The sequence below is a fragment of the Carcharodon carcharias genome, chromosome 16 (assembly GCF_017639515.1).
Source record: "Carcharodon carcharias isolate sCarCar2 chromosome 16, sCarCar2.pri, whole genome shotgun sequence".
NCBI lineage: Eukaryota > Metazoa > Chordata > Chondrichthyes > Lamniformes > Lamnidae > Carcharodon > Carcharodon carcharias.
In genome coordinates this window covers 94,008,774-94,152,952 of record NC_054482.1, presented here as the reverse complement: position 1 = coordinate 94,152,952, position 144,179 = coordinate 94,008,774, and the positions used below count along the sequence as shown (strand labels likewise).

The window sequence follows — 144,179 nt, the reverse complement described above, 5'->3', positions numbered from 1 at the left end:
AAGGCAAATCGTATGCTGGCCTTTATTGCAAGGGGACTGGAGTACAAGAATAAGGAAGGCTTGCTTCAATCGTACAGAGCTTTGGTGAGATCACAACTGGAGTATTGTGCACAGATTTGGTCTCCATATATAAGGAAGGATATACTTACTTTGGGGGCGGTACAGTAATGATTCACTGGATTGGTCCCTGGAATGAGAGGGTTGTCCTATGAAGAGGGTGGAGTAAATTGGGCCTTTAATCTCGAGTTTAGAAGAATGAGAGATGATCCCATTGAAACTTAGAAGATTCTGAAGGGGTTTGTCAGGGTAGACACAGAGGTTGAGAATCCTCTGGCTGGGGAATCTAGAGCACGGGATGGGGGGAGGCGGGGGTGGGGGGAGGGGGGGGCAGTGGTAGGGGAAGTGGGTACACAGTCTCAGGATAAGGAACCAATGGATTTGAGGCTGATGATCAGCTATGATCCTACTGGATAGTTGAGCAGGTTTGAGGGGCCGTATGGTCTATTCCTGATCCTATTTTTTATGTTCTTCTGACTCATTTTTTTGTGTTTTATTTTCAGCTGTTTGGATTGAATGTTTGGCACAATGCCTTACATGTCAGCTGGTGTTTGACCACATGCGAACTTTGTCAATTCGCAGAGCTACTTGTGTCAAGCTGAGCATATCAGAAAATGCCTGAAACAGAAAAAAACAAATTCATTAAAGTATTTGATATCATTGGGAGTACAGAATTGGAGGTAAAGCTTAAACTACCCAAAGTGGTTTGGGTAAGCAGGCCAAAGAAGAAAAATGTGCTCTTGCCCTAACGGTGAGTCCTGCCTTCTGCACGTCACACATGCCCAGATGTGTTCCGGGCAAGCGTGTCTTTCCGCCGGCGTGATGGAAAATCTGGCCTGGGGAGGGACAATTCCGGTTGGGTCTTATTTTGCATCACATTTGCTGGATGCAAAGGGGTTCACGCCGGCCCCCAACCGGATTGGCATCCCGTCATGGCGGACAACATTGGGTGATCCAGCTGTACTTTCACACAGTTGTGAAACCGATCTTTGGCCTATTCACCATATTGCCCCCTGCACCCACCGCCCCCCCCTCCGCCCCCACCCACCGCCTGCCATGATGCCATACTCCAACAGGGCCAGAAAATTCCAGTCACTGCCCCTGACCCAACATCTCAACAACCAGGCTTCCAGCTGCCCCAGAGCACATGGGCAACACTTAACAGAATATGCACTGGGTGTGGCCGATGTGGCCACTTCATGTACAAGTAGTATCTCAAAACCTCACCTGGCTGCAACCATGGAAACCCTGACCAAACTATGGAGCACATAATAACATCTTGCCCCCAACTCAAGATTGAGGGCAACATCCTGGAGTTACACCTGCTCTCCAGCAGGGCATTGGACTGGTTAGGGAACTTCACATTAAAACTGTGACAACATTCCTGCTCCTAAAGCCACACTAAAGAAGAAGAAGGAAGCGACTCAAATTGATTTGCAAATGGACTTAATCAAAGCTGGCCTACTGCATGTTCTCAGAACATAAGCTTCATTATAGCAGCAAATTGATATGATGTTAACCATAGCAACATAATTTCAGGGTAATTCTATACTAGCATTTTTTGAGAATCATGTTCAAAGCTATTAATGCTGGGACTTTCACCAACTGTCTTGCAGGCACCTCATTGGAATCTTGCTGTGAGCTGTTCCAGAAGGAAGAGAATGGAAGCGGGGTAGTGATTGTTTCGTGTTCAATGATGCAGTGACTTCTCAGTTTCTCAGTGTGAGGTCTTTATTAACAGATTGTAAGGTGGCAGTTTAAAGAGCCTGTCTTATGGCAGAGGTCACATGACTACAGAAAGCGAGATAGTACATGTATGGTGGAATCGTCCCATATTTGCACTAACTGCAGTAGCTGGCAGGTAAAACAACACTTTACCATCGGCTGTGATGGAAGGTTTTTACGTTGTATCATCCCCAGGAAACATGCCGCTTCCCTGAAGGGTGGGCTGTCATTCCCCTGCCTGCCATCACCTTGCCACTTCATCACGCAGGGTGCCATATTTAAAGTGCAGCCACAAGCACATGCCTCATTGCTTCATGACCACAACTGCTGCACGGTAGACAGGATGGCCCTGATAGGCAAAAGGCCTGCACCCAATGCATCTCTGAAATGCCTTTTTGATGCAGTGGAGTCCCGCCAGGGTGTCCTATACCCCCGCTCTGGCTGCAGGATGGGCAATGGCATTACCTACCAGACTTGGGAGGTAGTGGCTGCGGTGGTCAATTCCAACACCCTTCAAAAGAGGACAGCCGCCCAGTGCCGCAAGAGGATGAATGATCTCCTCCATTCCGCCAGGGTAAGTCACTATTCTCATTACTCTCAACTCACACACTCTCAAACCCATCACACATCCATGGGGCCATCAATTGCTGCCGGTTCAAGGGACATCATCATTCACTATCTCACACACACCTTCATTGTCCTCGTCCTGTCCATGGGACCACTCACCATCCACACAGGCCAGGCATACTTATCACCTGGCCTGGCAGGCATCCTGCTTACACTCTCTCCACCTCTATTTATGCAGGACAAGCTGGCACAAAACAAAAGGGAGAGGTTGCAGACTGGTGGAGGAATGCCTGAAATCAAGGTCCTCATCAACTTTGAAAACAGAGCCATCCAGCTGGCCAGAAGGATCTGGACTGTTCCTGTGCTGACGGTGAGGTCGGCAATGCTCTACCAAGTGAGGGTCCAGCAGTGCGACATACATCAGACAACATTGCTGACAGTGATGTGTTCTGTTTCACAACCCAGTGCCATGCACTAATTATCTTCCTTTGCTTCCACAGGCACATCTGGGAAAAAGCCAATAGAGTCCATGAACCAGGGCCTCCAGTCAAGCCGCGAAGTCAGCTTGGAAGAGGAATCGGAAGGCATCCTCCTTGAAGTCCCTTCATAGCACTCGCCTGCACCCTCCACCAGTGCAGAGACATACAACTAGATGGGACTTAGCTTTATAATAGCCTTGGGATCACAATCAGGTGAGCACATCGCACTGTCTGATCCACAGCGGGCTCTGGCAGGGACTTCCCAGCTGTCCGGTACTCAGAGGACTGCTGGAGGCCAGAATGTTGTTGAGTCCGAGTCAGATGATGAGCCTCTGGACTCAGTCATATACAGTTGCTGGAGCTGCAAAGGCAGGCTCGGGAACATCAGGAAAAGATGTCCACTGCACTCATCAGATTGCAAGGCACAATGGAGGAATCCGTCAGCCTTTGGGCTGAGGTCATAGTGTTGGCATGCCAACACACTGAGTTCAACACTGGTAGGATGGAGGCCGCCATGGAGACCGTGGTCCAGGACTTCACTCCTGCGCCGCTGCGTGGGCTCAACTCCATCGCTGACGCCATAGTTGGCCTCCAACAGTGTATACATGAGAGGGGTGCGGGGCAGCCCACTTTTGCTCCAGCTACCCCTTCTCCTCAAGGAGTCAGACTGGGGCCCTTGGGCACCCATAGGGAGGTGCACACCCTGGGCTCATCCACCCAGATGACTGGGAGTGTCCAGCCCATCTGAATCCCCTCTTCCTGTGACCTCAGCAGCTCCAGCTCCACAAGCCGGGGAGGGTGCCACTGCCACATAGCAGGACCCCGAAAGCAGGCCAGGGCCCTCCAAGTCTTGGCCCTCCAGAGGATGCCCGCCAAGGTCATCACAGACAGGGCGTCTCGGTCAGCAGGCTGCCTCCACCTCCGCTGTGGATGTCCGAGGAGTACAAGACGTAGTGGCAGGGTTAGGAATGTTAAGCAGAATTAGTTGCACAGCCTGGGCATGGGTGTTAATCACTTATACATACTGTTCACTATTGTCAATAAACTCCCAAGAATGTCTGCTTGTTCTTATGAGCAGTGTTCGTGTCGCTCAGGTGTGAAACTTTTCTGTACAAGATAAAGACATGTGGCTCAATCCAGGGCCCCTTCCCTGTGCTCTGTGCAGCCACCGGACCAAAGTGATGGCCCAGCCTCACGCACCCTGGAAACATTACTGATGCCTGCACCTTGGCAGTTCTTGTCATTGCTGCCAGAATGTATTAGGCAGGCACCACAGAGTTCTCTCATTCTCTCTGTGTGCTCTCAGCACCTTTAAGGAGGAGCTGGCCCCCATCTCTTCAGCATCTGTGACCAGTGGTGCTGTGCTCCTGAAGGGCTCAGGTGCTGAAGGCAGACAAAGAATCAGATGCTTCTAAAGTTTCATGGATGCATCTCTATGATATGACCCTGATCACAGAGTGCAAGTGAGCTGCCCACGGCCAGACAGGAGTTAGACATTCTCAGAGGCTATGTGAAGATTTATTGAGTGTCCTCACTGCATGTCATCATCACCCTCCTGAAATCGAGCGACTATTAGGGCCTCCACTGCCTCTCCATGGCATTGCCATAAGCTAGATGCAATGTGAGGATCTATGGGGTCACCTCATTGCAAGTCGTCATCATCCTCCACAAATTTAGCAGCTATGAGGGCCTCCCGAGTCTCATTTGGCCAGTCCGGGGACATCATTCCTATTGTCATCACCTTAGAGGGCCTCCTCACCCTCATCCCTGTCGGCGTCCTCCTCATCAGAGGAGACGTGCAGCTCCTCCATCTCCTTCTCAGCCAGTTCATCTCCCCATTGGAGCGCCAGGTTGTAAAGAGCACAGCAGACAACAACGAAGCATGACACACTCTGCAGACTGTGTTGCAGGGCTCAACCAGACCGGTCCAGGCACCCTGATGGTCTGCTCCACCAAGGTGCAAGTTACAGCATGAGCCTCGTTATACCTTCGCTCTGCTGCAGTCTGAGGCCGCCGCATGGGTGTTATCAGCCACGGCCTCTGCGGGTAGCCCTTGTCCCCGAGGAGCCATCCCTGCAGCTTCTGTGGACCCTGGAAGACTCCAGGTATCTGTGAATGACTGAGGATGTAGGAGTTGTGCATGTTCCCTGGAAACCATGTGCATACCTGCAGAACGCATTTTAGCAGTCACACACCAGCTGCACATTTAACAAATGGAATCCCTTGTGGTTGATTTGGTTAACTATGTGTTGTGATGGAGATCTGAGTGCCACATGAGTGCAGTCGATCGCACCCAGAACCTGTGGGAAGCCTGAGATCTGGGCAAATCCAATTGCTCTTTCATCCTGGCTCTCCTGGGTCCTGGACAAAATGCACAAAGCTGTGTGGCCTCACAAATGATGCATTTGTGGGTGGAGGCTTGTGAGATCCCACAGAGGTTACCTGTGGAGCCCTGAAAGGAGCCACTGGCATAGAAATTGAGAGCAGCTTTCACTTTCACGGCCACTGGCAGTAGATGCCCTCCATGACCACGTGACGCCAAATCCTGCAGTAAATGGCAGGTGTGAGTGACCAGTTCTCTAAACATGCACAGTCTTCAGCAACGCTGGTTCATGGTCATCTGCAGGAATGAAAGGCGGCGTCAAAGGCCCTGGTTGTTGCTAGGCACCAACTAGCGACAGCTCACTGTGGCTCTTCAGCAGACTGTGTGGGAGCCCCAGCTGCCACTTCTTCCTGACGGTTGCTGCTCCTGCCACAGCACAGCCAGGAGACTCAGTCACTCTCCCTTCCATCGTCTTTGCTCTCTGTAGGCCATTAGGCATACAGCTAGTTCACCAGGCTCCATGATGCTGATGTAGTCCTCCTGCAGGATGAAAGAGAGAGATATGTGGTTAGCATGGGTGTACTAAGAACCTGTCCTGGTTAAGCGTGAAGACCCCTTAATGATTCCTGGAGAGTGCTGGCCACCACTTCGATGGCCAGAGATTAGTGCTGCTGCATGGCCACCTGATACCCCACCACCTCCGTCCCAGTCTACCTGACCGATTGGCAGCAGCTTTGCCCATTGGGCTGCATAGTGTGCTCTCAGCTCAGGCACAGGCACAGGCATTCTCCTAAGTCGCACTGCAAGGCCGCACTGTTAGCTTGAACCATGTGGTCCAAACCAGGGTGCTGACTTTGCACGTGGCTGTGAGTGCCTCCACCAGTGACTGCTCCATGGCCAGATTTAGCAAGGAACTTGTACAACATGTGCAGTCCAACCGTTCTGCCGTCCAACTGAAATGCTCATGACATTGCAGGTGGGGCGGGGGGGGCGGGGGGTGAAAAGCTTTGGAGCATTTGGTGGCACTTTCATGCTTCTGCGTTGCTTGAATGGGCAGATAAGCTAGAAGCCTGACTCCGATCATATCAATGTGGCTGTGCCTGAACTGTCTCAGCTGCAGGGGAATGATAGCTTTGTACAGGTTTCCTGAATGCGTGGCCACTTCACTCACCCACCCTACCCCCCAACCCGAATGCTTGTGCGCTATATTCAACGGCCGGGCTGTCCTTGCAACCCCCCGCAAGTCTCCTCAACAGCTGGGCTGCCCTTAACACCGACCCCCAAATGCCCCTCAAGCTTGAAGTTCAACAGGCGACCCTGGCAAGTGCTGAACAACGTTACTGTGCACTCATCTCCAAGTCCCCCTCAAAGCACAGCCCGTTGAGTGCACGCCTTTTAGGTGCTGCCGTGAAACATGTTGGTGTGTTTTCCCACCGATGTGGATGGATGATACAGCGAGAGCGAGTCCAGCAGGCTGGCCTAATAATGATTCGGACTCGAAAGGTTAACTGTATCCCTCTTCTCAGATGCTATCATACCTGCTGAGTTTTTTCCAGGTATTTCTGTTTTTGTTTTGGCCTAATAATGATATGCTGATGTATTACAATGAGGTTCCCGATGTCCAACGGCAGGAAACGCGACCTGCCTTCGGCGGGCTGCGCGGACATTCACGAACTAGTTTCACGCCGTTGTGAAACTGATGACGCCATATTTTCCACTGAGGCCAGCAAGCATGCCCGACGCCGGTGGGCATGGAAAATCCTGCCCATATTAACGAGTGCATTTCAAAACCCAAACAGTGATAATGAAAGTTGGAAAGTCAAGGAAGAGAAGAAAGGCAAGCAGAAAGATAACATTGCAAACAGGATCTCAAGGAATAAGATAGGAACAAAATGTCAATATCTCAAATGCAAAGGTGGGAAATTCTATGGGCACGGTAACCTGCCTACCATTGTGCATAACAAAGGAATTATTATTTGATCCTTAGTTGGAGTGTTCCATCATTTTAGGAATGAGAGTGCTCTACTCTTCCTTGTCTGGCTTATATGATGATGAAAAGGAGAAAGCAATACAACGAAGGCTGAGAGGTTACCTGATAGCAATCTTTAAGATAATGATGCTTCTTGGGTAGTCATGTAGCAGATGTTTCCACTTGTGGGTGAAACCAAAACAAGAGGTCATAAATATAAGACCTTCACTAAATCTAAAAAGGAATTAATGAGAAATTGCTTTAATCAAAGAGTGATTAGAATGTTGAATTCACTCCACAATATGTAGTGAGGTGATTAAAGGCAAACTAAATAAACACAGGGAGGAAGGAATAGAAGATTGTGCTGATGGGGTTAGACGAAGTGGGGTGGGAGGAGGCTCATGTGGAGCATAAACATGGCTTGTGCCAGTTGGGCCAAATAGCTTGTTTCTGCGATGTATATTCTGTTCAATTCTATGTGACAATCAAACTTAAACCATGAAAGTCTGAAAAGGAGGACTGTGCAGGGATGTGGAGAGAGGGCAGGGGAATGCTGAAGAGCTCCTTAACAGCCAGCACAGGCACAATGGGCCAAATGGCCTTCTGTGCTGTCACGACTCTGTGAAACTGTACTAGATTTAATAAAGGAATCCTAGAGAAAACTAATATTTGACCTTCATTGCTTTGTTTCAATATTCAAGTTGCTTTTTGCTGAATAATATACTGATGCTACATTTTCAAACTCAGAATCCCCTGGTTTGCTAATCCAGTAGCATTAAATGCTAAGCAGCTTGCCTGTTAACAGGTTTTTATATCTCACAGGAAATGTGTACTTTCCAGACTGATACTGGGTTTTATTTCCTCTGCTTTGGATGAAACCATAATTAAAATCTATTTAAAATGAAAACACACCCAGTTTCCTGCTGAACTGGCTAGGTCCAACAGTGCCATTCCCCTCCTGGGTGCAACCCCTCCACTGTGCAGTTTTGGATGATTGTCTCATGTTATCCAAGCTCCAGATGTTTCAGTGTTCCCATAAAATTATAAATGTTTTAATTTCAAGCAATATCAACTTCACAAGTGTGTGTCTTGCTGACCTCTGTGAATCAAGAATACAGGCTCACAGGCAGGTTCTTTGCAGTCGCTGTACAAATTTCATAATGCATGGGGAAGCTCTGAGAAACTCATTATACACATTTTGTAGACAATTATCCCTAAACAGGGCAAAGCTGATTCATCTGTGTGCGCATCAAAGGAAGATGATAAACAATGCAGTGACCTAGTGCTTATGTTATAAGATTGGAAGTCCAGAAGATGGTCAATTTAAATCCCACAATGGCAAGTTGTGAAATTGAATTCAGTAAATCTGACAATTTGTGTCCTGGCACCATGAAATGATCATGAAGGCTGGTGGATTGTTACAATAACCCATCTAGTTCACTAATATCCTTCAGAGAAGGAAATCTGCCCCCCCTTACTAGACTGGGCTACAACATGATTCCAGTATCATGTTATTTGGTTGACTCTTGACCCCCAGATAGACAACCTTTCCTGTATTATTCACATCCCAAGGACAAATAAAAATATGCAATATGCTACAATTGAGAATGAAAAATACTACTGCATTAACTTGTCACAGAGGTACATAAATTTCACCAACTCGCTGAGATCATCTTGCTGTCTCACTTCCTCCGTTTATTTCTTTCTTTTGCACAAAATGTAAAATAGTCATCTCCGTGTACGTCTTTGTTTCCACTATGTTGAATCTGCAGGAAGTGGGCTTAAGCAGCTTGGAAAGAGAACCAAACAATGTTGATTTTTCTTCCTTGCTCCATTTTGCAAGCTGTTTGCATGTTCATCCTGTAGGTGAATTCTGAATGAGAATCCTGGGTTCTATCTGAAAGGCTGGTGAGAGGTAAACTATTAGGTTTGGAGATGGACTGATCCACAGCCCCAGCTAGAACAGTGGATATTGAACCAGCCACATAGACCACTATTGGGGAGTTTCATATCACTGGATATTGGACAACTTGAACTAAACTGCCAGTTTTGAGGCATCATCCAGTTCACTAGGTATTGAACAGCTTCAACTAGATCACCAGCTACTAGGCTACCATGACTTGATCATGGACTAGCATAACTGAATACATCCCACTACATTGCCAGGTATGATAAAGATAAAAATGCATTTGAAAAATAATCAATGACCACTGTCAGAGATCTTGTTTGCCTGCCTGCTACCTGCATAATTGACTAAATATATATAACATAGAACAGAGAACCATAGAAAACTCACGATAGAGAATCTAATCCATTGTGTTTTATCTGGCTGATAAAGAGCCATCCAGCCTAATCCCACTCTCCAGCTCTTGGTTTGTTGCTCTGTAGGCTATGGTACTTAAGTGCACATCCAAGCATCTTTTAAGTGAGATGAAGGTTTCTCCATCTACCATCCTTTCAGACCCAAGTGGGTGAAAAAAATTCTCCTCAACTCCCCTCTAATCCTTCTGTCAATTATTCTGATTCTACGTCTCTTGATTATTGCTTCTTTACTAAGGGAAATAGGTCCTTCTTATCCATTCTATCTAGGCCTCTCATATTTTTATATGCCTCAATCAAATTCCCCTTCAGCCGATGTAGCCATGTGATGTACAAGTGGCACCTCAAAACCTTGCTTTTATAATTGTGAAAACCCTGATATGGAGCACAAATGACATCTTGCCCCTGACTTAAGTTGGAGGGTGACATCCTGGAGTTCTGAAGAAGGGTCATATTAAACTCAAAACGTTAACTCTGTTTCTCTCTCCACAGATGCTGCCAGCCCTGCTGAGTTTTTCCTGCAGTTCCTGTTTTTATTCCTTTCAACCTCTTCTCCAAACAATTCATACCCCAGCCTCTCCAATCTTTCCTCGTAGCTAAAAATCCCTATTGCTGGAAACATCCTTGTAATTCTCCTTTGTACTCTCTGTGGTGTCATCATGTCTTCCTGTACCATGGTGATCAGAACTGCATGCAATGCTCTAGCTGTGACCTACCAGTGTTTTATAAAGCTCTACCCAGCTCTTATATTCTAGACCTCGGCTAATAAAGGAAAGTGTAGTATATCCCTTCTTAACCGCCTTATCCATCTGTCCTTCTACGTTTAGGGATCTGTGGACATGCATTCCAAGCTCCGTCTTTTCCTCTACAATTCATAATATTTTACCAATCATTGTATATTCTCTCATCTTGTTTTCTCTCCCCAAATGCATTACCTCACAATTCTCTGGACTGAATTCTATTTGCCACTTTTCTGCCTACCTGACCCGTTCACTGATATCTTCCTCACTATCAGCCACATGATCAACTTTTTATTCACCTGCCAACTTCTTCATCGAGCCTTCTGCATTTAAGTCTAAACATGAACATATAAATTAGGAACAGGGGTAGGCCACTTAGCCCCTCGGGCCTGCTCCACCATTAAGTAAGATCATGGCTGATCTGATTGTAACCTCAACTCCTATTCCCTCCTACCCTCGTTAATCTTTCACCCACTTGCTTATCAAGAATCAAGACACCTCTTTTCCTTAAAAATATTCAAAGACTGTGCTTCCACCTCCTTTTGAGGAAGAGAATTCCTCAAGGAATCACAATCCTCTGAGATTGAAAAATTTTCCTCATCTCTGTCTTAAATGGTGACTCATTATTTTTAAATGGTGACCCCTAAATCTAAATAATTGATACATAACACAAAAAAACAAGAGACCTAGTATTGAGCCCTGTGTAATCCTGCTGGAAACAGCCTTACAACTATAACCTGACATTGGATAATATCCTTTGGTTCTTGCTACTGAGCAAATTTTGGGTCCAATTTGCTACTTGCCCTTGGATCCCATAGGCTCCTAATTTTTTCATCAGGCTTCCATGTGGAACCTTGTCCAAAGTCTTGCTAAAATTCATGTAGACTAGACAAAGGCAATACCTTCATCAACCCCTCTTCTATCTCCTCAATAAATTCAAACAGGAAATGGTGTGTATCTATTTAACATATATACTTGTGTTCTTGTGATCACTTCTTCCCATCACCCTACCCCAAATTAAATGTCCTCCCTTCCTCTCTTGAAAATACAGGCTCATATTGTCACAATGTTCCATGTTCAGAGGCTTCACTCTGATACGTGTTCCAAGAGACCATTTCTCATGTTGGTGGAGCGGGTGTTGTCCCGAACAGCTGCTGTGACTTCGATGGCAGGTCAGCATAAACTTTGTCCAGGGTTCATCCAGGGTTTCCATCAATCTTCCACTAAAATTATAGTGGATGAGGAAATTCCAAGTAAGAATGTTAACAAGCTATCTGATCACTGGAGCATCAGAGCCAGACATGAATCTGGCTTCATTCAATACCATACAGAATCTCCAGAGTGTAAGAACTTTAGTTCATCTTCCCACTCCCTAATCCAAAAGTACTGAGGCTAATCATAATACTTCCCACTACTTTGACTAAGATCACCAACAACATATTACACCTGAGGCCTTCCTGGAATGATGGTTCAGTTCCACAATAGGTGCTATGTTTACCGATTCAGCCCCAATGGAAGCTATCACTAGCAATAATTAGTATTTAGAGATCTTACTGCAATAGTATTCATATTTGCAACATAGTCTGTAATCTATTAGAGCCTTCTAGCATAAACTCCTTGGTATAATAAACCATTGTGCAATAATATATTCCTTTAATGTGAACTTGCCAATGTAACAAATCCTGTATATATTGGATGATATCTGCAGTTGGCACACTAACATATATACAAAGGGTTCTCTAGGTGTAGAACTGGAACTGTATCAGGATGTGTAAGTGTGTGTTAGGAGGTTTTCCAGTTACTGTATTAGAACCTGTGTATAATATATGATTACTACTGGTGAAAATTAGCAGGGTCATTGTGAAGTGGGAGGGTAATCCTAGTGTACAGCTGACACTGTAACAGGACCTGTGTGTAGTGGAGATTTCTGCTTTGCAGAGCTGGTATAGTGCTTAATTATTTCTCTCAGTCTAGCACCAATATTTTTTTCTACTCAGCACATAGTCAGTAGCTTCTTTCTAACTTGTTGACTTCTTTATTTCTACTCAAAACACAATCTTAAAGTTGTGCCTGGAAACTGGTTTAACTGGTTTAGTAATGATTATTATACTCCCAAAACTACACAGACCATAATGATCCCAGTAGTTGTCCATTCTAATCTGTTTTTTTAATCTGTTAGCTTGTTTTTTCGCAAAAATCATTAAGGCAATATAAAGTGTCTGTGTCTGCTGGATAAGGCTAGAGTATAAGAGGTCCAGTTTTATGTGCATGAGATTGTTCCCCTCCCTTCCTCCTGGCAGCTTGTCAGACTTTATTTACAATAGTAGCTGAATTTCTATGGAACACTATTAGAATTCAAAGGGGCAATTTCCTTTCAGTCAGCTTAGACATCAAGTGAGGAAGTATTTACTTTGGAAGAGACCAGGGGTCTAGCAGAAGATTCATGGAGATTTTGTTAAGGTCTCCATCTTGATTGTACTAAGAATTACACTAAGAAAAAAATTAAGATTATCATCGTCACGGCTCACTTATGTGTGCTAGGGCTACAGATTTTCACATACAGGACCCTGCCCTTTGCAAACAGAAAGAATGTCACACATTGCACCTTTTTCAACTAAACACAAGCTTGGGGTACAGCCATTCCCTGGTTCATTCTCCATGGCAATACCTTGACCAGTGTCAACCTGCCTGGTTTGAATTTAAACAATAGATTGGCAGTTAACTATTCCCTGGGGCATTCTCTGTGTCAACACGTCTATCAATTGGAGTCCACTTGCCAACCAATCAGCTCCCTCTTCTTATGCAGTATAAATTGGTGTTCCCCTTTAAGATTTGGTATTCCTATGAATCTATCCTGAAGAGTGCAAGATGAAAAATTTAGTTCAGCAATACTCAAGTTCTGCACTACCAAGCGAATATATTTAAATGCCCTATCTTTTCAATTAAATTATAACAATGGCATTGAATCAGAATCTTAACATTGAAGCTATGGCTTCTCTTTCGAAGATTCTCCTTGTCCTTTGTCTTAATGCCTGTAAGTAAATTAAATGTAGAAAGGCTGGATACAGGCAAATGTGAGCTAATTATCTGTGAATGCTAGAACCATTAAAAGAGGTATCAGATCAGATTTCATTCCAATGCCTTTATCTGGATCCTGACTTAGTGAGCAACTCATTTAAGCTAGCATTTTATTTTCCAATCGTCTGTACTAACCAAAATAATTCATGAATTACAAGCAGTTTGGAAAGAATTTTTTTTTACTTCCTCTCGGACATTTGCCTATTGTTTCTCATCTAAACAAGGACAATAATAATTTGCATTCATATAGCACCTTTAACATGGATAAACATCCCAAAACATTTCATGACCATCAATAGTGGGGGGTGAAGAGAGGAGAAAATCTATAGAAGGTCAGAGCTAGAGGAATAGAGAGTTTGAGGTGACAGATTGCAAGGCTACATATAGTTACAGAAATAGAGAGGTTAAGGTTGTGAAGGGATAAGAATTTCAAATTGAAGGCGGGTGGTGGGGGGGGGGATCCTGAATCAATCTAGGTCAGCATGGACAGGGCTATTGGGTGAGCAAATGATACTTGGGATAGGATTGGGTATGCACAGCTGCACCTTGATGAGCTGATGAGAGTAGAGGATGGAAAGTCAGTCAGGCGAGCCTTGAAGTAGTTGAATATGGAGGTGACAAAGGCATGATTGAAGATTTCAGCAGCAGATGGTCTGAGACAGGGTGGTATTGTAATATGAGAAAATGTGGATGGTGAGGTTTTTCACTGCCTAACACCCTGACCTGCATTTCTCTCTCCCCATGGACTACCTAAAAAGCTTCCAATTCACCAGCTGCCATATGTGAATGAAGATGGGGGGACGTATTTAGGTCCTGTGGCCATAGGAACAGGGTGACATTCCCTAGTGAAACAATGGTATTGACTCGACAAGGAAAGAGCTTTGTAGCAGCCTCCTCTATTTCTTCTCCAGCTCACGTTTACCTTACCTTGTAGGAATCAGTCCCTGCCACTGAGTTATGAATTTTCCTCGTTACCTATTCTGCTGTAGCAGGAATTGGCAGCCAGGCAATGGTGGGTTCCACATGGAACTCCTGCCACACAGAACCTTGCTAACGTGAACAGGGATTCTCTTCCCAGCTGTGGTATTCTGGGGGGACAGGATTCAGTGTCCTATGTCAGAGTTCATCTGATTTGCCCAACGAGCAATGGGAAATCTTGGCCAGAGCATTGGGAAAAGCCAGAACTGTAACACATAGGACCACAACTATATGTAATACAGTATGCATGCACATCAACAATTCCATTGGAAGGGGATCAGCTGTTTTTGTTAGCTTAATCCTGCCTTAACCTCAGTGATCCCTCCGGCTATAAGTACATCCTTTTTTTTTAACTTTAAAACTTGAGCCAGGTGTAAAGGCGTGTGAATCCCTTTGGAGTTTCACTTCGATTTGGAGCCATACTCCGGACATAACAGGAATGAGTGACATTGCCAGGTAATGTGTTAAAACAATAATTTTATTGAATATTGAATAATAATTATAATGATAATGATATAATAATTATAACAGATAATATAAAAAGAAAGAAGTGAGAAGAAAGAAGGTGAGGAGGAATGAGCTGGCTCCCCTTCTATCTTCAACTCCCTTGGTTGGTCACAACAAGTTTAATTTAAAAGGGATCCCCTCCCCCAAGGATACCTTTTTCCAGTCCAAATGTACTTTTTTTAGAAGGAGCCAATTTAACCAATTTCTTGAGCTAAAGAAAGCGTAAGTTTATTAGTTACTAAAATAATAAAAACACAACATATGTACAGACAGATCAGAAATGAGAAGTTAAGAGTCCAAATAAAAGTTTTTAAAAATATATGAATCAGTCTTTGGCTTGTCTGTGAGACATCAATGGCAAAACGTTGCGGCCGTTAAGTTGGGTGATTCTGGTAGAGCTGACTTTGGCAGTTTCGCAGGTGGTTTGGAGACACTTGATTCTGCAGGTTAGCTGAAGAAGTTGTCCTATTTCCTTTTTGATTCTGGCTTCTGTTTTAAGTGTCCACACCTCCAGTTACAGAGAGAGAGAGACTTTGCTTGGGGTGACTAATTGGTCTTCATGTGCTCTCAATTTCACTGCACACCAGCACACTGCAGTGCTCTGCAGCTAGCTTTTTAACTGCTTTTTCCTTGTGTATTCCTGTAAGGAAAAAAAACTATATCTTGCTCCCAAAGTCTGTTTCCTTTGATCTCCAACCATTTTACACATTCTGAGATATGAATCACCAGGAGGTGGATTTTAGATGCCTGCTGAGATGTGGTAATCAGTCTTTTGTTTCTGCAACCACAAGAAATTAAAGTTTAGTCTTTTGCACCTTTCCTATCTCCCTTTTAAGTGTCTCTGCTTGAAGAAGGCCATGACGCCTTTTCAGGTACGACATTTCATGTTCTCTCAGGACAGGCCAGTCAGTATAATCCACACAGGAATTTTCCAGAAAGTGGTCACTTTAAGTTACCTTTTGCTCAGTGTCCTTGCTTGTATTTCTTTAAAAACATACACATCTTCCTTAAAAAGTTCAATATGCCTGTAGTAATTCGTGGCTGTAACTGGCTTTTCCTGACATTGCGTAAGTGTATAAGAAAAGAAGAAAAACAATATTTTTAAAAGCACAAGCAATAACCCTAAATTGGTCTGCTCCAAGACAGAACCTTAAACTGGTAAGATTTCATCTTGGCACATACATCACAAGTCTCTGAATAACCTTACACATGGATGGACTCTTCAGTCAGTCATGTCCATGTCCCTTCCTCCATAGTCTTCAGTGATTGACTAATCCACTCAGGCTGTAGCAGTGATCCCTGGAAGCAGCGTCTCATTATGCTAAATTTTTGGCTCCATTCCAGTCTTATTCAGAATCTCCCAAAACAACCAAGAGTCTTTATCAACCTTTCTCACAGGCTTCACAAAGTCTGCAGATTTCACAAATTTACACAGGTTTCACAGAACTCAGGCTGATTACACACCCTTGATGGTGTCTCTCACACGTATACTGTCCGTCAGCCAATTTCCATCTCTTTGGCTACCCCAAGCACAAGGCCATTCATTGTCCTGGCTTGTCGTTCAAGGGTCATTGAGGTCAATACAGTAAGAACAGTTCCTCTTTATAAACAAAGGAAAAACAACTTTGTTTTGCATTGGCGCATCTAGTAAAGAAACAATGTTCAGCCAAAACAGCAACTGTGAATATGATGCGTGAGAAAAATCCTTGGAAAAAAATCCAAGTCTACAGTTAATAACATTACTGATTATATAATTGACCAATAATCAACAGGCAATCACAACCAAAGTTTTAAAAAATGTCTACAAAGTAAGCTTCAATAAAGGTTTACTTAAAAATTAAAAAGTCAAGCAGAAATAAAGTTACGGAAATTGGTAGTTGCCAGTTGCTGGCCTACACAGTTGGGAGTGAAAACAGGAAGCAATTATTGTCACAAAGGGTAGTAGAAATCTGGAATGGTCTTCCAAGAAAGGCTGTAAAAGCTGGCGTTTTCAAGACTGAAACGGAAAGATTTTTGTTAAAGGCTATTAATGGAGATGGTTCAATAACAGATAAATGGAATTGATATATATCAATATACCAGATCCAACTAATTGAATGACAATAAAAGCTCAAGAGGCTGAATGGTCTACTCTTGTTTTAATAGGGAGGATTTTTCCCTCATCGGGCAGGCTTTGGGGGGCAGGCGGGGGTGGTTGGGAAGCCAACTGCCGCCCGCGATCGGGACCAGCCCAAGATTTCACGCTGGTGGGCAAATTAAGGCCTGCTCAGCGTGAAATGTGAGAGGCAGCTCAGCACTGCCTGTGTGGCGGGGGAGGAGGGAGAGCACGGACTTCGTGCATCCGCACGGGTGTACACAGTGCTGCCTCAGGGAGATGAACCGTTTAAAACATTAAAAATAAAGATTTTAAAAATGTTAAAAAAAACATGTTCCCTCATGTGGTGGGTTCACATGAGCAGGGACATGTTGTAAATGAAATGTTAAAATTTAAATTTTATTTTTCTTTGTTGTTGGAAATTTCATCCTGCCCATGGATGAGATTTCCTAAAAAAAAATGCAAAGGCTGCTTGACCTTTGTTGCCTGCTCACCAACTGTAAGGTTGGATGGACAGCAAAAAATTTCTTTCAATTATAACTTCAATGGCCTTTATAGGCCTCTTAATTGTTGCTGCCGACTCCAGCGCACGCCCACCGACTGAAATATCACACAAGTGGGCAATGATGTCGGGAAGCCGACATGATGTCATCGCGCGTCATTTTACACCCAGTCGGGTCGGGTGCACGCCCGCCTAACGAGTTGAAAATTCTCCCTAATGTTTCCAATAATAGAATCTATTGCTGGATAACCAAACTGATATCATGAATAAGGGAGCTAAGTTACAAGGAGAGACTAAACTGGTGGTTATAAGTCAGTTTTTGGGAGGCGGATGTCTGTAAGCCAATTGATTGATATAAGAGGTAAAGCATTTATGTTTTATTTTAATCTCTGGGAATTAATGGCCCACATTGATCATTTTCAGTCCTTCATATCCCTATCTTCCTCCTAAAAAGATCATCTGTCAGACCATCCACTGGTAGCTGTTATAAAGTTTCAGTTTAGCAAGCTAGAGGAGTAACTTCCGTAAGAGTGTTATTCAGAGTGGGGAAGTTCTGACATTTGGTTAATTGAAAGATAATTCATATTACTGGTGCAAACCTCTGTGGAGCCGTGAACGCCATTCTCCAATGGATGGTGGGCAGCCTTAGCACAACCGATGTATAAAATATATTTTTCCAGCTACACTCTGTACCATGTATGCTGAAAATAAGAAAACCAGTTTAAGAGTTTAACAGCCTCATTATATCACATTAAGCTGTACAAAAAAGTGTCTCAACACTGAAAATTAGTCAAGAAACAGTTTGGTATCTCTCAGTATTGCACCATACATCCACTGAGCTTGGAAAAGTAGCTCTGCTTAACCCTTTCTAATACTACAACTCCATCCTCATCCTAAAACTAGGAAGATTCATTTACTCTACTTCCTGCGCATTTACATTTCTCGCTATCTTGACTCCCTTCTCTCTCCCCTTGTCCAGTCCCTTCCCACCTACATCCGTGATTCCTCTGACACCTTACGTCACATCAACAATTTCCAGTTCCCTGGCCCCAACTGCCTCCTCTTCACCCTGGCACCATGGACGTCCAATCCCTCTACACCTCCATCCCACACCGGGATGGTCTGAGGGCTCACTGCTTCTTCCTCGAACAGAGGCCCGACCAATCCCCATCCACCACTACTCTCCTCCATCTGGCTGAACTTGTTCTCACACTGAACAATTTCTCCTTTAACTCCTCTCACTTCCTCCAAATAAAAGGTGTAGCTATGGGTACCCACATGGGCCTCAGCTATGCCTGTCTCTTTATGGGGGTATGTGGAACATTCCTTGTTCCAGTCCTACTCCGGCCCCCTCCCACAACTCTTTCTCCGGTACATCGATGATTACTTCGGTGCTGCTTCATGCTCTCGTTGGGACCTGGAAAAATTTATTAATTTTGCTTCCAATCTCCACCCCTCCATCATTTTCACATGGTCCATCTCTGACACTTCCCTTCCCTTCCCTGACCTCTCTGTCTCAATTTCTAGTGATAGACTGTCCACCAATATCCATTACAAGCCTACCAACTCCCACAGCTACCTCGACTACAGCTCCTCACACCCCACTTCCTGTAATGACTCCATCCCATTCTTTCAGTTTCTTCGCCTCCGTCACATCTGTTCTGATGATGCTACCTTCAAAAACAGTTCTTCTGACATGTCCTCCTTCTTCCTTAACCAAGGTTTTCCACCCACGGTCGTTGACAGGGCCCTCAACCGTGTCCGGCCCATCTCCCACGCATCCGCCTTCATGTCTTCTCCTCCCTCCCAGAAACATGATAGGGTCCCGCTTGTCCTCACTTATCACCCCACCAGCCTCCGCATTCAAAGGATCATCCTCCGCCATTTCCGCCAACTCCAGCATGATGCCACCACCAAACACATCTTCCCTTCACCCCCCTGGTGGCATTCCGTAGGGATCGTTCCCTCCGTGACACCCTGGTCCATTCCTCCATCACCCCCTACTCCTCAACCCCCTCCTATGGCACCTCCCCATGTGAATGCAGAATATGCAACACCTGCCCCTTCTCTTCCTCTCTCCTCACCATCCAAGGGCCCAAACATTCCTTTCAAGTGAAGCAGCATTTCACTTGCACTTCCCTCAATTTAGTCTACTGCATTCGTTGCTCCCAATGCGGTTTCCTCTACATTGGAGAGACCAAACGCAGACTGGGTGACCGCTTTGCAGAACACCTGCGGTCTGTCCACAAGCATTACCCAGACCTCCCTGTCGCTTGCCATTTGAAAATTCCACCCTGCTCTCATGCCCACATGTCCGTCCTTGGCTTGCTGCATTGTTCCAGTGAAGCTCAACACAAACTGGAGGAACAGCACCTCATCTTCCGACTAGGCACTTTACAGCCTTCCGGACTGAATATTGAGTTCAACAATTTTAGATCTTGAACTCCCTCCACCATCCCCACCCCCTTTCCATTTCTTCCCCTTCCTTTTTGTTTTTTCCAATAATTTATATTGATTTTTCTTTTCCCACCTATTTCCATTATTTTTAAATGTATTCTACCCATGGTTTAGTTCACCCTACCCCCACTAGAGCTACCTTGCTTGTCCTGCTATCCATTCTGAATTAGCACATTCTTTTAGATAATATCATCACCTTCAACACCTCTTTGTTCTTTTGTCTGTGACATATTTTGGTTATCTCCTCCTATCACTGCTTGCTTGTCCCAACAACAACCCCCCCCAACCTTCTCCCCACTCCCCACACCCCCCCCCCCCCCCCCCCCCCCCACCCCTCTTAAACCAGCTTATATTTCATCCCTTTCCTATTTTTACTTAGTTCTGTTGAAGGGTCATGAGGACTCGAAACGTCAACTTAGCTCTTCTCCACCGATGACCTGCTGAGTTTTTCCAGGTATTTCTGTTTTTGTTTTGGATTTCCAGCATATGCAGTTTTTTGTTTTTATTATCTAGAGTCTATTTGTTTATAGTTCAATGAAAAAACATTTTTATAAATAACGTCCTCTATTCGACATGAGTGTTCTTATCAGTATCTATGCCTCAAGGTCTTGAAATGAGAAAGCAAGACTTCTACTATGAACTTGGCAGCAGAATATGATGGGCTTCTAACTAATATGTGTAATGTTCAGTTTGGATTTCAACTAATAACCAAATGTAAAAGAATACAAGAAAACATGGAAGGTGAAAAGGTTTCACAGCCATTAATCATTAAAATGTTACTATTGGGTTAGGCAGGCATGCTCCTTATTTTATTTTTACAGAACATTTGCATATGCCCTGTATTTTTTAAAGCAATCATAAAAAGATAGCAGGGAGATCTCCACAGTTTTGCCTCCCCTTTACTAGAGACTCTCAAACTTCAACACCTCCGTTAGCTTGGCATGTTTCACAGTGAGAGCTTAACACAAAGGGATGTGCACTGTATTCACTGCTCCCAAAGAGGTCTCCTGTACATTGGGGAGGCTAAACACAGATTGGGTGACCACTTTGCGGAACACCTTCCCTCAGTCTGCAAGCATGACCCCGACCTTTCTATTGCTTGCCATTTCAACACACCACCCTGCTCTCATGCCCACATGTCCGTCCTTGGCCTGCTGCAATGTTCCAGTAAAGCCCAACACAAACTGGAGGAACAGCACCTCATCTTCCGACTAGGCACTTTACGGCCTTCTGGACTTAACATTGGGATCAACAACTTCAGATCATGAACTGGCTCCTCCATCTTTACCCCTTCTTTAATCCAATTTTTTTTTAAATTAAATTTAAATGTATTTATTTTTATTTTTTATTTATTTTCATTTATTTATTAATTTTTAAAATCCTTTATCCACAACAACGCCCCCACCCGCACCCCCCCACCCCCCACTCACACACACACACACACACACACACACACACACACACACACAGCCATCTGTCACTTGTTTCTGTGTTGTACTTTCACAGAGTGCTGACCTTTGTTCCGCTATCTTGCCTTTATGCCACTATCAGCACCTCCTTTAGTCTTTACCACTACCATTAACACTCCTTTTGACTTGTGACCATGACATCTTTGTCCATCTCTCCTTAGCTCCCATCTATCCCTAACCTTCTTTCTGGCTCCACCTGCTTCACCCCCTCCTAAACAGTATAAATTTCATTACATTTCCACGTCCCTTTAGCTCTGAAGAAGAATGATACGGATTCGAAACGTTAACTCTGTTTCCCTCTCCACAGATGCTGCCATGACCTGCTGAGTTTTTCCAGCATTTTCTGTTCTTATTTCAGATTTTCAGCATCTGCAGGATTTTGCTTTCAAAAAGGGACTGGGATCTGCCTCAGTACATGCTCTGTCAAAATAAGCAGGTGGATTGTTTATTTTGAACTGGAAACAATCATTTTTTTCTGGTCGCTATGCGTAGAAGCATCATGTTTGTGAGAATGATTGTCTCTGTTTTTTTAATCATAATCATAAACATGTTCCAACTAAATCACTATTATTTTGCTAAAAATAGCAAACTGAAAGCTTCCAAATATATTCACAGTAACCAGAGGAATTTTTTCCCACAGGAAGGCTAGTTTCCAGGTGTTGGTTAATTTTTCATCTAATTTCTGCAAAACAGCAGAGTGCTCTGCAAGCCTTTGTTAATTTGTACACAAAGTAGCTTGAATGCAAACTATGCTGGGGGGTGAATCAAGTGAAATGTTATCAAAACACCATTTTCTGATCCAACTCAACACCTGTTTGATAGGTTGGAGTGGTTGGGACTCTTTTCCTTGGAGAAGAGAAGGCTGAAAGGACACCTGACAGAGGTCTTCAAGATCCTGAGGGGTATGCACGGGGTAAGAAGTGAGATTCTGTTCTCACTCAAGGGAGGATCAAGAACTAGACGGCGCCAATTCAAAATAGTAGGCAAAAGGAGTAAATGTGATGTGATGATTTTTTTTCACCCAGTGGGTGGTTGGAGTCTAGAACGAACTTCCTGAAAGGGTGGGGGAGGCAGGTTCGATCGAGGTATTCAGAAAGGAATTGGGTTATTATCTGAAAAAAAAAGAATGTGCAAGGTTATGTGGATAAGGCAGGGGAGTGGGACTAGGTGCAATGCTGTTTCAGAGAGCAAGTGCAGACTCAGTGGGCCTAATGGCCTCGTTCTGCTCTGTAAAGTATCTGTGACACTGTGACTATGGGTCCCCACCATGTGCTTGCATTTTTAAAACAGTTTGGTTTGGAATTTTATTCAAATAAAAGGGAGGGAAGTTTATACTGGTGAAATAGTTCTCCTCGGAGTTCCCAGTTCAAGGATACATGGTTTCAGATTAATGTTCTCCTTATCTTGTCCCAGCAAATCACAAACTCCAAAGAGTAAAGTTGATGCATTAGTGTGACATTCTTTCCACTTCCTGCCAACCATTCTGTAGCAGTTCAGATGAGATTGCCTAACCTATGTTTCAGCTGCAGTCCATTCCACCAGGAGATTCCACTATTGAGATGAACCAGACTCCTTTCACGCAGGGGAAAGTTTTCTCCCCGTTGGGCAGGCTGAGCGGGAGCTGGCATGGGCGGGTGTGCAGCCGATTGCCACCTGCCATTTTAGGTGGGCAGGCCAATTAAGGCCCGCCCAGCGCTCAGCGTTACCTGTGCGGGCGGGGAGAGGAGGGGGAGTCGGGGCCTGTGCTCTTTCGCACATGCCCGCAAAACAAGCGCAGAAATCTCCCTGAGGCACGGAGCTGCCGCAGAGAGATTCAATTGATTGTGAAGAATGGAAAAAAAGAATTTTAAAAATTATTCAGAAATGTCCCCTCACGGGATAGTGTCACATGATCTGGGACATGTCTCTGAATTTTAATAAAAATTTTTATTAAAGTTTTGAACCCTTCATGGAACCTCATCCCGCCCGTGGCAGCCCAGATAATCAGTTTAATTAGCTAATTAATGGCCTTAACAGGCCTTTGACAGTTCGGCAGGCATGCAGCTGGCCCCAATGCGCGCCCACCGACCTGAATATTGGAATGACACGCAGTGATGTCAGGACACACACCCGGCGTCACCGCGCGTCATCTTACGCGTCTGTGTGCTGGGTCCACCCTCACACACCGAACAGAAGGTTCTGGCCATAGGACAACCAGCAGACAGAACAACTGCTGTCCCATCAGCTTGGACTGAGTTGCTGAATTAAGGTTTATTAGGCTTAAAAGCTCTGCAGATTCTTCCAACAATAAAGAAAAATTTGCTGGAAATTTTCATGTTTAACAATATTTATTGTTTATCTAAAACAGGCAATTATAATAATTACGCTTTAACGAATGTTAATATTTTGTAACTTTTTTTTCCACACACACTGCATTAAAGTGAATGATCACCATAGAAATTGTTCTTGTAAATACTACTGGCCGCAGCTTATAATTTATGGAACACTATAATGTTCACCCTCTGCTACATATTATGTTAATTAACATGGGGCCTGGTGTTGGAAAGATGTTTTTATGTGAAGTGTAAAATAAATAACATGATAATAAAGAATAAGTCACAGGGGAAAGAGGTGATGGGTACAATTATTTTATTCCAAAGCATGTAAAAACTTTAAAAGTAAGTGCGACAAGTGTAATTCTTTTATTGCTCGCTTACTTACAATGTGTTTTGAGTGAATGGAAACGCTGAATCTCTTGCATTTTGATGAGCATCAGAGAGAAAACACAAGAACCAGGAATGGGAGAAAAAACGTTAAATTAGGAAAGATAAATTCTGGAACGAATGTACCATCATTTAAGCAAGGTGGAGAGGCTTAAAACAAATAATTTGCATTTATATAGTGCCTTTCATGCCGTCAGAATGTCTCAAATTGTTTCATAGACAATGAAATACTTCTTAACGGCATTCACTGTTATTCTGCATTCAAATACATCAGCCAATTTATAGACAGCCAGGGCCCACACACCTCAGCACTGAGTTGAATGGCTAGTTTTAGTGATGTTTCTGAAAGATAAATGTTAATGAGAACAACACTTCTTTGCTTTTTGAAAAGTGCCACGAGTTTGATTACAACCATCTGAAAAGGCAAACAAAGCTTCTGTATAGCACTTCATCTGGGAGGCAATGCAGTGTTCCCTCAGTACTGTACTGAAACATCAACCTGAATTATTTGCTTAAATCCTGCAGTAGGGCTTGAACTCACAACCTTCTGTGCTATAGGGCCTTCCACTCTACCTTAACTCACATTTAGACTAAGGGCATCAGCAGGAGAGTTCTGAATTTCCTCAGGGATTGAGGAGCCTTTCTGTGGCTTCAGTAGGGCAATTGAGGAAGAGTTGGGTGCAGAAAATGGGGTGGGTCTGGTATTAGCAGGATTTCCTCAGTAAATGTGGGTGCAGACTGTAATTGCATCTATCCCTTTGCAGCTTGGTCTAGTAAAAGGAGATGGCACCAGTGTGGTAATATCATCAAAATTTCCACTAGCTCTGCTGCCTCCTGTGCCCCTAACACACGATATGCTTGTAAGCTACAGTCCATGCAGTAATTTTCTGGGTTGCAAGAAAGTTCCAGGAAAATTTATAGCCAACATATATACGTGTGGAATGTCGCAGCTCCACAACTTCAGATTCTTTGTCAGGAACCCCCTTTTCTGGAGTTGCCTGAACATCAGGTGCTTTGTTGGGCGCTTGCAGTTCTGTATCCTCAACTCTAACAGGATCATCAAACATGTCTGTCCTGGGTTGAATATCCTCAACAGGAAATGCAGACCCGGTCATGGTCACTTGGTGGAACCATATCTTGATGATTTGTCCCTCTCTTCCTTAAATGTTCCATGTTTATGGATGATCCAGCCTTCTACCTCCACGTGGTAAGATAGTGGTCCAGTCACCGTACTTATTTCACCCAGTGACCACCCTGGTCTTTTCCCAAAGATTTTCACATATACCAGCTCTCTCCCACGGTAAATTTCTTCTCACAACTATGCCAGTTGTGTCTAGTTTCCTGGCTTCCCTGACTCCTTTCCACCTTCCTTTCTAAATTCGGCATTATTAAGCTCAATCTTGGCGTGAAACAGCATTTCAACAATAACCCCGCAGGTGTGACACCTGTTGTGTGAGGGGTAGTCCTGTAATGAAAAAGAAAGCTTGCTAGCTTGGTTGCCAAGGAATCGCCAGTTAGCTTTCTCATGACTGCCTTGAACATTTGAACCACCCTTTCAGCCAGTCCATTTGAGGAAGGGTGGTATGGTGCAGTTTTTACATGAGTGGTACTGTTGAGGCTGATAAACCGTTGAAATGCCATGCCATTATCAGAAATGACTATTTCCGGTAGTCCGTGAATGGCAAAACCCTGACATAGTTTCTCAGTTATAGTGGCTGACGTTGGTGACTTCACCTCATATACGTCCAACCATTTTGAATGGGCATCGACAATGAACAGAAATATTGTTCCCAGGAAAGGTCCAGCATAGTCAATGTGTAACCACACCCCCAGGGCCTACCTTGCCACTCCAATGGGTGTAATGGAGCTGTCACTGGCAACTTTTGCAGTTGCTGGCATTGCACTCAGTGCTTTATTAAATTCTCTCTTTTGCCATCCATCCCAAGCCACCAAAAAAGCTGCGTACTATGGTCTTCATTCGGGAAATTCCTGGATGGGCACTGTGTAGTTCCATGAAAAGTGGCTCCCTTCCCTTTGGAGGAACTATCACTCGTGATCCCCAAAATAAGATGCCATCCTGGCTGGTTATTTCATGTCTTCTGTTAAAGTACGGTTTCATTTCATCAGATATGGGCTCCTGTGACCAATCATGTAGTACTTGTTTTTGTACTTGAGATAGAACTGAGTACTGACTTGTCCAGTCTCTGATCTGTTGAGCATATACCAGCAAGAAATCTAAGCAATTTAACAGTAAAACAAATTCCTGGGACGTGCTCATAATTTTCTTGGAAAGGCAAACCACTAAGGGCATTGGCATTTGTGATTTGATTGCCAGGCCTATGTATTGAAGTGCATTCATATGCTGCTAGAATTAGAGCCGATTGTTGTGTTCTTGCTGAGGCTATGGGTGGGGTATAGCCTTGTCCTCACTAAACAATCCTAGCAATGGTATGTGGTCTGAAATGATAGTAAAATGGTGGCTGTGCACATACTGGTGAAATTTCAAGTACAAGAACAAGGGCTACATGGTTAGTTACAGGAGCCCATACATGATGAAATGAAACCGTACTTCAACAGAAGACATGAAATAATCAGCCAGGATGGCATCCTATTGTGAGGTACACGAGTGATAGTGCCTCCGAAGGGAAGGGAGCCACTTTTAATTCAACTATACAGCGCCCATCCAGGAATTTCCTGAATGAAGACCATAGCATGCAGCTATCTATGGTGGCCTGGGATGGATGGCGAAATAGAGAGTTTAGTAAAGCACTGTGTGCAATGTCAGCAACTGCAAAAGTCACCTGCAACGGCTCCATTAGACCCAGGGGAGTTGCATCAAAAGATGGTGGATAGGCCTTTTTCTATCTGCGAATATCTCTTTTCCATTGTGGTGAGCATTCTTGATATGTAACTTATTGGCCATTCCGTGCTGTTGTCCACCCGATGAGAGAGCACTGCTCCCACTCCCACTTACGCTTTGACATGTCAGGCCCACCCCCGCATGCTGATGACAATATTTTGCCCAGTATTAAAGAAACAAAGGATTGGTCCAGAGTAGGTGTGTAGAGCAGAATAAGCATCAGCGCTGTCTAAAATCAAAATAACAATGTCCTCATAACTGGATTGACAGAGCCCGAGCATTAGCAAATTTAGAGGAGGTATTAAAAAGATTTCTGGAAGCTGGGGTCCACCTAAAAAAGGAGAAATGCACTTTTGAAGTCACCAAATTTACCTATCTGAGGTACCATGTAGATGCACAAGGATTACACCCCATGGAAGAAAAGGTTAAGTTGATAAAGAAGGTGCCTTCTCCCACAAATATCACTGAACTCAAATCACTTTTAGGGATGATAAATGACAATGGGTGATTTTTACCCAACTGTAGGCCTTTTATACATATGTAAAAAGCAAGAGGGTAGCCAGGGAAAGGGTAGGCCCACTCAGGGACAGAGGTGGGAATCTGTGTGTGGAGCCAGAAGAAATGGGAGAGATATTAAATGAATACTTCTCATCAGTATTCACCAAAAAGAAGGACTTAGCGGTCAATTTGTCTAGGGAAGAGTGTGTAGATAGCCTGGATCATGTTGAGATCAACAAAGAGGAGGTGTTAGGCGTCTTGAAGAATATTAAGGTGGATAAGTCACCAGGGCCAGTGGGATCTACCCCAGAGTACTGAGGGAGGCAAGGGAGGAGATTGCTGGGGCCTTGACAGAAATCTTTGTATCCTCACTGGCTACGGGTGAGGTCCCAAAGGACTGGAGAATGGCTAATGTTGTTCCATTGTTTAAGAAGGGTAGCAGGAAATTACAGGCTGGTGAGCCTTACATCAGTGGTGGGGAAATTATTGGAGAAGATTCTTCATGACAGGATTTACTACCATTTGGAAGCAAATGGGTGTATTAGTGAGAGGCAGCATGGTTTTGTGAAGGGGAGGTCGTGTCTCACAAAGTTGATCAAGTTTTTCAAGGAAATGACAAAGATGATCGACAATGGAAGGGCAGTGAATGTTATATACATGGATTTCAGTAAGGCCTTTGACAAGGTCCCTCATGGCAGACTGGTAGAGAAGGTAAAGTTGCACGGGATCAGAGGTAAGCTGGCAAGATGGATACAGAATTGGCTTGGTCACAGAAGACAGAGGGTAGCAGTGGAAGGGTGCTTTTCTGAAAAGAGAGCTGTGACTTGTGGAGTTCCGCAGGGATCAGTGCTGGGAGCTTTGCTGTTTGTGGTATACATAAATGATTTGGAGGAAAATGTAACTGGTCTAATTAGTAAGTTTGCAGATGACACAAAGGTTGGAGGAGTTGCAGATAGTGAAGAGGATACAACGGGATATAGATCGGTTGGAGACTTGGGCGGAGAAGTGGCAGATGGAGTTTAATCCGGACAAATGGGAGGTAATGCATTTTGGAAGGTCTAATACAGAGAGGAATTATACAGTAAATGGCAGAACCCTTAAGTGCATCGATGAGCAGAGGGATCTGGGTGCACATGTCCACAGGTCACTGAAAGTGGCAACGCAGGTGGATAAGGTAGTCAGGAAGGCATATGGCATGCTTGCCTTCATCGGCAGGGGTATTGAATATAAAAGCTGGGAAGTCATGCTGCAGCTGTATAGAACCTTGGTTAGGCCACACTTGGAATATTGCATGCAATTCTGGTCGCCACATTACCAGAAGGGTATGGAGGTGTTGGAGAGGGTGCAGAGGAGGTTTACCAGGATGCTGCCTGGTCTGGAGGTTATTAGTTATGAGGAGAGGTTGGAGAAACTCAGATTGTTCTCATTAGAGCGACGGAGATTGAGGGGTGATTTGATAGAAGTTTACAAAATTATGAGTGGCATGGACAGAGTAGATAGCCAGAAGCTTTTTCCCAGGGTGGAACAGTCAGTTACTAGGGGACATAGATTTAAGGTGAGAGGAGAAAACTATAGAGGAGATGTGCGGGGCAAGTTTTTTACGCAGAGGGTAGTGAGTGTCTGGAATTCGCTACCAGAGGAGGTGGTGGAAGCAGGTACGATAGTGGTGTTTAAGAGGCAGCTTGACAAATACATGAATAGGATGGGAATAGAGGGATACGGACCCCGGAAGTGCAAAATGTTTTAGTTGACAGGCAATATGATTAGTGCAGGCTTGGAGGGCTGAAGGGCCTGTTCCTGTGCTGTACTTTTCTTTGTTTGTTTATTCTTTGTTTGTTTGCACTGGTCTCCTTGCACATACTGTTGAAGAAACACCATCGTTGGTCCTGGAAGGCAGCCTTCAACAGAGAAAAACAATTGCTGCACCCCTCAACCTTGTTAGTGCACTTTGACCCATCTAAAGAATTGATATTGACTTGCGACGCCTCTCCATATGCTGTTGGTGCAGCGTTGTCACATGAAGTGGATGATTCTTAGGGGGCTTGACAAGGTATAAGCTGAGAGGTTGATTCCCCTTCTGGGAGAGTCTAGGACCAGAGGGCATAATCTCAGAATAAAGGGATGCCCATTTAAAACAGAGATAATGAGGAATTTCTTCTCTCAGAGGGTAGTAAATCTGTGGAATTCTTTACTGCAGAGGGCTGTCGAGGCTGGGTCATTAAGTATATTCAAGGCTGAGATAGACAGATTTTTAATCAGTAAGGGAATCAAGGGTTATGGGGAAAAGGCAGGAAAGTGGAGTTGAGGATTATCAGATTAGCCATGATCTCATTGAATGGCGGAGCAGACTCGATGGGCTGAATGGCCTACTTCTGCTCCTACGTCTTATGGTCTTATGGCTCTGAGAGGCCAATTGGTTACGTATCAAGAACCCTCTCAGTGGCTGAAAAAAGTTATTCGCAGATTGAGAAGGAAGGGCTGTCAATAGTTTTTGGAGTTAGAAAATTCCACCAGTACTTACATGACAGGCACTTTACTATCGTCTCCGACCATAAACCGCTTTTGGGCCTTTTCAAAGAAGACCACCCCGTCATTAGCCTTGGCAAGAATTCAGTGATGGGCATTATTTCTGTCCACCTACGAATACCCTTTCAAGCACCGACCTGGGATACACATAGCAAACATGGATGCTCTTAGCTGACTACCCTTGCAAGAAAGCATTGGATGTACTCTCGTACCCCAAAGACATCATCCTTACATTGAATTTCTTAGACACATCGCCCATCTGCGCAAAGCAGATAAGGAACTGGACCAATCGAGATCTGCTTCTGTCCAAAGTGAGAGACCAGATACTTACAGGGTGGTTAAATGAGCCAGACTCTGAGGAAATTAAACTAATTTTTACCCGCAAATGCGAATTGAGTTCTCAGGATGGCATCATACTCTGGGGAGCAAGAGTAATTGATCCCGTATCAGGCAGAGAACTGCTCCTAACCAAATTACACAGCGCTCATCCTGGCATTTCTAAATGAAAATGCTCCCCAGGAGTCCCGTGTGGTGGCCTGGGATACATGCAGATATTGAGAAGTTAGTCAAGCACTGCCAACAGTGCTAACTGCAGCAAACGTTGCCAGCCGCAGCCCCACTAGACCCTTAGGGGTGGCCTAGACGGCCATGGGTGCAGATCCATATAGACTATGGGGGTCTATTCTTAGGCACAATGTTTTTGCTTATAAATGACGCACGCTCAAAATGGATGGAGATTTTTGAGGTGAAATCACTTACAGCACATGCTACCATAGAAAGGTTACGCCAATGCTTTTCGACTCACTGATTGCCCAAAGTTACTGTATCAGACAATATTTACATGTGCTAAATTTCAGAACTTCACCAATCTAAAGGGCATTAAACATATCCGAACTGCGCCTTACCACCCAGCATCTAAAGGACTAGCTGAGAGAGCCGTCCAAACTTTCAAGCCAGGACAAAAAGATTGTCAGGAGGAACCTAGGAAACCAAAATCTCACATTTCCTTCTTAGGTATTGCACGACTCTGCATGCAACAACTGGAGCTCCACCAGCAGAACTGCTTATGAAGTGTCATCTCAGAACAAGTCTGGGCTTTGTCTTTCCAAATTTGCAATGGAGGGTAGAAAAGAACCAAAGCGATCAGAAAACAAGCCATGATTTGCAAAGTAGAGCCCGGAAATTTATGGTGGGTGAAGCCGTATATGTAAGAAACTTTTGAAATGAAGTTTCATACCACAAAATAATCAGGGATTATTGTCTGTGAGACCGGACCCCTTTCAAACCAAGTAGACATGGAAGACTGGATAGTTCATAAACATGTGGATCGCCTGAGAAGCAGGGAGACGCTTCCACAGTCAATGTTGGCGCCAAGGAATGTTATTGAACACGTAAGCATCTAAGTATCTGACCGACCTTTTATAGACGTAACTGATGTCTCCTTTGAATCAAATAGTAAGGAACTGCCTGTGCCAAAAAAGGTACCTGTTATCACAGTTCCAGTTACTGTCGATCCTGCAGGAGAGCCTCAGGCTATAGAATTATGCTGCTCTACCTGAAACAGAAAATCCCCTCAATGACTTGATTTGTAATTGCTGGACCTATGTATATAAGTTTACAATCTGAATTCACGAAAAAGTGGAAGTGCAATTATTTCTAAGACTTTTGATATTGTTTTCTATTCGCCTATATAAAGTAATCTGTGCAAGGAATGTAAAACAAGGAATTAAAGGGGGAGATTTGTGGTGATTGTTGCTTTAAGGCCAGCCTTCCTGAGTAAGTGTCACGTGGCCAAAACAGTCAATCAACACCAAGCGCAGGGAATCTCATAATGGGGTGGAGTTTTCCTCACCTGGGGGAATGTACTGTAGCCTTGGTAGAGGCCTGCAGCTAATCCAGCAGCCCCGTAAGAAACGTTAATTATTCAACTCAAAAAGCTTCTCAGTAGTACATCTCTACAATTGTCTTAAAGTCACGTTCTCTATGAAGTATGTATTTGTGCCTTGCTCATTTCAAAATGTTTTCTTACTCTTCAGGCCATTTTTAACCATTTCAGGTCATGCTGTTTGTCAGGTAACTGAACATGTGGACTATAAGATTCTGTCCAAAGTTATCACCAGTCAGGTCAAGTCCGCTCTGGAATTGGTGATCAACCCTGACCAGACCTGCGCTGTGCCCGGCAGGAAATTCTCTGACAGCCTTGCGCTCCTCAGAAATACGATTTCCTATATGCAAGGCAGGGGTGTGGACACCTGCCTCATCAGCCTGAATCAGGAGAAGGTCTTTGACAGAATATCGCACACCTACATGGTGGATGTGCTCTCCAAAATGGGGTTTGGGGAGGGAATCTGCAACTGGATCCAACTGCTCTACATTAACATCAGTAGTGCAGTCTCAATCAATGGGTGGGAATCAGAAAGCTTTCCTATTAAATCTGGAGTCAGACAGGGCTGCCCTTTCTACCCTGTCCTGCAAAGAACCCTTTACTGAGTCCATCATGAAGGATCCGGGCATAAGAGGAGTGATGATCCCAGGCAGTGGAGGCACTCAGGTCAAAGCCTCCCTGTACATGGACGATGTCACCGTCATCTGCTCGATCTGCTGTCAGTGCGCAGACTGATTCACATCTGCGACCAGTTCGAACTGGCCTCGGGAGCCAAGGTAAACCATGGGAACAGTGAGGCCATGTTCTTTGGGAACTGGGCCAACCGATCGTTTGTCCCCTTCACTGTCAGGGCTGACAGCCTGAGGATGCTGGGGATATGGTTCAGAGGGACCGGGGTATGCGTTAGAAACTGGAAGGAGTGAGTGGCAATGGTGGAAAGAAAACTGGGCATGTGGGGGCGACGCTCCCTCTCCATTGCGGGTAAGAACCTGGTCATCAGGTGTGAGGCACTCTCGCTGCTCCAGTATGTGGCGTAGGCCTGGCCCATTCCATACTACTGTGCAATGACGATCACCCGAGCCATCTTCCGCTTTATCTGGAGGTCAAAAATTGATCCTGTCCACAGGGATGCGATGTACAAGCCTCTAAATAAAGGGGGAAAAAACGTGCCCAACATCGCCCTCATACTGATGGCCACCTTTGTTTTGCGGCTGCATCAAGCTGTGCGTAGACCCTCGGTATGCAAACACCAACTGTCACTACGTGCTGAGGTTCTACCTGTCCCCGGTGTTGCGAAGGATGGGTCTGGCCAAGCTGCCGTGGAATGCTCCAAGTAGTTGGACCATGCCGTACCACCTGTCCCTCATGGAAAAATTTATGCAGAGAAACACCTTTGACCACAAGTCCATCAGGCAGTGGTCGGCATGTAACATCTTAGAGGCCCTGCAGGAAAAGGAGATGGTGGATTCTGTAGGATGGTTCCCCCGAGCAGACTGTCAAAGTCATTTGGCAGAATGCCTCATCACCAGAACTTTCCAACAAGCACCAAGGTGTAGCTTGGTGAGAAAGGCCCTCCCCGTCAGATCCTTCCAACACACCAACAGTCTCACCCTCTCTGCATGTTGCCCTCGAGGTGGCTGTGGTAGGGACGAGACCTTTGTTCACCTCCTTGTGGATTGGGCCTTTGCAAAGGAGGTCTGGGCAGAGATGCAGTGGTTTCTGTCAATGTTCATGCCGAGCAGTTGTGTGACACAGGACTCTGTGCTCTACAGGCTGTTCCCAGGGACACACACCGAGACAAACATCAACTGCAGCTGGAGGATCATCAACTCGGTGAAAGACACTCTTTGGTCTACCTGAAACTTGTTGGTTTTCCAGTGCAAAGAGTTGTCCCTGACCGAGTGTTGCAGACTGGCACATTCCAAGACTATATGCTGAGGGATGCACTAAAGCTTGGGTCAGCCGCTGCAAAGGCGCTACGGGGAAAGGTCGCTATCTAAGACCTTTCTGCCACAGTGCACCGCAGGGCTGGGAATTGTACAGACCCCTTGGGCTGTACGGCTCACAATGAATGTATGCACTGAATAATAATTGTATTGAAGCACCTCAGAATGCAACATGATGTATGTTGATAACTCCAATACCATTGCACTGTCTGACTGTCTATAATGACCATATTGAAATGATGATAATATTCATTGATTGTATTGAAGCACCTCATGATCCATGTGTAAAAATTGAATCTGATTGTACTTTTTGTGATGGTGATTTAGAAATGTTTTGTAATGTTCTTCCAGATATTTTATGAATAAAGTATATTTTTCAAAAAAAAAATTAAAATGCCTAGAATCAGTTCTTCAGTCCAACTTCATGATGCACTCTCACACGCTGGTTGCTTCACATGTAAGAAATTGCTTCTGCACACATACCAGTGTCCATATTCACATGTTTCCCTATTTGTTGGACATGGTCTTCATTGATTTTTTTTTCCCAAAGCTTCAACTGAAAATCTCCCTTTTGCTCATCATGCTTGGTGATAATCCCTCTGCTCTTACCAACAAATCCTTGTTTTGCATTTGTCAAAAGTTTATCAGGTCCATGGGAATTGTGCCATGTATCTTGTCAATCAACTTCATTTAGTTGTGCATATCGCATCACACATGCTCCATCCCATAAGCCTTCCTGACTTGCAAGTAATCTTCTCAAAAGAACAAAGGGGGTCTCTGTCCCAAGATCTTTGCTTATCCTCCCCTGCCTGGTCCCAACATCTCAGGGAGTGGCTAGACTATCAAATTTGGTTCTCTTAAAAAGTTCATAGGCAAGGACTTAAATATTTCCAAGAGGAAGCTGCCAACTTATTAGTCTCATATACAGTTTCATTTCACTAGAATGTACATCAATACCAGACTAATATATTCCATTGAACCACATCCAAATTGAGTTGTTATTCTAATTCCCATTTGGTGTTTTGTCCTTTTTCCTAATTCAATCTCCGACCCTCAATCTCTGCCTCATACCATTGCACATGTGCAATAGTTACCATCTTATCTCGTTCATGAGCCCCAGAAGAATGTTACAGTCCAATGAGATGCTTTCATAATATCCTTAAAACAGAAATTAGTTGACAGCGGTTCACTGATCCCAGAGGACAAAACGATGGTTGGCAAAGAGTATATTGATTTCAGAAGCTTGTGATAACAGTATTCTCTCTCCAGTCAAAGCATTGGGGACCTCTCCCCTTGGCCTTCCGCCATCTTGACTGGCCCATCTTCCATCAGAACAAGGCGGCTGCCTGACAAGGACTTCAGCCTGACGAGAACTGCCCCCCTGTCTCTGAATACTTGTTAATATACTTTATTTCTAGGGGCTGGTTATATGTTATTCACTTGTTTGAACCTTTCTAATCAATGAATACAGCACAGGAACCCAGGTTCCAAAATGTCAGGATGGTCACCTCCCCGAGTCCATCACCTAGCTTGAGGTCACTTTTCAGTATACCTTATGCTGAGGGTCACTGGCTAGATAAAGGTGGTATGCAACATGCCAGGAGACTCTCTGCAATCAGTTCAGGAGTTTGTAAAGTCTCATGACTGCAACGTGGGGAGCGCAATCTTTGTGACTTCCATTTCTACCTTGGTCCCTGACTCCTTAGAATTGGTTATGTTTTCTTCAGAGAGATAAAGGTAAATAATTCTATGCCAACGAATATGATAAGAGTTCTATACTATTCTAAAAAATATTAATTCTTAAAGGTTCCTATTTCTAACAGACAGATTTTTGATTGACAAGGGTGTCAAGGGTATATTTCAAATTTCCAGAATCCGCAGTGTTTTGTTTTTATATAAGGGAGTCAAGAGTTAATGGGGGCAGGCAGGAAAGTAGAGGCCATGATTAGATTAGCCATGATCTTATTGAATGGCGGAGCAGACTTGAGGGGCCAAATGGCCTACTCCTGCTCCTATCCCTTTTTTTATTCATTCATGAGATGTGGGTATCGCTGGCTGGGACAGTATTTATTGCCCATCTCTAATTGCCATTGAGAAGGTGGTGGTGAGCTGCCTTCTTGAACAGCTGCAGTCTATGTGGTGTAGGTACACCCGCAGTGCTGTTAGGGAGGGAGTTCCAGGATTTTGACCCAGCGGCATTGAAGGAACTGCAATATATTTCCAAGCCAGGTGGTGAGTGGCTTGGAGGGGAACTTGTAGGTGGTGGTATTCCCATGTGTCTGCTGCACTTGTCCTTATAGATGGTAGTGGCCGTGGATTTGGAAGGTGCTGTCTAAGGAGCCTTGGTGAGTTCCTGCAGAGCACCTTGTAGATGGTACACACTACTGTGCGTCAGTGGTGGAGGGAGTGAATACTTGTGGAATGGGTGCCAATCAAGAGGGCTGCTTTGTCTTGGATGGTTTCGAGCTTCTTGAGTGCTGTCGAAGCTGCACTCATCCAAGCATATTCTTATGTTCTTATGAATTTGCTTGTCTATTTTCATTGCTACATGATATTACGCATTTTACATGTTTTTAACCTGATTACTTAGTCTATACATGATTTTTTTGATGTAAGATACACAGCAATTCAGTCTTCAGGCTGCAAACATGTTCCTTGAAGAAAATATCACTATTATGAGCAAATATATGTTTGGCCTCAGAGAAATGCCTTTTTTCAGTCAAGGCAGCTATTTCAAGTGTCTGCTAAATATTGCAGCAGGACCAATCACTTTGCAGATACCAAGTCTGACTCCTTTTCCCCACTCACACTGAGCACCTCAACAATGTTTATACTGGGGGAGGTATCTGCCAAAAATGTGCAAATTGTTGTACCCTAGGGAACAAAAAGGCAGGCTGGAAGATCACTGAGGTGGTGGGGGGGTTGGGTGCAGTGAGAGTTCCCACTTAGCCAGTTACAGCAGTGGAACGGAATTGTGGTGTTTCTGGGCCCATGTCTTTTAGTAACATGAAGTCGATGTGTTAATGAAGAAGGTACAGTGTAACTTAATATGTCACTGAATTTTCAGTATAAAAATCCTTCCTTCAGATTATTGGATTAACTTGTCACTTTTGAGTTTTGTTGTGTGATCTTTCAATTAAATCAATTTAGTGGCAACTGGACATTGTTTCTAACCACACTGAACTGAGGCCTGTATCTTATCAAATCTAAGACAGAGGCCGCACAGTAGAAGAAGGCAAGCACATTTTAAACACACAAAGCAGAATATCCATTAGAAATGGCCAGAGTTGTGCTCGAAAGTCAAAACTCTTATTACACCCTGCAATATAAGCAAGACAAAAACCTGTTTACAAATTACAGCTAAGTGACGTTTTTGGAGAAGCCGTCATTGGAGGAAGTCTGAATGAGACATCCTGATGCAGGATATGGAAGAAATGCAGCAAATCATGCAAAAAAAGACTTGCATTTATCATAAAAGCAAAATACTGCAGATGCTGGAAATCTGAAAGAAAAACAGAAATCATTGGAAAAACTCAGCAGGTCTGACAGCATCTGTGGAGAGAAAAACAAGGGTTGACATTTTGAGTCTGTATGACCCTTCTTCAGAGCTACAGAGAAGTAGAAATGTGATTAAATTTATACTGTTTCCGGGGTGCGGGGTGGGGGTGGAGCAGCTGGAGCTGGATAGAAAGCCAGCAATAGGTGGGAGCAAGGGAGGGATTGACAAAGATGTCATGAACAAAAGGACATAGGGAGTGTTAATGGTAATGGAAAAGGCTAAATAGTTGCTGATATTAGCATTAAGGTAAGAAAGCAGAATGTGGTAATAGCAGAACAAGGATAAGCACTCTGAAAAGACCAACATGAACAAGTAACAGATGGCCCTAGTGTGGGTGGGGTGGGGGGAGGGGGTGGTGATGGGGAAAACAGGATCGAAAATGGGATAAGTGGCCGGGGGGGGGGGCGGTAAAAAAGAGAATAAAACAATGAATAAATGAATAAAAATAAAAATAAGTGGATAAAAAAGTGAATTTTGAAAAAAGGGATAAAAGAGGGGTGAAGATGGAGGAGAGAATTCATGTTCTGAAGCTGTTGAAATAATTGTTTTGGAAGATGATTGTTACAATATTGCAAAACATGTCACAATACACTTAAGTCCCATTGTATATGAGACCACACCATCCCGATCGATTCTCCAATCTGTGGGGTCCACTGAAATGATAAAAATTCTTTTGAACTGATCACTGCTGTACTTTTGGAGGTGCCATCTTTCAGATGAAAGGTTTACAGAGACAGGAGTAAAAGAAAACCTCACAGCGCTATTTTGCAGAGCCGAGGAGGTGTCCCCTCCAATATTTATCCCTCTACCAGCATCACAAAAACAGATTATCTGCAGGTTTAAGCGTTAGTTTTTTCCTTAACTTGAAAACCTTTGCTTTCTGATCTTTGGCCACATGGCTCCATTATTTGGCTGGACTAATATCAAGACATGCTTTGTATATGGAAATTAGTTTCTTTTGTTGTTGCCGTGTAGTATTTCAATTTCAAATTGGTTCGCATTAAAATCACAATTCAATTGAGAATTCATCCAAACGCAGATGACACTGGGTGTTTCATTTTACTCTGAAAGGACAATGATAATAGATTAATTGATATTTTGCAAATGAGTCAATAGTTTTTAATCTATTTGGCAATTACCAAGAGGTGTTTAGGGATTCCCGCTAAGCTGATAATAAGAAGTTATGGAATTAAACATGTAAATAAAATTTAGCCTCATTCTTCAACAAAAAAAGAAAATGCTGGAAATGCAAAGCAGGTCAGTCAACATCTGGCAGAGATAGACAAGTTGATATTACCACAGCCACTCTTCTTAAATTCTTATAAAGGGTCCCATTTATCCATCTCTTTAAGTTGTAAACTAACCTCTTTGTACTTCCAGCAATTTTTGTTTTTAATTTCAGATTTACAGCTTTGTCCTTTCTTTCCCTGGATCAAGCTTTGTAAGAAATGAAATGGCAATAATTTCAGTAGCTGTAATAAAAAGCATGCTGCTAAAATTAACAAATTAAATGTCAACAGATTGAATATCTTTCTGTTCACTCAGCATTAGTGCAATACTTCCTCTGTCCCAGTCGCCGGTAGTGCTAACCCACCAAACCCAAAGACCCCTGTCGAGTTCAGACTTCCTTCCACAGGGCCAGCTCCAATGCTGGTTAAGATTATTAGTCAGCGTGAGCTGTTTCTGTGACTATTTCCTGTGCAAAACCCTTCCTGTGCACTGAGATACTACTGACAAAATGAATCTTTTCCACAGTCAGCACCAGTCGTCACTGCTTTTTCACAATCTGGAAATTCATACACCCTGTACCACAGGCTATGCTGCTATTAACAGATGTGATCATCACTGTGTTAATGTACTGTTTGGTTCCATGTCATGCTGTTTAAGACAACAACCTTAAAACATGTTGAGAACAGCATGAATGAAATTCCCTGGAACTGTAGGGGTTAAAGCTGTCTGCCTTAAATTACAGAATTAACTGCACCCAAAAGCAGCCTTGTTGAGAGGGCTGCAAAGGAATCACAGGAGCATTTAATCTACTCCTTCCCCATCCAGCCTTGAAGCAACAGGTAGAGAATGCTATGCCATTCTGTTACTCAAATGATAAAGTTGTGTAGACTGCATGAAAAATTATTATGACAATGCGCTTAATTGAACCTATAATGATAAGAACATAAGAAATAGGAGCAGGAGAAGACCATACGGTCCATTGAGGCTGCTCCGCCATTCAATATGATCATGCTGATCTTGGGCTTCAACTACCCTTTACTGCCCATTTCCCATACCACTTAATTCCCCAAAAGACAAAAAACTGTCTATCCCAGCCTTAAATACATTAAATGTTGGAGCCATCCTTTGGAGTAGAGAATTCCAAAGTTTCTCAATCCTTTGAGTGAAGAAATTTCTCCTCGTCAGTGTCCTAAATGATCAGACCCTTATCCTGAGTCAATGCCCCTTGTTCTAGATTCCCAATCCAGGGGAAACAACATCTCAGTATCTACCCTGTCAAGCGCCTTCAGAAACTAGAACGTTTCAATGAGATCACATTTCATTCTTCTAAAGTCCGGAGAACACTGCCTCAATTTACTCAGCTTCTCATCATAGATATCCCTCTCGTCTCGGGGACCAATCTAGTGAACCTTCGCTGCACGGCCTCAAATACGAATACATCCTTCATTAAGTATGGAGACCAAATCTGAACACAGTATACCAAGTGTGATGTCACCAAAGCCCTGTACAACTGTAGAAAGACTTCTTTATTCTTGTTCTCTAACCCCTTGTAATAAAGGCCAACAGGCCATTTGCCTTTTTAACTAGTTGCTGAACCTGTCTGCTAACTTTCTGTGTGCTGAGTACACCAAAATCTCTCTGAACATCAACATTTACAAGTTCTACACCTTTTTAAAAATAAATATTCTACTTTTTTTTATTCTTACCATGAAAGTGAATAACTTCACATTTCCCCATATTATACTCCATATGCCACATTATTGCCCATCCACTTAAGATGTCTATATTTCTTTGCAGCCTCTTGTGTTCTCCTCACAGCTTGGATTCCCACCTATCTTTGTATCATCAACAAATTCAGATATAATGCTCTGTCTCTTTGTCTAAATCATTAATATGGATTGTAAATAGTTGATGCCCCAGCACTGTTACCTGTGGCACTCCACTAGTCACAGCCTGCCAACTTTAAAATGCCCCACTTATTCCTACCCTGCCCTTCCTGTCTGTGAACCAATCCTCTAACCATGATAGCATATCATCCCAACCCCATGAGCCCTTGCCTTGTGTATGAACCTTTTGTGTGTGGCACCTTAATGAATGCCTTTTGGAAATCCAAGTATACTACACCGACTGGCTCCCTTTTATCCACCTTGCTAGTTATATCCTCAAACAACTCTAATAAATTTGCCAAGAAAGATTTCTCTTTCATAAAACCATGTTGACTTGTTCTAATCATACTACTCTTTTCTAAATGCATTGTTAAGACTTCCTTGATAGTAGATTCCACACTTTGCCAATGAGTGATGTTAAGCTAGCTGACCTGTCATGCCTCAGAATGACCCAGATACTATACCCCAAAATATTTATTCCAAAAGAAACTTATTGAATTTGTATTTCAATTAAGAAATACCATCTTTAAGGAGCCTGTTTCACCACTGCACTCTCATTCACAAAAATGTGTTTCTCCAGATTAATTTTCAAGAGTTCACCATGACTTATGGCTCTATTGTTCTGGACACATTGAAACTGCTTGTCATTGTCAACATTATCTAGGTCCCTTTTGAATCCCAAAAAGCAGAAATCATATCACCTCTCCCTTTCTAGTGAGAACATGGTCAATTTACATAAATGTTCCTCATTACCCAACCCCACACCACTGCCCATCCCTCAATCATCCTGGTTGTGCCCTTCCTAAATCCTCTCACGAAAGAGAAACTTGAGAAGTTAGGGTTTTGCCCGCTGGAACTGGGAAGGAGTGACCTGATAGAGGAGTAGGAGCAGAAGTGTAGGAGCAAAAAGTATATGTGCACAAATCACTGAAGGTGGCAGAGCAGGTTGAAAAAGTAATTATAAAGCGTGTCAGAGACTGGGCTTTATAAATAGGGGCATGCAGCAAATAAGCAAGGAAATTATGTTAAGCTTGTATAAAATATTGGTTTAGCCTCAACTGGAGTATTGTATCCAATTCTTTAAGAAGCATGTGAAGTCATTAGAAAGGCTGCAGTGAAGATTCACAAGAATTGTTCCAGGAATGAGGAACTGCAATTTTGCAAATAGTTTGGAGAAGTTGGGGTTGTTCTCCTTAGATAAGAGAAGATTAAGAGGAGATTTGATTGGGGTGTTCAAAGTTATGAGGAGTCTGGAGAGAATAGATGAGGAGAAGCTGTACTCATAGGCAGATGGATCAAGAACAAGAGGACACCAAATTAAGGTGATTGCAAAAGAAGCAATGGCAATATGAGGAAACCTTTTTACACAGCAAGTTGTTAGGATCTGGGATGCATTGCCTAAGAGTTTGGTAGAGACAGATTCAAATTTGGCTTTCAAAAGAGAATTGGACAATTATTTGAAGAGAAAATACTTGAAGAGATGACACACTTGTCATCAAGGCAGCAATGGCTACAGGGCTACAGGGAAAAGGCAGGGGAGTGAGATTGGTGAAGTGCTCTTGCACAGTTGGCATGGACACAATGGACTGAATGGTCTCCTTCTGTGCTGTAACCATTCTATGATTCTGTGATTCAAGCTTTTGCTGAGTTATGATAGAGAAATAAGTTCCACATTGTTTCCACTTGTCATCAAGGCAGCAATGGCTGGGCATGCAGTTAAAATAACTGCAAAACTATTTCAAGGGAAACTTAGAACTAAAATCTTTACATAGAGGAATGTGAGATATTGTTGATACAGAGTCCATAAATTATTTTAAAAGGGCAAATGGTGGTTGTTTGAACAGGATAGGAGCAAGTAGGAGACTGGGATTAAAACAGATAGTTTATGCAAAGAAAAACTCTGTCAGAGACTTGATGGTCTGTTTTGGTACTGATTCCCTGTGCAATGCCATAAATGTACTAATTAATCCAAGTATCTAATTACGAAAGGGACTGATGGTTATAAGGATGAACATGGATAGTGATAACCAAACCATTGAATATTCTGGTTCAATAGTCCAGGTGCTATTGAAATGAAGGAAATAGCATCTGCCGAAAGCAATATTCTAATATTAAACACTGGAGACCAATGGATATTCTAAAGGTTTGCTTGACCAGGGGCAGGAGCTTCCAAAGGACTTTCCATGAGGAGACATTGAGAAGAAAGATTCAACAATAAATGTAGCAAGAGCTTTTGAATAGGCACAACATCCTGCCATGAATCCTATGAATCTGTAGTGAGGTAGATTTTCCTTTTCAAATGGGTGTAAAATTGGGAAGTTTCTGTGCAACAGCCAGTGGGTCAGAAACGCCCGTTTTACGCCTGAGCGGGAAGTTGAAAATCTGCCCCCCAAGGCAGTACAATTTTTGTTTAAGAGCCTCAATTTTTGCACAAACAAAAAATGTCTGGGAATTAGGCAGAATATGCTAAATGAATGATTTGCCCTAACGCTGGGCAAATCATACCCAGTGCACAAGAGGAGTGGGCTTCAACCAACTCAACACCCTTTAATTCTTAAAAATATAATAAAAACAAAAAACTGCGGATGCTGGAAATTCAAAGCAAAAACAGAATTACCTGGAAAAACTCAGGAGGTCCGGCAGCATCAGCGGAGAAGAAAAGAGTTGACATTTCGAGTCCGCATGACCCTTCAACAGAACTGGGTGAATCCAAGGAGAGGGGTGAAATGTAAGCTGGTTTAAGGTGGGGGTGCGGTGGGGGGGTGGTTGGATGGGGGAAGAGAAGTGGAGGAGGGTGGTGTGGTTGTAGGGACAAGCAAGCAGTGATAGGAGCAGATAATCAAAAGGTGTCACAGACAAAAGAACAAAAGAACACAGATGTTGAAGTTGGTGATTTATCTAAACGAATGTGCTAATTAAGAATGGTTGGTAGGGCACTCAACGTAGAGCTCTAGTGGGGGTGGGGGGCATAAAAGATTTAAAAATAATGGAAATAGGTGGGAAAAGAAAAATCTATATAAATTATTGGAAAAAACAAAAGGAAGGGAAAAGAAAAATCTATATAAATTATTGAAAAAAACAAAAGGAAGGGGGAAGAAACAGAAAGGGGGTGGGGACGGAGGAGGGAGTTCAAGATCTAAAGTTGTTGAATTCAATATTCAGTCCGGAAGGCTGTAAAGTGCCTAGTCAGAAGATGAGGTGCTGTTCCTCCAGTTTGCGTTGGGCTTCACTGGAACAATGCAGCAAGCCAAGGACAGACATGTGGGCAAGAGAGCAGGGTGGCGTGTTAAAATGGCAAGCGACAGGGAGGTTTGGGTCATTCTTGTGGACAGACCGCAGGTGTTCTGCAAAGCGGTCGCCCAGTTTACTTTTGGTCTCTCCAATGTAGAGGAGACCACATTGGGAGCAACAAATGCAGTAGACTAAGTTGGGGGAAATGCAAGTGAAATGCTGCTTCACTTGAAAGGAGTGTTTGGGCCCTTGGAGAGAGGAAGTGAAGGGGCAGGTGTTGCATCTTTTGCGTGGGCATGGGGAGGTGCCATAGGTTGAGGAGTAGGGGGTGATGGAGGAGTGGACCAGGGTGTCCCGGAGGGAATGATCCCTACGGAATGCCGCCGGGGGGGTGAAGGGAAGATATGTTTGGTGGTGGCATCATGCTGGAGTTGGTGGAAATGGCGGAGGATGATCCTTTGAATGCAGAGGCTGGTGGGGTGATAATTGAGGACAAGGGGGACACTATCATGTTTCTGGGAGGGAGAAGAAGATGCATGGATGCACGGGAGATGGGCCGGACACGGTTGAGGGCCCTGTCAACGACCGTGGGTGGAAAACCTCGGTTAAGGAAGACAGAGGACATGTCAGAGGAACTGTTTTTGAAGGTAGCATCATCAGAACAGATGCGATGGAGGCGAAGGAACTGAGAGAATAGGATGGAGTCCTTACAGGAAGCCGGGTGTGAGGAGCTGTAGTAATTCTTGTCAGGCCTTTAAAGCAACATTCTTCGTGTTATTAATAGACCAGTAATAATTCTAGGCGGGGTGGGATGGTGCTAATGTTGTTAGAGAATTGTCTTATTTTAGTTGAGCAATGATTCAGGGGTGAAATGATATTTTGGGAGTGTCAGAGTCCCAGAGATGGCTGTTATTTTAGTAATGTTCCGGGCGGGAATGATGTGGAGAGAGTAGTGCAGCTTGTTGCAGTCTCTTGTAGTCATGAATCACTGTGCTCTTCTCAGCACAAGTGACGCTTTTCCTTCTTTGCTTTCTCAGTCCAGAAACTCGGCGGGGAGAAAAGGGGGAAGGAAGATTCCCAAGAGAAGATGGAAAAAGGTCTTAGTTTCAAGGAAATCTGCCTGAAAGGGATGACTTTTACTCGCCTACACTGAGGGGATTGCCTCAGAGCGAGATATTTGAGGGCAGAGAGAAAAGATTCAGTAAGAGTTTGCGGCAAAGTCTGCGTGGGAACTCCAGGATTTTACAACGTTTCCAAACCTGTGGATTTTCTCGCAACATTTTATAAGGAAAAAACATGATTTTGTTCCAGCTGTATTGGTTGGTGTTTCTTTTTCATATCACAGGTAAGCTCGAATCACTTATTATAAGAAAATCTCATTTGTTTATTCGTTTAAGGCAATAGACGTTTATGCTTCATTTTGCCTGATTTTGAATTCAGGTTTTGTACTATTATTCAAAAATGGTTGAAATATTGTATATGTCTAATCCACCCCACCCCCCACCTCCCCAATCTTCCCTCAAACAGGTGGCTGAGTGTTTTGGATAATACTCTTCCAATTTGGGGATTAAACTATTCCAACAGGTTCAGTACTGAGCCCCCACTTCCCCAGAACCCGGAGAGATTAGCTCCTGGATCACCGCTGGAGATTACAGCTACAGAAAACTGAAGGAGCAAGGTGTAAGAGAGACCCTATTCATAAGTATTTCGTCTGGGACAAAAGAAATGTTACAAACTATGCGAGTTCCCTCTCCCCCTCCCCTCCCCAAATATTAGTTTTGCAATGAAAAGAATTTAAGACTGTGCCATTTCTTTAGACTGTTTGCAGACGCCCACAGAGCAATGCTCCGCCTGTAGGAAAAATCCTTGATACTGCAGCCTCACTGGTACATGTGCAACATGGAGCGACAGCGTGTGAACATTTTTTTTAACATCCCCCGCACCCCACCTCCCCCAACTGAGTTATTTTTTTAAATTATTTCATGGGACGTAGGCGTCACTTGCAAGAGGCTTACTAGGCAGTTAAGAGTCAACCACGTTACTGTGGATCCGGAGTTAACGTGTAGACTAGGTAAGGATGGCAGATTTCCTTCCCCAAAGGGCTTTCATTAACTTTTACAACAATTGACGTTAGCTTCATGGTCACCATTTCTAAAATTAATTGAATTTAAATTCTACTAACTGCTATGATGGGGTTTGAACACCTACCCCCAGAGCATTAACTTGGGCCTCTGGAATACTAGCCCAGTGATATTACCACTGCCACCTCTGTGATATTTACCCCTGTCCATACTGACTCAATGAAGCATGACCAATGTCTATGCTAGTTGTGCAGTTTGACTATTTTGATCACCAACTTGCTGCTGATTTGGGTAGTAGATGCTTAGCAAAACTGACTAAAGTTCCTATTGGAGAAAATAAACGAGGAAGCAGTAACAAATTCGGAAATGGTTCATTTGAATATGTATTCAGAGGAAGCGCATAAGAAGAGTCCAGACTGAAAGTTTGGAATTAGGAGGAGTTAGATCATTCAAAAAAAAATAGAAAATGCTGGAAATACTCAGCAGGTTTTTTTTTAATTCATTCATGAGATGTGGGCTTCGCTGGCTGGGCCAGCATTTAATGCCCATCCTTAGTTGCCCTTGAGAAGGTGGTAGTGAGCTGCTTTCTTGAACTGCTGCAGTCCATGTGGTGTAGGTACATCCACAGTACTGTTAGGGAGGGAGTTCCAGGATTTTGACCCAGTGACAGTGAAGGAATGGCGATGTATTTCCAAGTCAGGGTGGTGAGTGACTTGGAGGGGAACTTCCAGGTGTTCCCATCTATCTGGAAGGTCTGACAGCATCTGTGGAGAGAAACAGAGTTAACATTTTGAGTCCATATGACTTCTTCAGAGCTAAAGAGAAATAGAAACTGTGATGGATTTTACACTGTTTAAGGGGAGGGGGAGCAGGTGGAGCACAATAGAAGTTCAGGGATAGATGGGAGCTCAGAAAAAAGATAACCCTTAATTTATATTAAAAAAGATTTGCATTTATATAGCAGCTTTCATGACCTCAGGTTTGCAAAGCTCTTTAAGACCAATGAATTACTCTTGAAATGTAGTCACTGATGTAATGTAGGAAACACAGGAGCCAATTTGTGCACAGTAAACTCCCACAAACAGCATAACCAAATAACCTGTTTTTAATGATGTTGATTGAATGGGAAATATTTGTCAGGACAGTGAGGACAACTCCCTTAATCTTCTTCAAAATATTTCCATGGGATTTTTTATGTCCACCTTAGAAAGCAGAGAGGGCCTCAGCTTAACATTTCAGCTGAAAGGCAGCACCTCCAGCAGTGCAGCTCTCCCTCACTACTACACTGGACTGTCAGCCCAGATCTTTGTGCTGAAGTCTATGGAATTGGACTTCAACCTACAGAGTCAGAAGTGCTACCAACTGAGCATTGGTTCACATGCAAGGATCATATCCAAGTGGAAAAAAATTCAGTATTGAGGATAGTAGATAAATGTAAGTTGTTGTTGTGGAAAAGTCCTACATTAAAAAGGAATAGAATTTATGTAAAAACGATTAACAAACTATTCCTACTGTGCAAAAATGGGTTACTGAATATCAGTGATAGGTGAGTAATAAAGTCCTTGGCTTGATAAGGCCTTAACAACATTAAACACTGTGGGTGTACCTGCACCACATAGACTGCAGCGGTTCAAAAAGGCAGCTCACAACCACCTTCTCAAGTGTAACAAAAAATGCTGGCCTAGCCTGCAACACCCATGTCCTGTGAAAGAATAAAAGAAAAGCTGCCCTTTGATTGATTCACAGTCAAACTGATAAGTGAGTAGTTTATTCCAAGGGTTACAGAGTTGAACGAATGGAAATATATTAAAGCAATATCACAAGCATTATGACAAGGTTATGGTTCCACTATTGGCTAGTAATGAACCCTGGCACATTCTCTGTGGGAAAAGGAGAAAAAATACCAAGCCATAGATAAAAAACAGGTTGATGAAGCTAGTTATGAAAGTTCCGAAACTTTTTAATTAAATGAGGTTTCAATATGTTTCCTCACAGCCTTTTCACACAGCAAGCCAGACCATAATTGCCCCATGGTAAATGAATCCACTCCATCACCCTCTAAAGCTGTTCTTTCCACTTCACTCACTCACTCTAGAGGCTTTCATGATAACCAAGTTTCAAACTACAACATAAGGATTTTAACACCATCACCCCCTAACTAAATGAAATTTATTATTCATCGTGAGTCCAGCTCCAGTATAATTAAACTCAAAAATTGTCCTGATTTTGTCTACCAGATATATTCTCAAAAGAAAGATTGTTTGTACCAGTTACTGAGCAACTACACTTTTAAGTACTTCTCCATGAATATGTTTAGTTATGCGTTTAATGAAGCACATGTCAGTCACATTTCCAAGTATCATGCTTCAAAATATAATATTTTGTTGCTGCAGAATAATTTTAATAAAGCAAAGAAAGCTTACTCATTTTATGTTGGCTTCTCCTCAAATTCACAATTGATCTGAACAGTTAACAATTTGCCTAATTAAACCTTCCCATGAGAAATACTGGAACAGTGGCCTTACAGTTACAGGCCAGGCTGAACATAATTCCATTTTTACAGCTAATTACCACAACTGATGTTTCATTCAAACTGTCAAGTTTATATTAGCACCAATGCCCTCACATCAGGATTTCTGCACTGCTAGATCACTATGTTAAAGTCTGACCCTGGAAAACCCAATTATAGGTTGGATCATGAAGTTTCACTTAGTACCCAGAAGGGTATCCCTGCCAATGTGGCAGGTGACTACCTATACTCATGCCTGAATTCTTCTGCTCTGACCAAATGTGGTGTTTCCCAAATGATCTGGCCAAAAATGATGGGATCATAGCTGGAAATCACCAGCTTGGTGTGCATTCCACGCAGTCATTACATCTCAATACACTCACTTATGTAGCAATTGATGTGAGGTGATATGAGGAAACAATTAAACACAAGTTATTATGCTCTAAAATACACTGAAAGGGTGGTGGAAGCAGATTGAATAGCAACATTCAATTGAGAATTGGATAAATACTTAAAGGGAAGTAAATTTCAGGGCTAAGGGGAAAGAAGAGTGGAGTAGGACTAACTGGATAGCTCTACCAAAGAGCCAGCACAGGCATGATGGGCTGAATGGCCTCCTTCTATGCGGTATCCTTCTATGATTCAATGATTATAGCAAGTTGCAAGTTTAATACTCGTGTCTTTGGTTATGTTATGTGTCAAGAAGTTAATTCCACTGCATTCAGATCATTATTTCCACAAAAGAGTTAAAATGTTCCAAAACTTCAACCATTGTAATATCTGCCTGATAAAGAATTGACAAAGACAGATGACGCAAACTAGATTGCACTTTAAAAATGTAATAAATGTTTCGCTGTGTGTGCAATAAAATGCTGTTAAATGCAAGAAATTGTAGCTCAGTGTAGAATTGCAATTATTCATGAGAAGTTAAAAGATAAAAGCATCAGAAAGATGCATGAAATGAGAGTTAATTTTTCATATCTAATTCATTGAGTTGCTCATAATTTTTATTTTCTAAAATCTTATAAAAACCTATATATATTAAAAATCTATTTTAATAAAAGCCTTGCATTTGTACACATTCCATGTCAGTGTAACATTTTCTTCCCGTGGGACAATTCCTTTCAGGCTTTTTTACACCATCCTGTTAATTCCAACACACTTTGGAATTGAATTGAATTTCTTTTTGATTTCAGTTGAGGTGATAAATGATTTTCGCTTAGTCTCTTGTGCTGAACTGCCCAACTAAACAGCCGTTGGGTGCCAATCTTTCCTGATAGTTAACTCTAATTGGCTGGAGGGGCGTCACGTTATATGGCCTCTCATGACACAGTTCCCAAATCTGTCAGACGGGGCGTTTTTCCCCACTTCTCTAATTGCTCCCCTTAGTCCTCAATCCCCTGACCACACACAAGTGCCACAAGCAGCCCTTTGAACGGTGCACTTGAAAGGCTCTGTTCTTGACTCCAACTTAGGGTTGACAACCCTCCAGGATTGGCCTGGGGTCTCCAGGAATTGAAGATCAATCTCCAGGACGGCTGTGTGCAACCCTGGAGAAAAATTATTGGGACGTTAAAAAAACATTTATTTTTGTCATTTTCTTTGAACATTTCTCTTTACCAGATATAAAAACATTGAAAATGGGCTTTAAAAAAAGTGGTTTGGCTGACAGTCAAGCATCATCCAATTAGGTAATGAGTCTTTTTGCTTTCCAGTTGGCATTAGAAAGGTAGCACATCACAAGGAGAGATGTGTTGGCCGACCAATGACTGGAGCATGTGGGCAAATCATGTGATGAAACCTCCATTTAATCACAGTTGGCAACCCCACCATAACTGGAATCCAGCTTTTGAAATGTGGAAGCAGAATTTCGTAAATGGATTCTTAAAAGCTTTGGGTAGTCCTTGGTATTTCAAGAGCTCCCAATTTAAGTAGAAAGGGACTTCTCCAAAGTTGAGGGAAATCCACCTAGATTTTCTGCAATTCAAAAGCTGTTTGTGGCTAGGGCCAGGGCTGGGTCTTTTGTAAAGCAGGCATAAGATCCATTAATGGCTCATTAAACTTTTGATTTTAAACTTCAGATGGTTTAAGTGACAAGGGCCATCAAAACGGACACCAGAGGGGAATTGAAGGCTTATGACATTCATTCACCTTCACGCTTCTCCTTCCTGCTCTCAACCCCCTGGTCAGGATGATCAGGCCTTCCTTCATTTGTTGCTCCTGTCCCATTCTGTGTCCTTCTTTACAGCCTGTTATTGTCTCTCACCTTGAGGGCCCATCTTTTTCACTCTTTCCTACAACGTGAAAACTCTTCCCTCTCCAACACAATACTGACAGACCCCAGCACCTCCCAAATAACATCAAACCCAAAACCACACACCATCCTGCCAAGCGCATTGCCATAACCCCATGCCTCATTAATAGATGTTAAGCCCTCATTAACGCATGCAAGGTGCCGAGTGCCTGTTGAAGGCAGTTGCCTTGAATGCCTGAAAATTAGTCAAGGACACTATAATGTTGGATGTATTTCAGTCATCCTTAGAGTGCAGGGTATAGCCCTGTGAATTAGGTCACTTTTGAGCCTGTTTTCTGGGTGGAAAACATTCCCAAAGAGGGCCAATTTCAAACCCCATTTCTTTTGATTCACCAATTTTCTGCCCATCAGGCAGGCAGGCCTGACCCAATCTCCGGCGGGCGGGGAGCCAATCCCCGCCGGAGAAGCAGGCCCTGCCGCCATTTTAAGTGTGCTTCCTGTATGGGCGGGGGGTGGGGGGGGGGTGGTGGGGAAGGGTGTGGGGTTCCCCAAATGCGAGAGTGCGCTCTTTCGTGCATGCACAGGAAAGAGCGCATATCTCCCTGAGGCTAAGTGAGATCAGGGAGATCGCTGACACTTGTATAAACATTAAAAATAGAAAAATAATGATTTTGCTGTGCCCCAACTTTCCTGAAAATTTAAATTGGCCGGGATGATGTCGGGGGGTGGGGGTTCCCCCCAACATCATCCCGCGTCATTTTACGCGTCGGCGAGCAGGCCCCGCCCCCTGCTCGCTGACGGCAAAATTCAGCCCAATGCCTTCAATAGTCTACACCGTAAGCTCTACAATTCAGTCGGCTAAACTGTGCCCTTCGCCACCTCCCACTCTTCTTTTGACGCTTCTCAAAACCTACCTCCCTGACAAGCTTTTGGTAACCTACTCTAATGTCTCCTTCTTTATTTATTTTGTTGATTATAACCCAAGGGTGTCTTGGATCATATTATGACATGAAAGATGCTGCGTAAATGCAGTTTGTTGTTATATAGAATACATCAAAAATTTTAACTCGTTTATATTTACCCGATTAAAAATCTTCCACTTGTTTATGTTTAACCTATTAAAAATCTTACTGGCATTTATATGGATAATATGTTAAAAATCTTCCTGTCAGCCCTTGCCATTTTGTGAGGGAGAAATGTATTCACATAGCTTTGCTGTGCAGAATCACATCGATTTCCCATATCAGGCAATGCCTCAGGCAGTGCCACAGGCTGGGCAGGCAGTTAGAAGTGGTGCAGGGTAACTAAATTTCTCCTCCTCTATCTCCACGTTTATATTGGAACAAACAACTGCAACTGCTGGAAATCTGAAACAAAAACAGAGAATGTTGGAACTAAACTAAATAGAGGGGGCAAAAGATCAAATGTAGATAGATGTGGTGTATCAAAGAATAGAGAGAAGGTAAGAGAGGAAAATAGTAATAGTAGTGATGATAGGAATTGGTCCTAAATATTGAGGTGTATATGACCTTCAAGAAAAATAGGAAGCTGGGTAAAGGTAGAGGGGTAGCACTGTTAATCAAGGATGCCATTTGTTCAATGGTTAGAGATGACCTTGGTCCAGGAGATCAGGATGTAGAATCAGTTTAGGTGGAGATGAGGAATAGCAGAGGTAATAAGTCACCACCGGGAGTGGTCTACAGGGCCCCTAACAGTAACCACAATGTAGGACAAAGTATACAAGAAGAAATATTGAGTGCTTGTGATAAAGGGATGGCAGTAATCATGGGTGGCTTTAATCCATACATAAACTGGATAAATCAGGTTGGCAGTAGTAGCCCAGGTGAGGAGTTCATAGAATGCTTTCGAGATAATTTCTGGAATCAAACAAGAGCAGGTTATATTAGACTTGGAGATGTGTAATGTGACAGGATTAATTAATGACCTTAGAGCAAAGGCACCACTAGGTAGCAGTGACTACAATATGATTGAATTTTACATCCGATTTGAAAGGGAGAAGTGTGGGCCTAAAACTAGTATTTTAAACTTAGATAAGGGTAACTATATGTTCACGAAAGCTGAGCTAGCTGAAGTGAACTAGGATATTGGGCTAGGGGATAGATCAATAGAGAAGCAATGGCAGACGTTTAAGGGGATATTTCAGAATACTCAGAATAAGTTTTTTTTAAATTTTATTTGTTCATGGAATGAGGGCGTCACTGCCCAGGCCAGCATTTATTGCCCATCCCTAATTGCCCTTGAGAACAGGGTGGCTTGCTAAGCCATTTCAGAGGGCATTTTGTAAGAATCAACTACATGGCTGTGGGTCTGAAGTCACATTTAGGCTAAACCAGGTAAGGATGGCAGATTTCCTTCCCTAAAGGATGTTAGTGAACCAGATGGGTTTTTACAACAATCGACAATGGTTTCATGGTCCTGGGTCACCAGAGCATTACCGTGGGTCTTTGAATACCAGTCCAATAGCACTATGCCATCGCCTCCCCAGTATATTCCTACTATAAATAAAAGTTGTAAAGGGAAGATCCACCTTCCATGGTTAACTAAAGAAGTTAGGGAAAGCATCAAATTTAAGGAAAAAGCAAAGAACTGCGCAAAAATGAGTGGCAGGTCAAATGATTGGTCAGAATATAAAGAACAGTAGAGAATGACTGAAAGGTTAATCAGGAGCAGGAAATTAGAGTATGAGAGGAAGCTAGCTAGAAATGTAAAAATGGATAGCAAGAGTTTTTAAAGGTGTTTAAACAAGAAAAGAGTAGGTAAAGTGAGTGTTGGTCCTCTAGAGAGCGACAGTGAGGAGTTAATAGTAGACAATAAGGAAATGACAGATGAAATGAACAAATATTTTGCTTCTGTCATCACTATAAGGGATGCAAAAAACATTCCAGTAGTAGCTGCAAATCAGGAGATGAAGTGGAGAGTGAAACTTGAGGCAGAATTTTGCCCTTGGCAGGCGGGCTCGGCGGGAGTGAGCAGGAGCAGTCGGGAAGCCGACCACCACCTGTGATCAGGCTGCGACCATGATTTCACGCTGGCGGGCCAATTCAGGCCCATCCAAGGTGAAATGCATGCTGCAGCACTCAGCGCTGCCTGTGTGATATGGGAGAAGGAGGGTGAGCAGGGAACCTCACACAAGTGCGCAAGTGCGTGCAAGAAAAGCTCCCTGAGGCACAGAGCTGCCCTAGGGAGCTGAAGATATAAAAAATCAAAAATGAAGAGTTTTGAAATATTACAATACATGTCCCCTCATGTGAATCTATCACATGGGCAGGGACATGTTATTAATGAAAAGTTAACATTTTAATTTTATTTTCATTGCTGTTGGAAACCTCATCTTGCCCGTGAATGAGGTTTCCTAAAAATTTGCCTGCCCGCCAACCGTAAGGTTGGATGAGCAGTGAAAACTTACATTTAATTGGTACTTTAATGGCCTTAATAGGCCTGTTAATTGTCAGTGGACGCACTGCCAACTCCTGTGCGCACCCACTGACCAAAATATCGCACAAGTGCACAATGATGTCAGGGTGCTCACCTGGTGCCATCAGGTGTCATTTTATGGTCATTTGGGTCGGGTGCGTGCTTGCCCGATGAGGTAAAAATCCTGGCCTTGGTGAAATTACAATCAGTAGGGAAGTGGTACTAAGCAAACTGATGGAGTTGCGGGCTGATAAGTCTTCAGGTCCATATGGACTTCACCCTACAATCTTAAAAGAGGTGGCTAATGCGGTAGTAGATGCGTTGGTGTTAATTTTCCAAAATTCCCTAGATTCTGGAATGTTCCATCAGACTGGAAAGTAGCAAATGTAACCCCTCTATTCAAGAAGGGAGGGAAACGGAAAACAGGAAACTATAGGCCAGTTAGCTTGGAGTCTCTCATGAGGAAGATGTTCGAGTCAATCATTAAAGAGGTTATAACTGGGCACTTAGAAAAGCCCAAGGTGATCAGGAAGAGTCAGCTTGGTTTTATGAAAGGGAAATCATGCTTAACCAATTTATTACAGATCGTTGAAGGAGTAACGTGTGCAGCGGAGTGGATAGAGGGGAGCCTGGAGACCTACTTTTCTTGGATTTCCAGAAAGCACCTGATAAGGTGCCACATCAAAGGTTATTGTGGAAAATAAAAGCTCATAGTATTTGGAATAGCATATTAGCCTGGGTAGAAGATTGGCTGGCTGGCAGAAACAGAGAGTATGCATAAATGGATCTTTGTCTGATTAGCAGGATGTGACAAGTGGAGTCCCGCAAGGGTCTATGCTGTGGCCTCAACTTTTTACAATTTATATCAATGGCTTAGGTGAGGGGAGCAAAGGTATGGAAGCTAAATTTGCGACAACACAAAGATTGGTGGGAAATTATGTTGTCAAGAAGACATAAGGAGTTTGCAGACAGTTTTGGATAAGTTGAGTGAGTGGGAAAAAATCTGGCAGATGGAGTGTAATGTGGGAAAATGTGAAGTTATCCACTTTGGCAGGAAGAATAAAAAAGCAAAGCATTACTTAAACGGAGAATGATTGCAGAATTCCCAGGTGCAGAGGGATATAGGTGTTCTCGTGCATAAGTCACAAAAGTTAGTATGGAGAACCAGCAAGTAATCAAGAAGGCTAATGGAATGTTATCCTTTATTACGAGAGGAACTGCTCATTAAAGTAAGGATGTTATGCTTCAGTTATACAGAGTGTTGGTGAGACCGCATGTGCAGTTTTGGTCTCCTTATTTAAGAAAGGATGTAAATGTGTTGGAGGCGGTTCAGAGGAGGTTTACTAGATTGATACCTGGAATGAGTGGGTTGTCTTATGAGGAAAGGTTGGACAGACTGGACTTGTTTCCAGTGGAGTTTAGAAGAGTGAGGGCTGACTTGATTGAAGTTTATAAGATCCTGAATAATCTTGACAGGGTGGATATGAAAAGGATGTTTCCTCTTGTGGGTGAGTCCAGAACTAGGGGGCACTGTTATAAAATTAGGGGTCGCCCTTATAGGACAGAGATGATGTGGTAATCTGATGTGCAATACACCTTTAAAAGAATGTGAGGAGATTGACCACGTGACTGTATTACCCGATTGCTGTGTAGCGTGGGCTACAATGTTAATCAGTAGTTTAGAACAGGGTCTGGTCTGAGAAGCACACATGTTTTAGTGCTCTGTTACTTGTGTAAATAAACAGCATGTGCTTCATCTTATATTGGTCTCTGCATCTGCAGTATATTGTTTGCCAACTCATCCATTGGTAGATAGGGGTGCAGCCATGTTCACAAGCAAAGCGAGCTGACAGAAGGAACATAACATCTGGCGATGAGGCAAAACACAACCAGTCAATGACACCAAGGAAAGCTGTGAAAATTCCACTGAAGTGAATCAGCCGTACCTTGCGATTGTAAGTACGGCCCTCACCATAGTCGTTGAAGTTATCTCCCTCTGGTATGCCACAGTTTGACCGTATTGAACCATTTGATCAGACCACCGCTGACTGGTCACAATTTATTGAACACCTTGTGTTTTTCTTTTTGGCCAACGACATATCAGGGGAGGAGAAGAGGTGAGTGATCCTCTTATCGACATGTGGCAGTAAAACATACGGCCTAATTCATAGTCTAATGGCATCCAACACCTCAGATTCCAAGAGCTTTGATGAGTTGGTTAATCTTGTGAAAAATCACTTTCAGCCAAAGCTCTCGATAACAATGCAGTGATTTAAATTCAATTCGAGATGTTCTGCCCCTGGAGGGACAGGGCTATGTAGCAGCTTTGAAACCACTAACAGAGCACTGTGAGTTCGGGACATCGATTAACGACATGTTAAGAGACCAATTAGTATGTGGGATTAATGAAGACATCATTCGAAAAAGGTTGTTGTCAGAAACGAATTTAGACTTCAGCAAGGTGCTGGAGTTGGCACTCGCAATGGAGAGCACAGTCAGGGATACAGAAGCAATCAAAGGAGCACAAAGTGGCACCATCCGTCACGTTGGGAGGGAAGCACCGGTTAGAAATGGCGTGCAAGCAATGGACTCTGTGGAAAGGCGGTAAACAGCCACCATTAACAGACCAGCAAAAAGCAATGGTTTAACAGAGAAAAGCCACATTTAGTAATGGCAGAAATGGAACCAGACAGCCTGCAAGTGAACGACAATTTAAAGGAATTGAGTGTTTCTGCTGCCATCACAATGGGCACATAATGCGATATTATAAAGACAGATTGAGACAAAGTTTTTAACAAAAAGGTAGGAATTGTGAAACCCACATAATAGAGGAACCAGAAGAAACAGAGTCAGATATTTACTCACTACACAACTTAGAAATGGGTGAAGCAGAGCAAATCTACATGACAGTGGAAGTCAATGGAAAACCCATCCAAGTGGAGGTGGATACAGGGAGATTCACGACAGTTATAGGGGAACATACATTCACATGTCTGAATGGAGGAGACCACTCTTAAATCTGGAAAATTCAGATGCTAAATTAAAGACGTACACTGATGAAGACGTATGAGTAAGAGGTATATGCAAGGTTCCAGTACCGTACAAAAATCAGCCTGTTAATCTACCCCTAACAGTGAGAGCAGGCAGAGGACTGAGTCTCCTCGGAAGAAACTGGTTAAGAGAGGATAATCTTGAGAGACTACTGAGATCTCAATCAAAAACAGGAAACATTACTGTTTGGATAGGGAGTATGTAAAGACTCACCAAAAGGAACTCATAGAGCTGATGCTTCAGGACAGAGTTTGAGTTGAAGTTAGTGACCTCCAAAAAGAAACAGAAAACCTGCTGAAGGACTTTCGCATATTGCAAGATTCCCTCAGATCCCAATTTGTATCACTAAAGAGATACGAGGGAGAACTGAAAGATTTCAGCATATCTCTGGCCGAGATGAAAAATAAATTAGCCAAGAAAACACAGCAATGCTTAAATTCCAAGAAACAACTAACAAATATAAAAAAGAACTGGAAGAACTGAAGAATCAGCTATGTAAAAGGCAATAAGTTTTAAAAACAGAGACCCCTGAGTTTTCAAAGGAGCTGACAGATGAGGAAATGCTGGAAGACTCAAGCACTGAGTTCACTCAAGTTGAGCTCATACTTGAGCCTAGTCTGGCCAATAGGGAAATTGAAAAGAAAGCCGAGATTTAAGTCAGCGCTGCCAGGCAGAAAACCCAAGAAAAGAAGACATGTAGGAAGAAAAAGCAGAATTATTAACAAGGCCCCAAAATTCATACCCTGTTGCATTTAGGTTTGCCCAACATGCTGATTTTGAGAACCATCCTGACAGTTGATCTTCATATTGCTGAACTTGGAGGGGAGGAGCAGCAGGAGTGCATGCGATTGGGCCATAAAGAGGGTGAAAACATTCCCATTGGCGTCTACACCACATGTGGAAGGAACTCCTCTTGGTTTGGAAGTACTTATAGGATCCGCTGAGCCTGAGAGGTTCGAAGAGACAAACTTACAGGTTCCTACTGGGAAACCTAGTGGACAGATAGCTCCTGAGAGGGAGGCCTTAGATAAACCGTCCGAAGTCATAGAACTACGACTTTTGACACATTTGAAGAAGCCTCCAGAGAGACTGAATTTGTAAATAGTTTATTTATATAAATAATTGATATATTGTAAAGATTGTAAATTGTACTTTTGAGTAAAGGGGGAGGGATGTGGTAATCTGAGGTGCAATACTCCTTTAAGAGAATGTGAGCAGATTGAACACATGACTATATTACCCAATTGCGGGCTATAATGTTAATCGGTAGTTTAGAATGGAATCTGGTCAGAGAAGCACACATTGTGTTAGTGCTCTGTTACTTGTGTAAATAAACAGCATGTGCTTCATCTGATATTGGTCTCTGCATCTGCAGTTTATTGTTTGCCAACTCACCCATTGGAAGATAGGCGTACAGCCATGTTCACGAGCAAAGTGACCTGACAGAAGGAACATAGCTGATGCGGAGAAATTTTTTCCCTCAGAGGGTTGTGCGACTTTGGAACTCTTTGCCTTAGAGGACAGTAGAGGCTGGGTCATTGAATGTTTTTAAGGCAGGGGTAGATAAATTCTTGTTAGGCAAGGGAATGAAGATTATTAGGGGAAGATGGGAATGCAGAACTCGAAACACAAACAGATCAGCCATGATCCTATTAAATGACGGAACAGGCTTGAGGGGCCCAATGGCTTACTTCTGCTTCTATTTCGTATGTTTGTATGGAAAAGTAAGTATTGGTGGAGTGAATAGAGAAGTAGATTTTTCAGGTGTGGATCCACCTTCTGAAGGGTCCACACCTGTAACATATATTTTATTGGGTCCTGTTAGATAAAATACAAAGGTGGAAGACTCAACAGAAGAGAAGCCTGTTGTCCATATTCTGTAAATGCTGTCCCATGCCGGCTGCTAATGGAGATGGGACACAGGTTACAGTTTGGGACAATTAGCCCATTCATTCAAAAATAAAAATACCTGGAAAACTCAGCAGGTCTGGCAGCATCTGCGGAGAGGAACACAGTTAATATTTCGAGTCCGTATGACTCTTCAACAGAACTAAGGAAAAATAGAAAAGAGGTGAAATATAAGCTGGTTTAAGGGGGGTTGGGTGGGGGGGGGTGCGGTGGGGGGGTGGGGGTAAGAGCTGGATAGAGGGCCAGTGATAGGTGGAGATTGCCAAAAGATGTCACAGACAAAAGGACAAAGAGGTGTTGAAGGTGGTGATATTATCTAAAGGAATGTGCTAATTAAGGGTAGAAAGCAGGACAAGCAAGGTACAGATAGCCCTAGTGGGGGTGGGGTGGGGTGAAGAGAAGGGATTGAAATAGGCTAGAAGGTAGAGATAAAACAATGGATGGAAATACATTTAAAAATAATGGAAAAATCTATATAAGTTATTGGAAAAAAAGGGGGGGATCAGAAAGAGGGTGAGGATGGAGGAGAGAGTTCATGATCTAAATTTGTTGAACTCAATATTCAGTCCGGAAGGCTGTAAAGTGCCTAGTCGGAAGATGAGGTGCTGTTCCTCCAGTTTGCGTTGAGCTTCACTGGAACAATGCAGCAAGCCAAGGACGGACATGTGGGCATGAGAGCAGGGTGGAGTGTTGAAATGGCAAGCGACAGGGAGGTCTGGGTAATGCTTGCAGACAGACCGAAGGTGTTCTGCAAAGCAGTCACCCAGTCTGTGTTTGGTCTCTCCAATGTAGAGGAAACCGCATTGGGAGCAACGAATGCAGTAGACTAAATTGAGGAAAGTGCACATGAAATGCTGCTTCACGTAAAAGGAGTGTTTGGGCCCTTGGACGGTGAGGAGAGGGGAAGTAAAGGGGCAGGTGTTACACCTTCTGCGGTTGCATGGGAAGGTTCATCACAATTTTAGATCATGAACTCTGTCCTCCATCCCCACCCCCTTTCCGATCCCCCCCTTTTTTCTTTTCCAATAATTTATATAGATTTTTCTTCTCCCACCTATTTCCATTATTTTTAAATGTATTTCCATCCATTGTTTTATCTCTACCTTTTAGCCTAATTCGATCCCTTCCCTTCACCCCACCCCCACTAGGGCTATCTGTACCTTGCTTGTCCTGCTTTCTACCCTTAATTAGCACATTCCTTAGATAATATCACCACCTTCAACACCTCTTTGTCCTTTTGTCAATGACATCTTTTGGCTATCTCCACCTATCACTGACCCTCTATCCAGCTCTACCCACCCCCGTCCCCTAAACCAGCTTATATTTCACTTCTTTTCTATTTTTACTTAGTTCTGTTGAAGAGTCATACGGACTCGAAACGTTAACTGTGTTCCTCTCCGCAGATGCTGCCAGACCTGCTGAGATTTTCCAGGTATTTTTATTTTTATTTTTGTTTTGGATTTCCAGCATCTGCAGTTTTTTGCTTTTAGCCCATTCATTCGTTCATTGATCACTGCCTAACTGCTCCAGCAACAAATAAATGAACTCATCGCACAACACTGCTCCTTTCAGGCAGTCAAATGTGTAAGGGTCTCAAAAACAATGGAAAGGCATTTCATGGGATGGGATCACTGTCTTCACTTGCCGCATAGAGTCAATCACATACATGTCCCCAAGGCGTTGAATAGCAACCCTTAAACGTGTCCCCTGCTGGCTTCATTGCTTTTAAAATGGAGTTTAAGAGCAAGAAGTTGACATGTAGGTGTTTGTAGGCCTCTCCTGACCATGAGTAGATATGAATAAAGTTCTTCAGAAACAGCAAGTGTAACAAAGGATTTGTGCAGTATTTATCTTCTGCCACTGCACTTTAACAGGAAGTCGATGCTGCTGATGTCATTTTTATGTTCCTGGAATAGGCACGTGTGTGGTGCCTCTGATGTGATTATTATTTGTACATTGTCCGTTGAATGCTCACCACCCTCGCTTGCCCTGCTCGTTGCTACCTGCAACAACACTGGCATTAATGTCACAGGCATGTGTGGTGGGTGCGCCCCCTGCAGTTGCAGTGGCAGCAAATGCAGCTGATGACAGCACCCACTCTGTCTGTAGGTGCACACGCAGTGCTGCTGGTATCGTTGTGCGTCAGTTGTCCGTTGAATACGCACCCCAATTGCCGCTTTGCCTGTCGACCTGTTCGCTACCCCGCTCGCTGCTTCACTCGCATCCATGCTCGCCATCTGCTTGCCATCCCCTCGCTGCCCCACTTGCCACTTCACTTCATATTGCTACCTCAATCGCCGCTCCCTCGCTTCACTCGCCACTATACACAAGATCAGAACACTTCAATAACCAAAATTTCTACCTTAAATATGTAGCTAAGCCTTAAATAAACTGCACTTTCTGTATTAACATTAAGTTTAATTTCAGTGTTCTTGGATGCAGGCAGCTATCTGCAGCATCGCTGGCACTGATGTCACAGGCATGTGTGGTGATTGCGCCCCCCGCAGTTGCAGGGCAACAAAAACAGCCTCTGGGCAGCCCATGGAAGGGCTAGTGGTAGCAAATGTTACACCCTGTTGAAAAGAAGCGAAAGGGATAATGCAGATAACAATAGGCAAGTTAGCCTCACATCAGTAATAGGAAAGCTGCTGTAAACAACGATAAGAGATAGCAGTACTGAACAATTCAAAAGACACGGGCTAATCAGCAACTGTCATTGGATTTGTAAAGGGCATTCATTGTCCATTAATTTTATTGTTTTTTTTTCTCTGTATGTTGTTGAACAAATAGACAAAAGGAATTGAGTGACCTGATATATATGTGTTTTTAAAAAATGATAAAGCGTCACATAAGACACTCGTTTCAAAGATGAAAGCCCATGCTGTCAACGTTGTCTCTTAATCTCAGAATCACAGAATTGTTACAATGTAGAAGGAGGCCCTTCAGCCCGTCATGTCAGCACCGGCTCTCTGAGCATTTTAACTTAGTGCCAATCTCCTGCCTTTTCCCCGTAACCCTGCACGCTGCTATTAAAGATAAAATGGAGGCTCGGACAGAGGGTTGACCACAATGAACAGGAACAAAAGATGCTTCTCGTATTAACAAGGTGGAGCTGGCAGTGAGCCCAGGTTCTGCTGGTGTCCCTCTTGCTCTCCATATAGATAAATAATTTGGATAGTCAGTGAGGAAATAACACCAGAATTTTATGATAATAAGTCAGGGGATAGAAAAGCGCAGGAAACTTCCGGATGACATGAAATTTCAGAAAAATTAGGAATTCCATAATTGGACCCTAGCAGAGCAGAGAATTTGAGGGATGCAAATAGATGGATCTTTAAAAGGGGGATTCGATGAGGAAAATTTCATGAAAAGGTAAAGAGGATTCTTGTTCTATGTGCAGCACACTCAATACAGAAATGAGGAAACAATGATGAATTTATGCAGGACGTTGATTAGTCATGCTAGAAGTATTGTGTGTTTTGGATATTTTATGGAAAACTTGCAAAGCAGATTCGTTACAGTGACCCTAGGAATTGGAGAATTTAGTCATGATGAGACAGTTGGAAATACTAGAGATATGTTCCTTAAAGCAGAGAGAGTTCAAGGACAATCGAACAGTGGTGGCTGAAAAATGATGGAAAGACTAGGGGGACAAATCATGAGGGAATATGGAAAATCACTGGTTGGTGAAATGTTAATTAGCTGGTGAAAAATTCATTTCAAGTGTGATAAGGTTGAGAATTGAACACATGACATTTCATTGAGAGTCATGTGGAGTGACTACCTTGCACGCCTTTCTCTGCCGGCATCAGGCACCAAACAGGTATCCCGATAGTGTTCCCAATTTTGGTGGAAAATTTTCCAGGAGGATTCATCATATGACTTCCTAACTTCAATCATTGCTTTGAGTCAAGCCGTTTTCTCCCCCGTCTCAATATTTTTATACCCGAAACAAAGGTGACACACACCCTGTGCGCAGTCCATTGTCTCCTGAGATGGATGGATGCCGATAATAATAAACAAAAGTTCAAAGAAAAGTTGAAGAAAAACAATCTTTTTAATGCCCCATGATTTCTCTCCTGGCCTGCGCGCAGCAGTGTCTAGGAGATGAATCTCTAATTCTTGAGGACTCCAGGATAATCCAGGAGGATTGGAAACGATGTGTTCTGGTGTAGCTCACGCACTGGGGGTGTACAACCTTGGCTAGGTCCAATGCCAAGCAGCCCTCAGGTTGGATGTAGCCAGCAATTGGGGTGAGGTTGAGTGGGGTGGAATTAAAGGATAAACTGAGGGGGTACGACCCAGTTGACAATAATCTGTAATATTTCTGTAGAACAACAAGGAGTAAACTGGCTCTTTCTGGCTCCACCAAAATAAAACTTTGGAGGGGTTTTGTGGCCTCCAGCAATCCCTTCAAGGAACACTAATGAGGGTGCTCGAGAACTGGTACAACTACGTGTAGCTTGTGAGACACAATCTCTGACTGTGCATAGCTGAATTTTCTTCTGGGCTTTACTGCTGGCGTGGGACCCTGAACTACTAAGATTAGCAGCCTAAGCCTGTTTCAGATCGATGGACTGCTAGTCTATTTAGGCACTCACCTGAATATGGAATCAGGAGGGCCATAGGTATTAATGAGGTGGCTGAGGTTCTTCCCACTCTTAGATTTTGAAATACTGTCAGTACAGTACATCTATTATATCTTAAAATTTGGGCATGAGAAGGTATGTGCATTTAAGTGAAAACTCATTCTAAGTACCTGCAGTACCTGTTACTCCCATAGGTGATGCTGTGATAGGCATATCCAAAATTAAAGGTTTTAAGCTGTGTAACGCACAGCTGTTATTTTAGAGCCAGAGTACTGCATAATCTGGCCACAATTTTCTCAAAGTGCTGTCTGAGGTTATTTTCAAACCCCAATCCATTTGCTGCAATAGCCGAAAACTCAATGTCCAAAGTAAAGGCTCACACAAAATGTTTTAAAATCGAAAAATGGCATATTCTACAATAACATGACTCAATTTATCAATTTAATTGTCTTTTGTGTTTTTTAATGCCTTCATTAAAGCTTTCACTTGAAGGTCTCAGCCTCTCTCAAAAGCCTGAGGTTAGACTTGGGGATTTGGTGATGCTGCATCTGGGTAAAATCTGTTATGACCAGGTGAGGAGGGGTGAAATGACTCCACTGTTCTCCCACTCCTCGTTTGACCATAACAGGGTTTTCCTTTTAAAGAATTTAGAGAGGCTGTGCTTTGCCAATTCCATAAGCGTCCCACTATTTAAGTGTCGAGGTTGTAGAGAATTACTCTTCAAGGTTTTCTTAGGTTAAACAAAGAACGAGGTAAATTTTTTGAATCTATTCCCGAGCTAACAAAAAAGAAAATGGGACACCATTCATACAGTCACACACATTTGTCTGGGCCCGTGCAGACACAAATACAGATAGCAGAGTAAGAGGATAGGCTTATAAGGATTTTAAAGACCATGAAAGAAGAGACAGAGTATATAATTAGCTGTCCTTGATTGGCCTCATTGTGGTGATTCGACATTGTGGCGGTTTAGCTTAGCTGTTCTCCTGGATGCAGTCGTACGGAGCAGATTTCCACGGTGCAAAAAAATCTCGGTTTGCATTTGTTTTCTTCTCAGGGTGGTCACTTTACAAACTGGGCAGAGTGTACTTCCAAAGAGAGAGAAAGAAGGCATATAGCTCCTGTTTCAGTACAGCTTTTCACTTTCTTTTCACTTCTGCCTCTGAAATCCCTTGCTAGTTCAGAGGGGGCTTAATTAGTTCATGTCTGCAGCAGTTATTGTTTCAGAACAGGTACTTGAATTTTGATTTCTCATCTCAGAAACATTTGCAAAGTGTCAGTGTGGTGTGAATAGTTGGCAGAAGGGGTATTTCATGCTCCCCAGGCGGTTGATTGTCAGTCTTCATTCCAACTTTGTGGAATGGGAAATTGTGCTTTGTAGCAGCTCAGCCTGTCTGGGCTGTTTCTTTAAAAAGAACACAATTGTCTGTATGGGGTTCCGGTTCAAAATCCAGCCAGTGAAAATATCATAAATCATACCTTCAAAACACACATCCTTGTGACAAATGTCTGGCTTTTACATGTGTTAGTAACAGGACTAATGCCTGCTTTAGCAGATGTGTTTGCCCTGGGCTCAACAAAACATGACTAATGTCACCTTCCTATATTGCACCAGTTGAAACAGAACTGCTGGAGGTGGCCACCATAAAGATACATTTGAAAAATGCACTGAGCTGAACATGGGCGGGTGGAATTTTACGCCAACCCTTCCCCACCCACCCCACTGGTGTATTTGAAGGCTGGAGGGTGACTGGCCCAGCGCTTTCCTGCCCACCCCTGAGTTGTCCCTCATATTAGCGAGTAGGTGCTGCCAGCATGTCTGCCCTAAGGCCTATTGAGGCCCCTAAGTTGCCAATTAAAGGCCACTTAAGGGCCTCTTTCTGCTTCCACTGCCATTAAGGCGGGCAGGGAATGTGGAAGGAAAGTAGCCAGCTGCTACTGTCCCAACTCAAAATAAAAGATTGGAAGGAAGGGGGATTGGTTACCTCCTTTGCGGGGGATCTCCCCAAGATGGGACCCTCCCTTTTGTGCCTTCCCAATGGCCTCTCGACGATTCCCCCACCTTTGAAACCTTCCCCCTCCCCCGTCTCTTGTCAGGTTCTCTGATCCCACCCCGACCAAAAACTCTGGACTTACCATAAATTCCAGTATCCATCATCTTTTTCTCAGAGCTCCCTTATAGTCCCAGAAGCGGCCACTACTGAGTCTGGTGCTGCTGGGACGGCTCAGCTGTCAGCTGATCTGATTGGCTGGCAGTTCTTGAGGGCTTTACTTCCTGTCCCTGAGGGGCAGAAGTCCCATCCTTCCCTTGTTAAGGTCTACCCCAGCATATTGTCGCTGCGGAACAGCCTGTTTTAAAGTTGCAGAGGAATACACATTCTTGTAAAATTCACCCCGTGGAATCAGGAAGAGCTTAAGTGCTCCTTTCATTTCCATTGCAGTTCTGAAGATCATTACCTGTACCCCCTCAGCCCCTTCCTCTCCCAATCACTGCACCCCTTTTCCAGCCAACACCTTCTCCTGTCACCCCCTGCCCCCCAACCCCCCAACCCCCCCCCACCCCCAAACGCCCCCCTTCCCCACACTTCAGACTCTGTTTGAGGGTCTCTGCCAGCAATGAAGATACAAAATTGAAATGCTCCTTTCTGGTGAGCTGCATGAATGAGAATGCCCAGCTGACAAGTGGCAAGTAACATTTGCGCCACACAAGTGTCAGGCAATGACCATCTCAAACAAGAGAGAATCCAACCATTGCCCCTTAATGTTCAATGGCATTACCATCACTGAATCCTCCACTATTAACATCCTGGGTATTACCATTGACCAGAGGCTAAACTGGACTAGCCATATAAATACTGTGGCTAGAAGAGCAGCTCAGAGACTAGGAATCCTGCGGCAGGTGACTCGCCTCCTGACTCTCCAAAGCCTGTCCACCGTCTCCAAGGCACAAGTCAGGAATGTGATGGAATACTCCCCATTTGCCCGGATGAGTGCAGCTCCCCACACTCAAGAAGCTTAACATCATCCAGGACAAAGCAGCCTGCTTGATTGGCACCACATCCACAAACATTCACTCCCTCCATCACTGACGCACAGTAGCAGCAGTGTGTACCATCTACAAGATGCACTGCAGGAATTCGCCAAGGCTCCTTTGACAGCTCGTTCCAAACACAGGACCACTACTATCTAGAAGAACAAGGGCAGCAGATATATGGGAACACTATCACCTGGAAGTTCCCCTCCAAGTCACTCATTATCCTGACTTGGAAATATATCATCGCTCCTTCACTGTCGCTGGGTCAAAATCCTGGATCTCCCTTCCTAACAGCACTTGTGGGTGTGCCAACATCACATGGACTGCAGCAGTCCAAGGAGTCAGCTCCACGCCACCTTCTCAAGGGCATCTAGGGATGGGCAATAAATGCTGGCCCAGCCAGCGAAGCCCACATCCCGTGAATGAATTTTTTAAAAGCGTCTGCAGCTCTTTTGTTGCACATCCATGAAGCCCAAAACCCAATATGGGCCTTGGGCCTACCCCATTCTGGTGCAGGAATCACACTGTGAGTGGAAACCAATTTTCTGGCTGATATTTTAGTCAAGAGCTGTAACTCTAAATTGCTGCTGTACAGTTAGAGTATTTGCACTACTTTCCTCAGGATGCTTCAGTATCAATGAGTATTAGCATGATATTTGTCTTTATCATTTTCTTTTCAGAACTGTGTTAAACAAGAAAACAAATTTAAAAATTTCATTGAAGCAAATTTATATTGAATTATTTTTTAAAGGGAGACTATGCACATGTATCTGAATAAGAGAATGAGAACAATGTTAGAGTTCCAATGATGAACCTTCTGTAGCTTCTGTTTTCTGTTCTATTTACCTCAGAAAATGTATTGAGAGAATTTTTTTAAAAAGTTTTAGATTAAAGCCAACTAATTATCCAGTTGTGTTTTGTTGATAGTTCAAACTTTTTTACATAGCAGTACCTATGAGATAGAGGGGCGATCTTGTCTTTAGTAAGCGGGTGACACAATTAGCACCTCCTTTTGGATTTCTCCCCATCTTTACTTCTGAAGCAGTGACTCACTATCGCCCATTTTACACTATCTCACAAAGTCAAGGTCTACTCCAGAGAGTGCGAAAAAGTGAGGAATAGTAGAGGAGAGAGAGAGAGGCAGAAAGAAAATAAATTTGAAAACATGCAAGTGTCCTTCTAAGGGAAATGAAAGGAGGTAGCTAGGAGAAAGGGAAAATCTTTGACAGCGATGGAGTGCCTAGCCTTTGCTTGGAGGTGGGGGTGGGGCATAATGAATGGAGAATCCTGGGTTAAAGGTGAAATGAGTGACAGAAGAGCAAAGGGGGAAGGGTAGGATACAGGATTGAGCAGATAATTCAAAGGGGAGGAGGTAGGATTATTATTGGGAATGGGAAGATGCTTAGAAGGCAATGTGATAATGGGAAAGTTAAGGGGTAGGCGATCGGCTGAGTCTGAGGGAGTGAGTGGAAACATGACTAACTGCAGGAGGAGGTGGAAAGAGATCCACTGATGTCATGCTTTCTCCACAGCCCCCATCATATGAATATAGATATGTTTTAAATTGTTTGAATAAAGAACAAAGACAAAACAATTAATGTTGGCAGAACTGATTTAAGATTGCAGATCTTATATTTTAATCATAATAACACTGGGATAATAACATTGGAGATGGATGAAATTTTAGACAATGGAACAGGACATATGCCTGTCTGGTTGTGTATGTTCAGCAATCTCTTTAATGACCTAAGGGTCATAAACCTCCCAACAAAGTTAAACTCAGCAAGAATTAGACAATGTATACTTATTTTCAAAATTGTGAAAATGAGATATAAAGCAAAAAGCAAAATTCATTTAGGAACTTTAGCTATCAATGAGGAGCTACCTTGAACGGCTGAATCATGGGAAACACTTTACACAATTCTCTAGACACACAACTGGCATGTGTGTGCTGCTCTGAGTCTTTAATTAAATATTTCAACAATAAATGAAATTAAGTGTCAGAGACAATTGTGAGCAAGGTTTTTTCCTTTCACAATTCTGTAATCAAAGTAATAAGGAGTAATCAACACTCACCCCATTGATCACTCCTCTCTTTAGAGGAGCTAGGCTAATCCAGAATTGGATTCTGATTGCAGCCCCTTCACAGCTTTGTAGTATAAGAGAGAAAAAATGCTGAACACCCCTGTTTCCAAAGGCCTGCACAGCACCCTCAATCACTGGCTGAGTTGATTCTTAGGGCCTCTGTTTCCAAAGGACAACTTAACAGGTAACAGCATCCTTCCCTCACCCTAGCTATATCATGGCTCTGACCTGTTGCTGAAGACACACTCACTTTTCCGCTCCTTGCCCCCACCCCATTGAGATGATTCTTGAAGCTTCAGTTTGCAAACTCTCTTAACCCCTCCTCAGCTCTCTCGCTTCTCATCCTTCCCCCTTCACCAAACTCCCCTTCCCAACTCCTTACTTCCTCTTATCTTCCTTTTTTTCTCCACACCCTCCTTTCTTTTCCTCTTCCCATTCCTCCTTCCCCATCCTGAGTCCATTATCCCCTTGCTTTCTAACCATGCTTGACCTAAATACTGCACTTGGTCCTGACTCCCCATGTATGACACCACCGCGGATTGAATATCAGGTTGTAGCACTTGCCACAAATGTGGCAATGTTAATGTTGTGTCGACAGCATCCTCGCCACGTACAATCAGTGCTCCCTAATTGAGAGAAAATATAAACTGAATCCATTTGTGTTAATTTAATTTGAAAAAAAGTTTTTTCAGTTATCAATGAAATTATCATCAGTAATAATAGAATATTTGAAAACAACATGTAGTGATTTCTCTATATATCCAGTTTAAACCCTGATCTCATATTATTCCATTTGATGGAAAGGGATTGAATTGCTAACCGCATGGCTTTTATGTACTGGGCAACAGATTGTCATTGAGCTCACACAAAATAAATGTCAGTATTTGTGTTGCGCACATCATTTAACATTTATTCCAAGTGAAAATTGACGGTCTTCAATATTAGGCCTTATCTCAGCTAAGCGTTGCAGATTCCTGTAGGTTCTCACTGAATGTGTCCCTAATGCAACCTAGTTTTGGCACTGAGGTGAGCTAAAGGTTCATCATATAGCTCTACCTCACTCACATAAACATTCTGATACGGTGCTATTTTTAAACAAGCAGGTTGAGGAACTGAGCTAGACATCTTTCCAGAATTGCGATGGTGTAGGAAATGAGAACACAGCTGCACCTCTTCTGCGAAATGTGTCAGCCTCCTTGTTGTGGAACATTCTATTCCATTTTCTAAAAGCCAACTAGAAGATATACACACAAAAGACAAGTCTTCTGGATTACAGCAATCTAGCGTTCTTGCTACCAGTAGTAATGCTGTTTATGGGAAGGCCATGCAGTAATGAGGGGATGGGAGTGGCTAGGTATGTTAATGCAGGGGAGACATTTGAGTCACTTGGAACATTGAGTGAGAGGGTTGGAAAGATGACAATTCAGAAGGGGACAGTCTTTAGAAAAATTGGGACTCATTCCCATGTTAGGACCTAAGGGCAGTGAGCTGTGATATTCCTTCTGGGAGAATAAAAGCAAAGTGCTGAAGATGCTGGAGGTCAGAAATCAAAACAGAAAGTGCTGGAAAAGCCCAATGGGTCTAGCAGCATCTGAGAAGAGAGAGAAACAGAGTTAACATTTCGAGTCCAATGTAACTCTTCTTTGGAATTGTAGAGAGGTCTACTTCTCTTCCTACCTTGCCAGCTCACGAAGGAAAACAGAGTTAAGCCCTGGAACCCGTGAAATAAATTTAAACACATTGACTACAATTTCTATATCTTCCAGGAGTTAAAAGGATTATCACAGCCAAGCAGTATTTCAGACCTGAATCCCTTCTGAAATGGTGCGTGAATAGCTGAAAATGATACACAGTGCACATGAGCTTCCAGCAGAGGAAGTATCCAGAATAGGACTTAACTGTGTAGTTTCAAAGTGAATAGTTTCAAAGTGTACTTTGTGAGGAAGCAGTTTAACTTCATTGGGATTTTCATTGTATATTTTCAGATCCTGAAAATTTGTTCCCTGTGCTTTCTTCATCCAGGAGCAATTTTGGACCTCTACCTGATCACTGACCTCAATCCTTCGAACAAGTTTCCCCTTTCCTGTGTGTCTGGTGAGCGCCGCTTCAATGGACCCGAACTTAAAATGGAAAAGGACAGTACGATATTTCAAATGAAAAAACATAATTTCAATTATGTAAGCGACTCAAGCAGGCACAATGGCATCCAGGCAACAGGCTCCAGTAAGGACTGGGAGCAGGTGGGAATCTACTACTGTGAAGGAAGACGACAAACAGAGAAAACTCACATTGTGACAATTATTAACAGCAATAAAGGTAATATTTGGAACAACAGCCTTGACAGAAACAAAGCGCTTTGTCTAAGTTTTAGTTTAATATTGGAGCCTTCAATTCCACCTTGGCACATAAGGAGTTCTAAAAGAGTCTCAATTAGGGAAATCACGGCCCAGTTGAACTCAGTTGGGTGCTTTGTCAGCTATGGCTCAGTTGGTAGCACTCTTACCTCTGATTCCTAAGGTTCTGGCTTCAAGTGCCAGTCCAAGGCTTGAGTGCAAAAATCAAGGCTGACACTCTACTGTATTACTGAGGAGATGCTGCACTGTTGGAGGTGCCATCTTCCAAATTAGACATTAAACCAAGGCCCCATCTGCCTGCTCAGCTGGATGTGAAATCTCCCATGGCACTATCTTGAATAAGATCAAGGGAGTTATGCTGGTGCCCTGGTCAATTAGTATCACAAAAACAGAATAACTGGTCGTGATCATATTGCTATTTGTAGGAGCTTGATGGGTGCAAATTGGCTGCTGCATTTCCTACATTGCAATTATGGCTACTCTTCAAAAGTAATTCATTGGCTATAAAGCACTTTGAGATGTCCAGTGGTTGTGAAAATGCGATATAAATATAAGTGTTTCTTTTTTTATTGCTCAAAAATGAAACATGCTATCCAAATTTTTTGTCTTGCACTCGTCAGGATAGCTCACAAGAAATTACCAACTGTAACAGGGGAATCAGCACTCTCTTCTCATGCGGTATTAATTGTTGTTCCTCCTTTACAGTTGGTAGTTTCTTGCGAGCTATCCTGATGAACGCAAGGTGAAAAGCTTTGACAGCATGGGGAGAATTTTCTCCCCGTGGGGGGTGGGGGGTGGGGTTGGACGGGAGCGGGCGCGGGTGGGCGCGTAGCTGATTGCTGCCAGCGATCGGCTCTGCGCCACCATTTTACATGGGCAGGCCAATTGAGGCCCGCCCAATGTGACATGCACCCGAAAGCGCTGTGCACTCCCTGTGCGGGCGGGGGGAGCAGGCTGAGTCGGGACCTTTTGCGCATGCGCGTGAAAGAGCGCAGAAATCTCCCTGAGGCAAAGAGCTGCCTCAGGGAGATCAGTTTTATTTTTGAAAATTTTAATAAGGAAAAAAAAAAATTTAAGACATGTACCCTCATGTGACAGTGACATGTCAATGAATTTTATTATAACTTTTTATAAAACTTTAAATACCTTCACGAAACCTCATCCCGCCCACGGATGAGGTTTCATGATAAATGCGAAGGCTGCCTGGGCTCTTCACCTGCCCACCAACCTTAAGGTTGGACGGGCAGCTATGTTAATTAGTTCAACTACTATTTAAATGGCCTTAATAGGCCTTTGACAGTTCAGCGGGTGGGCAGCTGACTCTGGTGGGCGCCCGCCGAACTCAAGATCTGTAATGACATGCGTCATTTTACACGTCGGCAAGCGGGCCCTGCCCCAACTCACCAACCCGAAGATTCTGCTCCATGTCTCTTTTCTCAGCAATATTCCAGTTCTGTACTACCAAATGACTATTTTCTTTTGTAAGTGGGGTAGAAATTTGTTTTGAATGGTATCACACAGGCTTCCTGTTATACACAAACTGCCTGATATTCAGTTCCATTGCAGACACTTGACTTAAGTCAGGCAGGGCAAACAACGAATGGTCCATCTCAAAACCAATCACAGATAAGTTCACCATGTGATTTATTTTTGGTTATGTCTGATTGACATCTCCTTTGGAATGTAAGTCAATACCGAAGCCTCTGTAATTGCTTTAGGGATACTTATTAGCCTGGATTTTTCAAATGAATTAATTTCATTGGAGTCTTTGCAGATAGCCTATTTGGAACTCCAAAAGAGTGTTAGTTAAGATTTAAAAAATTCCTGCAGTTGACAAATACATGGAGAAAGAATTACTGTGTAGGAAATGTGAATATGATATAGTTTGTTAAATGAGACAGCAAAGCTTAACAACTCTAAGGCAAATTAGCTGAATTCAAGTTCCCCAGCCACCATGGTAGGATTAGAACTCATTGGTGGGATTTTCCATTCGTACCAGCAGTGGGTATCGTGATGGTCGGGATGGGAAAATTTGGCGAGCGGCCAAGAGTAAATTGACTTTTTGTCGTTCTCCAAATTTTCCCATCCCGATGATGCCTGCCACTGATGGGGCCAGAAAATCCTGGCCCATGTCCCTAGATTGCTAGTCCCATAACAGACACTATGCCACCATTTCTTTATTTAATTCAGTAAGGCCATGACTAAACTTTTAAATCAACTCCACCCTCCTGATCTATGCCGTTATCACTTGCTTCCTTTGGTACCCAAAAATTTACCGCTGTCCGCCTGGAATATGCTCATCAATTAAACAGCCCAATTATTAAATTCTGTTAGATCTCAATCACATCTCTCAGAATGTCCATTTCTCAGAATCCAAAGAATCTACTGTTATATGCTAAAATGCAGCAGCCATATTGTACAGGTACTCTAAAAAATAGCTATAAGATGATGTCTGGTTTTCTTTAGTGTTGTTCATTGAGGTAGGACTTTTGCCTTTGGCCACCACCTTTTTTGAGTTCCATCATTGTTCAAACACCTTAATATCTTTTGAATGTTGTAAGTCTCTGTCTCACGCTATTGGACATCAAAACTTTTTTTCAGCATCTTGCCTCATAATGTTGCCAGAAGAACCCTTCGAAATTATTTTACCAAAGATGTGAACAGCAACAGATAAGGATGGTTCCAATGAAATTCCATTTGTTTCTGCTCCCAGAGATGGCATTGTCCATTCACCATTATCTTCTATAATTTATTGATAAATAGATTTTCAGTTCAGATAGCTAATTTATAATTCATTTTGTGAGCTATCATTTTTAGCAAGCCTCACAACCAGTCTTTAATAAAGATACTTTTTAAATTTCTATTTCTATGTCTAAATCCATGCTGCATTATCTTATGGCGTCTGAGCTGATCAGATAGTATTTAATAACATTCTAAAAATAATAACTGGAAACTTTCCAAATTTGTGTGTTGTACAGATTGGCTCTTAGTATTCCGATTAATCCATGACTCCTTCTCTATGTAGCAGGTTACTTGAGCCCCCTCCAGTGCTGAGGCGCAACTCCTGCAATTATATAGCTCCAACTCATTCAGGGCTGGTGCATAAGTATTAGATACCCTTCAGTAGCACCCCCCACTCCCCACCCAACCATAATTAATTTTCAAAAATTAATATTGTGCAATAATATGGATAAAAATTCTGCATTCACAATTAGATTTATTTTATATGAGAAAGAATATTATAATACTGATTTTACATTCTCATTGTTCTACACTTTTCACAGTATATATACTAGAAAAAATGTACATTATGATGTGTAATGTGGCTCTCATAATGTCATACTGTGTTCCTGCAACGGTCACTAGATGATTTTATGTGCAATTTACACAATCAATAATCATTACAATGGAATGAGCTAGATTAAATTATGCTCTTTGCTGTTATTTACTGGTTTGCAGTTTTGGAATAGCCATGTAGATGTACAAATTTGTAAAATTGTCTCTTAAACAGAATGAGGAGCATAATATGAAATTTTGGGAAAGATTGTAATGTAGATACATGGAAATCTATATGTATGTCAGTATATGTGGATGTATATCAGTAGATCTAGACCTTTTATTTTCACTGCTGAAGCCTGTTTGTTTATTTGTGTAGTTTCATGAATAGTTCATTCCGTTTTTTTGCCACCCTCCAAGGTTTCTGCTCCAGGAGACCGCCTGTTGGTTGCACTGGCCCTGTATGCATACACCAATCATAGTATCACTTCATAACTCAGCTGCCCCTTATCAAGCTGCAATGTATCCAGTCCAATCAAGGCAATTCCTAGATAATATTCCTAAGATAATATTCCTAAAGTAAATTCCTAAGATAACTTTGTCCAACTATTGATAAATTATCTGCCTGATTTCTGCAAGGACACTAGAGGAGATGACTCTTCTGTCCCCGTGTTTTGTAACTTCTTCTCTACCTTCAATGGTAACATCTTCTTCTGGTAATTCTGCGTTTGGTAAATCCTCTTCTATCAATATTAGGGATGTCTGTGTTTGACCTCCTCTGTCACTAATAATATTCACATTGGATCATTCTTCTTCCTCATTCTTAAGCAGTGTCTTTTTTATTTATAAGATTCGTTGCTGCCCTTCCCAAGGGCACTTAAGAGTCAACCACGTTGCTTTGATTCTGGTAAGGACAAAAGACTTCCTTCCCTAAAGGACTTAACTGATCCAGATTTTTTTTACAGTCCAATAATTTTCAAGGTTACCATTACTGATATTAGCCTTTTATTCTACATTTATTTAACAACCGAATTTAAATTCCCCAGCTGCCATGGTGAGATTTCCATACATTTCTCATTAGCCCAGGCCTCTAGATTACAAATCCAGTCACATAACCATTATACCGCCATACTCATGCATGTGCCGACCTCTGGCTGATCATCCTTCTTTAACCATCACTAGGAATATCAGTGTTTGATAACTCCCAACCTCCATCACTAGCCGTATTTGTATCTGGTAGCTCTTCCTCCGCCATTACCAGTTGTTTCAGCATTTGACAACTCGTCCTCCATCATTAGTAGCCATGTCAGTGTTTGATGAGTCCTGCAGTGCCCTCAATAGTAATTTGGTAAATCATCCTCCGCTGTCATTATCATTGTCTGTGGCTTTTCCACTGCTGAGTCAGGACATTTTTGTTTCAATATTAAAGTTATTTTATTTTGAATTTCCAGCTGAATTCTACCCCAGCAAGCTTACAACAACGGTGAACAAGGGTGAAACAGCTCTGCTCGTAGTCCAAAGACTGAATGCGGTGAACGAGGATGTCATGTGGAAGTGTAACGGTGAGTAAAATAATCCTGCTCTTGAACTCTCTGTCCAGCTGTGTGTCAGCTTCTCCTGCAAGAAGAGTGGCAATCGGATAGTCCGATCGCTTGGTCTAGACAACGGGAGGAAATAATGTTCAGGGCAGTAGCAGGTAGGTATTACGCACGGTCAATTCGAGACATGATGGGTGGAATTTAATGGAGCCTGCCAGAGCACGAATGATAGTGGGAGGTCCGAGAGAATTGGGCAGGAGTACCCGAGTCTGATTCCTGGTGTTGGGAAAACTGTCCCTATTTAGTTGGGGGGAATGGGCAGGAAGGGCCCGAAGTGGGAATCCCAGCCACTGGCAATGGGATGTAAATTAGGCTCGTCAATGTGCCACTTAAAGCCAATTACTCATGAGCCTACAGGGATTAGACGGTGGCTCAGGGATTTAACAGGACTCACACGGGTTCCCTGCTCCTCCTTAAAAGTGTCTTGGGAGTGGGGGATTTCCCCTTGTTCAGTGGCAAAATGCCTGATTGAGGGACCGACCATTGGGAAAGAGGATGCTGCAGAAATCCAGCCCCCTGCCCTTGCATCCAGCCCCCTCCCCTCGCCAGTGACCTCCTCCCCACAGCCCCCCATTCTGCCCCACTCACCTACCTCCAGGAATCCAGCGATGATCCCTAGTGAAGGCCTCAGTTCATTAGCAGCAGCAGCTACCGCTCCCACTGGCACTGTTGGTAATGGAGCGCTGCTGGCCTCTGATTGGCTGGCAGTTCTCGGGGATGGGAGGGCTTGATCCTGCGGGAGGCCTGACGCTGGCCAATTAAGTGCCTGATTGCTCTTAAATAGAGCTGGGCTTCCCAGACAGAAGCGATGCGAGGTTCACACGAGTTTTCCAACCGATGGGGGATCTCTGTGACAGAAGCTAAATTCTGCCTGACATGGTGAGTGAAGCTCAGTGGGGGAAAGGTGACCCCAGGCATACAATTCCCAAAGCTCCCCACTGCTGAGTGAAGGGGGTTTCCTTGCATCATGGCTGTCTGTTGCATGCAAACTAATAGAGATCAATTGCTGTTAGTCAGCAACTCAATTATTATGGCATCCTGATGTACCAGAATGGTAGAAGACAAACTTTTTTTCATGTTATTCCAATGTTTTGATGCCGCTGAAAATTTGTTCCTTTCCTTCTGTCTCACTGTTCCAATCTACCTCTCCCTCTTCGTCTGTCTTACTGATTTCTTGACAAGCCTTGAAGATGAATAAAGCACTGTGTTATTACATTAGGTACCTACTACAGTACAATTCATGTTAATGAAATTGAGAATGGGACTGTTTCCTTGAAGATCGAAAATGCGACTCCTTCACACACCTGTGTTTATAGCACAACAACGCTCAGCGGGGTTTTTCTGAAAGGAGCTTACTTCAGGCTTATTGTCCGAGGTAAGGCCTTGTTTGAATTTGGCAGAAAAATGGGATAGTTTCACGCTGTTAGAGACAAGTCACGGCATCGGTCTAATAGATGTAAGTGATAGTTCACATAGTCGCAAATATGCATTCCTATAATCTTTCTCTCACAGTACAAGAAAAAAACTGAGACTATAATATTTTTAAAAAGAGTTAAATGAAAAGGTTGTTACATAAGTAGGACTTTTCAAAAGCTTAAATGTGCAACAATTTATTTTATTTTTATTTTTTTATTTTATGTATTGGGCTGTAACAATGGCACGGTATCACATTCCTTCAGAGGCTCAGGTCTAAAACTTATAAGACACCACAAAGGTAAAAAAAAAAAATCAACGTATTGTCAGATCATCAAAAAGATCACATTTACCTAAGAGCAAGCAATGAAGTAACAACTGAGCCTTGTCTCTTCATAATTCCATACGTTTTCACCAGCAGAGGCTGCTGGAGTCTGCAGTAAGAGCTACTGTGCAAACCAAGACTGAGCCACAAGTCACTCTGCAGCTATAATAAATATCCCGATGCACTCGTTTCTGCAGATGAGAAATTCTGTGCATACATCAATAAGAATTTCCCAATCTGTCAACAACTATCTCACCATCTTCATGTTACTGTGCTGCACTGAATCATTTGCCTTTATTACAATGCAGATAAATGCTCCATGAACTGTAATAATTTCTCAATCAGTGAAAGGTGTAAAGCTCAGAAACTCATTATGGACTTAATTATAGAGTGTTAGTGTTGGCCTTGAATTAAATTATAAAATTGGTGGGGAAAATCGCAACTCTGAATATTAAGTGATACTTGTCCTCAAATTTTAAATTTTCATTTGTGTGAATTTGTGGGGCAGTTCTTAGTGGTAAAATAATTCACCCAGTCTGCTTTGAAGGCTGGGTGTTAAGTACATACTATTGTACACAAGGTAAAAATGAAAGAAATTCACAGAATGAGAGGTTATATGTTTTATACTCTCTAATGTGTAAGTGAAATAACAAGCAGAGGAAAGGAAGCATGTAGGATGGAGTGGGCCAAAGATCCATGGGGGTTTCCAGAGGTAATACTGGGTAGGTGAGAAATTAATTAATTGCTAAAGATACTTTAAAAGCTGTTTAATGCTTAAAATGGAATTTTGAAATTTCACCAGGCTGTGTCCAGAAAATGCTGCAAGAGCGTCAGCTGTATTTGGCTCAATAGTTACTGGATACTAATACTGAACACTGTTACTGAATACTAATTTGATACTGTACTTACATCATCATGCTATGTTACAGCTTGCCCTGATAGGAAATGGGGTACAGCGTGTGACAAGGACTGCCCTGATTGTCTGAATGGGGGAATCTGTCATGAAGGCTCAGGGGAATGTATCTGTGGACCAGGCTTTACTGGAGAAAACTGTGAGATCGGTGAGGAAACACAATTATTAATATTGCAGAATGAGGTTTTGTAAATCAGTTATCCATATGGACCTTGTCTCAGCATTGTGATACGTATTCCATTCATCATATATTTATATATGCTAAGCAACTGACCTACTAATTTGAATGTTTAGTACTGAAACTCACCTACTGAACTACAGAGTTACAAGCCCTAGAACTAAAACTGTATTCAATAGAAATCATTGATTGGGCATAGGTGTGGTTACAGCTTTCGCCACATCCACTTAATTTAGTGGAGGATAGATTTCACACAAAGTAGGCAATATACTTCACGCATGTATATTTACTTAACAAACATTTACCATCATTCAGTAACCAAGGAGATGAAGCATTCCATGAGTAAAAGCAATCACGCACAGCTTTTCATTTTATCATTTTACCAGTAAATGTTCAGAAAGGTTAAAATGTGTGCAAATGCCATTCGAATGAGTAGGGATCACAAGTCCAATGGATGAGTTATTAAAAGCAATGAGAAAGTGCTTGGTGGATGTGGTGGGTTTTAAGGAGATCGGAGAGCCAGAGGGGTTTAAGGAGAGAATGCCAGAGTGTTGATCCTGGATGGCTAAAAGCACAGTTACCAATGGTGGGACAAAGGGAGGAAGATGTAAAGGAGGACAATGTCAAGGGAATGGAGTGTTTTGTGGGATGGGGAAAGAATTTGTAGGGCTGAAGAGATGAGTAACTTTTACAGAATAGGACAAGATATGGGCAACAGAGTTTTAGCCACAAAAGCATTGAAATAGCCAAGACTGGAGGTGACTAAGGTATGAATGAAGCTATTCAGCAGCAAACAGACTGGGGCAGACAGAGGGGGAAAACATTATGGATGTTGTGATTAGTCTAAATCAGCAACAGACATTGATCAGGGAGAGGAAGGGAGTGGGGGTGGCGAGGGTACTGAGCTTGTGCTAGGGGCTCGATATGATGTCTTCAGTTTTACCCACGTTTAGCCAAAGGGGATTTCAGCTTAACCAATACTGGATGTCGGACAAAGTCTGGCAACACACAGGCATGTAAGGTTTAAAAGCGCGGGGGAAAGGTTCGATCTAGATGTTGCCAACATAGGCCCCGCATCTGTACATGTTGTCATTAAGGTGCAGCATGTAGATGAAAAAGAGTAGTGGGCCAAAGCTAGATCCTTGGGGGTTTCCAGAGGTAATTGTGGATAGGTGAGAAATTAAGTAATCACTGAAGATATTGTCACTAAAATCCTCTAGTTAAGAGTGGAACCAAGTAAGGATAGTCCCACTGAGCTGGATTACAGAGGAGAGGATTGAGTAAGATTGTGGGCTTGACGGTGTCAGAAGCTACAGAGAGATCAAGGGGGCTGAGGAGGGTACAGGCGTGGTCATGACGGATGGTTAGTGTCATTCTGGCGTTATGACAGAGCAAACATCTCACTGGTGATAGAGCTGCAAGACAGATGGGCTTAGACACATTTGCAGACTTGGAAGGAGTAAATGAGGTTAGAGATGTATTGATGGTTTGCACCAGAATCGTAAAGGATATTTGTTTTCAAGGAGGAGGCAATGAAAGGGGGAGGGATGGGGGGACAATACCCAAAGCTAGGAGATAATTTACAATGTCAACTCGCATGGTTGGCAGTTTAATGGGAATGTGATCACGAGAATAAGGACAGGTCTTTTCTTAAAATTCATTTATGAGATGTGGGTGTTGCTGGCTGGGCCAAAATTTATTGCCCATCCCTAATTGCCCTTAAGAAAGTGGTGGTGAGCTGCTGCCTTGAATCACTGCAGTCTCTGTGGTGTAGGTACACCCACAGTGCTGTTAGGAAGAGAGTTCCAGGATAGTGAAGGAACGGGAATATATTCCCAAGTCAGGATGGTGAGTGGTGTGGAGGAGAACTTCGAGGTGGTGGTCTTAAGGGCAAGAGGACCTTGGAGGAGGCATAAGGGGAGATGGGAGAGAAACTGCTTAGATACTGGGATTCAGGATTAGAGTAGGAAAAGGATGGGGGGGCATTTGGCTTAGTGGAAAAGGAAAATTTAGGAGAGTCACATAGGCAGCTGGACAGTGGGCCGCGATTTTAGTGACAAACAAGTTGATGAGCACTTTGAATTTGTTATAGAAGGTGAGGATCTAGTGTGCAGGGGAGAGGAGTGTAAAGAGATGACTGTTATTGGAGGAAATAAGTTCAATGGAGAGAAGAAGTTGGATAATTTTTGAGCCTGGAACAGTTTCAGCAGAGGAACGTGAAGCCCATTTGTGCTTGATGTGGTCCAGCCAGATCTGGTGATGGCTAAACCAGCTGTGTGCCAGATATTTTCAATGCTGCACCACCAGAGCTTGAGGGAACAAATATGGGGGCCATCGTTTGAGGACTCTGGGTCTATACTCGATGGAGTTTAGAAGGATGAGGGGGGATCTGATTGAAACTTACAGAATACTGAAAGACCTGGATAAAGTGGACATGGGGAAGATGTTTCCATTAGTAGGAGAGACTAGGACCCGAGGGCACAGGCTCAGAGTAAAGAGAAGACCTTTTAGAACAGAGATGAGGAGAAACTTCTTTAGCCAGAGAGTGGTGAATCTATGGAATTCATTGCTACAGAAGGCTGTGGAGACCAGGTCATTGAGTGTGTTTAAGACCAAGATAGATAGGTTCTTAATTGATAAGGGGATTAAAGGTTACGGGGAGAAGGCAGGAGAATGGGGTTGAGAATGTTATCAGCCATGATTGAGTGGCGGAGCAGACTTGATGGGCCGAATGGCCTAATTTCTGCTCCTATGTCTTATGGTCATCGCAGGAGGGATGAACAAGATGGAGAGTATAAGGTTTTGCTGGGTCTAAAGATCTCCAGGGTGGTGAGCAAATCAACACCTGCAGAAGTGCGGCCCTCAGTGGGTTAAAAAAAAATCAGCTGGCATGTATTTGATGAGTAATGGCCGTACAAGTTTCAGCATCTTAACAGATCATTATCTGGTTTTTAGTCTGTGAAAGAGGAAAATTTGGCCGCAATTGCCAGGAAGACTGTAAGCGTCAGAGGAGCTGCAGCGAGTATAGATTTTGCCTGCCCGATCCCTATGGGTGCTCATGTGCTACAGGTTGGCGTGGGAAGAAATGCAGTGAAGGTTTGTATATGTAACAACATCCAATTCATAGAGATGCCGTGAAACCTAATTATGTGGTGGACAAAACTAAAATGTATCATTAAATGTTATGCCCGTGATCAAGGAATGTATAAAAGTGAAGACCTGGAATTGGGTAATTGCATCATAAAAATGCGATCAGACAACAAAATTCTGAGTTCAAGCACAGCTATGGCACTCAACACTCATGTTGCTTCGCCCCTAGAACACCAAAGGGTAGATTTTCCCTTTTTCCTACCTTCAAGTCAGAGGAGCTGTGTGTTCTCCAGGGCAGAGATTGGGAAAACCTACCCTCAAAACTCATTGCATAGAGGTTTTTTTTATTTGTTCATGAGCTGTGGGCGTCACTGGCTAGGCCAGTATTTATTGCCCATCCCTAGTTGCCCTTGAGAAGGTGGTGGCAAGCTGCCTTCTTGAACTGCTACAGTCCATGTGGTGTAGGTACACCCACAGTGCTGTTAGGGAGGGAGTTCCAGGATTTTGACCCAGCAACAGTGAACGATGATATAGTTCTAAGTCAGGATGGTGAGTGGCTTCAAGGGGAACTTCCAGGTGGTGGTGTTCCCATGTGTCTGCTGCGCTTGTCCTTCTAGGTTGCTGAGGTTGCAGGTTTGGAAGGTGCAGTTGAAGGAGCCTTGGAGAGTTTCTGCAGTGCAATTTGTAGATGGTACACACTGCTGTCACTGTGCGTCGGTGGTAGAGAGAGTGAATGTTCATGGAAGGGGTGCCAACCAAGCAAGCTCCTTTGTTCTGGATGGTATCAAGCTCCTTGAGTGTTGCTGGAGCTGCACTCATCCAGGAAAATGGAGGGTATTCCCCACATTCCTGTCTTGTGCCTTGGAGATGGTGGACAGGCTTTGCGGAGTCAGGAGGTGAGTTACTTTCTGCAGAATTCCCAACCTCTGACCTGCCCTTGTAGCCACAGTATTTATATGGCTAGTCCAGTTCAATTTCTGGTCGATGGTGATCCCAAGATGTTGATAGTGGGGGATTCAGCGATGGTAATGTTGTTGAATGTCATAGGGTGATGGTTAGGTTCTCTCTTGTTGGAGATGGTCATTGCCTGGCACTTGTGTGGCGCAAATGTTACCTGTCATTTGTCAGCCCAAGCCTGGATATTGTCCAAGTCTTCCTGCATTTGGACATGAATTGCTTTAGTAAGAGGATTCGCAAATGGTGCTGAGCATTGTACAATCATCAACGAACATCCCCACTTCTGACCTTATGATGGAGGGAAGGTCATTGATGAAGCAGCTGAAGACAGTTGGGTCTAAGACACTACCCTGAGGAACTCCTGCACTGATGTCCTGGAACTGAGGTGATTGACCTTCAGCAACCGTAACCACCTTCCTTTGTGCTAGGTATGACTCCAACCAGCGGAGAGTTTCCCACCCCCACCGATCATAATTGACTTCTGTTTTGCAAGGGCTCCTTGATGCCACACTTGATCAAATGCTACCTCGATGTCAAGGGCAGTCACTCTCACCTCAACTCTTGAGTCCAGTTCTTTTGTCCATGTTTGAACCAAGGCTGAAATGAGGTCAGGAGCTAAGTGATCCTGGCATAACCGAAACTGAGCGTCAGTGAGCAGGCTATTGATGATTAAGTGCCACTTGATAGCACTGTTGATGATTTTTTTTATCACTTTGGTGTTGGATGACCAGTGTGGAATCTTTTCCCTATTAGACAGCAGAAAGCCACTACTATAATGGTGCTATCTACCATCTGTGTAGATGCCAAAAGATCAGTTGGCACAGGAAGTTTCATTGCACAAATACTCTAGAAAGGAACCGCGCCTGAAGAAAAAGAGAAAGCTAAAAATTCATTCAGTATAAAGCTGGGCGTGCATGATGGGGACACATTCAGTCAGGAGCGCTGCAGTCTGCTGCCCAATATCCAGCCAAATCTCATTGACAAGACTAGCAAACAAATGGTTAACACTGTTACTGTTTATATTCTCCAGTATTATGTTGTGAAGCAATAATTAATTTTCAATCTAGGTTCAAGGCCAGTTTACTCAGCTTCAGCAAGTTCCTCAGGCCCAGACTATTAATTTACCTCCTAAGTCACAGAGGAGTCTGGAAAGAGTTGCTCTGACATAAGTGTAGCAATATTATAACTGCATTAACAAAAGAATATTTTAAGTATGTCTCGACACAAGCAATTTTCTCTTGATTATATATTGGAAGCATATCGGTGTTCCTTCACTGTCACACTCGGTCAAAATCCTGGAACTCTTTCCCTAACAGCACTGTGGGTGTTCCTTCACCAGATGGACTGGAACAGTTCAAACAGGGGACTTACCACAACCTTCTTAAGTTCAATTCGGGATAAGCAACAAATGCTGGCCTGGCCAGCGATGCTCACATGCCATGGACAAATAAAAATAAAAAATTGGTGCATTGACCCATTGGAATGGAAGGAGTCTGCAGAATGTTTCTGAATCTTTTTTGGTTGAAGGACCCCTTTTCAAATGGATGAGTCACATGAGGGGACATGTTTTATAACATTTCTAAAATCTAAAATCTTTATTTCTAATGTTAAAAATTGTTCATCCCCCCGAGGCACTCGTGCACATGCACACAGTTGGTGCTTCTACCCCCACCGCCCCCCGCACAAGCAGCGCTGAGCACTGCCGCTCATGTCTCCCACTGGGCAGGCCTTAATTGGCCCGCCAGCGTGAAATCACGGTCCAGCCCCGATTGCGGGCAGTGGTCAGCTTCTGGATAGGCCCCGTCTGCCCCCACCAAGCCTGTCCTATATAATAACTATAATATGAAAGTGCTGCACATAAAGAGTGTTTGAATAGTGTTTTCACAAAAACAGATATTTGCTTTTATGCCACTCTCAGTGTTCCTTCGTGCCCCTTCCCTTGCTAGGTGTGATCGTCAGCCCAATCTGCACTACATGTGTAGCAGCTGCAAACTGCTCCCTTTCACATTATTTTGTGAATCCCTTGCAGAGTCTCTATGGATTCCCAGGGGCCCGAAAATCCCAGTTTGAGAGCCAGCTCCCCAATTCATTCAGGAATTATCTCCCTCGGATTTGTCTATAATTTCCCACTTTACAATGAAATGCAAGAGGGAGCTTTCTTCCTCTGCCACCACTCTTAACAAATGTAAAGATAACAGAAAAAAAACTGCATTTATATAATGCCTTTCACATCCTCAAAATGCCCCAAACTACTTGTGGTTGGTGAATTACCTTTAAGGTTCAGACATGGTTGTCTTGTAGGCAAACTACAAGAAAGAGATGAATAGAGTGAACTCTAATCCAATGGCAGCATCGGCGGAGAAGAAAAGAGTTGACGTTTCGAGTCCTCATGACCCTTCGACAGAACTGGACCCAGTTCTGTCGAAGGGTCATGAGGACTCAAAACGTCAACTCTTTTCTTCTCCACGGATGCTGCCAGACCTGCTGAGTTTTTCCAGGTAATTCTGTTTTTGTTTTGGATTTCCAGCATCCGCAGTTTTTTTGTTTTTATCTAATTCCAATGGCCTTATACAAGCTAACAGATTCATCAGGGAAAGTTACATATTCTGAGCCCCAAGGTAATCTCCAAAATAATTACCCCTTCTCACATTTGTATCATTCACCCCAAGCCACTGCTCTTCACAAGCATGAAGCACCCTCTCCCACAATTTCCATCATCAAGTTTCATGGAGTATAACACTAGTTAGCTACAAATTGAAACTGGTCCCATTAATTCAAAGCTTGAAACTGCTCACTGGTGTCTTACATAGCTGAGCAGTGCAATGGGATGTGGGGCCATCCACTTACTTTTCAGTTATATATATTTTTTTTTTGGCAGAATGCTAAGTTTATATTTGAAATTTTATTTCTAACTTGGTGACTGCTTTTAGAATGTTCATTGTGATCAATCCCTGATTATCTCTTGCTTGGCTGAACAAAATGCCATCAGTTTAGCTAGCTACTCTAGGTAAATCCTCACTATTTTACTCAACTAATGAACGAATCAGGCATTCAGAGGCTTGAATATCATCTAATTAGTGGAAGATGTTGCATTGTTAACTGTATTCAGTCTCTGGGTACCTATGTTCTGCCAAACATAAAGCCACCCAGTTTAGCAAGTTTCCACTTAGTATCTTGCTGTCTCACTCCGCTAACTGGCTGGGTAAATAACAGCTATCTAGGTCTTCATAGGCTGAGCATTTTAAACAGTCTTTAAACAGTTTACTTTGTTCAGCCTTTGGAGAAAGACGTACAGCTTCCTAACTGTCTGTATTCTGATAAATTTATTTGAGCAAACACTACAGCAGTCCATTCATAAAATTATCATAAATAAATTCACCATTGTAAGGTTCAAGTTCATGAGGAAAGTACAAACATGCAGTGAAATTTTCACCTTGTTGTAACAGCTATTTATTATTCTAGCATACACCTAGAAGAGCTGTGTAATGTCTTGTGTAAAATACACAACTTGCTCAATGTTTTCTTGTACTTAATGAAAGACTGTGCATTTTCCGATATATAATGCTATTATCCTGTAATGGACCCATTAGCTGCATGTTCTCCTATAAACTATACCCTACTAACTGTATGTTAATATGTAATATTTTAGCAACAAATTATCCTATATGGACTCCAACATTCATTGAATTTAATCCTTTATGTAATATACTGCAAAAATATGTTGTCCTACCTGTAACATTCAGTAGCTTCAAGTACTACACCTACATCTATACTGATCTCGAGATTACGGTTTAAGTCACTTGTTTATTCTAATGCCTGATGTAGACAGCTATCTGATTAAAATTATGTTCACAGAATGTAGCCCTAACACCTATGGACCAGAATGTAGGTTGAAGTGCCAGTGCCAAAATGGAGGAACGTGTGATCGGTTCCATGGCTGCAAATGCCCAGTTGGATGGCATGGCCAGTACTGTGAGAAATCAGGTACCAGACAGTGTGACTTTGCATGTGAATGTGTATCATTGTGTGAATTGTGTGTTTGCCGGCGTATGTGCTTGCATTTGTTTTCCTGGGATGAATGGCTGTTTGTTCCGAAATAAATAAGATTATTTTTACAAAATTGGTTTTCTTTCACCCTAATCTTGGGTTATCAACTAAAGTGTATGCAACATTCAAATCATTGTGTTTTACCTACGGGTGCTCCCCATGCTACCATTTACTCCAGCGGAACTCCCGACGTCACCCCGCCCCATTTAAATTTTCAGGAAGGTGGGGGCACAGCAAAATCAGCTGCGGGCCTGCCGACCTGTCAATGGCCAATTGAGGCCACTGACAGGATCAATTAAAGTCATTAGTGGACCTGCCCGTCCGACTTTAAGGTTGGCGGGTTGGCCAGGAGCCCCACTGGCAACTAGAAAAAACAAGAAACCTCATCCACAGGTGGGATGAGGTTTCATGTAGGGTTTTAAAAATTTGAATAAAGTTTTCTCGGAAATTATGAACATGTCCCAACTCATGCGACATTATCACATGAGGGGATTGTAAGGGAATTTCCTTTTTTCTATTTTTAATATTTTTATAAGTAGAGGCGATTTCTCTGAGGCAGCAGTTAACCTCAGGGAGATGAATGTGCTCTTTCGTGTGCATGCGCGGAAGAGGGAACTCTCGATTTTAGGCATTCCCCACCCCCCACCCCCTCCCCGCCCACACAGGGAGCGCATAGCACTTCCCTGCGGATGTCACGCTGGGTGGGCCTTAATTGGCCTGCCCACGTAAAATGGCGGTGTGGCCCCGATCAGGGGCGCCGATTGGAAGTGCGCCTGCACGTGCTCATCCATCAACGCCCCCCCCCAACGGGGGGAAAATTCTGCCCATGGTGTTAGTGCTCTGTTCTTAGTTCCAATAAACTCCCAATGTTTGTTCAGTTAATTGGTCTCTCTCTGCCTCTATTGTTTCAAGCACCAACTAATGTGTTAACATCAAGGGCACAGCTCCCGTTCGTTGGACAAAGTGAACCTGATAGCCAAAAACATAAAACTGGTTTATAGCAGGGTTCCAGGATAATGGAGAAGTTCTTCTTAAAGGTTGCACGTGAAGCCAGTGGTAGAGCAGAAGGAACTTCATCCTACATTTGGTTATCCTACACCTGATCTGAGTTTCTAGACACTAGGTTCAAAAGTGGAACTATTACCTCTCACCTTCTTGAACAAAATTTCACCAAGAATAAAAATCTTACAAGCTGACAGTGGTCTGTAGATCGTGGCCATGTTGACTTGTCATATTGCTTATGATGGTGGTCGTTGACGCTGGGAATTGTGCTGGTGTTAATAATCAGTGACGATGGGTGGAGCATTTTGTTTTTATTACGCTTCCTACCCCACCCTCTCCAACCTCCCCTGAAGGCCCATGTCTCTGCTGGATTCTCCTTTGATAGCATTTATCCTCAGGTGGCCAATTTTCATTTGTGAGCCTTGACGTGAGTGACAGCAGGCCGTTCATGGAAGACATCACAGCCAAGCTCAATCCTCTCCTCGTGCTTGCATTTCCAGCAGGGCAGTTAAACAGGAACAGGGAGTGATAGCTGCTCTCCCTGCTCTGTAAGCCAGAGGCGCTGAGTCACGTTTAGTGCTCGCACTGTCACCTGGCTGAGATCAGGATAGATCAAAGATAAAAGTTGGGACCTTCCTGATGATACAACGCAGTCATTCCCTAGGTACATCCACTGAGGGGAGCCGGATGTTCAGGTGCTGATTGTTGATGACTGTCAGGGGAGAAATTATGTAAATGGTCTTAAAGATTTTGTGAAGTTGCTGATGAAGGCAGCCTTGGCACCTTTTCTCATGGGGGAGAATTTTTCCTATGGCGAGCGGGAGTGGACGGGGGCGGGCGCGGAGCTGATCCCACGCTGCCATTTTACATGGGTGGGCCGATTAAGGCCCACCCAGCGTAAAGTGTGGCCAGTAGCGCTCAGCACTACCTGTGGATGGGGGGAGGAGAGAGAGTCGGGGCCTAGGCTCTTTCACGCATGTGCGCAAAAGAGCAGAGCAACTTCCCTGAAGCACGGAGCTGCCTCAGGGAGATTGAATGGATTGTAAAACTTTTTCACAAATGAAGTAAAAATTTATTTAAACATGTTCCCTTCTGTGACAGTGTCACATGAGCTGGGACATGTTTGTGAAGTTTGGAAAATTTAATCATTTATTTTATAAAAGCTTCAGGAAACCACATCCTGCCCGTGGATGAGGTTTCCTGAAAAACGCAGAGGCTTCTTGGGCTCTTCGCCTGCCCACCCCCCCCACCCCCCCCAACCTTAAGGCTAGACGGGCAGCGTTCTTAACAAGTTGAATTACCTTTTTAATGGCCTTAATAGGCTGTTGACATTTTGGTTGGAGCGCAGCTTTCTCCGGTGAGCGCCCGCTGAATGAAATATCGAAATGACGTGCGATGATGTCGGGACACACGCCTGATGTCATCGCGCATCATTTTATGCATCAGCGTGTCAGGCCCGCCCACATGATGTTAGGTGGGATAATTGCAGGGGTAAAAGTTGATTGACGTCTTCTGCTGATTACATGATTTAATGTAGGACATAAACACTTTGTGGTGGTTGTGATTGATGCAGGTATGTTGATGAAGGTATGTACGGTAATATAGTGCTTGTGCTACTCGAATATTAACCCAGAGGTATAGGCTAATAATTCAGAATAATGTTAGCTCAGATCTCACCATGGCAATGAATTTTTCAATTCAGTTTAAAAGTACAATCTGGAAATAAAAATCTAGTAGCAGTAAAAGTGGCCAAGAAGCTGTTGGATTATCCCGAAATAGCCACGAAGACCTTTATTGTAGGAAATCTGCCATTCTTACACAGTCTGGCCTACATGTAACTTCAGTCCCACATTATCATGGTCGATTCTCAACTAACTTGGGCTGTGAGCTATTAAGCCATTCAGTTGTATCAAGCTGCTCAGTGGTTCATAGTCTACCGCCACCAAATCCACTAGAATTGGACAACCAATGCCAGAGCACCCATATCCCAAGAATGAATAATAAAGAGAAAAGGTTATGATAATGTTGGAGACAGTAATGTTGGTGCTTGTAGCAGTATGGGAATTTTGGAGGTACTGATAACATTGGTGGTGAGGGTTTCCACCATGTCATATTGTATACCTAACAGACTATTCAGCACTTATTAAGCTATATAGTAATATTTTAGTAACATTTAGTAACATATATTTATTTGTTTCCCTTAAGATCACATCCCAAAGATAGTGGACACATTTACTGAAGTTGAACTGAACCTTAATTCAAGTCCGGTGATGAAATGCTCTGCCTCAGCAAAGCCACTGCCTGTCGACAGGGAAATTCAGATCCGCAAACCTAGTGGAGAAATTGTGATGGTGAGTCTCTAAACTTGCAGACTTCGCCTACCTGAATTAGACTTTGGAACTCAAACTGGAGACCAAGAGATTATTATCATCAACGTTTTTTTATTTATAGGATCAATGGTTAAGGACATTATTCCAAACTTTTTTGCCATAAACAGAAATTTCTACATCCATTTAATTAAGTGGAATTTTACAGCACAGAAATAGACCATTCAGCCCAACAGGTCAATGCTGGTGTTTATGTTCCTCTCACCTTACATCACCTCACTCCATCAACATAGGACATTGAGATAGGCACATAGTAGTATGATCAGAGGAAGATAAACAAGAGCCATGATCACAAGTGACCCTGTGAACTGTACAAACAGCGGCATTATATAGTATGGGGCTGGAGGCCTGTAATCTATACATAAGACAAGGTGATTGTAGGGTAGTGGCCTGTGAGTTAGACACAGCAATGTGATTGTCAGGGAGAGGTTTGTGATCCATACAAGCAGCAACATGATTGTGAAGGAAATGGCCTGCGAGCTCTGAACACAGCAGTGCGATCACTGGCTGAGACACACATTATCTGTAAACACAGCTGATTGATCATAGGGTAAAACATGAGAGTTGTACACAAGTTAGGACAGGGATGGCAGAGTTTTGTAGGACCTCCAGTTGACAGAGGGTAGAACATGGGAGGCATGCCAGAAGTGCATTGGAATAGTCGAGCCTAGAAGTGTCAAAGGCATGGTTGAGGACGCAGTGCAGAAGGAGGCCGTTCAATCCGTTGTGCTGAATCTGCAGTGGAGCTATCCAATTTTTCCCACTCACCCACCCTTCCCCCCAAATAAATACTTAGTGAAACATTTGGATTATAGATTTTAAATCCAAGCTTGGACTGTCTTTTTGAGCTGGCAACACTAGAGTGAAACACTGGTGGTTGGCCTTTGAGATGGTAAATTAAAAGCAGGATCTGAAAGCCAGAGGGCCAATTTTCCTGCGTAAATAGCAGCTCAGAAATGTGTTGCCTTTCAGATTGGTGAAACCCGACTGGGCCTGAAGCAAGTACAACAAAGTAAACTACAGGAAATTGAATGTCAGGGCACTGAGATTCGCTGTATCACCACTAGGGGCAGTTCAGAGATAAATTGCTGACACAATTACTTGAGGCTTCAGTGCTTGTCGTTGATGTTCGTGCATTGCACATAATGTTGGAGGCCATTCTCAGTGCATTGACACCTCTGTCCTTGTCAACTTACATTGAGTGGTTAGGGCAGAAATCACTGCATCTTTAAAGGGAAAAATCAGTTGTTAAAGTAGAGGAAGATACAGAATAGAAACAAAAAGTGCTGGAAAAGCTCCACAGGTATGTCTACCTCTGTGGAGAGAGGAAGGCTTTGAGTCCAACATGACTCTCTTCAGAACTGCCGAGGTCCTCAAGGTCCCTTGAACGCGTCTGCATCTGAGAAACATGAGATTGAAACCATTGACCAAATCAGTAAGACTAACCGAAATGCAAATCAGTGCTTCTGGCAAGGATACATTAGTGTAAAGCTTACCATTCTTCATCAGAGTATGTTCTTGTTCAAGTCATACCCATTTCCTGAAGAAAAAAAAGCCTTTCAGGTTCTCCCATTGTTGTTTATTGTAGCTGCTTCTTTGAATGATGTTGCTACCTTTAAGACCTGAGTTGCTCCTGATTTTTCTGAGCCTGCACCCAATAGTTCCCCTCCTGATGTATCCTTAGCAGTACAGAAAGATGGTTGATTTGCTTGCTCCTGGGTCACCAACATTGCTGCTCCCAGCTCTCCACCAAGATACACAGTACTGCAGTCCAGGAACTACATTCTCATGTTTTTCCCTACTTCCCTAAGGAAGATAGCAGGAGTTTACAGCAGCACAGATTGATCCTGGTCTATTGAATGCAATGAGTTTGAGGGTTTATTCTCATTACATGTAAGGATTATGCACTCTGCAACTGTATGGCATTCCTTACCGTTTTGCAGAATAAAGATTAATTACCATGTTATTATGTGCAGGCCCATTTTATACAGCAGATAAACAGTTGATGACAGTTATCATGTTGATATCATATTGTCAGAAATGATCTGAAATGGATTGCATTGTATCTTGTATTTTCATCTCAGGCAACTAAATCCATCATGCAAGGAAATATAACCACTTCGGAATTCAAATTACCACAGATCAGTTTACAGGATGAAGGTGTGTGGGAGTGCAGAGTCAGTACATCCACTGGCACTGATTCTAGGCGATTCAAAGTCATTGTGAAAGGTAGGAGAGTCCAAAAACTTAAACATTTGGGCCTAGATTTTTACATTTGAGCTGACACATGGGCCAGGATTTTATGGCCCCTCCCACCTGGCGGGACATTGCGGTCCCACGGAACTGAATGGAGATTTAGATGGCGCACCATCTAAAGTGGCGGGGGGGGGTGGGCGTGGTGAAACACTGGCCATGGAGTCATCTAAAATATGATTACACATAGCATCATAATCATCTAATGCCCTCTTGAATGCCTCATGGCTACAGCTGCAAACATTGTGGACTAAATTTTGGTTCTGGGGCCGGGACCCCAATGTCAGGATCATTTCTGAAGCCCAACCCCAAACAGCGGCAGTTCGACACCCCCGACGTGATTTTTGAGTTGCAGGCCTCAAGCCCACTCGCCATCCAATTAAGGAGGTCCTCCGGCACTGAGAGCATGGGAGCCTCACCATCCGAGGCGGGGGCTGCCGCTGTGGTAGAGATAGGGAGAGAGAGAGAGGGAGAGAGAGAGCGCCTCAAGATGGAGTTGCCCTCTCAACACCCATTCAAATGTTCTGAAACAGCTGCATCCTGTGGCATTCAAGAAGGAATTGGATGATTATTTAAATAAAAACAAGATTACGGGGAAAAGGCAGGAGATTGACACTAAGTTAAAATGCTCAGAAAGCCAGTGCAGACATGATGGGCTGAATGGCCTCCTTCTACAGCGCAACATTTCTGTGATTCTGTGATTTATTAATCATGGCAGTGAGGTTGGGTTTAACAAGCCAAAGGGATGCTGGCCCGTCTCCCACCTCCATCAGTGTGCCACAGACAGGCTGCCTCCTTTCACTGGCCAAGTTCCAGCCGCAATGGGGCAGATCCATCTGCTGATTGGAAAATTCCAGTCAGAGGCAGCAGAGGGACCTTAAGAGGCCCTTGAACCTGCCCAATTGGCTATCTGTGGCCATTTCACCCACGAACCAGCATGTTCCAAAATGGCCTGGAGGTGGGAACACGCCAGTAAACTGGCACATCGGCCGGTGTCAGAAAATTGCAGGCCCACCCACCTCCGATGTTGCCCCCATTGAGCTTTGAAAGTATAGCTTCCAATCCAGATAAATCCCACAGCGCCCGTGACCTGCTGTTTAAGTTTCAATGTTAGCTACATATGATGCGAAGGAAAGCACAGCTTCTATCATCATGCACAATAACTCTGCATTTGTGAGCTGCACTGGAGGGGGGTGGGGGGGGGGAATGGCTGCTGTAAATGGAGAGGCTTTCCTCTTTCTGATGCCATGTGATTTTATTTTCCAGCGATTTCCAGTAGAAGTAGCTGAGTTGCTTGAGTTTAAGGAAAAGCCAGAGTTGTATAATTATTCTTGTTCAACGTCCAAGTTAACGCACAAATGCTTGAATGACGAAAGAAAAAAATGGAAAAAAAAGTAGGGATTGGAAACTTTGTCCCTGAGCTCCAGATCTAATCAGACTGAGGTGCTGAAAGTCTCTTCTCTCTAAAGGCCTAAATTGGAATGAGTTTAACCAAACTTAGTCCAAATCTTAGTGCAAGTTCTAAATTATCCTTCATTGCCCAACAGGAGATTTCTATCTTTCTTCCCTAACTTCCCTAATCATCCTTTTCCAATGCTTTACCACATTTGGCCAACTGTTAAGTGTTGTTGAACTGCCATCCTTGGATTTGCCTATTGACACATTGCTTTTGGTCGCAGTAATGGATTATCTGTAAGTCTTTTTTTGCCCTGTTTCAAAAACAAATCCCAATTGTTATTCCAGTGCCTCCTATCCCAGTAAGCATACCGAGAGTCCTGGAAAAGAAAAGCAAGCAACTAAAAGTAGATCCAAACAGTGTGAACTTTACTGGAGATGGACCAGTGAAATCGGTTAAACTCCTCTACAAGCCAAATGACAGTGGAGCACAATGGTCTTCAATAGTAGGTAAAGCCATATCAAAGAAATGTTTAAAATCAGAACAGTTGGGATAGGTGGTCATATAAATCATTGAGAACCTTATATCAAATTAAGAGGATAGTTGCCACTAGGCTAGTTTCACTTGACTGAAAGACCAATTGGCAGTGTATTAGCCGAGAAAACACTTGATAATGTGTGCCCTCTAGTGGACTACTACACGTTTGCAGATAACACTTCCCTTAAAATTTGCTGGAACCAAATATTCTCTCTTGAGTGCCCGTTTTTTTTATTAATTTACAGGATGTGGGCATCGCCGGCTAGGCCAGCATTTATTGCCCATTCCTAATTGCCCTGGAGAAGGTGGTGAGCTGCCTTCTTGAACCCCTAAGTAATGCAAATTCCAGCTGAGCAGTAATATAATAAGATCACTTTAACTTCCTAGGTCAGTTCATTTGTATATTTATTCACACACCCAGATGTAAGCATAGGGGGCATAAAAGGAATGCATGAGGATGTTTGTGCATTAAATGCCAGTTAAAGGGCTGGGGGCACCTAGAGCCTCCGCATGCACTAAAACTCGGTTAAAGCCTGGTCACTTCTGCCAGCAGATGTGGGTTTACAGATGTTGGTGGGTGGCTTCCCTCATGCTGTTCACACAGTCCTTCTCTTATTCCAAGTTTAGATATGGGCCATTCTCCTTGGGAAATGCCAGTGGGTCAGTAATAGTGCTGTGGGCATTATTCAGCATTGATGCGCACACACAGGTTGTATGTTGATTGAGTGGAATCTTTTGTACAAAGTTGTATAAAACCCGGGGACTCCAATTCACTTGCATGTGCAGATTGGCAATGAATAGTAATGAAATGGGACTATTGAGACAGAAGTACCCCACAGTGCCCACAAAAAAACACTGCCATAAATTGGTTAATGCAATGTAATAACATCTTGGCTGAGATTAAGAAATGTTTTGTCTGCATTATTTCAGTTGACAATAATGAGCCAATCACACTGATGAATTTGAAACCTTCGACAAGCTATCTGGTTCGAGTACAGCTCACTCGTCCTGGAGAGGGAGGAGAGGGGCCCCCGGGTCCTGATGCTATCTTAGAAACTGATTGCCCAGGTAAGTTTTCAGTTTTGTTCAGCTGACTAATGGAGCCTGTTACTAACCTGTCTCACAAAATAAAATCTCCTAACGCAAGTTCTTATTATACATACAGTAAAGTGGACAGTTCACTCATGCAGAACACTGGAGAGCATTTTATGCCTAGAACTAACCCTACTCATATACGGGCCAATATTCTAACTCCATGTTCCTGACGCACAGGGTCTACATGGTGTAGATAGAATACTGCTTCATAACACTGTACAGCTCATATCTCAGTATCGTTCTTGAATATGTTAATGTTAGTAAATTAGTAATCATTAAGGGTTTTGCATATCTCAGTGCCAACTCCTATTCCTTTGTGACAATATTAAAGCTGATTGTCCACCTCACCCAAGCATGATAATATTTAAGATCATGTTAGTGAAAAAGAAAGTTTTTTTGATTAATTTATAACTACTGATGGGCACGGCAGCCATATAATTGGCATGTTTCCTACAAGAATGATCAGACATTTCCACAAGATTTGTAAATCAGTGCAAGCCATTGCCTAGTTTGTACTGTATGTCCCACATACATGTTCATGCTGTCCTTCTGTCAGCACTGTTCCTGGCTTTGCTCATTCTTACATCTCATCCCCCCAGTTACAAAATGCAACTGAATTTCATTGCTTTCCTCGTTCCAGAACCCACCACAGTGGCGAAGATTGATCGGGCCTTGGCTGAGGGCAGGGACACCATCTCAGTTAGCTGGAACATCTCCAAAGATCACGAGACCGGAAGTGGGTTTGTCGTTCGAGTCACTGGCTCTGGGAATTCTATTAAGAGGGAGGTTCGAGTGCAGCCCCTCTCAGTGCGGTCCACGCAAATAACTAATCTGCAACCTGGAAATGCATACAAGGTGGATGTCATGGTGTACCATTGTGGCAGTCTCGGGCCACCGTCTGAGGCAGTCATGGTGGAAGTGGATGGAGGTAATCTAGAACATTGGACAGCTTTTTAGATTTTCCATACAATTAAACCTGGAATATAAGGCAGGGATTTCCAGCTGCTTTTAGCCAATTGAGATCTGCAATCTTCTATATGAATGTTTTTTTAAAAAGCATTAGGGTAGCATGATGATACAGAGGCACAGAATGAAAGCCCAGTGTCTCCTTACCATGTGGAAGTGAGGAGTCAGATGGATGGTCAGTGCTAGGCTATTCTCACTTACTTAGCTTTGTTTTTGTTACTGTGCTCATCAAGGAGAGGAATGTTAGCGCAAGGGAAATGCAGCTCCTGTCTGGTGTCAGCATTATACCCTCACAGGTCAGATATAGCAGAGTCAAATGCAGCGTAAAGCTTTCTCTACTCACCCCCATAATGTTAGTTCCTGCCCTGAAGCAAAGCCTCCATTTTTGAGATTGCTAATTATTGATGAGTAGGGTAAGCTTTATGCTATGGGCCTATACTGACAAGCAACTTATTGGGAATGCTTAAACTTGCTTCACATGTAGAGAATTTTCATCTCATTAGTAAGAGCGAGATATGGGCCTAGTGTCTAACCCACTACACCATCCACTTCCTTAATTTTGTACAAAGAACATAAGAAACATGAGCAGGAGTAGACCATTCGACCCCTCAAGCCTGCTCTTCAATATGATCATAGCAGATCATACATCTACTCTGCTTTCCAGCTGGCTCCCCATATCTCGTGATTCCCTGAGAGATCAAAAATCTATTAACCTCAGTCTTGAATATACTCAAATATGAAGCATCTACAACTCTCTGGGGTAGATAATTCCAAAGATTCACAGCTGGCTGAGTGAAGAAATTTCTCCTCATCTCAGTCCTAAATGATCAACCCCTTATCCCCGCCACCCCCCTCCCCCCTCCCCATGCTCTAGACTCCCCAGCCAGAGGAAACAACCTTTCATTATCTACCCTGTCAAGTCCCTTCAGAATCTTGCATTTTTCAATGAGATCACCTCTCACTCTTCTAAACTCCAGCGAGCATAGGCCCAATTTACTCAGCATTGCATCATAGGGCAACTCTCTCATCCCAGGAACCAATTTAGTGAACCTTTGCTGCCTCCAAGGCAAGTATATCCTTCCTTAAATTGGGCCACAATCTATCTTCTATCTAGAAAGATTACCTGTACCATTGCATCAGTTGCCAATTCCCAGTGTTGTAGATAAATTGTCAAGTGCTTGCTCTGTAGCCCTGTCTCCAGCAAAGTAGATGAGAAATATACTTGTAAATTCAGGAATTAGGAACTGCATTGCTGATCTTGGAAGGTTTGTAGGATATAGAGAAAACAAACTGAGAATAGGTAACTATACACACACCTGGGAAGAGCAGAATGAAGGGAAAGCTTGTTTAAAAATTAAGTAAAGGGAATTATTGCATTTATGGAATTTGTGCAGTTAACATTTTAATCATTTTGAAGAAATATTACAGTTTGTTCTTGCACATTAACAGTGAACAGTCACGACTTCTAAAACTATTATTATTTTCAAACGATATGTAAGGTCAACATACCAATGGCAAAAACTCTGTAGTTTTCTATTTTCCAGCTTGGTCAAGGTTACCAATGAAAAAATAAGGAAGGTCAAATGGATGATTTGAAACCAGGCTGTACAATACAATTTTGCCATTGTAAATAGCTACAAATAAATGTAATTTAAATAAATTTTGGCCTTTCTCTGCCCTTTTGCAGGTGAAACCATTGGCAGCAGCTAGATATGTGATCAGTCTGACAACTTGAATCTTTTTTTTAAACCTACAGTATCGTATTGAAACCTGCAGATGTACAAATCTACACAGTCTCTGTTTAGAGTATTTGCTCGCAATAGGTAGAAAGTGTCCCATTTTCAGGACACATTTCCCCTAGAAGGTAAAGAGGATAGGCTTATCAGTGACTTGTTTCCCTGACTCAGTCTGAGCACAGAGCAGATTTAAATCATGCCAAACGTTGTTTAAAATAGTGGCGAACCTCCATCTAACCCCAAAAAACGCCATCTTACTGCTACACTTTGCATAAATTTGAAATGGGACAAAGGTGAAATGAGACAACGGTTCTGTCTTACAGATGTCTCTTTGTTTCTACATTTACAGAAATAACAATACTGGAAACCTTCACTCAACTGTTCGATAATCTAGAATTTTGTGTGAATATTTTAACAACAAAAGCTATTCTGTGGCAGTAAAATTAATTGTACTATCAAACAGGAAAAAAACAACCGCTCCTCTGTCCAACCGACAGAGGTGTGGCCGTTAATGGGGCCACACTTTTCTTCCTCTGGAATGGGGTGACATCTGCAGTTTGGCAGAGACACATCAATCACTACCTTGGATGCTATCCAACCATTACTTTATCAGAGGTGTGGGGGAGTGGGGGGGGGGGGGGGTGCATCTTAGCCTGCCTGGAGCATCGCCCCCTCCCTACCAACCCGGTCTGCTGCGGGAGGTCACCTCCAGGCAGCTGTACTCCCCCCTGCCACTTGTGGGAACCTGGAGGTCGACTGGAAAATCCCAGTTAGTTTCTGCCAATTGGCCTTAAGTGGCCATTAACATGGTCAGTTGGCTACCCGGCAATTGTGAATGAGTAACCCGCTTCCCACCTCTTGGAAAATGGCCTAGGAGCTGGAAGGAGTGGGGAACAGGCCTGTGACGCTACTTTTAATACTTTTTAGCACCTGCCTGCCTCCATGTATGCCTCTATATCTGCCCCTGGCAGGGCGTAAAAATCCAGCCTGTAGTTTCTTTTCACAGTATTTGGTCTTGAGGTGCTTTGGAATTCAGTGGGAACCTCTGTCCCGATATAGCCAACTTTCTCACCCTGACTTCAACTTACCAGATAAGGCAGTGAGGTGTTAAGTAGCTGAGGGTCTTAAGTGGTAGATAATCAGTACTTGGTATTTTGATTCAGAATGTTGTAATTTTACATCAATTTTCCAATCCATTTTGATTTTCAATTTGTAGATCTCCTTGCACATTTACTCAGAACATCTGCAAACCATGGAGCGGTTGAAATTGATGGGATTACATAATCTTTATGCATTTATTCTTATTCATTCATGAAATGTGGGCTTCACTGGCAAGGTCAGCATTTATCGTCCATCTTAATTGCCTTTGAGAAGGTAATGATTGGTCACCTTCTCGAACCGTTGTAGTCCATGTGCTGAAGGCACTCCCACAAGTGCTGATAGCAAGGGAGTTTCAAGGATTTTGACCCAGCACCAATGAAAGAACTGCAATATATTCAAGTCAGGATGGTGTGACTCGGAGGGGAACTTGGGTACAGCCATGTTCCTTTGCGTCTATGCTGCCTTTGCCCTTCTATGCAGCAGAAGTCTCGGGTTTGGAAAGTTCTCTTAAAAAGGATTTGGTGAATTGCTGCAGTGCATCTTGTAGGTGGTACACACTGCAGCCACTGTGTGCCAGTGGTGAAAGGAATGAAATGTTTTATGTAGTGGATGGGGTGCCAATCGGCAGGCTTCTTTTTCCTGGATGATGTCAAGCTTCATGAGTGTTGTGGGAGCTGCATTCATCTAAGCAAGTGGAGAGTATTCCGTCACACTCCCGACTTGTGCCTTGTAGGCGGTGGATGTTGGCATTGAATGTGAAGTCGAGATTTTCTTTTATGGAGATGGTCATTGCCTGGCACTGGTGTGGTGTGAATTTTACTTGTCACTTATCAGCCCAAGTCTGAGTCCTGCTCACGTCTTGCTGTACGTGGGAATGAACTGCTTCAGTGTCTAAGGAGTTGTGAAGAGTATTGAACATGGTACAATATTCAGTGAGCATCCCCGCTTCTGACCTTATGATGGAGAGAAGGTCTGAAGCAGCAGGAAATAGTTGAGCCAGGACTTTACCCTGAGGAACTCCTGCAATGATGTCCTAAGGCTGAGATGATTGATCTCCAACAACCACAACCATCTTCTGTGCTTGGTATAACACCCACCAGCAGAGAATTCCCCCACCCCCCCTCCCCCCACCCCCCGATTCCCATTGACTTCAATTTTGCTAGGGCTCCTTGATGCCACATCTGGTCAAATACTGCCTTGATGTCAAGAGCAGTGACTCTCACCTTACGTGTTTCAGTTGATGATGAGAAGATGGTGTTCCTTGGCACAATTTGGAATCAGAAGACTTGGTGAATGCTTTTCCTGGTCACCCAGCACGCCAGGACAGGTGTGTTGATTCAATAGCTATACTGTAGGAAAGTGGAATACATAAACAAAGAATGGCGGAGAAAGTTATCTGTATCAGACACAAACTCAGCTGTGATTTTTATGGGGCACTCCAGACACAGCATGTAATAAATTAAGATAAAAAGAAATGGGTAGAGTCCCATTCCCTATTTGTGTTACACAGCGTAATGTCCCATGGTACACAGGATACAGTTCTATATTATCCTGTACTCCAATCCCATGGTATCCCCATATTACATAGTGTTATGTCTCATGGTATCTGTGTTTTTTAGGGTGCAGTTCCATTATAGCTCCATGGTTACACAGCCTATAGGATAGGACCTCCATGTTATGCAGGTTATTGGCCTGTGGTGCTTCCATGTTACACAAGGGTCTCAATGTATTATATTGCTATGGTATTACACAACATATATGTTATTGTGTTACATGAGGTGTATTGCTGTGATATCACTCTGTTGCACAGGGACAGTGTGAGATATGGTGCATACTTTCATTTTACCTGAGAGACAGTGGCAGAAAATTCTGCTTTACACTGGTGTAGTCAAGAGTTACACAAGGTTTCAGCATTGAGGCAGCGGCATGGCACATCTTTGGTTCAGTATCATGAGGTCTCTTTGTTCAACAATGAATACACTTGGCGCGTCAGTGCAATGTAAATGAAGAAATTGGTTCTGTCTGTGCAGGCCCTCCATCTCCCAGAAATCTACAGGCCATCCCCTTGTCTTTGACCAGCATACAACTGAAGTGGTTGCCTCCTCTCAGCACAAAGGAGATAAACAAGTACACCATCGAGTACCAGCAGCTGGAACCACTCAGCAAGCCCACGTGGATTGATACAGTTAGAAATGAAACTCTCAAAGATCTAAGTCCCAGCACACAGTATCAGTTTCGAGTTCGTGCTCAGTCCAATGTTGCGGGCGAATGGAGCAGCCCTGTCACATCTTGGACCTTCAGTGACTGTAAGTGAGATTTTTCTCCCCATTTTGGAATTTCCCTCTCGGGTATTTTCTCTCTGTTTGGCCCCTTCCCCTCTGCCTCTTTTCCTGAGGCCAATTTTCCTCATTCTCTGATGGGAAGAAATCTAAGCCGTGAACATTTACCTTCTCCTGCCCGTCCCAAAAATCGGCAATGGTTTCAGAAACCAGACTGGATGTGCGGGAATCGAGACTTGAGCCATTTTCCCGGAATTTTACCACCCCTTTGGCCACGCACTAGAAGGCGGGAAGGCTGACAAAATGGCAGAGGAAGGTATCGGGTGGCATGCCTGACCTCTTCCCACTGCCATGTCATTTTGCCAGCGGCTGGGAAGGCGACAGATCAGCTGGCTACCAGGAGCAAATTAAGCGGCAAATTGAAGGCCGCAGCCTGCCCCCTTAGGCATTAATCTGCTTCGGGGAGTCCAGCTGCTGTGTGGGGAGACAATCCAATGAAACTTGATAGCCTCCCAGTGGGTTCTGAAGGTAAGGTGGGGGGGGGGGGGGCCTCCTTTTTGGGCGCTCCATGGCCCACAGAGGAGTCCCCTAGCAACAATGGTGGCACCTCCTTGCCCCTCCGAATGCCAGGGCCTGATTAGCAAGCCACTTGCCTTCCTTCAAAGATACACGCCCGTTGTGGTACCGTCCCCACGCAGCTGTAGCCTCAGCACTGGCCATCGCTGGCAATATGCCAACGTGGGCTCCCCCCCCACCCCCCCCCCCAACAACCCACAACCCACCCCCTCCCTGGTGGAAGTGGGCTCGCCTCCTGGTTTTGGCTTCGGTGGTGGGACTTCTGTCTCTAGCATCAAATTTGGCCAATTAAATTATTACGTCTTTTTTTCAAATAATCCTCTGTATAAGGGAAAGGAGTCCTTGGGGTGTGGGGGAGGGGCAGTACCTGAACGCTTCTTCCAAGGAAGACCAGGCAGACCCCCATTCTGTCACCGGCCTGCTCAGCATCCTTTTGCTGGACTTTCCGGCCTCATGTGAATGGTGGCTATCCCAGGTGTGTCTCTCATGGTGTGGAGGCTTGTCGTTGGGATGATAATTAAGGGGCCTCCATGTGACCTTTCAAATGTTAGTGGGCTTGACAGCAGAGGTGTGGGAGGCAGCTGCAGCTCAGCACTTACTCCGAGGTATATTTCCATGTGGATTTCCACAGCCAAAACCTTCATTAACATGGTTAACCAAATGGAATTTGTATCTATTTGATAGAGGGCATGGCAGTGTTCCTTGAAGCAAACCTGTTCAGCTTTGCCTGTTGCCTCCAAACTCGAGCACTCCTGAGTGAAGCCAAACCACATTCAGTGTCATTGAAGGAGTCACCTAATCTGCTGCAGATCAGTTTTTCTTTCCATCAACATGTTGTTAACATTTTCCTTTCAGCAAATTCCTGTGCATTTGCCCTCCATGGAGCCATAGAGTCAATATGGCACAGAAGGAGGCCATTCAGCCCATCAGGTCCAATCCAGCTCTCTGTCGAGCAATCCAGTCAGTCTCATTCCCTCACTCTATCCCTGTAGCCCTGCAAGTTTATTTCCCTCAAGTGTCCACCCAATTTCCTTTGAAAAGCATCAATCGTCTCTACTTCCGCCACCTTCATAGGTAGCAAATTCCAGATCATTACCATCATCTGTACAAAAATAGTTCCGCCTCACATCCCCCTTGCATGTCTTGCCCCAAACCTTAATTTGTGCCCTTTCTTTGTCCACCTTTTCTTTGTCTACCTTATCTAAAACGGTCATAATCTTGTACACCTCTATCAAATCTCCCCTCAATCTCCTTTGCCCCAAGGAGAAAAACCCCAGCTTCTCCAACCTAACCTTGTAACAAAATCACTCATTCCTGGAACCATTCTGGGATATTTCTTCTGCACCCATTCAAGAACCGTCACACCTTGCCTAAAATGTGATGTCCAGAACTGGACATAATACTCAATATCTTCCTATTTATGCTTTCACTAGCATATGCACTTGGAAAATCCAGAGGTTGCTCTCTTTGAGGTCCTACTTTTTAACCTCCTCCCAGGTGAAAGCCTGACCATAGAGGCCTCCATACCTCTGTTCTCTTTGTCATTGCTACTGACACGTGCCACACTTCTGTCCTGTGCCCTGGCACAAGAGAGGCAACACACCCAAGGATGGTTATAGAAATACCTGTCTATCCCCGTAACCATGGAATCCCTTAGAACAATTGAATTTCTATGCTTTGCTCTCCCCTCCCTGTGCAGCGCCTTGCCCATTGATGCCATGGTCTGGACTGCACTCTTTCCAAGTATTGTCACTCCCAGCTGTCTCCAATGCTGAGTACCAGTTTGAGAGTGACACACATCCGAAGACCCCTGCACTTCTTGACTCCTCCTACTCTTTCAAATGGCCACCCATCTACTATCTACTATAAAGGACCAAGGGATTGATTAAGAAGGGAAAAACAGAATACGAGAGTAAGCTTACGGGGAACATAAAAACTGACTGTAAAAGTTTCTATAAGTAGGTGAAGAGAAAAAGATTGGTGAAGGCCCCTTACAGTCAGAAACAGGAGATTTTATAATGGGGAATAACGAAACAGCTGACCAACTAAATACATACTTTGGTTCTGTCTTCACAAAGGAGGACACAAATAACATACCAGAAATGTTGGGGAACGCAGGGTTTAGTGAGAGGGAGGAACTGAAAGAAATCAGTATTAGTAGAGAAATGGTGTTGGAGAAATTGATGGGATTGAAGGCCAATAAATCCCCAGGACTTGATAATCTACATCCCAGAGTACGTAAGGAAGTGGCCTTAGAAATAGTAGATGCATTGGTGGTCATCTTCTGAGATTCTATAGACTCTGGAACAGTTCCTACAGATTGGAGTGTAGCTAATGTAACCCCACTCTTTAAAAAGGGAGGTAGAGAGAAAACAGGGAATTATAGACCAGTCAGCCTGACGTCGGTAGTAGGGAAAATTTTAGAGTCCGTTATATAAGATTTAATAGCTGAGCACTTGGAAAACAATGGCAGAATCGGACAAAGTCAGCATGGATTTACGAAGGAGAAATCATGCTTGACAGATCTGCTGGAATTTTTCGAGGATGTAACTAGTAGAGTTGATGAAGGGGAGCCAGTGGATGTGGTATATTTGGCTTTTCAGAAGGCTTTCAACAAAGTTCCACATAAGAGATTAAGGTGTAACATTAAAGCGCATGGGATTGGGGGTAGTGTATTGAGATGGATAGAAAACTGATTGGCAGACAGGAAACAAAGTGTAGGAATAAACAGGTCTTTTTCCAAATGGCAGGCAATGACTAGTGGGGTACCGCAGGGATCGGTGCTAGGACCCCAGCTATTCACAATATATATTAATGATTTAGATGAGGGAACTAAATGTAATGTCTCCAAATGTGCAGATGACACAAAGTTGGGTGGGAGGGTGAGCTGTGAGCAGGATGCAGAGATGCTTCAAGGTGATTTGGACAAGCTGAGTGAGTGGGCAAATGCATGGCAGATGCAGTATAATGTGGATAAATGTGAGGTTATTCATTTTGGTAGCAAAAACAGGAAGGCAGGTTATTATCTGAATGGCTATAAATTGAGAGAGGGGAATGTGCACCAAGACCTGGGTGTCCTTGTACACCGGTCGCTGAAGGTAAGCATGCAGGTGCAGCAGGCGGTAAAGAAGGCAAATGGCATGTTGGCCTTCAGAGCGAGAGGATAAGAGTACAGGAGCAGGGACGTCGCTGCAATTGTACAGGGCCTTGGTGAGACCATACCTGGAATATTGTGTGCAATTTTGGTCTCCTTATCTGAGGAAGGATGTTCTTGCTACAGAGGGAGTGCAGTGAAGGTTTACCAGACTGATTCCTGGGATGACATATGAGGAGAGATTGAGTCGGTTAGGATTATATTCGCTGGAGTTCAGAAGAATGAGGGATGATCTCATAGAAACATATAAACTTCTAACAGGACTAGACAGGGTAGATGTAGGAAGGATGTTCCCGATGGTGGGGAGTCCAGAACCAGGGGTCACAGTTTGAGGATATGGGACCGTTTCGAGCTGAGATGAGGAGAAATTTCTTCACCCAGAGAGTGGTGAGCCTGTGGAATTCGCTACCACAGAAAGTAGTTGAGGCCAAAAAATTGTATGTTTTCAAGAAGGAGTTAGATATAACTCTTGGGGCGAAAGGGATCAAAGGGTATGGGGAGAAAGCGGGAGCAGGCTATTGAGTTGGATGATCAGCCATGATCATAATGAATGGCAGAGCATGCTCGAAGGGCCGAATGGCCAACTCCTGCTCCTATTTTCTATGTTTCTGTTTCTATCCTAACTGTCTCTGCCTCTGCGGTGACAATTTCCTGAAATGTATGATGCAGGAAACTCTCGTACTCCGTGATGCTGCACAGTGACTCCAGCTCCCCTTCATGCTCAGGAATCGTGAATTCGATTTCCAGCAGCTGGAGACACTTCCTAAACACGTAGTCCCCAAGACACATGAATTGTCCTGAAGTTCCCACATAGCAGAGGAATTACAAGCAACAGGTCTCAGCTGCTCATCCATGATCTAAGGGTGTTCTACGCTAACACTCATTACTGATTCACTTTGTGTTTTATTTACTTCAATTGAAATTTTTAATTCCTGGCTCACAGCTTAAACCAGTGCCCGAGGTTAGAGAGAAATAGAGAGTAAAAAGCAAAATACTCACCAACCAATCGCTTATCTGCTTCCTGTAATGGCCACACTTTGATTTTTTTCGAACCCTTGATTCGAACACACAGTGTCCGCTTTTTATATCCCCCCTCTCTCTTCCCAGCAGAGCTCTTTATATCTCCCTCTCTACTCCCCACAGACTCCTTTATAACCCTCTCTCCCCTCCCAACAGAGCATTTGTTAACCCCCTCTCCCCTCCCAGCAGAGCTCTTTATATCTCCACCCCTGCTGGTCTGGGGTCATGGGTTGCCACTCTTTGTATCCCTGGTCCTGGTTCCACTTCTGCTCTTGCCGCTGCTGCTGCTATTTGCCAGAAGCTAAAGGCAAGCTGGGACAAAAGCATGTAAACAATTGAATTGTGCAATAAAAACTGCAAATGCTGGAAATGCTCAGCAGGTCAGTCAGCGTCTGTAATGAACGACATAGAGTTAACATTTCAGGACTGTGAATTATTTCCAGCATCTTCTGTTTTTATTTCAGATTTCCAACATCCGCTGTATTTGGTTCTAAAACAATTGTGCAATTGGTTTTTTTTTCTAAACAGTGAATAAATACTGCTCATTTTTGCAAAATATTATTCCCAGTTATCTCATATCAAGTTTACACCCCCAGCCTCCCGAGGCACAGCCCATAGCTGACAGGGTCAGTTCTGTCAAGGCAAGTCAAAGCATTATTGCCAGTGTGAAGATTGTTTCTACATAGGCCCAAGTTTAAATTTATGCCAAACTCAATTTGCTTGTATCACAGACCTTTCTAGCCTGAAAACAAGCACAAAAAATGTGCAGTAGCTTCATGAATAGCAAAGAGGTGAATGTAAACGCTTAAAAAATCAATTTAAATAAAAAAACACCAGGCTTTCTTCTGCACTGAGGAATCTTTTTAGAAAGAAAATCTTGTAATTATATAATGTCTTGTACAACCTCAGGACATTAAAAAGCCAATTTATAGCCAATGAAACTGATATGTAGTGTAAGAAACATGGCAGTCAATTTGGCCACAGCAAAGTCTTCATCATATAATAATGGACAAATAATCAGTTTTTTAGTGATTTTGGTTGGGGGTTAAATATTGGCCAAGGCTCTCCTTTTTTTTGAAATAGTGCCATGAGATCCTTTGCATCCATATCAGGGGCAGACAAGGGCCTTGGGTTAATATCTCATCCAAAAGTTAGGCCTTCCAACAGTGCATCACTCTCTCAGTATGCATTGGAGACTCAGACTAGTATGTTTGGTCAAGGATGCAGAGTAGGACTTTGACCCACAACTTTTTAACTGAAAGGGGAGCAGGCTACCAACTGAGCTGCAGCTGACACCTGAAGTTGAGTACTTACCAGTAAACTGAGGTCAAATTATCTAGAATGGATGAGAACATGGGAGTCAAAATATTTCTTTGTCCAAAATATTGGTGTAACATTTTGTTCCCTTAGAGCTTTACCAAGATATGTACCCCATTGTCCAGTAAAAATGCTGGACTCTGGACAAACCTGCAGGTGCCTTTCATGAACTAAATGAGTGAATATTCTCTTCCTTGTTTTTAACTCCAGCTATTCCTCCTGCACCTTATGATGTTAAGATATCAAACATTACTGACACATCTGCGGTTATCTCCTGGGTTCTACCAAAAAGACACGCCATCTCCTCTGTGGTTATAAGGTGTAAAGTCTATGGGGCTGCAACATATACTGAAGTCACACCAATCAATTTGGCGGAGATGCCAATTTCAGAGTATGTCTTGCATGGGTTGCAGGCCGAGACCCCCTACCTAGTGGAGGTATTAGCCAAGAACAATAAGGGAGAGAGCAAGCCAAACCCAATGAAAGAACTTCGAACAGCAGCAACTCCACCAGGTAAGAAATGTAAGAACTCAGCTAACTACAGTACACATCTGGATTTGTATACATATGTATGTATATACGTTTACATGTCTGTGCACGTGGGTATGTATTACTAATCTTCAATCTGTATATGTGTTAAGGGGTATTAAGTCAATTCTTGCCCTTGCTGCTTAACTAAGCAACTTACACTTCCAAGCAGCCTTTAACATAGTAAAATGCCCCAATTTATTTTGTAATTCTGTTAGCTGACAAAAATTGAAATTGAGTTGTGTAAGCGAAGGGATTTAAAGAGCATCTTAAAAGTAGGTAAGAGAGAGAGAGAGGTTTAGGAAGGGAATTGCAGAACTTAGGGCTTAGACAGCTAAAGGCATGGCCATCAATGGTGGGGCAAAAAAAATAAGGTTGCTCAAGAGGCTAGAATTGAAGGAATGCAGGGTTCTCGGAGGATTGTAGTGCTGACGGAGGTTACAGAGATAGGGAAGGGTGTGGAGGGATTTTAACCTGAGGATTAGCGTATCAAATTTGAGACATTGCAGAACTGAGAGCCTAGCTAGGTCAATGAGCCCCGGGGCGACAGGTGGGCAGAAGCTGGTGTGAGTCAGGATATGCGTAGTAGAGTATGAGCTATTGGAAATAACGGAGGGTGATTAAAAACTTGCCCAAGGGGCTGGATTTAATGGAAGGCATAAAGGATGAGGGAGGCAGAGAGATGGAGGGATTTAAGGCAACTAATTCTAGAGCTTGGGCCTCAGTCCTAGGCATGGCTGCCAATGGTCAGACAAAGGGAGTGGTGGTGAGTGGGATACATAAATGACCAGGCACATAGACTTCAAACTAATGCTAAATGTCTAGCATCAGCTTACTTGATGTTGAGTGGGTGCAATTTGTACCCCAGCCTACTTTCAGGATCTCACCTGAATGGAAAATCTAGGATGAGCAATTGTATTTAAGGAATTAAATATTGGGAGCCCCCAAAATTACAAGCCACTGCTCCTTACACAGTCTCTTGCAGCTTTAAAGGCTGATAGTTATTGAATGAACTCAGTTATACAATGGTGTTTTACAGAAGGTGCATTTGCATAGTCAGTAACACCCAGTACAGGAATTCCGTAAACCAGTTGCTGCACTTACTTTTGCTTTGGGGTTAAGTGGAAGATTTCTCTGTCAATTGATTGAGGAGACCTGATTACATGTGAGGAATAAGAGAGAGAGACCTTTCCAAGTTAACAAAAAAGGCTTTTGTTGCCTCCCATTGGTTTTGTTCCTTTTCCTCAGCTACATCCAGTGTGGCTCATGTATCAAGGAATTCGGGACAGCCTCCTGTTGGTGACCAGCAACTCTTGATGGCCATTGTGGGCTCAGTGTCTGTGACCTGTCTAACCATTCTCCTTGCACTTCTGGGCCTCTTCTGCGTCCGTAAAACCCTCTTCCAGCGACGCCGAACCTTCACTTACCAGTCAGGATCTGTAAGTACCACTCAGTTTAAGCATAGTGTCACCTGATGATTTTATTCAAATTAAAGTATCCAATTAAATATTCCATGGAAATCTCACAATGCTGTTGTTTATAATCTCTCACCAATTTTGAAAATGCATATTTGCATTTACTGCAAATTCAGGATTGCCATTCAAAATGATATTACCATGAAAAACATAGCTTTGGCCATTTTTGATTGGCCTTCCATAATACCAGTTCAAAACCATGTTCCACTTTTTCTTTCTCTTTTTTCTGTGTTTTTTCCTGTTCTTTTTCCTGTTTTTTGCTTTTTGAGTTTGCTTCATACATTTTTATCTGGCATGTGATAACCAACCGAGCTGTAACAAAAATTTCTGAATTTTCGACCAAAACGGTTTGGCTACTAACCTTAACATTTTAGTGGGTGTCTTGTCTACCAGCCCACGAATCTCCAGACTTTTTAAACCATAAACCTTCACATTTTTTTAAAGAAAGGCATGACTTTTGCATTCTGGAGGTGGACATTAAGAATCTGTGTAGGCCTGTTATTGTCACTGGTTCCTTAGCACTGTGTTAGTTCACACTAAGGCTAATCCATAAAATCAGTTATCAGTTGTCATTTGCTGCATGGAAATGACTGTAATTGTTTAAACTATGAGATAAAAACAAAAAAACTGCGGATGCTGGAAATCCAAAACAAAAACAGAATTACCTGGAAAAACTCAGCAGGTCTGGCAGCATCGACGGAGAAGAAAAGAGTTGACGTTTCGAGTCCTCATGACTGTCGAAGGGTCATGAGGACTTGAAACGTCAACTCTTTTCTTCTCCGCCGATGCTGCCAGACCTGCTGAGTTTTTCCAGGTAATTCTGTTATTGTTTAAACTATGTTCATCTGCAACAGCTCAAAGTTAACCTCAAGGCAGTGACTCCATTGCCATCAAGGGGAATTTCAGAGCAGATCTGTATTGTTTAAGGGAGGATTCCTTGTTGAAATTATTTCATATGTGTACTTCCGTATTCTAAATTGTTATAACTCATTATCCTGAGGTAAAAACAAAAGTTCATAACCTGCATGAATCACTTAAATCTCTGCTGTTGTATGCTATGCAATCCTGTCTAGCCAAAGGACAACAAGTAAGGTAACCTTTAGTTTTATTTATTTGTTCTGAGGGTGAAGAGACAGTCCTTCAGTTTAACTCTGGAACTCTGACGCTCACGCGCAGGCCTAAACCACAGCCTGAGCCCCTCACTTACCCCATCCTCGAATGGGATGACATCAAATTCGAGGACGTTATTGGAGAAGGAAATTTTGGGCAGGTCATCAAAGCCTTGATTAAAAAGGATGGAATGAAGATGAATGCCGCAATTAAAATGTTAAAAGGTATCTCTTTATAAACACTGAAGAAGTCGGCGGGGGGAGGGGGGGGGTGGTGGTGGTTCCTGCTTGATTGCATTGTTCTTTTCAAGGTAATTGGTGCAAAATATCACGGAATTTTAAGTGCAAATTGCATGCGATGCAACTCGAGTTTCTGTGATTTTTTTTTCCGCTAGCTTTAGAAACATGGCGCTAGAAGTCAGCCCTGACCACAAAACTGGCCACATCCCCAGTGCGACTTAATCAACACTGGGAGTTTCTGCTGATTGTTCTTGTTCCCAGGCCCTCAAGGAAGTTCCAAAAATTAAGCTGGAATGTCTGGGTGCAAGAATATTAATGGATGTATTTTGAAAAGATGCGTGTGAATTTTTTTTCAAGATTGACCAGGGAATGGAATACTGTGCCCCAATCTAACTAGAAAACAGCTTTCTGTATTGTTTAGAAGTTATCTTCAGGAATTCAAAATCAGGTTATTCACGGGCGGTGGATCGATACTGTGATTTAAGATATTTATTTTTTTGCGATGAACCCATTTCCAGATGTATTAATCAAACTTAGCAAAGTTACTGCTCTCAAATATAATCACAGAATTTTTTTTTAAATCAAGGTTTTTTTTAAAACTAACTGCGGTTTAAGTTATTGTCCGATTGCACTGGTTCATGCCACATTTTGTGTTCAGCCCTATGCAACTGAGTTTGAGCACAAACTGGGAGGAAAATAATCACTTTTCAAAGCCAGTGCAGCTTTGGGCGTTTGCGCTGGTTTCACTGGTTGTGCCCAAAACAGAAGCTCCAACCTGTCCGTAGCAATCACTGGTGAAGATTTTCAGATTGGGTTTTAGTCGGGCAGCCTTCATGATCTTCATTTACATTGTTTGGGTGAATAGCTCATTCATATTGGGCTTGCATTGGAACCTGCTGGAGCGGGCTCAGGTGGGGTGCTGGGTGCTTTAAAGGGACTTGGCCCCCTGTAGGTAAGTGACAAAATAAGGCAAAGATGTATTGGTAGCTCTATTAAGACTTCTAATGTTTTTATATATATCTTCCAGCCTTTGCGAAGACTTTGTGGGTAATAAAAGTGGCAAATAATAAATCTAATGACTACTATGGTGCATCACAAGGACCGCACCAATTCAAGAAGGCAGCTCATCATCACCTTCTAAAGGGCAATTAGGGATGGGCGATAAACATTGGCATTGCCAGTGATGCCCACATCCCATGAGTGATTAAAAGAATAGTGTAGAAGCCATAAAAATGAATCTTTGACAAAGGAATGGAGTGGCACAACAATCAAACCCTGCTGTTTAACGGCTGGTGAAGTGGAAGTGATGTTGCATGAGGTGGTAGCGAGGGGTGTACAGAATTCTATTTTATAGATTGCCTGCAGGAGGCATTCCCAGATAACTCGGGGCACAGCTGATCTTGGTAATATCAGCTATAACTACCCTCTGGTATATTTTAGCTGTTGATGTCCTCCCAGCAAATGACACATCCCTTGTCACATTCTCCTGGGTGGCTTGGAGTGCCCGCAGGCCAATTGCAACAGGCAGAATCTAGATTTAAGTCTGTAAAAGCATATTACTGCAGATACTGGAAATCTGCAATAAAGACAGAAAATGCTGTAAATACCCAGCAGGTCAGGCAGCAGCTGCCGAGAGAGAAACAGAGTCAACGTTTCAGGTCAATGAACTATTGTCAGAACTGTTCTGATGAAAGACCATCCAGCTGAAACGTTAACCTGCTAGGTAAGCCTGCCTCTGCCTGTAAACACAGGTGTGAGAGCACCATTGGATGCATGCAGTCAGCCTATAGTATAGCCTACACTACTTGGCATTCCACATTTGCTGCTCCTTCCCTTCCTCCAAATAGTATAAGTGGGATTCCTGGCATTAACCACTGTAGCAGCATGGTGAAAGTACCAAAAAAAGGAAGTGGACAAACACCTAACAATGCTTCCTCAATGCTACAAAGAGTTGTAGGTGAGGAAAGAACAACAAAGCTGAAAAAAGTCTCAGAATGGAGCAATAGATTTTGTTGTTTAAATACATTTCCACGTGCAACACAGCATATAGCATGTCAATTGTAATGGAAAATCCAAAGTGTTATTTTGTCATCTAGATAATATAAGGGTTACACTGAAACATTGCAACTGAGAACGATGTGTATTTCTTATGCCAGTTGTAAACATAGCTGGCAAATGAACCACAGTTGACATGTGTAGAATTTTTTTAAAAACAGTGAGTTATGATCTGGAATGTACTCCTTGAAAGGTGTGGAAAGCTGTTTTAATAAAACTTTCAAAAGGGAATTGGCTCAATATTTAAAGGGAAACATTTGGCAGGGTAAAGGCAAAATATTGAGGATGCTGGAAATCTGAAACAAAAACTAAAAATGCTGGAGAAACTCAGCAGGTCTGACAGCATGAGAAAGATGGAGTTAACGTTTCGAGTCCATATGACTATTCATCAGTTCTGAAGAAGTCATATGGACTTGAAATGTTAACTCTGTCTTTCTCTCCACAGATGCTATCAGACCTGCTGAGTTTTTCCAACAATTGGCAGGGCTTTGGGGAAAAGGACTAATTGGATAGCACTTTCAAAGAGTCAGCACAGGTGCAAAGGGCCCAATGGCCACCTTCTGAGCTGTATAGTTCTATTACCAGAAAAGTAAATGAGGTACTAAAAGGGCAGCAATCGACCTCAGCAAATTCTAATCAGCTACATCCACTTTGTATGTTTATTGAGTGAAGTTGATTCAAAAATCTAACCTTCTTCATCTACAAGTTGGAGATAGCTATGGTAAAAAAATGTAGCCTAATATGTGAGCCGCATGTTTCTATCGGAGAATCCAGTTGTGGTAATTATATTTAATTTATTCTTTCATGGGATGTGGGCGATGCTGACAAGGCCAGCATTTGTTGCCCATCCTTAATTGCCCTTGGTCTGAGTGGTTTTCTAGGTCATTTCAGAGGACAGCTAAGAGTCAATCACTTTACTGTGGATCTAGAGTCACATGTAGGCCAGGCCAAGTAAAGATGGCAGATTTCCTGAAGGACATTAGTGAACTAGATGGGTGTTTATGCCGATGAAACTAAGAATGAAAAAAAATTAAATTCAATTACTAAAACCTCGAATAAAAATCTAGTATCAGTGATACTATCTGGAATTAAAAGCCAGTCACAGTCACCACTGACACTAGCTTTTAATTCCAGGTTTTATTAAATGAATTTAAATTCCACCAGTTGCCATGGATTTGAACCCATATCCTGAAAATGTTAACCAAATAATAAATGAGGAACAGACACCTTCATTGGGCAAGAGAATTCCCAGCTCTGCAAACCTGACCTTTAAAGATAGCTGCTTGCATTTCCAATTTTCATTCCAGGAGGGTAGGCTGGTTTAGAAGTTAGGCCCCCAGCCCCCAGAACAAGTGCAGAGGCTGCCTGGTGCGGAGGTGGGCTGGGCAGAAAACCTGCCTCTGTGCTCTGGCACTTTGTTGAATTTAATTTTTTTTTAAATAAAACAACTTGAGGACTCCAGCCCTCACCCTCACCCCTCACCCCCTCAACCCCTACACATCACCCATGCCCTTCTACCCACCTCATGCCCCTTCATACCCCCTATGCCAACCCATGCCCCCTACCCAACCCCATGGCCCTTGTACCCCTTATGCCCCCACATCCCCACAGCCCTTTATAGCCCCTATGCCAGCTTAGTGCCAACTCATGCCAATCCATGTACAGCACCCACCACCCTTTGCCCTTACTCCTCCATGCCAGTGCACCTAGTATCCACCATAGGAAAATCTCAGGAGCCATGCTGACATAAAATTAATTTATATATCTATTGATGTCATCTCTATTTTTTTTAAAACTCTCATTGATAAAAAAAATTCAAGACATAGAAATTTATGAAAACAAACATTTCTCTTCTATAACCACTTGGAGCTGTCAATCAAACTGCTCCCATGAATGAATAAATAAAAGTACTTTACCTGCAATCTGTGAGTGTACAGAGATTTGTTTTACTAAAATTAGCGCATACGGATAAAGAGTTGTCAATGTAGCACACATGTTATGTAACTTCTGTTGGATGGCACTATGCTAAAAGTATGTGAAAACTTGCACTTTACACAGAATTTGCCTCTGAGAATGATCACAGAGACTTTGCAGGAGAGCTGGAGGTTTTATGTAAACTGGGGCATCATCCCAACATCATCAATCTGCTGGGAGCCTGTGAGAACAGAGGTAAGAATTGAAATCCAATCAACTTCTACACAAAGGTCAAAAACAAAACAGAATACAGAATGCAGCAATATGAAGAAGTATATCGAACCTGATGTAATTTCAAATACATATCAAATGGAACTTGGTGCTCAGAGTTGCACACAGCCCTTCACAATCATAGTTAACTGCACAATACCCAGCGCTAAATCTCAAAAAACTTTCATAGATATCCTTCATCTGTATATTTATTTGGAGATCATATCAGGGAGTGTTTAGGAGTTGGGGTGGGGGATGGGGCGGTTAGGTCAGATTTTGTGGTACAGTCGACACTTAGGTCAGCAACTGTGCTGGAGCCATTGATTAGGTTGGTTAGTATAAAGGCTTTAGGAGAGAGGTCAGAGAGTGTACACGGATTAATGGTCATATCAGATAGTGTGCAGGAATTAAGGATTAAGTGAGTTAGTGTACAGAAGTCAAAGGTAAATTAAGATGTGCACATGGGTTAAGAGATAGGCCAGAGGGTATGCAAGTGTCGACAGTTAGATCAGGTACTGTGCAGCCACCTGTCACATTAATTTTGCAGAGTTACAAGATTCTGATGTGATGCTTGAGATGTGTCTCTTGTATGACTGACCAGGTTACCTGTACATTGCCATTGAATATGCCCCATATGGAAACCTTTTGGATTTTCTACGGAAGAGCAGAGTTCTGGAAACAGACCCAGCATTTGCAAGGGAGCATGGAACTGCATCGACGCTGACCTCTCAACAGCTGCTACAGTTTGCATCTGATGTGACAAAGGGAATGCAGTATCTGAGCGAGAAACAGGTGAGCAATGGCATTGAAGATATTGCATTTTTATTTATTTACTTGGCATCATTATGGTAGCAACTGATGATGGTGATTGCAGTCTTAATTATTGTGTGTGTGTGTGTGTGTGTGTGTGTGTTCCATGTATTCACACAAATTAGTATAATCAGTATACATTTGTGTGCACTGAATATATGTACATGCTAGTATGTACACTGTGAATCACCTGTGTATGTGTTGTGGGTGTGGGTGTGCATGTGCATGACTGTGTGTGTACCTCCAGTGCACAGCTAACTGTGTGAATATAAGGGGGTTGTTTGAAATTTTGTGTACTGAGTTTGTTGAAGGTTTTAACCTGGGTGTGAAAGTCTGTGTACTGTAAGGACTGTGTATGTGTGAATACTTGGTATGTATAAAATAATATAGTTTGCTGAATTCGTGCTGTGCACCCTATCACATACTTTCCCTTTTAAGCTAACCTTGTTCTCCCCACCACTTTTCCTGCCTCTGCACTTTCTTAAAACCTGTCACATCTTTATTTAAGTTCAGACAAAAGGTTATTACCTGAAACATTAACTGTTTCTCTCTCCATGGGTGCTGCCTGACTTACCGAATATTTCTACGTGCTGAATATCTCTTACAGTTCAGATTTCCAGTATGCAATATTTTATCTTTGTATTAGAGGATATACTGGTTATTTGTTGTCATTTGACGTAGAATTAATTTGATATCCCCGCTGATTGGAGTTTTCAATGTCTGTACTGTGCTTACACATCTACACACAGAAAACTGTACCGTCAGCACTGCACAGACCTCCCCACAAATAGGAACACCTAGTTCACACAGATTGCCTTTTTCAAACATCAATTCCTGCCACCCAGTAAGATTATTTGACCATTGCTGAGCCTGAGTCCCACAGTTATTTGAACTTTAATCCTTGTTTATTGTTGAAATACTCTCCTTTTTCCAAATCTAATGCAAAATTTGTCTCAGTTCATTCATAGGGATCTCGCAGCCAGGAATGTATTAGTGGGAGAAAATCTTGTTGCTAAAATCGCAGACTTCGGGCTGTCAAGAGGGGAAGAGGTGTATGTAAAAAAGACCATGGTAAGATTGAATACAATAGTATTTTATCCAGCAGATTGTTATTGTGTTTCCCCCTCATTAAGGCCTTCTTTGAATTATGTGACCATATTGTTCTGTTCTGATAATGACTCCAGCACATTATCTATGTTAACGTATCCGTACACTCTTGAGGAGCATTGTGTTGTTATGAGTGTCATCCTTCAGATGAGATGTTAAATTTCATGCAGCAAGGGATTAAGGTCTGAAATGTGCTGCCTAAGGGTGTGGTGGAGTCTGGTTCACCTGAGACACTCAAGAGGGAATTGGATTATTATCTGAAAGACAAGAATGTGCAGAGTTATGGGGTGAAGGCAGAGGGATGGCACTAGGTGAATTGTTCGTTTGGAGAGCCAGTGCAGACACGATGGAATGAATGACCTTCTTCTGTGCTGTAACAATTCTTTGATTCTGTGATCAAAGCCACATTTGCTCATTCCTGTGGTTCAAGTGAATGTTAATGATTCTGAGGTGTTGTTCAAAGAAGAGAAGAAGGGTCATGAGGACTCGAAACGTCAACTCTTTTCTTCTCCGCCGATGCTGCCAGACCTGCTGAGTTTTTCCAGGTATTTCTGTTTTTGTTTTGAGAAGAAACTCTCTTGCTGTTCTGGTCAACATTGTTTCTTCAACAAACTCAGGTAGATTAACTGCTAATGCATCTCATCTGTTTGTGGGATCATGCTGTCTGTAATTTGGCTGCTTAACACGAGTTCCTTGATTTCATATAAATGTTAGATTTTCTCCTTATCACAAGGAATCCATTACACTTTTGTACTTTGACTTGTAATCATTCTTCTATATTGGAGCTCATTCAGGACACCATTTTATTCCCGTGAATTGTTTAGGGGCGTCTCCCAGTGCGATGGATGGCAATCGAGTCCTTGAACTACAGCGTCTATACAACAAAAAGTGATGTGTGAGTAACCAATAATTAGAAGGGGGATTTTGGAGTAGCTCAGTTCATGTCAATTTAATATATTACTCACTATTGTGCTACTCCAGTCAATGACATGTGATCTAGGATTGAAGCCTTCTAAGGGAAATATGAATTAACAATCTTGTAATGGAGTTATACATGGGGCACTTAGCTCAGTTGGCTAGAGTGTGGTGCAGAATCATTCCAACAACATGGGTTCAATCTCTGTAGTAGCCGAGGTAGTTCTTCGGGTTTGCCACCTTGCCTTGTCCCATAGTGATATTGTGGCATGAGCCATGATTAGCAACCCTTGGACAATGAAGGGGGAGAATAGAGCCATGGAAATATGCTGTGCTAAAACAACAGGGTTCCAACTTTGTATATAGAGAAAGCAGGACATTAAGCAGGCGCCCATTATAAACCCTGCCCAATTTTCCTTTTCACTGAGCGAAGTAGAAAGTAATGTCATGGGGAGTGTATAACAGGCTGATCAGATAGTGTTTGATTTACTTTGAACCTGAAAGCTGCACCAGCAATTTCTAAGAATAAACTTTTGTTAGCTAATCGTTAGTTGCAAAGAAAAACCATCTCCCAATTATTACTGAAGTAAGAATTCCCCTCCTGGTTTTTACTTATATCAAACTAACAGAAATAAACCAGGACTTTTAATGCTGTAGTAAGATTTTTTTATTGCTTTTGTGCATTAATAAATATTCACGAGTTTGCAGATTACAGATTATACAGCAAGCAATTCCATTTTTCAATTTAACAGTAATGTTATTGAAACCAGTCCCCCGTCACTACATACAGATGTGATAGAAAACCAACTGTTTATGGCAGTGGTGACTGACTCGAGCTGTTCTTCTTCAGAGTGTCTCTTGACACCGCTGTCAGCCAGTGAGTTAGAGGGAGGGTAGGACTTAAAGCAAGGCTCACAGCAAGCAGTCTATTTTAAGACAAACAACATCTATTAACTCAGTGGAATCAATTTAAACAATGCACAGCAGCAAAGAGTTGTTATGAACCGGTTAGGGACCAGTAACTTTTTGTTTGAAGTGGAAAAAGTTTGAAATCCCAGCTACTTACTAAGAGATATAAAAAAAACTGTGGATGCTGGAACTCCAAAACAAAAACAGAAACAGAAATACCTGGAAAAACTCAGCAGTTCTGGCAGCATCGGCGGAGAAGAGTACAGTTAAACTGTACTCTTCTCCGCCGATGCTGCCAGATCTGCTGAGTTTTTCCAGGTATTTCTGTTTCTGTTTTTGTTTTGGATTTCCAGCATCCACAGTTTTTTGTTTTTATCTCTGTGTTTAATTAACTGCCACTTCTCTTCAAGAAATGCCTACCTTGAAGAAGTTTTGTTCTACTCTCCGTCAGGATTTTTGAATCTCTCTTTTGCCTTGTTCACCTTCATTGCTTTCCACTTCTCTCCTGGTGTTTGACCATAACTGTACTCTTCCCCGTACTTACTAAGAGATTAAGTCACCTGATTCCACAGATTTTAAACAAACAAAAGAAACTTTACAATATAATGTCAGAAAAGTAAAACAATTTACAATATTTGTCTTACACTCTAACAATCAGAATTAACATGTGAATTAACAGGCAAACTGTGGTCAAACACACCACATTGTACAATAAATGGCAAATGCAACCAAAACAGATCTCATGGATTTCTCAGCAATGCACCCAGATGTCAGTGTCCACTGTGAGTTACACAATCTTGTTAAAACTCTGTCTCCCTCACGAGGGATTTCAAGTCTTAACTTTCAAAGATCTAGCCTCTGAATTCCCTCCAAAAGTCACTCAGACTCGGACAGCCTCAGTGACTACTCACCTCCTGATGGTTAATCTCGTTTCCACTGGCTTCCCAAGGCTGCACTCCAGCACTCATGGGCAGAACTCCAGCTCTTCAGCCACGTTGGGTAAAGCTGCTCCAAAGCGTTACCTTTGCCCCATTAGCTCATAGCATGGAGTCAACAAACTTCCACTAGCTTCTCATCTCCCCCCAGACTTTTCCCGAAACCTATCTTCCTGGATCCTGCCAATAGCAGCAGTTTCGCTCCTGAAGCCTCTTCTTCAGCATCCTCCCCCCAATTGTTTCTCTCAATAAAAACAAAGTGATTTCTCTAGCAAAATGAAGCAAGATAGTTCCACAACATAAATTATGTAAAATCAACCCCAGTCACTTACAGCAGTGCAGTCTCCTGGGATGGTTGATGGGGGAGTTGTTGGTATGATGTGCCTACATGCCATTGTAATGTAAAAGTGCTCAGTAGAACAAGGGTTAATGTGGAACTGGAGAAAAGCACTGACCACGGTATGATGCATAGAGTCACATGGTAATAGAGTCAGAGAGAACAGTCTAGAGAGAACAGTTTGGAACCAAACTGCATGGAGGTAACACCATGCATGACAGTAACCTGGGATCTGTAAATAGTTAAAGATCAACAATAAAGGATTCATGTTTAAATGTACAAGTCTCAAGATCTAATCATTGAGATATCTAAAGAATCCATATTACAACATGCTTAATAGCGGTGGGAGCTCCTAAAAGAAATCACATTAACAGTGATATGAAAGGAGGCAGCAATTTAAATGATGAACCCAGAGCAGTATCCCAAGGTATGAAGAACTAAAAACAGCTGAAGCCAAACTAGAGAGGCATGGACCGTGAAGAAAACTTGAAGGAATAGTTGAAGATGCTTCGCCACAAACTTAGAAGTTGAGGAATCCATCAGAGCAAGTGAAAGCCCATTGCAAGACCACTGAGTGGCGCAGAGCAAGAAAACTGCTTAGATCACAAAACAGGTGAGCAACACTACAAAAAATTGCAAGACCCTGAGTGTCGCTGAGTTAAAACATTTAGTTAGATCACAAGACGTGAGCAATACTACAAAAATTACAAGACTCTGAGTAACGAGGTGTGAAGAATACTGGACAGTTCAAAAGCCAGTGAGCAAAGCTTATAGAAAAGAAGCTATACCTACATCTTAGAATAGGTGGCGGTCCCGTGACTCAGCAGATTGCAGCAAAAATGGCCATGCTGCACTGGAAATCAGCTGGCAGGGTCAAGAGAGAAACCTGCACAGTTAGAAAGAAAGGAACAAGCCTGTGGAGTTTAAGATACAGAGAGCCCATTTCAGTTGGGAAAAGTGAAGTTTTTTTGGTAAAGGAGAAGAAAGAATTGCCGCTGTTCTCAAGATTTTAAAACAAATGGCACTGAGGGTAAAGAAGAAGAAAACAAAACCTGCTCATGGCTTTCAACAAAAGTGCCCTGCTAACTCTCAAAGCACAAAGCTCAAAGAGACCTGCAGAGTTTAAAAAAGGTTCGCTCAACAAAGAAATATTGCAGTATTTTCTTTAAATACAATTAAAAATAAAATGTGTGAAAGAAGGCCCATTATGGTGGGGATCCTGAAAAAGTGCAGGAAAATTACTGGGAGAAAAGCGGCAGGCTGCCGGTTAAACCAGACCAGTGAGGGTCTTGGAGAAGGCAATTTTTTTGTTTACAGGAGGCTTAAAGGAGTACAAGTTGATAAATTTTTATTCAGGTTTGGTTTATTTGCTGGTGAAGTACTCCACAGCCAACGTATAGGTCCATACTCAACAACATTTGGTGCAGTATTAAAAGGCTTTGACAGATATTTTAAACTCCAAGTTGTAGGAAGGTAAACCCTAGAAGAAGGTCTAGCACACCCCCATTAAAACACTAAGGGCACCAAGAGACCCCAGGGAAAGGGCAACTCCCAATAAAGTGCCAAGGACAACAAGAAACCACAGAGAGAGGACAGCAAAAGATCCCAGAGCAAGAGTGACAGAAAATCCAAAAGAGGAGCTAAATGACCCCAGAGTGAGGGACACAGATAGCAGTGCAGAATGAGCTGATAGCTATGCATGAATGAAAGCTATCTGAGGTGACTCAAAAAAAGCAAGACGTGCAAAACATAAATGAAGCTGTTCTACAGGAAAATGTTTAAATCAGAGCTAAACTAGAAGATTTGAAGTGCAAGACTCAAGCTGAGTGTATAACTTTGAAAATGCATGATTATCTGAAGTCTTCAATGAATCAAGCTGCTCGAAATCTGAACACACAAATTTCAGAGATGACACAAAAGTATCAGGAAGAGATGACTCTCAATTCCATAGTTGGCAAATCAAAGCAAGAGCTGGGAAAACTCAATCAGACGTACAGCCAGGCAAAACAATGGGCAGAAAAGGCACGCAAAGAAGTTGCAACCCTGAAAAACTCCTTGAAGAACCAACATGCAGCCATGGAAAAACATGAGGAGCTGAAAATTATGTTGAATATTACTTCAGAAAAAGCTGCATTGGACTTATCAGTATCAACAAAACGATGCACTGAAGCCCAGAGTGAGTTGGCAAGAGGTAAACAAGAAAATAAACAGTTGAAAGAACAGTTGATTGTCCTTCAAGGTCAACAGCAAAAGGGATGCATGACCATCCAGCAGCATGAAGAAATGAAGACTATCTTCAACAGCAGAATGGAAGCACAGCAGAAGAAACTCAGAGACTATGTTGAATTACAGGAGAGCTCAAGATGAAGCAAGGGAGCTTCACAAGGAAAAGGAAAAACTGTTGCCAGACCTTTGACACACAACACGAATTCCTTAGGACAAAGTTTATTCTTCTGGAAAATTATGAAGAGAAGGGAAATGAATTTAATGTCACTCTGAACAAACTGAAGAACCAGTTGGCAGAGAAGACTCAGCAATGTTCAATATTGCAGGAGGAAACCAAAAGCTACAAAAAACAGGCCGAAGAGCTGAAGAAGCAGCTGAATGGAAAAGAGGAGGCATTGAAAGGAAAAGCTGTAGAATTTTTCAAGCTGTGGCTGGATAATGAAGCCACAATTAGCACAATTACAGAACTGAAACAAGCTAACACTTCTCCAGAGACAGATCTGACAAACTGAAAACCAAGTGAAATACAAGGACAAAGCTATGCTTCAGCAAAAGCACGACAAGAGAGAACTAAGATTGGAAAATGTAAATATGACACAGGAGTGCAAGGGACTAGAAGAAGAAAAAGTACTGGAAGTCCCAATTGTGCTGAGAACCATTAAGCAGAATGAAAAGATTCGTAAGCTTGCAGAACAGTTTAAAAGTAAAGCAATATACAAGTGTTTTGCTGTAATTGTGAAGCAAGTGGAAATGAAGGTTCCATTTGTGAAATGTATATGTCCAGCAAGAACATGGTGGACACCATGGAAAAAGAAAATTTGGGTCCACTCTAGGAATGAACAGAGTGCACATTCCCTCTGGAAGGAGTGTGACAAATCCACAGTGTCCAACAAAAGTAGACGGGTTGTTAATAAAGAGAAATGCAACTTGAAGGAGCACAAAAAGTGAATCAAATGGAGATAGCCAAGTACCAGAAATACAGAGTACTACTACCATTCCTCCAAGTGTGACAAACTGAGATGTGGAAGAACTGTCAAGCCTCAAGACTGCCTGAATTTATACAGTCAGAGACTTGAAATGGTGGAGCAGGGACCACAAGCAAAGATTGTATTACAAATAGTTTTGCTCCATTGGAAAGGAAAGTTTTTTTTGGAGAAGAAAGGGGATGTTGTATGATGAGCCTGTATGCCATTGTAATGTAAAGGTGCTCAGTAGAGCAAAGGTTAATGTGAGACTGGAGAATAGCACCACCCACGGTATGATGCATTGAGTCACATGGTAATAGAGTCAGAGAGAACAGTCTAGAGAGAGCACTCTGGAACTATCCTGCATGAAGGTAACAGCACCATGCATGACAATAACCTGGATCTGTACAGAGTTAAAAATTAACAATAAAGGGTTCATGTTTAAATAAATAAGTCTCAGGATCTCATCATTGAGACATCTAAAGAACCCATATTATAACAGGAGTTACCTAATCCTTTCCATTTTGGACTGATATAGTAGTGTCACTACATGTAGCCATTCCTCTTGGTAACCTGATATTGTTTGTCAAAGTGTTTCAGCTCCCCTCATCTGCCCCCAATCCCATCCAAATCCCCTTTCAGAGTTAATGGGATGGATTTTATGCTCACTCGCCAGTGGGTTTGAAGGCAGGGGAATGTAAAATCCAGCAGGTGGCTTTCCTGCCACCTATCTGTCCCCAACCTGTCTGAAATTTTACAGTTACTGGGGGAGGCATGGGCAGTCCACCTGCCCTTGGGTCTATTGCAGCCCTTAAGTGGCCAGTTAATGGCTACTTAAGGGTCTCATCCTGCTGCCGCTGCCAATATTTTACCCATGGCGGTGTAGGCCCACACCATGCAGGAAGCTGTGTGGGTTGCTGTTGGGCAAGCAGGGGACTTCTTTTGCAGGCCCCCTGGGCCCTAAGAGTAACCCCCTCCCCCCTCAAGCAAGATCATCCCCCCCACCACCCCCATTTTAACCCTCCCTCTGGCCTCTCAAACCTGCCCCCCCCCACCCCCCAATCCACCTCACTGAGATCTCTAACCCCAGGCTTTACTGGGCTGCTTGGCATGGTGGGTCTGCCTGTAGCCCCAGTCGTGACCACCATTCCAAGCTGGCACTGCTGGGACTACAGAGCTGCCGGCCATCTGATTAGTTCCTGAGAAAGGGGTGGAAGTCTCGCCTTAAAGGAATTAACAGTGCGCCCAGTGTTATATTGCTGCAGGGCAGTCATAGCAGTCATGGGTGGGGTCACCCCCTGATTTTTAGCTGACAGGAGGGGGATGTGGGGTGGGGACTGCTGCGCCCTGTAAATTCCAACTCAGTGATGCACTTTAAAAAGAGAGAATAAAACACAGTTATATCATTATTGTTAAACCCCAGGTAGACAGATCCTGACCATCTCTGCTGTTAGGCTATCGCTTGTTTTGGCCTCCATGACTATACCACACACAGGTTCCTTTGTTTCATAGCATGGGGCTCCAGAGTTACTACTTGACCTATGATTACAAGTTCATCTGATAGTTATATTTAGAATTCCAGCATCTACTTGCTTCTTAAAGGACCCTAGGATTTTTACTTAGCATATCTGAGAGCTCATTCCATGTGCTGACTGTTCTTTATGCAAAGAACTCCCCGATACTCAATTTACATTTTACCAATCTTACCCCAATAGTTGCATCCTTTCCATTCTGACAACATCCTTGTAGATATCTACTTCACTTTGTCCAGTGCTTCAATATCCTTTTTGTAGCATGTGGAACAAACCTTCATTCCTTCAAACATTCACTCCCTCCACCACTAATGCACAGTGGCAGCAGTGTGTACCATCGACAAGATGCACTGCAGCAACTCACCAAGGTTCCTTCGATGGTACCTTACAAACCTGTGACCTCTATCACCAAGGAGGACAAGGGCAGCAGACATGTGGGAACACCACCACCTGCAAGCTCCCCTCCAAGCCACTCGCCTGACTTGGAAACATATCGCCATTCCTTCACTGCCGCTAGATCAAAATCCTGGAATTCCACCCCTCACTGCATAGGAGGTATATCTGCACCAAGTGGACTACAAAGGTTCTAGAAGGCAGCTCACCACCAACCTCTCAAGGACAATTAGGGATGGGTAACAAATGTTGGCCTTGCCAGCAACACACATATCCCATGAAAGAATAAAAAAAAAACCCTACACACACTGGTCCAAGTGTGTAATGTAAAGTGTAAAATCCAGCAGGTGGCTTTCCTGCTGCCTTACTGCCCCAAGCTGCGTGAAACTTTATGGGAGCTGGGGGAGGTGCAGGCAGCCCACCCGCCCTTGGGCCTATTGGTTCCCCTAAGTGACCAATTCATGGCCACTTACCCTGCCCCCACTGCTGGTATTTTACCCAGGGTTGGGGTAGGCCCACACCATGAAGGAAGCTTGGTTCTACATAAATTTAACATGACCTCTCTAATTTCATATTATATTTCTCTAGGGATGAATCTCAATACTTTGCAACTATTATGGCCTTACACTCTCCTTTCATAAACACTGGATGTATACCACAGAACATTACTTTGCATTCCCTATCATTGAGCTTTGAGGTAATTCTTGTATATGTGGCCTCGATGGCCCTCTGGTATTTCTCCCTCTCCCTCTGTACTTTATCTCTTAGTTGGCTGTCATTTAAATGGACTATTACCATTGAATCTCCTCCTGCCTCTTTCAGTTAACTTCTAATCCTCAGTATGTACTGTTGGAGTTCCGAATACACAGGCTTATATCCAATGAGTTTCATCTTTACAGCGTAACTGGCTGTCTGTTTCCCTGACAAAGAAAATTGGTCACCTGCATCTTAGTCAAGGCTCCTGGTTTGCTTGTTGCCTTTTCTTCCAAGACCTGTTCTCTTGATGCTCAGCATCCTATTAAGTTATTGTTATTCTATTGAATGATCAATTCTGTTCACCCAAGGGCATCATTTATTTTTAGTTTTGTACTTCAGTATAGGATATACATATCTAAGATAGGACTGACACGCTGCAGTGATTAAATGCTGATGATGCAGAGTAGCTCTGCACTCCTGGGAAGCAGTTTCTATATTTTGATATCACTGATACTACAGGAAACATGACTGTTCACTGATGCTCTCAGTTGGAACCATGCAAGTAAAGATAACTTTTCTCAGGAAGCAGCTGGTGTTCATCCAGCCACAGTTTGCATTCTGTGGTGTGCAGCACAAGATATTCAAAAATAAAGCAATTTCTTTTGCTTCAGTTTGTTTCTGTGTAAGGAACACCCCAACCATGGGAGGAAAATTGCACCCAGGTAAAATTAGGGTGACAAAGATTCTGGAAGCCTTTGTAGAGTGTCAGAAAGCATCTCAACCTATTAGCAGCTCAAGAGAACGAGGAAGTCACAAGCATAAAATGAAGGGAAAGTGCAGCCATGGGAAGAATTTTCGGGTTGGCAAGCGGAAGCAGGGCCCACTCGCCGACGTGCGCGGTTTTGTCGGGCAGGTGGGATGAGATTTCAATGAAGGGTTTATTAATTAAATTTAAAAATTTCAAACATTGGATGAACATGTCCAGCTGTCACATGAGGGGACATGTCTAAATAATTTTTCTCTGTCTTTAATAAAAACTTTCATTCTGAGCTTAACCTCCCTGAGGAAGCTCCGTGCCTCAAGGAGAGCGCAGGTCCCAACTCAGAGAATCCCCCGCCACCCACATAGGGAGCGCTCAGTGTTTCCAGGCTGTTTCACGCTGGGCGGGCCTTAATTAACCCACCCACATAAAATGGCGGCGCGGCCCCGATCGGGGATGCCGATCAGCTTCATGTCCGCCCCCACACAACCCCCCAACTGGGGGAAATTTCTGCCCCATGAGTCTTCAGGCAAGTAACAATTGCTACTGAAGTGCAAGTTGTAATATAAGGGTCTGGCTCATCTTGGGTTAACGTGGGACTAAATACAGTAACCCCCCCCCCAACACACACACAGTGATGTAAGAGAACATGACCCACACCTAGGAGTCAGTCTAATGTTGGACAGAGCTGTGTTGACAGCTCTGTTGTGGAGACAGCACATGGCTTGAACTCTTCACTGTATATGTGTACATAGTTCTTGTAATTAACAAATACATACAGTTAACCTACTTAACACAACAAAGACTTCATTAAGACTTACCAAATGGTATGCAATACCCTCCAACAGCAGTGTTGCTGCATGATACTATTCCTTTCCACATCTACATGGTGCCATCTCCATAGGTCAGCACATACAGTGATGCAAGCCACTCTAAAGATTTAACACTTGTCAAAGGGCCTATTCTTTAAACTGCATAGCCTATTACATAGAAGGCAACTATAAACTATAGGTTAAAATGTACCATTTTTGTCCCATAATGAGTTTCAGTGAGAGCTCAGTAACATTGCTTTTAGGACATCCCACCATGAGTGCCCATTTACTGCTTGGAGATATTGAGGTAGTATTCCCCATTGCTAATGCCCAGTTATTCCCCAGAACTATCAGGATTACTGCCCACTACCTGTGCCCACTTACTGCTGGGAGCTGTCAGCATTGTACTCCCCACTGTCAGCATCCAATTCTTGCACATGCTGTTCAAATTATGTTGTCTGACAATTGAATTACGAATGATTCACATGTGAATTTTATCTTTCTTTAGCTGGTCATTTGGAGTGTTGCTGTGGGAGATTGTCAGCCTTGGTAAGTGAGATCAGCCCTGCATTTCTGTAGTGTGCTGAAGCATTGGCTTCTTCTGCATGCATGTGTGTACATTTGTGTCTGTGTCTCCTCTATTCCCCTTACTACTTCCAACTCCTCTGTCTCTCACCACTTCACAAAATCTTTGCATTGATTTTTTTTAAATGATCAGATCACCACAGGGATGACACGGACGACACTATATATTTTTATTAGCTTTCTATTTAAACTGAATTCAAATTCTCAAACAGCCATGTTGGTATTTTTTGTTATTTATTGATGGGATGTGGGCATCACTGGCTAGGCCACCATTTAGTGTCCTTCCATAATTGCCCTTCAGAAGGTGGTGGGCAGCTGCCTTCTTGAACTGCTGCAGTCCATGTGGTGTATGTACACCCACAGTGCTGTTAGGGAGGGAACTCCAAGATTTTGACCCAGCGACAATGAAGGAACAGCGATACATTTACAAGTCAGGATGGTGAGTGACTTAGAGGAAAACTTCCAGGTAGTGGTGTTCCCATGTATCTGCTGCCCTTGTCCTAGATGGTAGTGGTCGTGGGTTTGGAAGGTGCTGTCGAAGGAGCCTTGGTGAGTTCCTGCAGTGCATCTTGTTGGTACACACTTGTGGGCTAATTTGTCCTAGATGGTGTCCAGCTTCTTGAGTGTTGTTGGAGCTGCACTCATCCAGGCAAGTGGAGACCATTCTATCACACTCCTGACTTATGCCTTGTGGACAGGTTTTGGAAAGCCAGGAGATGAGTTACTCGCTGCAAGATTCCCAACCTCTGACCTGCTGTTGTGGCCAATGTATTTATATGGCTAATCCAGTTCAGCTTCTGGTCAATGGTAACCCCCAGGATGTTGATAGTGGGGGATTCAGTGATGGTAATGCCATTGAATGTCAAGGGGCGATGATTAGATTCTCTCTTGTTGGAGATGATCATTGCCTGACGCTTGTGTGGTCTGAATGTTATTTGTCACATTCAGACCAAGCCTGGACATTGTCCAGGTCTTGCTGCATATGGACATGGACTGCTTCAGTCTGTGAGGAGTCACGAATGGTGCTGAACATTGTGCAATCATGAGCGAACATCCCCACTTCTGACCTTATGATGGAAGAAAGATTATTGATGAAGCAGCTGAAGAACTCATGTGGCTGAATTTTACCACAGACTTCAAGACCCCAACAACAGACCTAAATGGAGGTCTTGAGCCTGCACTAGCTGGCAGTGAGACTGGCAGTTTAATCAAAGTCGGTATCCTAATTGCCCACCTCTGGGCTTGCCATCCAGTTAAGATGGCAGGTAGGCTCCTGATGCTGTTGGGCCAATCGCAGGACCGGCATCTCTGAAGTTCCCCTAGTGGGACAGATGCTGAGGCAGGTAGGAAACCTCAAGATAAGTGATCTTGTTTTAGCCTTTCATGGGATGTGGGCATCGCTGGCAAGGCCAGCATTTGTTTCCATTCTCTAATTGCCCCTGAGATGGTGGTAGTCAGTGCCTTCTTGGGCAGAATTTTACCCTTGGCGTGTGAGATTGTCGGGGGCGATTGGGAAGCTGACCACCGCCCGCAATCGGCAGCGCTCCGCGATTTTACACGGGCGGGCCAATTAAGGCCCACCCAGCATCATACGCGAGCGGCATCGGTGAGTCGGTCGGGGGGGAGGAGGGCGAGCAGGCCTAGTGCGTAATTCACGCATGTGCACGAAAGAGCGCTGAATAATTTCTCTGAGGCACGGAGCACGACAAAATTATTAAACAGCGCAAAAAATTACTGAAACATGTCCCCTCGTGTGACTCTCATGACTGTGTCACATGAGCAGGGACATGTTTTTAATTAAAAATTAAAGGTTTTATTTCATTTATATTTGCTTTTGGAATCCTCATCCCACCTGTGGATGCGGTTACCAAAAGGTCTTTTCGCCTGCCCGTCAACTGTTAGGTTGAATGGGCAGTGAAAAATTCAACACAGTTATTAACATAATGGCCTTAATAGGCCTTTTAATTGTTGGCAGGTACGCTGCTGGCTCCGGCATACGTCCGCCGATCGAACTATCGCGCCACTGCGCATTAATGCTGGAGCGCTCGGTCGACATCATCGTGCGTCATTTCACGCTCAGTCGTGTCGATCACACGCCCACCTGCTGAACTAATAATCCTGCCCCTTGAACCACTGCAGTCCATGTGGTGCAGGTATACCACAATGCTGTTCGGAAGCGGTTCCATGATCTTGATCCAGCCACAGTGAAGGAACGGCGATACAGTTCCACGACATGATGGTGTGAACATTAGGGTGGCAGAGCTTAAAAGGCCCTGGTAATCAGTGGGGAAACCAATGGGGAGCCTGCACAGAGGCAGCATTCAAGAAGCTGATGACGTTGGGACTAATATGTCGCCTGTAAAATGCTGGCAGCCCAGCTTAATGGCCCCTAATAGGTTGCCTTAATTCTGTAAATCAGCTGCCCATCTCCATGAAGAGAGCAGATGATCCGTGCCCTTGCTCACCTTCTGCCCACTGCTTGAAAACTTCCCTGGCAGTGGAGAGGCATCCCAACATGGCTCTCCACTATTTTACTGGTATCCTCCCCACCACCACCACCACCTTCCTTCCCATGGCCCGGGCAGCTGGTAAAATTAAGGCCACGTTCTCTCGATTGCTAGTCTAGAAACATCACAGCTATGCTACCATCGTCTTCCCTCTTACTCTTTTCAAACTTGGTGGTAGCCTCTATTATGGACCATGTTCTTTTATGTAGCTTTCTTAATTTTAAAAAGTCTGCCCGGTTTCTGCATTTATTTTGTGCCAATTGATGTCTGTTCGTTGTAGGAGGAACACCATATTGTGGAATGACATGTGCAGAACTCTATGAAAAATTACCTCAGGGCTTCCGAATGGAGAAACCCCTCAACTGTGATGATGAAGTGTGAGTAATCACAGGCTAATCCTTTCATATTTGCAATTGCCATGCTGAGTCTGTAATCCCAATCTGAGTTGTACTCACAACTCGTCATTTTAACCATTTTATGTCTTTATTTTACATTGGGCAGATAAGTGTCAGATGGAATTTAACCCTGAGAAGTATGAGGTGATTCACTTTGGAAGGATTAATTTGACAAGGGAGTATTCAATGAACAGCATGATACTAGGAAGTTCTGAGGCACAAAGGGACCTTGGCGTGTGTGTCCATTGATCTCTGAAGGCGGAGGGGCATGTTAGTGGGGTGGTGAAAAAGGCATATGGGATACTTGCCTTTACCAATCAAGGCATAGATTACAAAAGTAGGGAGATCATGTTGGAGTTGTAGAGAACCTTGGTGAGGTCACAGCTTGAGTACTGTGTGCAGTTCTGGTGGCCACATTATAGGAAGGATGTGATTGCACTGGAGAGGGTGCAGAAGAGATTCACCAGGATGTTGCCTGGGATGAAACATTTAAGTTATGAAGAGAGGCTGGATAGACTTGGGTTGTTTTCATTGGAACAGAGAAGACTGAGGGGTGACCTGATTGAGGTGTACAAGATTATGAGGGGCATGGACAGGGTGGATAGGGAGCAGCTGTTCCCCTTAGTTGAAGAGTTAGTCACAAGGGGACATAAGTTCAAGGTGAGGGGCAGGAGGTTTAGGGGGGATGTGAGGCAAAACTTTTTTACCCAGAGGGTGGTGCTGGTCTGGAATGCACTGCCTGGGAGGGTGGTGGAGGCACCTGGATGAGCACTTGGCACGTCATAACATTCAAGGCTATGGGCCAAGTGCTGGTAAATGGGATTAGGTAGGTAGGTCAGGTGTTTCTCATGTGTCGGTGCAGACTTGATGGGCTGAAGGGCCTCTTCTGTACTGTGTGATTCTGTGATTCTGGTGAGGATTTCATTCCATGTGCACTACAACTTATATATAAGAACATAAGCACTAGGTGCAGGAGTAGGCAATTCAGCCCCTCAAGCCTGCCCCGCCATTCAATATGATCATGGCTGATCTCATTTCGGCCTCAACTCCAATTCCCCGTCCTCTCCCCATAATCTTTCAACCCATTACTAATTAAAAATCTCTCCTCCTTAAATTTATTCAGCGTCCCAACATCCACTGCACTCAGAGGTAGTGAATTCCACAGATTCACGACCCTTTGAGAAAAGTAATTCCTCCTCATCTCTGATTTAAATCTACCACCCCTTAGCCTAAAACTATAGCCTGTCATTCTAGACTGCCCCACAAGGGGAAACATCCACTCCATGTCTACTTTGTCTATCCCCTTAGGCATCAATTAGATCTCCTCTCACCCTTCTAAATTCTAACGAGTATAGGCCTAAACTGTTCATTCTCTCATAATAAGACAAGCCCCACATCTCTGGAATCAATCTAGTGAACCTCCTCTGAACCGCCTCCAGTGCAATTACATTCTTCCTCAAGAAAGGGGGCCAAAACTGTGCACAGTACTCCAGGTGCGGTCTCACCAATGCCTTGTACAATTGCAACAACACTTCCCTATTTTTATACTCTATTCCTTTAGCAATAAATGCCAAAATTCTATCTGCCTTCCTTATTACCTGCTGCACCAGCATACTAGCTTTCAGCGATTCATGCACGAGGACATCCAGATCCCTCTGCACTGAAGCATTCTGAAGTTTCTCTCCATTTAAATAATAAGTTGCCTTTATATTCTTCCAAAATGGATAACCTCACACTTATCCACGTTAAACTCCATCTGCCAAATTTTGGCCCATTCACCTAACCTGTTCATATCCATTTGTACATTTCTTATTTCTTTGTTACAACTTACTTTCCCATCTATTTTGGTGTCATCTGCAAATTTAGCTATAGTACCTTCTATCCCTCAATCCAAGTCATCAATATAGATTGTAAATAGTTGGGGCCCAAGGACCGGACCCTGTGACACCCCACTAGTTACAGTTTGCCATCCAGAAAAAGACCCATTTATCCCAATTGTCTGCTTTCTGTTGGTTAGCCAAACCTCTATCCAAGCTAATATATTACTCCTAACTCCATGTGATCTTATCGTGTGTATTAATCTTTTGTGCGACACTTTATCAAAGGCCTTCTGGAAGTCCAGATATACTACATCTACAGCATCCCCATTATTCACTTTGCTTGTCACATCTTCAAAGAACTCGAGCAAATTAGTCAAACATGATTTACTCTTCATAAAACCATGCTGACTCTGATGGATTACATTTTGACTTGCCAAATGCCCCATTACTACTTCCGTAATAATGGATTCCAACAATTTCCCAATGACAGACATTAAACTAACTGGTCTATAGTTTCCTACTTTCTGCCTCCCCCCCTTTTTTGAATAAGGGAAGTCCAGATGTTAGCATTTTTCTAATCCACTGGAACCTTTCCAGAATCTAGGGAATTTTGCAATATTATTACTAAAACATCCACCATCTCCACTGCCACTTCCTTTAAGACCCTGGGATATAGGCCATCAGGTCCTGGGGACTTGTCACCCTTTAATCCTAATAGTTTGCTCAGTACTTTTTCTCTAGTGATATTCCCTTCAAATGTCCATTTCTTCCATTCTGACCAATATGTTTAATATTAAAGGTCATTCTTCAATCTTACAATTATCTGTGAGAATGTTCAGTTTCTTCTTCTGGGATTGTTTGTGCTGTGTATGTGTGTGCTGCTGCGTGTATATTTATACGCACACAAGGCTGCATGCAAAGAATGCAAGGGCGAAGTCAACTCCAATATAATACCAAACCATTTCATCCTATTTTACCTGGAATTCATATCTAACATTTCTATTATAAAGTATATGCTCTCCAATAAGATATTCTCTCTCCTTGTCTTTAAATCCACTCTTCAATGGGGAATCCTCTTTTTTACAGAATATTTTGGAACTCTTTACGAAGAAAAAACCCTTGCCTCAAAGAAACCATCTCCCCACCATCCTTGGAAGTGACCATCTCCAAACTCCCTTTCCTCCCCAAAGTCCTTGAATGTGTTGTCACCTCCCAAATCCATTCCCACCTTTCCTGGAACTTCATGTTTGTATCCCTCCTATCCGGTTTCCCATCCTGCTACAGTGCAGAAAATGGCTCTTATCAAAGTCACAAATGACATCCTATGTGATTATGAATCCTATGTGATTGTGACAACAGTAACTTATCCCACCTCATCCTTTACGACCTGTTGGCAGCCATTAACAGGGTTGACCGCACCATCCTTTTCCAATGCCTCTCTGCTGTCATCCAGCTGCATGGGGCTGCTCTCACCTGGTTCTATTCATATCTATCTAAGCATAGCCAGAGAATCACTTGCAATGGCTTCTCTTCCTGCTTCCACACTGTTACCTCTGGTGTCCCCCAAAATCTATCCTTGGCCCCCTCCTATTTCTCATCTACATGCTGCTCTTCAGTGATCATCCAAAGGCACAGTGTTATTTTTCACACATTCAATGATGACATCCAGTTTTACCTCACCATCACCTCTCTCAACTTCTCCACTGTTGCTGAGATATCAGACTGCTTATCTGACATTGAGTGTTGGATGAGCAGAAATTTCCTCCGGTTAAATATTGGGAAGATTGATGTCACTGTTTTCGGATCCCTGCTCCAAACTCTGCTCCCTAGCTATCAACTCCATCCCTCTCTCTGACAACAGCCAGAAATTAAGCCAATCTGTTTGCAGCTTTTGATCCTGAGATGAACTTCCAACCTCATATTTGTGCCACCATTAAGACCGCCTATTTCCACCTCTGTAACACTGTCCAACACCACCCTGTCTCAGCTCAAGCTGTTGAAACCCTCATTGATACCTTCGTTGCCACTAGACTTGATTATTCCAATGCATTCCTGGCTGGTCTCTGACATTCTACCAACATTCTACCTCCCTAAACTTAATGTCATCCAAGATTCTGCTGCCCATATTGTATCTCGCAGCAAGTTCCATTCTCCTTTCACCCCTGTGTTTGCTGACCTACATTGGCTCCTGGCTAAACAACATCTTTTTAAAATTCTCAACCTTGTTTTCAACTGCTTTTATGGCCTCTCCCCTCCCTGTCTTTGTAATCTCCTTCAGCCCTTCAACATTCCGAGATATCTGCATTCCTTTAATTCTAGCCTGTCGTGCATCCCCAATTTCAATTGTTCCACCATTGGTGGCCGTGCCTTCAGTTGCCTAGGAATACCCTCCCTATACCTCTATGCCTCTCCATCACACTTTCTACTTTAAGACACTCCTTAAATCCATCTAACTAACGAAACTACTGGTCATTTGATCTAATAGCTTCTTATGTGGCTTGGTGTCATACTTTGTTTTATAATGCTTATGTGAAGTGCCTTGTCATGTTTCATTACATTAAAGATGCCATATAAATGTAAGTTGTTGTTTACTTTGATGCAATAGTCCCTCTGCTGAATCAGCTTATTCCCTGTTTTTTTTTGCGTCCTTTTTAAAAGAAACTCTTTCTCAAATCAAACCATCATCTATCCGAGTTCATGCTCCTTATAAGCAGGTCAAGATTCACAATTAACCGAACAAGCAAATCTCAAGTTGACTTTCTGCTGTTCTGTATATTCTTGCTGCATTACTTTAAAATTTGATGAGAAATTCGAAGCATTTTTATGTACATCAGTGTAAATGTTCATCTTTGTTTATTTAAAACCTCCTTAGCTATGAATTCATGAGACAATGCTGGAGGGACCGGCCCTATGAGCGACCGACCTTTGCACAGATTTCAGTGCAACTGAACCGAATGCTTGAAGCAAGAAAGGTAACTCATCTGATGTGAAAGCTGATGGAAAGTAGTTGGGATTATTCATCGACCATGAGTAGTGCTCGGTCATGCAAAGAGCCAAGAATAGCTGATGTTGACATAATAACATTCATTGTAAGCCCAGAGGGAACCTCCTGTGGGTTGCAAAGCAGCTGGTATGCATCCAGTGTGCTTGTTGTGTGCAGGGCTATAGAGAAGTAATGTGTGAAAATTTCAACTAAAGAGCCATTTAGATTTTCCCCAGATGGAAGTTGAAGTTTTTCTTTAAAAAGTTATGTTTCCTCCAGTCTTTTTTGAGATCTCTGCAGAGCTCCCTGACTATGTGGACAGAGATCACAGCCTGTGTAGCTCCCCTCTCAGGGAGACCAAAGGCATTGTATTCCCTCTCTGTGGCTGCAGACACAGTAGCCCTGAAATTCCATGGGTGGTGACACTGCCATGTCCTCTGGGAAAAGGTCCAGCAGCTTCGTCCAACACTGAACTCAGCCAGAGTTTGTGAGGTCAGCGTGAGGATGGACTACAAGGAGTGTCCACTTTACCTCATACACCAGCAAAGTGGGGAAGCCTCTGACGTGGGTGGAGAGGTTGTTGCCAATCTCCCCCACCCCCATCTCCGAACACAGCACCCATGGGCTCTAGGGCGAGTGGAGATCCCACCCCCTCCATGGGCACAGTGATTCTGCAGACACTAAGGAAATTTGTGGGTCTCTGTGTGTATCTTGGTCCTGTTATGAAGCTAATAAATCAAATTGATGCTTATATTTGCTATACCAGTGTTTTTGAGACAGTACAGTTCAATTGTCTAACCTTGTCTCTTAGCCAAAAACTGGTGGAACTGATCACAGGTATGGCCAATAAATTGGAGTATTAAATTCATGCCTCCTGAACTGGAAAGTGATGACTGGAATGGTTCAACTCTGTGGTTTCTTATTTTACAAGTATATCTTTAATGGGGGAAAAGGGTAAAATGGTGGAGTAGGTCAGATCTGGAATCTGGGTATGAATTCCATCCAGACTGCTGCGATGTAGTTGGTGCACTAAGGACTCTTGCTTTGACCACATTTGTCTCTAAATTAGCAAATCGTTCTCAGAAAAACAGCTGCTTGTAGGGAATGGAAATGTTACAATTGTGAACAAAACGTGTTTAATTGTTTGTACATAGTAAAGAAGGATTTACTCTCTGGCTGATGCATTAGCTACATAAACCGAGAAAATGTTTCTCATTCTGCAAGCACCCAACAGCAAAAAATAGGAAACAAAGCTTCCTTATTGAGGTTGTAAGTTGACCCAAGAGAAGCTGAATGATGGGCTAGCTGAGCTGTACATACCAAGAAAGCTCGAGGTTCAAACCCTGATACAGGCTGACCTAGCTAATTTCAGCTGGGAAGTTAGTGGGGATATTAGCGTCAGTGGCTGTCAGGTGGGTTGAGGAATAGCAAAACTAACTAGAGTGTTCATCTTTGGATGTCAGGTAATGAGTAGATCGGCCCTGGCTGTAACGCCTCCTGTGGCCAAATAATCCACCTTCATCCATCGCCACTTGATTCCAGAAAGTGATCATTGCTTACAGCATCATACCCAGCTAGATATCAGCACTTTGAAGAGGCAGGGAAAGATAAATATATCTTAAATTAACATTTGAACTTATTCATTTCTCCCCATAGGCTTACGTGAACACAGCTTTGTTTGAAAACTTCACTTATGCTGGAATAGATGCTACAGCAGAAGAAGTGTGAAATACGGGCTATCCCGGGCTCATGCAAATAGAAACACTACCTGAGGTCATGTAGTTCCTGCTAATGATGCTCACAGACTGTCCCACAGCCTGAAGTCCCTGTTCAAAGAGACAGCAAAAAGCTTGAAGTTGACTGCTTGAACCATGAGCCAACAACCTAGAGTAACATATGAAAAGAGATGATTTCTGCTGCATTATAAAGATTGTTGTGGGTTTAAGACCTGTCCTTGATCCCTATGACAGAGTGGATGACTGTGTCTAATCCAAGTGATGGAATGGGGACCTTCGCACTAACTCAAGTTTTGGGATCAAGGCTACCTGCCCAGCTTCACCTTGAAATCAGTTGTGGAAATGGTGTTTTTACGCCTCATGAGCAACACAACATTTCTCAAGTCAAACTTAAGAGCTGGACTCCCTGCAATGTGGCAGTACGAACATGAGGACTGAGCAAAATACAACAGTAGCAATGGAGTCGGTCAATTGGATATGTGGAGTTTGAACAATGCTTTCGCTATACTTGGTCTTTTGCAGCACGTGTATATACATTCAAAACATACAACAAAGTATTTTTTACTGTATAAACACAAATGTTAAGCATATTGTGTCTGTGTATATATACATAATGTACAAGAAACAACTGCAGCACTGAACTATTCTGGGTCAGACCATTGACTTCTGCAGCATGTGTGTGAAAGCAGTTGTATTGGAAACAAACTTGACAACAGGTGACTGGCTGAGAGCAACTGAAACTTGTGACACTAGGCCAATGACTCCTGTACACTACAGGATCCATCAGGGATTCCAGGAAGAATTTTTATCCTCGTTATTCTTACCTAGAATGTGGGCATCACTGGCAAGGCCAGTATTTGTTCCCCACCCTAATCGCTTGCTGGACCATTTTAGAGGGCGGTTAAGGGTCAAGCACATTGCTGCAGTCACATCAGGTAAAGATAGTAGATTTCCTTACATTAGTGAACCAGGTGGGTTTTTAAACCATTACTGAAAGTAGCTTTATACTCCAATTTAAATTCCACCAGCTGGTGTAGTGGGATTTGAACCCATGGCCTTAGGGCATTAGCCTGGGTCTCTAGGTTACTAGTTCAGTGACATTACTACTATGCCATTGTTGAATCCCAAATAGTCAAGCTTTAACATGTCATAGGGTGGAATTTTACTGCCTTGTTGCAGCGGGAGCAAATCTGTAAAATGCGGCAAGCCATTCAAAGCTCCATTGACTTTGGCTGGACCAGAAACTCCCGCCAGCGTATGATTCCGCCCCTGGTCTGTCCAAGTTATGCTGGGCTTTAGAGCTGGTGTGAATATTCCTTTTCAGTAACATAAAGCTTCTCAAATTTAGGGCTATAATTCAACCATGTGCACCTCAGTTTTCATTGTAAACAAAATTCATTTTCCTGATGTTCAATAAATGCATTTATTTGATCATCTGAATTTCTATGGATGTACATCCTGAAAGAAATCATTTAAATTTTATAAGATGAAGTACAAAAGTGCTGGCTTATAATAGTGTAAAGCTGAATAATATCATCAGTTTAACTTGTGTCAGGAACAAAGAAGGTCATAGGGAAAAACGGCTGGGGTGTGGGACTAAAGCAGATAGCTCTGTCAAGGAGATGGAACAGGCATTATGGACAGAATGGTCTCCTTCTGTATTGTAAGATTCCATAGACTGGATTTTAATGTGCAGACACACCGGCGGGGTGGGGGGTGTGGTGGGTGTGGTGGGGGTTGGGGTGTGGTGGGGCGTGCATGGAAGTGCAATGAGAAGCCTGTGAAGTTTACCTGTAAATTATTTTTTATCACAGCTAGTTCATTAACAAATGATTTCCAGGTTTCCCATCTAATTAACATCAGTGGACATGATGACAACTCACATAGTGCAATCTGAACTCCAAACATTCAAGTTGAAGCAGTTGGAGATAGGAAGAGAGAGAGAAAGGTATTGCCATGAAAGGTGGAAAGTCAAAGGTTGTGCCTAGCTTCAGAGACACCTGAGTGGATGTACTGCTGGGGGCTGTGAGGACCCAGAGAGAGATCCTGCTCCCTAGCAACAGGAGGAAAATGTAAGCTGGGGACACCTAGAAGGCATGGTTAGAGAAGGGACAAGAGGTCAGCAGCAGGAGTGTGGTGCCACTGTCCTGAATTCAACACAGGAGTTGGCTCAGTGACCTAACCAGAGAAGGAAAGATACAAGCAATGGCACATTCATCTACATCTTAATTTGCATATCAGCCAACCCCTTTGCTCTTTTTTCTCAAGTCTACTCCAGCAGATCAGTTCTTACATCAATGTATCTTGCAAGTGCACCCATCCATCTCTATCTATGCACTTCCCCATCTGTCTGGCCACCACTGACATTCACTCTTACCATTATACAATGTCATGCCTCTCCCTCATAGTCACTCTCAACAAATGCTCTCTGTCCATCTATTCAGCATATACCAATATTCTCACTTGTAGATCTCTTCTTACCCTCCTTGCAGGAGAAGAAAGCACAGAATACTAGGGAGAGACAGAGTACTGGAGGTGACACTAGCCATCTCGATACTGACAACTGTGAGTGTACCTACACCACTTGAACTGCAGCGATTCAAGAAGGCAACTCACCACCACCTTCTCAAGGGCAACTAGAGATGGGCAATAAATGCTGGCCCAGCCAGCAAAGCTCACATCCGTGAATAAATACAAAAAAAAAGAGGAAATGTTGGAGATCAGCAGAGCCTCGGTATGCTTGGGCATTGGAGGTGGAGAGGTTGGAGTCTCCCATCTACTTAGAGATAGAATTAAATATCAGGCAGCCTAGCAGACAACGCTCATTCATGTTGTCTTGATGTCAACAGCCAGTGATATGATCATGTGAATAATGATCACTTCAAACATTCTTACCTTAACGGTAGTTATTCAGGTTTTTTATCTATCACATGGCCTTCATGCATTTCCAATGGGGGTAGTTGAGGTCACCAAGCAATGGAGGGATGGTGCAGGTAGGGTGTGAAAGGGATGCTTACTTGTTTGCAGATCTGTTCTGTGTTCGCAGCAATGTTGGGATGGGATGGAGGATGAGGATCAAAAGGGGAATATGCAGCTGGTTGGCAGACTGGGCGCCTTAGTGGATTCTCAGTGAACATCACAATGCTGAGGACAACCCAGGCACTGGTGCCACTGGTTGTACTTTTCATGAATCAGCTTCTGCCTCCTCATTGGAATTGTCTGAAGATGCTCTGTACTCTGCACCTTGTTCCTCCTGCAAGACCAAACTTCAATGCTGCTTAATGTTTTGCAGAGCGCATCACATCACAACTACTCTGGAGATCCTGGGATAGTCAGTACATAAGGGTGACTCCAGATTTGTTCAGGTGCCTGAAATATCTTCAGCATGCCAGTGGCTTCTTTGATGACAATGTGGCATTCATTTTTTCACTCCTGGCCCTCATTCCTTGGATTTAAAAGAATCATGTCAACCATGTTTTAAGAAGGCATACCTTATTTCCAAGCAGGCTAGCCAGTAACTCTGCTTTAAGATGCAATGGGATCAACGAAGTGAGACTGCTGCAGGACAAAATCATCATGGCAGCTGGCCAAGAATCTTGTGCATACCTGCATCTTGTTATGGTTGCACACCAGCTGGACATAGATGGAGTGGAAGCCCCTGCATTAGGCAAACAATCCTAAGTGATCTGGGACTGCTTTAACTGTCAAGTGTGCAGTTGATGACACCCGAATGATGCCAGGAAGCCAGCCAGAGCTGCAAACCCAAGCATCCACTCATTCTGACTGGGATCATCACAGGCAAAGTTGACATAATTGCTGGCCCTGACAAAGAAGCCATCAGTCACCTGTCTTCTGCATTTGTGGACCACTGACTGAAAGATCCCTGCAGTTGGCTCCAGCAGATCCCTGGAAGAATCCAGAGGCAAAGAAGCTGAGGGCAGTGGTGACTTTGCCATTCATTTGTGAAGCATGGCCATCAGGTCCAGTATCAGCAGGTTTCATTTCAACAAGCTGCAAGTGTCTGCCATCACCTGATGAGACACCCTGAACTCCTCAGACACTGGTGTTCAGACCTGTCAAGGGAGATTATCATCTGCCTGTACACACTATGCCCTATCCTGTGAGCTGCACCTCTCTGCTACTCACCTCTCTCTGTGGAGCTGAAGATCTGTGACCAGTGGGTTGCTGGTACCCCTGTTGGTCCTGCTGGATCTGTTAAGGCCCAAGGTAGGACAGCATATAAGTGGCATCCTTGTTGATCTGATATATCAGAGCTCCCAAGTGTGGATGACACCTCCAAAGTGCGCAAAGTTACCTCCAAAGTCTCTAACGTAACCTCTCACCACAAGTGGAACCAGTTTCTTAACATACCTGCATTTCTGGCAGATTTAACCCTCCACCCACACCCGGATCCATGTGCTCACCCTGGTTAAAATTCCCCCCTTGATTTCTATGTTTGAAGTGAGGTGGGTCTTGGGGCTATGGGTAGCATCTAATTGCATAAATGAGATAGAGCACTGAACTAGAACTTCAGAACCATTTGGAGACAAATTGGAAACAGGTCTCACTCACAAGGTCACAAGATGAAGAAAAAACATCAGACTGTTACCCTCCTCTGAGGTTAGGGCAGGATAGAGGGAGCTTTTCTGCTTGTGTTGCACTTAACCTTAGAGTTCTTGAGATGACACTCGTTGCTCTAAATGGGAAGTGTCATTCTTCAGCATTAACATCCCTCACCTTAGTAAGCACAATTTTTAAAAAAATTCCAATATGAAAAATAAATAAAATCCAGATTTTATTTTCCAAGTTGTTCTTCGTGAATATCTCTTCTTTCCTGCATCCCAGGTATTGTCTTATTCTCTCACTGTTCTGGATTTTCACTGAGTTGGGTTGACTCGGGAGCCCTTTGAAAATGGTGGGCCAGTCCCGATTCCGGGATTCCTGACCCCATTCCTGGGCTGTGTGATTTTCAGGAATGCTTTCAAAGGGTGCAGGCTGATTTCTGTCAAAAGCCTGCATCCGGCACTCCTGACCTGGCCAGCTCCGTTGTGGAAGTATGTAAGTCCTGCTCCTCCACAACTTTCATGGAGTCAGGCCAGGTTTTTAAAGAGTCTTGGTTCATGGTTCCTTGGAGGAGTCATGAACCCTAGTCTGCATGAGGAGACCTTTTAACAGGTAAGTTCAAAAAGTCCCCCTCATGCCCCCTATCCCAAGTTACATCCCCAACCATCCACTATGCTCAAGCCCCATGCCAAATTCTGCCCTTTCACCCACCCTGTATGGCCCCTCGTGCCTCTTATGTCAAGCTCTGTCTTTCCACCCACCCTCCATGGCCCCCTATGTCCCCATGCCAAGCTCTGCCACAAACCACAAATCCTTGAAAACATCGTGAAGTTGACCACAGAGGTCAGACAACCTGAGCTGTCAATCAACAATGTTTCATCTATGGAGCAGTTGTTCTGGTATTTTAGTAGTTGCCTTACTCAGCTAAGTTCTCAGTATATAAGATTGGCTGAGAGCCCAGACAGCTATTATGTGGTTTTTGGTTTTTGAAACTTCAAAAGGCCTGGATTTTTATTTTTATTTATTCACTTTTATTGGCTTGCACTTTAGACTTTTTTTTCAATAGGAGAAACTTCCCAAGGAATGACGTTTTAAGTATGTTTTCATACAATCTACACTGTAGAGCTCATTGGTTCTACAAAGCATACAATGGGTCAATGGGGATGGGACTGCCAATGCTAGGCATGAGGGGTCATAGGGAGTGGGTGGAAGGGCAGAGTTTGGCATGGGGTCATGAGCAGACATAAGGGATGAGTTGAGGGGCCGTGGAGGGTTGAGTGGGTGGGGGGCATGAAATGAAATGGATGGAGCATGGAGTTTGGAGGGTGAAGGCTGTGTGAGCTGTAAGAGATGAATGGCCTTACTTAAATAAGGGTAATTATAAAGGAATGCTGGCAGAGTTGGCTGGAGTGGACTGGGAGAGGATTTTAGCAGAAAAAACGGTTGATGAACCATGGCAGACGTTTAAGAAAATAATTTATGACTCACAACAAAGATATATCTCAGTGAGGAAGAAGGATTCTAAGGAAGGGGATAAACCAACCATGGTTAACCAAGGAGGTTAAGGATAGTATCAAATTAAAAGAAAAGACATACAATGTGGCAAAGGTTAGTGGTAAGCCAATGGATTGGGAAAGTTTTGTGAACCAGCAAAAGATGACCAAAAAAATAATAAAAAGGGAGAAAATAAATTTTGAGGGTAAACCAGCAAGTAAATAAAAATGGACAATAAGAGCTTCTTTAAATATATATGGAGGAGAGAGGCCCCTTACAGAATGAGGCTGGGGAAAAAATAATGTGGAACCAGGAAATGGTAGACAAGTTGAATAAATACTTTTCATCAGTCTTCACGGTAAAAGACACTAATAGCATTCCAATACTAAATAATGAAGGGGCAAGGAAGGGGAAGGAAATAAATACAATAACTATCACTAGAGAAAAAGTACTAGGAAAACTAATTAGGCTAAAGGCCGATAAGTCCCCTGGACCTGATGGGTTGCATCCTAGGAAATTAAAGGAAGTAGCTACAGAGATAGTGGATGGACTGGTAGTAATCTTCCAAGAGTCCTTAGATTCTGGAAAAGTCCTAGAGGATTGG

General features: G+C 43.2%; 1 protein-coding gene across 2 annotated transcripts; it reads left to right on the top strand.

Moving 5' to 3' along the window:
• The first annotated feature begins 44,542 nt into the window (after positions 1-44,542).
• Positions 44,543-138,954, top strand: tie1 (tyrosine kinase with immunoglobulin-like and EGF-like domains 1). 2 transcript variants are annotated; one of them, XM_041208637.1, is made up of 24 exons: positions 44,543-44,933; positions 70,557-70,850; positions 75,616-75,726; positions 76,982-77,137; positions 78,430-78,561; positions 81,547-81,687; positions 86,494-86,622; positions 89,893-90,038; positions 92,159-92,303; positions 94,071-94,232; positions 95,191-95,328; positions 95,996-96,283; positions 101,189-101,464; positions 107,715-108,017; positions 109,281-109,471; positions 110,631-110,841; positions 114,970-115,080; positions 115,697-115,887; positions 116,863-116,976; positions 117,837-117,907; positions 128,001-128,041; positions 130,865-130,961; positions 135,672-135,771; positions 137,439-138,954. In XM_041208637.1, exons 1-24 carry the CDS (start codon positions 44,885-44,887, stop codon positions 137,508-137,510), a joined length of 3,669 nt encoding a protein of 1,222 aa, XP_041064571.1. In that variant the 5' UTR covers positions 44,543-44,884; the 3' UTR covers positions 137,511-138,954. The 2 variants fall into 2 exon arrangements, with proteins under 2 accessions (XP_041064571.1, XP_041064572.1); XM_041208638.1 differs by lacking the exon at positions 101,189-101,464.
• Positions 138,955-144,179: the final 5,225 nt, after the last annotated feature.

Excerpts from the sequence above, each read along its gene's own strand:
- tie1 (XM_041208637.1), top strand. The coding sequence starts at position 44,885 with ATGATTTTGTTCCAGCTGTATTGGTTGGTGTTTCTTTTTCATATCACA. Across the intron at positions 95,329-95,995 it reads CTTAGAAACTGATTGCCCAG|AACCCACCACAGTGGCGAAG; the intron begins GTAAGTTTTCAG and ends TCCTCGTTCCAG. Across the intron at positions 108,018-109,280 it reads AACAGCAGCAACTCCACCAG|CTACATCCAGTGTGGCTCAT; the intron begins GTAAGAAATGTA and ends CCTTTTCCTCAG.